Source organism: Ceratotherium simum, chromosome 16 (assembly GCF_057802395.1).
Source record: "Ceratotherium simum simum isolate JZ-2026a chromosome 16, ASM5780239v1, whole genome shotgun sequence".
NCBI lineage: Eukaryota > Metazoa > Chordata > Mammalia > Perissodactyla > Rhinocerotidae > Ceratotherium > Ceratotherium simum.
Window position 1 is genome coordinate 51,007,318 of NC_141915.1, and position 144,179 is coordinate 51,151,496.

At 40.4% G+C, this 144,179-nt stretch overlaps 1 protein-coding gene, 1 long non-coding RNA gene and 1 pseudogene across 4 annotated transcripts; 1 reads left to right on the forward strand and 2 right to left on the reverse strand.

Annotated features, from left to right (window-relative positions):
* The first annotated feature begins 365 nt into the window (after window positions 1-365).
* Window positions 366-118,970, forward strand: MAP2K6 (mitogen-activated protein kinase kinase 6). 3 transcript variants are annotated; one of them, XM_004432700.3, is made up of 13 exons: window positions 366-638; window positions 75,355-75,421; window positions 84,310-84,358; window positions 84,953-85,066; window positions 86,458-86,577; window positions 87,409-87,525; window positions 88,204-88,255; window positions 91,102-91,229; window positions 92,039-92,116; window positions 93,289-93,428; window positions 100,868-100,913; window positions 106,986-107,098; window positions 113,585-118,970. In XM_004432700.3, exons 1-12 carry the CDS (start codon window positions 623-625, stop codon window positions 107,061-107,063), a joined length of 1,005 nt encoding a protein of 334 aa, XP_004432757.1. In that variant the 5' UTR covers window positions 366-622; the 3' UTR covers window positions 107,064-107,098; window positions 113,585-118,970. The 3 variants fall into 3 exon arrangements, with proteins under 3 accessions (XP_004432757.1, XP_087297615.1, XP_014644683.1); XM_087441489.1 differs by lacking the exon at window positions 113,585-118,970 and having other exon boundaries at window positions 106,986-107,314; XM_014789197.2 differs by lacking the exons at window positions 366-638; window positions 113,585-118,970 and adding an exon at window positions 72,775-72,825 and having other exon boundaries at window positions 106,986-107,314.
* Window positions 13,041-13,674, reverse strand: LOC147915060 (uncharacterized). Its single transcript, XR_015554597.1, has 2 exons — window positions 13,584-13,674; window positions 13,041-13,305 (listed from the first exon to the last, which is right to left on the reverse strand). It is a non-coding gene; the product is annotated as an uncharacterized LOC147915060 (long non-coding RNA).
* On the reverse strand, window positions 37,251-38,920 carry LOC147915061 (uncharacterized; annotated as a pseudogene).
* Window positions 118,971-144,179: the final 25,209 nt, after the last annotated feature.

Sequence of the window (144,179 nt, forward strand, 5' to 3'; positions counted from 1 at the left end):
CCTGCAAACAGGAAACACCCAAACAGACCTTCTGAGCGAGCCAAATGCCTTTTCGCTAACCTAATGTTCTTTAGCTTTAGTTGCTTCAAGGGCTTTTCGATAACAAAAATGCCCCTTCCTGTTGGCCTTGCCGTTTTTCGCCCATCACTTACTACCGAGTGCGAGTCTGACTTCTTTATCTGGGCGCAATCTTTGCCACACCCAGTCATCTCGCTCAGCGACCCGCGCGACCACGTTTCCTTAAATCTGAGCCCCGTGGACTCTGCTCCGGAACTACATTACCCAGCACCCCCCGCGCCCTTCGCAGGAAGGACGTCTGCGCACTAAGATACTCAGTTCCAAGTTTGGAGCTTTTAGCTGCCAGCCCTGGCCCATCATGTAGCTGCAGCACAGCCTTCCCTAACGTTGCAACTGGGGGAAAAATCACTTTCCAGTCTGTTTTGCAAGGTGTGCATTTCCATCTTGATTCCCTGAAAGTCCATCTGCTGCATCGGTCAAGCGAAACTCCACTTGCATGAAGATTGCACGCCTGCAGCTTGCATCTTTGTTGCAAAACTAGCTACAGAAGAGAAGCAAGGCAAAGTCTTTTGTGCTCCCCTCCCCCATCAAAGGAAAGGGGAAAATGTCTCAGTCGAAAGGTAAGAGTCTATTTGCATTACTTGCAAAAATGCAAAGTGTTGTGCATGCATTTATGAATGCATGGATGCAATTTTCGCCTGGCGATTGCATTTTTAAGTTTGAGGTTTTCCACAGCTCAGTTGCATTTCCTGTTTAGTATGTGTCTTTTTTTGCAGACACAGAGAGTTCCTGTAAGGCAGGGCTTGCAGTTCAGCTGTGCATTGACGTTATTTGCATTCTTCTGCTAGGATTACTGAGCTCTTTTTGCCTTTTGCACAGTCAGGAGAGATAGAGCAGGTTGGTAGCGTCTAAAAGTGCAATGCTTTATATAATTGTAAAATTCTTTAGTATGCACACATATTACAAGTAATTTTATGTGCAACAGGAATACAAACTTTTAAAAAGTCTGTAGGTGAAGATGAAAGGTAAAACTTGAGTTAAACTAGTAGGAAATGAATGTAATCTTATATTCCTTTGGGAATGAACCGTTGCGGTACCAGTATTTAGCTAAATTTCCATTGATATCGCTTTGAACATTAAGTAACTTTTGATTTTTAAAGGAAGTAAAGGTGAAGTGTGAATAATACCACATTACAAAAACGTAGACAAGAAGACTTTCTCTTCCGAGATTTTGCACTTTACACCAATTGCTTATTGGTTCGCAGTATTCAGAAGCAGCAATGAGGACATAGATGTTTTATGTCTTCCCATTTGGGAGATGCTTTGCATCTTAGGGGAAAATGTTGGGGGAAAAACTGTACTTTTAAGCATTACACCAACGTGGGGAGACTGTAGTGTTTCACTGACAACCATAATGAAATCTTTTAAGTGTGTAATTGCATATATTTAGTCAGCTATAATAGGTCAGAAGTTCAGGGTTATGGTTGTTTCCTTTATGTTTTTTTCTTTTTCTTAAAAAAAATTTTTTTTACACAGTTGTATTTTGCAGACAATGTCATGCTGGGGGGAATTAAAAAAATAAAATTTATGACATGGCATCAAGAGAACTGAGGGGGTGTTGTCAGGTGTCTCTAGGACCCTAAGTCTCTTGTTTCAGAACGAGTCTTTCTTTACCATAGAGAAAGCATGTGCCATCTGAGAATGTATGGAATGAAGAGGTGAGTTAGGCACTAGGTGAGTTAGGCTACCTGAGGCACAACATAGGTGAGTAAGACCTGGTGAAATGAAAGTGTCTCATAAGCTTTCTGCCACTTTTTTTGGAGTTGTTGCAATTCTGCCTGATGGGAATCATGCATCTCAGCCCAAGAAGGAAGTGATATATATTCTTAAGAGTTCAAAGTAGGGCTCTGCTTTTCTTTTAGTCTTAGTGGGGAATGGACATCTGAAAAGCTAAGAAAGCTGAAGAACCTATGAATTGGCATTATGAGGTGCAGGTGTTCCTTAATAGAGGGGAAACCTACAATCTTCTAATTGAGCAGAGAAATAACAGTTTAGAAGGGGCATACCATGCTTTGATGTATTAAAGAGATGACATCTAGTTACTTTGTATTTGGTATATATTCACTCATTCATTCAGTTCGGTTTAATATATGTATAAATATATTATGATATATATGTGTATGTGTGTATGTATGTGTACGTATACATGTAGAGAGATATAGTGCACAGGATTTGGGGGCATACAAAAATATTTAAAATGTAGTTGCTTCCTTTAAGTAACTTACCATGTGATTGGTGAAAGAAAGCATATCTGCAAATCATTATACTACAAGATAATTGCCTAGATAGTGAAGAGAAATGGCACTGTTGGAGTTTAGAGATGGAAGTGATCTCTCTGAGAGATAGTCAGGAAGGTTTCATGAAGAAGGTGATGTTATAGTGATCTTATCTTTGGACCGTAGTGTCTAAACTAAATCAGGTTCCTTTTTGCATTTTTTGAGCTCACTCCTAAAGTAGCCCCCTCCTAGTAGAGCAAGTTTTTGAGTTGGGAAGCTAAAAGAGATGTTAGCATGACACTCTTCCATTATGGGTGTGCCCATAATAGATCAGGTACTGATGGTTCTTGAAATCAATTCCCATTCATCCAAAAAGTTTTCTTAATTGGGTTGTGTTTGGAAGGTGCAACTAGTGTGAACATGGGGTTTCTGTCCAAAAGAAAAATTATTGGTAGAAAGAAGTGGGTGATCATTTCAGAAATGGCAAAGGAGACTTGGCCTGGACTTTAAATGTGGAATTGGCCTAATTCAGCTATGGTATTCTCAAATGGCCAAGACATTTCTTGCAGTACCAGACTTCTTTGTAATACTATAACCAAATGAAATGGGGGGAAAAGTGAAAGGTGGATGCAACCTCATAGTGTTGAAGATTTTAACAACATGTTCAATTCAAGGACCTTTACGAACTTTCTAGATCACTATAATTCGGTTTTGGAGACCTCTAATTTAAGGCACAGCAGAGGCAAAAGAATTACAGACTCCCTTGGAGCTGGAAGGACTGGGTTACTTCTTTCCAGCCTTACCGACAGTGAGATTCCAAGAAAGAATTTCTTAAAAAGAAATTTTGTTTTCCACAGTTGTAACTTTAGGTGGTATGCCTTTCAGTTTGTTTATATTAGCTGTCTGGGGTTGAGCTGACATTTTTCAAATATTAAAGTGGCAGAATGCCTTTTGAGGAAATCTGAAATGTAAGTTAACAGGAAGGGCACCCAGAAAGTGCAGGAATTCCTGCACTTTACAGGAAGACAGGCTACAGGAAAAATGTGTCATCTACATTGCCCCGGAGAGAAAAACTATTGTTATCAGCCATAATGATCTGAGGGAGGGAGGGAAGGAGGGAGGCAGGAAGGGAGGCCTGGCATCTCCCGGTTCACCTGAAAATCTACAAAAAGTTTGACCCTGTTAAATGCACTCTTTCTCACTTCTCCCTCTCTTCACCTTTTAAAAATATGAGTTTTTCTTAGTTTTAAGGTAGTAATAGGTAAATCATGTCGTGAGAAATGTGTATAAGGCATAATTCAGCAGCATGTGAGAGAGTGGTAGGCAAGGACTTAACCCTACTGTGGTTCTTTGCTTCTGTAATTCATTCCACCCTGGGAAATGTAAATTTCTCATTCTGTGTAAATTCCTTTGTTAGGTTGTACCAGCCAGACTTGTCATGCTTAGCCTGTAATCTGAGCCAGTCTGTTTTATAACCTCGTACATCTCAGGACACAAAATCAGAATAGGCACGTTGGGTTTCCTGAGCTTGTTTCGTGTTGGCGCGCTGCGAGTCAGCTGCAGGGGTGTTCAGGGGGTCTCCTGGTGGTCAGTTTAATGCTGGAGAAAAGGAGTGAGATTCTCATCCGTTTGTTTTTCACAGCTTAGTATTACTGTAACTACTTTCCAGTATTTTAAAATCTGAAAGATCTATAGGGAATATTTTTAAAACTTAAAAGAAAAAAGTACATAATACTTGTTCATTGTAGAAACATTTGAAAATATACAAAGAAAATAAGAATCACTAGTTACCACAGTATACATTTTGGCATATATCCTTTTGGACTTTTTTTCTATTTTATATATATGTATATGAATAAATTGAAAATATGTATAAAACTAAGGTCTATTTACTTACTTTTTGTTTCACTTACAATATACTGTGAAGTATTACCAGTTAATATGTTTCTACATTCATAGTATCCAATTGTATTGTATTTATTTAAATAGAACCTTAATATTTATTAACTTTCAATATTATGAATATTGCCATGATGATCATCCCCTTCTACGTTATTGTGTATACCACGGCCTTAGAGTAACTTCCAGGATGCAAAACTACAGGTTATGGATAGCCAATTCTTCCCAATCCCCTTTCTCTTCTCTGCCTTTTAAAAATAGCTTCTTCATTATTATAAAATGATATATACTCATTGAAAAAAAATTCAAACCAAAGAGAAATTCATAATACGAAAATAAAAGTCTCTCCAAGTCACACCATCCAGAGCTAATTACTGTTAACTTTTTGGTGACTATCTCTTTGCATTTGTCTATATATACATACATACTCATACATGCTGTTTTACACACTATATATGATATTTTGCAACTTGCTTTATACTCTACCATATATCTTGGACATCTTTTCGTATCCACACACATGCAGTCACCTCATTCTTTTTAACAATTGCTTATTTTAATCTGTAAGAATGTAGCTGTTTAATCCATCTCCTGTTGGACTTTCACATAGTTTCCATTTTTTTACAGCTGTAAACAATACTGCAAGGAATACCTTGAACATACATTTTGCATATTTGCCCAATTATCTCTTTAGGATGAATTCCTAGAAGTGGAAGTGCTAGGTTAAAGGGCGTGCATGGATATATGGCCAAATTGCCCTCCAGAGAGCTAACGCTAGTTCTTATTCCCACCAATGACGTTTGGAAGTACCCATTCTCTCCTTTTAAGCATTGTGGTAAATATTGCCAAATAAATTGCCCTCCAGAAATGTTATGTCTACTTACCTTCATCCTGGGTACAATAATTTGAAAAAATTTTTGCCAATTTGATAAAGGGTATTAATACTTGACTCTCATTTGCATTTTTTAGTAATAAAGAAGTTGAATTCTCCCCCCTCCTTTTTTGACATTTGTGTTTCATGTGTTTGAATTTCTTTTCTTCTTCATAAAATGTATCTCTAAAATTTCAATTTGGGGATCAATTTACTTTCAAAGTTAGGCCAGAAAATTCCAGGACTGTAGAGCTTAGGTAATCAGGGGTTGAAAGCTGGGTTCCATGCATCTAAACAATTTAATTCCCTGGTGGATTCTAATTTTAATTTTCACCAAAATGTCTTAAGTAAACAGCACGTATTTTATCAGCTCATTTTGTTGTACTGTCTATAGCTATCCAGACCAGTATGAAAATACTAAGAAAAATGTAATGATCTGATTAAAATTCCAGTCTGGGAAATAACTTACTTCTGGACATTTCTGCATTTTCAGTTATCTCTACAGGCAAAATTAGTTTTTCTTTATTTTTGTAAATAATTCTTATGCAGCGCCTGGTTGTGTTATGTGCATTGTTGCAGAATAATTTTTTTTTTTAGCTTCATGTGCAATGCTTAATCATAAAAGGAGGTTTACTTTGCTTTACTAGATTTGTTAAAAGAATTAAGGTTAGGATCAACTTTGCTGACCTCACAAGTTATTTAAATCAATCACACAACGTATTCTTAACATAGCCTTCCTTAGTAAACCTGCCTATTTATGCACCCTGATATGAAGTGATAGAATTTAGAGCTGTGAAAGGAGTTTTCTACTCCAATCATCTCATTTCACAGATGAACAAACTGAGGCCTTGGAAGTAAGTAGTTTGCCTGAAGACAGAGCCACAGGTAGAACTTACGTTTCCTGAGTCTCTGTCTCAAAGCTCTTTTCACTAAATGACACACAAACACTAGTAATCCACATTTACAAAACTTTTTTTTCTCTTCAGAATCTTTAGTATATTTCTTATTTTTTGTTTTGTTTTTGTGGGGAGCAGGCTGGCAAGGGGGGATTATGGTACAATCAGCAGGGGTTCTTTTTCTGTGTCCAAGAAATGGTGATACATGAATCATGGTGCTGGGGTTTCTTACCAATTCCCTGCCAAAGGATATTTTGCAAATGCTTTCATTTTAATTCCCAGTACCTACACTATACAGCTGCAAGTTTTAACTACTGTAATTGTTGTTTGCCTTTTATGGATGCTCTCTGAAAGCCCCTGTTGGGTAGCTAACATTTCTTCTTATACATCTTTGCGTCTCTTTTTGCATTGTGCTTATAAATAATAGGTGCTCAATAAATGACAATGAAAGTATTTTTCATCAGCAGAGATTTCTATCATTTTCCCCGACGTTTCATAAAAGGTATGGGGTCATTAAATTATAGTGCAGTTTTCTTCCTTGTTTGCATTAATATTTCCATTATATCTTTGCTTGATATTTGGAAGTTCCAAGAATAGCCCAGAAAGCAACTTAGGACAGCTGGAGAAGTGTCATTTCTCCTACCTAGGCCCTCTAAACAGATTTAAAGGTTGCATGATCCTTGGCTAACTTTCTCTTTTAAAAGTATGCGGAACCAAGATGAGTTGTCTAAAGAATCCGGTGCGATAGGATTGAAGTAAATTCATCCATCCTGTGCTGGTTTCAGGAACTGGTTTGTAAGTTACCTCTGAACTTGAGCCTCTGAAGGGTTAGATAATCCAAAAGTTTTTAACAGTCGGCTGTCCTGTGACAAAACAGGGAACTCTGCATGGATAACTCCCAAATGAAAGGATTCCCCACTTCCTCCTCCACCACTGCTGCTGTTACCGGCCGCCCCACCTTCCGCCCTGGTTTTGTTTCGCACTCTGTCTCAGACGGTCTTCCTTTCCTGAGCTGGTTCACACAGTTTGGTATGCAATCCATAAAACCCCCTCTTTCTACGTTGAAAGGATATTCAGGTTATAACCTACACACATGAAGTCTATCACAAATCATCATAATTTAGTCAACTCAGTTCTGAGTTGAGGCATTAAAAAGGCACCTGCTAGATCTCTCGTCATTTGTTATATTTTCTACTTTGTAAATCCCTCAAGTTGGATTGGGATCAGTCTTTTTTTCTTTTACAGACCATTAGCTGCAGATCTAGATGCTGATCACAACCCACACTCCCACACCCAGTGCTATCACCACCATCATCATCATCATCATCATCATCATCATCACTTATTTTATGTCAGTCACTTTTCACGTAGTATGCTTTTGAACTTCACATAAATCCTCTGGGGACAGATGCTGTTGTCGTTGATTTACAAATGGAGAAGCCGAGGCTCAGATGCATTAACTAACTTGCTCATAGCTGGATAGCCAGTAAGCTGCAGAGGCAGGATGCTAAGCCAGGCCTGTCTGACCACAGGGCCCGTGCTTGTAACCAGGGGTCAGCAAACTGCAGCCCGTGGGCCAAATCCAGTCCTACCTGTTTTTAAGTACCGCCTATGAGCTAAAATGATTTGCACATTTTTAAATGACTGGGGAAAAAAAATCAAAAGAATAACATTCCATGACACATGAAAATGATGTCAAGTTCAAATTCAGTGTCTACAAATAAAGTTTTATTGGAACACAGCTATGCTCATTTATTCGTATGTTGTCCATGGCTGCCTTTCCCTCCACAATGATAGAGTTGAATGGTTGTGATGGAGACTGTGTGTCCCACAAAGCCAAAAATATTTACTATCTGGCCCTTTCCAAGACAGGTTTGCTGACTTTGCTCTTTATGACTTGACTCAAGCGAGTAATGGAGTCTTTTCATGATGGGGCTGCCATATTACATTCATCTTTGGCTTTAGTTGGAAGTTGTTAATCTAGATAACTTCTCACCCACTACTCAGCCAGTGACCTCTGGGGCCCAGCCCACAGGAAATGTCTGAGTGGTGTTTCTCCTGGTTATGAGATTCGTAGGCCATTGCTCATTTCCGCTGAACTGAGCTACCGGTCTCCTTTAGCCCATCCTGGGGTCCTTTCCCTGCAGCTGCACTCTTCCTGTTTGCTCTATATTTCTTTTTTTTCCCTCCCATTGAGAAGCTGCTCTTGAGTTCTTCCCGTAGTCTCTCATTCTCCTCTTCCTCGTCCCACATTTTGTTTAAAAAGCAAATAAAGTAAAAACAGCTCTCACTACCACCGTCACCTGGCTTTGTTGATTATGATCATGATCCAGCTCGGAAGTGCCATCATTTTTTTTGTGTGAACTGAAGACAGAATCCTCCCTCTATAGAAAGACAGCCTCTATTTTACCCAGAGAGGTTTCCAGTTATCATCTCCTATAAATGTTAGAGCCGTTTTCTCAGCTTGACTCCCCCAACCCTGGGCGGACAGTTTTCTTGTGGGTATGAAGATCCTTTTGCTTACAGAGTCACTTACATTGTGGGTGTTGTATGTATTTAGGAGGGAAGGTCCTGGTAAAGGTTCTGAAAATGAAGGGAAGGAGGGGTGGGGGGTGGTGGAAGCTACATGAAGACAGAGTAACTTTGGTAGGATGACCCCAGATTTGTTTGCTGTATCCAGAATGAGATAAGTTTAATTCACATACAAGGAAGTGCTGTAATTCCTACCATCCCAGATGGTAGCACTGCTGTGATTCTTTCTATATTCCAGATACTGTGCTTAGTGATGCATGTGAATTATCTCTTTCTCCCTTCACTAGGGCCTGGTAAGGGGATGTCCCATTTTGTATATGAGCAAACTGAGGCCAGAGAGGTTAAGGAACATCCCTTAGATGTCCAGGTTGATAGTGGCAGAGCAGAGGCTTTAATCAAGGTCTGTCTGACCCCAGAACCTGAGCTCCTGGTGACTCGACTTGAGTTGTCACTCCATAATAAGTTTATGAACCCATTACCCAGAATACATGGTTGGAGATAGAAAACATGAATGGATTCCATGGATATTTGGGTATAGCAGGGTCAGGTATGGTAATTAGGAGGGGCTGACCTGTGTCTACCTCTATATAGGTTCCTTTTAACATGTTCCTTTAAGCCTTTGCTGATCATAGAATACTGAGTCTGACTCATTCTGAGTGTTAAAGTTGAATTCCAAGTTCAAACTGCCCATTGGTTGAAGGAAGCTAGTTACAGTTGGTTTCCTGATAGATACTGGTCTGTACAGACAGGAAGTTTATGTTAAACATCAGAAATGAATATTGATTCCCTTAGCTGTCTTATAGGTTGTTACTAAGCAGACACAAAGTGTGTGTTTCCCTCACATCAAATTGTTTTAAAACAGTAAGAACAAGGTCAGTTTGGCACCATACCTAAGTAGAGGAATACTTAGGAAAACAGCCCCTTTTTGGCTTAGTAATTTCCTTTCTTCCTGGTTATTTCTATGTAAATGTGACAAGTGCAGTTTCCTTGAAATTGTGAATGAAGCTACGTCTCTACTGTTTTACTCTTGTACTGGATGGTGTAGAAGAAACTAGCATTACCTCTTTTGTGGTAGAGGAGGCGGGGAGTTTGGGAGTGAATTTACCTTTAAACCAGGAAATTCTCTCTCGGCTTTCTCTCCAGCCAAAGCAGAAGAGTCATACCTGTGCTTCAGTGGTTTCCCATGATCCTGGGCTGAAGCCATGGGAATAGATGGTCTGGATGTTGAGTGACAAGTTATTTATTCCCTCCTCTATTCTCCCTCCTCCAATCTATCATGGGAGGCATGACTTAGAGATAAGGGTAAGGCTAGAATCTGACAAACGAGTGGGAACAAAATGGAAAAAAGAGTATGGGAATTATTTTGCCGTGAATGTGCAGAGACAGCCTTTCTGTTATATTTGAAAACTTTATAAGCATATTCTCCCCAGTTTATTTACTCCTTCCTGCACCCCAAACTCCTTTGCCATTTTACAAAAATAGTCCCAAAGACTCTGAAAATACCTAAAGAGAGAACTTGAATAAGGGGTTTGTCCAGATCCATTTAATGAATAAATTTTGGATTGATTGTTGGGTTTAAGACATTGTGCTCAGTGGAACTAGACCTGCTCTACTCTTCCACTCACTAGCTATGAGCCTTCAAAAATCTGCTTAACCTCTAACTTCAGCTTCCTCACCTGCTAAATGGAGAGACTGACACTCATTCACAGGGTTGTTATGAAAATTAAGGAAGGTTATGTATGTAATGTGCTTTGGCCAGTGCTTGGCATTCATTTATTGGATAAATATTTATTGAGTGCACTTCTGGGTTTGCAGTGTCGTGCTGTACAATAAGCTCTCCATAAACATACATTGCTTCTCTCTTCCTTTCCTTCCAGCCCTTAAGAAGCTTGTAATCTAGTGGGAGATCCTGAAGGTGTTTACAATAAGCATGCAAGGATGAATGTGATTTTCAGAGCTGATGAGGAAATTATGTCCTAGATCCAAAGTAGCTATGGAGAAGGAATCTTGACTTCAAGTATATAGGGGCACCAATAGAATGTTAATATAGGCAGAATAATTCTTTCAAAGAATAAAAGAGAGAAGATGCCCAAGCAAAATATCTGAAGCTTAAATACCTTACTTGTATTTTCTAAGAACTTCCTTTTTCTTACCAAGCTATATACTGTAGTTATTGCTTATGATCACAATAGGTTAATAAATGGAACATATCCTATCTCATACTCTTAGGTGTATTTTGGATTGTGGAAACTCCAGGAAATCTAGAGGTTAATAGTTAAACAAGTATATCATATCAACCAGGTTTATAGGCACACTGTAATTATATAAGCAAGCTGTTGGTTCAATAATCAACGTCTAGCTAGGTCAGGGAATATTTTCCAGAGCGTGGCCACAGCTGTAATTTTCATTTTTTATAACCTGCCAACCTGCCTTTTCCATTTCTTAGTCCTTTTCCCTTTTCTAGAATCATCTGAAGTCAGTTAAAGAGGAGGAAAACTGTTTAATGTACTTCTGAATTCTCATTTTAGTTACCTTAAGAGAGGTGTTCCAGAAGGTTCTTTATTTTATCAAACTTAAGCTTGATCTTGGATACTGGCAAGGGAGTTCATAAATTTTTTTGTATGTATTTTTAATTTCAGAAAAATTCCACTTAGAAGATAAATATATTTAATACAATTGACAGGTTAAATTAATTTTTCTTTCATTATCTTGGCTTAAAAAAATACAATGACCTACGGCTCTGGAGCTCACAACAGGCTGTTTCTCAGTGTAACTAGTACTTAGCCGCCTTCTTTCTCCTCAGTGACTTCATTCAACTCAGGGTGGGGAGAGAGGGTAAGGTGGGTGGGCTGAATCCCCCCAGGCAGAGTCAGGAAAGCCACAGGGCTTTGATTCACCTTGCTGTGCTGTTAAAGAGAACATATGACCCAGCCTGGTAGATAGGACCTGCCAGCTATATCGTCTCATTCAAGTGGCTTGCCAAGTCTTCTTGCCTGGGACTTTGTTCCTGAATGAGGTTCTATTTTTATAGGTAAAGGAGAAAAAAAAAAAACGCAGATTTAACTCTGGAATTGATTTAAGAATGAGATTGAGAAGTTTTGATACATTAGGGTTAGAATGATTTTTTCCCTCTCAAATTTCAATCTTTTTTTTCTAATGTGACCTATCTAAGGACAAGAGAGTCCTTAGACTCTCTTGTTCAGTGTTGGCAGTGTAGGAGGTGGGGTGGATGAGTGAGAGAGTGGGGGGCAGGGGATCCTATATTTCTTGGTTGAATTTAACAACATTACTGAACAATTAAATTAATAATCTGCACCTTGCACTGTGTTAGGTGACTATCAAGAGGACCAGAATTCCATCTCTACCCTCAAGAAGGTCACACACTCTAGTAGGATGTATTGGTTCTCTAGGGGTGCCATAACAAAGGACCACAAATTGGGTGGCTTGCACAACAGAAATTTATTGTCTCACAGTGCTGGAGGCCAGAAGTCTGAGATCAAGGTGGCGGCAGGGTTGGTTCCTTCTTAGGGCTGGAAGGGAGAATCTATTCCTTGCTTTTCTCCTAGCTTCTGGTGGTTTGCTGACAATCTTTGCCGTTCCTTGGCTTGTAGATGCATCGCCCAGATCTCCGCCTTCATCTTCACATGGTGTTCTCCCTGTGTGTGTGCGTATGTCCACATTTCTCCTTCTTACCAGGACACCGGTCATATTGGATGAGGGGCCCACTGTAATCCCATATGACTTCATCGTGACTAATGATATATGCAACGACCGTATTTCCAAGTAAGGTCGCATTCTGACGTACTGGAGGTTAAGAGTCAAGATAGGAATTTTGGGGGACACAGTTCAACCCATAACGTGGGAAGACAAATGTGCCAGTGAACTAATGCTGCTGTGTGTGATGCACATGTAAATTTTGGTACAAGATGCAGCTGGGATACTGAGGAAGGTGAAGGGCAGAACTTTTCCTGGGAAGATCAGGAAAGCCTCTCTGTAGAGGAAGGATGTTAACTTGGAATGACGGAACTTTCAGTGTGGTTCTTCTCAGGACAATAAGCAAGTAAAACAAGAGACTTGCCATCTGGGCCTTGAGCAGACTACTTGCTCACTCTTCTGATTTTTCTATCGTTAATGACAGACTACATGCATCTACACTGGGGAGTGTTAAATTAGAAAACACACACACACACACACACACACACACACGAAAACACATGCTCCCAAAACTTCATTAGTGTTTGGTGGTGATGGGACCTGCAAAGCTCTCTCAGCCGTGGTCACAGGCAGCTTTCATGTGTAGATACAGAGGTGGCCCTTGGAAGTTGGGGGAAGGGGACATCCTTTCCTTTGTAACAAATGGTTCTAGTCCTAATGGAACAAAGCTTAAGAGGGAATGGGAGTGACTAAGAACCATGGATCTGTAGCCAGGCAAAGCTTATTTTTAGAAAAGGCCTGTAAGCCTTAAAAAAAAAAAGTACCACTCGAGTGTTACCGAGCTCCTACAATATTGATTATTAACAAAAGTTCTTTTCAACAGTGTATACTTAATAGAGTTAATAGGCAGCTTTATTTTCTTAATGTGGTCTGAGTATATTTAGCATAAAATTATGTATAAAAAGGATCAGCTTCAGAAAGGGGGGGCAATAAGGGATGAAATTGTCAGGACATGCTGTGTGAGGTGGTCAGGGGTGAGGTTAGTGGGAAGGAACTTTCCCAGCTTAGAACAGACGTCCATCATCTGTCAAATGGTCCTGCCAGTGTGTTGATGGTGGCATGCTTCAAGTGCAGGTCCAGGTGGGCAACCCAGAAAAAGCTGCAGGAAGGTAAGGCATCCGTCAGAGCTGGTGGATGGTACTGGGACAGTGATCCAAACAGCAAAATTACAGGTGGGCAGCCGAAGTGAGGCAGAAAGTCAAGAATTAGATGAATCAACATAGAAGTGGAAGAAAGAAATAATAAACAGGGAGGTTAGTTGGAAAGCAGGGCTCAGAGAGGGAAAGAGTCCAAGATACTAGGGTGTAGAATGCAGGCACGAATATACGTTTATATCCTGTATTAGCCCTGCATATAAGACATGAGTATTCACCTCACCTGTTTCTTTCAGCTTCCGAAGCCATCTTTGTTCGTCTGGCTGTTGTGTGATGATGCACTCCTAGGAAGCCTGGGGAGGTGGGGTGTAGAAGGATATGCAGAAAAAGAGCAACAGAAACTAGTTCGGGGCTTGTTTATGACAAGCCCAGACTTATCTCCATGCTGAGTACCTGCATGCAGCTCTCTAAGTGGGACCAACAGAGTCAGAGGAAAACAGGAAATAGTGAATCAGCTGGATTGTCAGGCCACTTGCTTTAAGACTAAAACCAGCTACTGGTTTTCTCTCTCAGGTTAGGAGATGAACATGGTCTAATGTGAAAAAGCAGCCCTGAATCCTCGACATCCAATTCCAAGGCAGAGCTGGGAAGGAGAAATGCAAGGGCTCCAGGAAAGCTTGTGCTGCTATTCTGTGTTAAAAGTATATCAGGGGGATGTAGAGACTCAGTCTTTGCAAAAGCAATTGGGCCGTATCAAGAACCTGTACAATTTTTGTTCCCTTTGATCCAGCGTTTCCATTTATGAGAACCTATCCTATAATAGCTAGTGATTTTTGAGTGCCTACTGTGTGCAAGGATTTGTGATCAGTACTCCACTTCTTAGCTCTAATCGTCATGAAAACCTGAGAGGGAGGTAAAGTTATCCCCGTTTTACGAAGGAGGAAATTGGAACTCGGGTTAATAACTTGCCCAAGATCATACAGTTAGTGGTTACAGAGCTGGGATTTGAATCTAGTTCATTTAAATTCCAAAGTTCATGTTTTTCACTATGTAACTGCCATGTCAAAATAGTGAAAAATAAAAACACCCTACTGCATAATAATAAGGGAATAGCTTAAGTTACAGATACCTACCTGATGTAATAGGTTATGAAGAAAGGGCGATAACATTAATGAAAATATCCTTATAACTGAGGAAGAATGGATATAAATATACAGGTAGAGCAGTTACAAATATGTGTACATGTTTGTGAATTCGTGTGTATTTTGTTTTACCTCAAGTAAAGAAGTCTTACAGTAGTCCCTCTTTATCTGTGGGGGCTACATGTGAAGACCCCCAGTGGATGCCTGAAACTGTGGATAGTACTGAACCCTATATATATAGTATTATGTTTTTCCTATACATACATACTTGTGATAAAGTTTAACTTATAAATTAGGCACAGTAAAAGATTAATAACAATAATAATAAAATAGAACAATTATAACAATATACTGTAATAAAAGTTATGCAAATGTGGTCTCTCTCTCTCTCAAAATATCTTATGGACATTGAGGGTATAATGCAAAGTGAAATAAGTCAGAGGGAGAAGGTCAAATACCGTATGATTTCCTTCATTAAGTAGTAGATAATAACAACAATAAACAAACACATAGGGACAGAGATTGGATTGGTGGTTACCAGAGGGGAAGGGAGGAGGGAGGAGGGTTAAAGGGATAATTCGGTACATGTGTGTGGTGATGGGTTGTAATTAGTATTTTGGTGGTGAACATGATGTAATCTATGCAGAAATAGAAGTACAATGATGTACACCTGAAATTTTTACAATGTCATAAACCAATGTTACTACTGCAATAAACAAAAAACTAAAAAAAAAAAAAATCTTATTGTACAGTACTCACCTCTCTTCTTGTGATGATGTGAGATGATACAATACTACATGATAAGATGAAGAGAGGTGAATGTCGTAGGCACTGTGACGTAGCGTTAGGCTACTATTGACCTTCTGATGATATGTCAGAAGGAGGATCATCGAGCCAATGGTTAGATGTCAGGAGTAGACAATGTCGATGGTTGGGGGTCCAACAAAGGGATGATTCATGTCCCCTGGGCAAGAGGGACACAGTGGGATGGCGGGAGATTTTATCACACTACTCAGAGCAGTGTGCAAATGAAAACTTATGAATTGTTTATTTCTGGAATTTTCCCTTTAATGTTTTCAGACTGCGATTGATTGCTGGTAGCTAAACCACAGAAAGCGAAACCGTGGATAAGGGGACACTGTTGTATTAGGGAGAATTTCATTGAATCCAATTGCAGGAGGTACAGCAGAGCCTGGTAGGAACCAGGAAATGCATTTTCTGACTCCCTCCTCACTCTCCCTTCACAGGGGCCCTCATTCTGCTTTTCTCTGAGAGTCTTTTCTGCTTTCCCCTGCAGACCAGGCTTTGCTAACTCATCAGTATGCCCATGGTGTAAAAGAGCTCCTAGAGCTGCATCTATATGACTGCAGCTTCAGTACCCACCATTTTTTCGCTAGTTACAGTCTCTGGTCTGAGATGAAATTCTCTCTTTCCGCAAAAGAAAAAAAAAATTTCTGATGATGAGTGGCTGCTGGATTGGCTGGACTGAGTCAGGTGTTGATCCCTATGTACATGAGGGGTAACCACATGGCCCACTGCCCACTTAGAGGTGCTATAGACAAAGCTTATCTGAATAGGGGGCATAAGTGAGACAGTCAAATGGGTTGACATAATAGGCAGGAAGGAAATACATGAAAAAATGAGAACTATGGATATGGTTACTTAGACTTATACTTGAGTGAAGCTTTGACAGAATTGTGACCTGAAGAACTTGGTTGTTAAGGAAGGTGATGCATCTTAGATTCTCTCATATTCTCTGTGAGTGGAAGTGGCTCAGACCATCTACGCTATCATTTGTTCAGTTGCTGGTTGCCTTTATAAGGGGCCACTTGAACAGTAAAAAGAGCAGTAATACCATTTGGAGAACAAACCGAGTCAATGCCCTTGAAACTGAGGGAACAACACAGAAAAGGTGCACTGGTGCTCTCTAATGGCTAAGTGATAAATACAAGATTGACTTTCCGACAATGTGACAGTGCCCCAAGTGTATGTGGTACAAAGAGTCTGGGCATTAGATATCTGGCAAGATGTAAAGATAAGAATTTAGAACCATAGAATGTTACATCTAGCAGGGACGTTGGAAATCATCTAGGCTAAACACCTCATTTTAGATATAAAGCAATTATGACCAAGAGAGATTAAGTAGTTGAAAAGGCCAAGGTGATGGTGAGCTAAGTTTGGAAGACAGGTCTTCTGACACTCACACCTGGGCTGTTGTTAGCATCCCAGTTGCATTTGATGCTAAGCCAACCTTTGACTCTCTGGAGAGCCCTTATATTCTTCCTGTAAAGACAGAAACTAACCCCTGTGCCTTAAAGATAAAAAATAAACGAGAGCACCAGGCACTGTGGAAATCAGACCTCTGTTTATTCAGTTGGTCATCAGATGATTGAATGGGTCTGTTCAATCATGCATGCAGCCATTCATCCATTCATTCATTCATTCATTCATTATCAGCATTTATTAGATGCTTCTCTGTGTGATTCATGGCTAGGCACCAGGGATTGTGCAGAGAGATGATTCCTACTTGCAAGAAGCTCACATTCTAATGGGGGACAGTCGTGTACCAACATTTGTGATTTAATGATAGCTAGAAGGAAAAGTGATTAACTGCTTGGATCTCGGAAAGGTAATGGGAGAGTTGGAGATTAAAGGTGGGGAGTCAAAGCAGAGCCAGCTCTGGTCTGTGGGGCAGTGTGAAATGGCACGAGCATCCAGGAAATCCTAAAGCTCTGTGTGATTGGCATGTAGGGGGTCGTCTAGCAGAGCAGTGAGAGATGAGGTAGGAGAAATAGGAGGTGGCCAAGGGATGGAAGGCCTTGCAATTCAGGAGGCATTCATTGCCTGACTCAAATCCACAGTATGAAGTACTACTGAGAGAAGGTTTCTTCCAGCAGCTAGATTAATATAATTTTGTATTTTAGACTGAACTATGCATCTATGTCCCTTAGCAACAGGTTTTGTTAATATTCTGAGCTCAGTATGAAATGGAGAGCCAAATTGGCATTGAAGAGCTTTCCTTTGGCAAGTCTATGATTAACTTTCTTTATCAGTTAGAAAAAAAAAGATAACCATTATAGGGAAGAGAGTTTGCACGGGTTGATTAGTATTGAATGCAGCTTTCTTTAACTACCATTTGATGACTCAACTCATAATGACATTTTGTTGGCGTTTCACCAACTTGCACTTGCCTCCGTTCAACAGGGCATGCCTTGAGGTCTGATTATATGGTTTTCATTCATATGGGCATGTTTCCCACCCTGCTTTCTTTGTTTTTTAGCTAACTAACTTGACATTCCTGCCTGCCAAGACCCGGGGAGCTTGCCTGCTCACCCAGTTTGATTCCTCCATGAGGTCATTTGAGTGCTTCTTACATTTGAGTGCCTGCCATCCTGGAGGTTTTACAGAACAGAAACCCCAGCCTCTGTTTTTAGAGCTGGAGATTCTAACTGTCCGACCTTTGGAAGTCAGTCTTGATCTGTGAAAGAGGAAAATGCTCCATGGTTTCGTAGTCTTTCAAAAGTGTAGAAGGGAGCACCTAGGAGATGATGAAATGCAAAACCAAACCCAAGGTGGTCTCTTCCAAATTTCATAAGCAGTTAACACTATTTTTGTGTTATTTTTCAACTTTCTTTTTTTTAACTTAAAATTTCCAAAGTCTATATCCACAGCCTTGCAGAGTTCTTAGCAACAAACTTAGCAACAAATCAGAAAAAAAAATTAACCAGTTATCTGTATTTTTATCTAGATTTGTAATCTCATCTACCTCACCTAACCTTTGGGCCTCAATTTCCTCTTCTTGTAACTGGATGGCTATTGCATTCTGTTTTTTTAAAGAAATGCCTAATTTCTTTACATTAAGATACATTAAGGCTAAAACATTTGGAGAATACAGAGATATGGTGCAAATACAGAAGCATAAAATTAAGACAGGTGAATGCTAGTGATGAAGTATTTCAAACATCTCACCTTTCCTAAACTCCAGTTGGGCTCAAGAAAATCATCCATGCTTTTATTGTTTTTAGTAGGAATTTGGAAGAAATTAATTACTTAAACCATACTCTAATAGTAACCTGAATTTATATGTAACTAGACTCTTGTTTTTTTCCCAAAATGCATTTATCTATTTTCGCTCTGCTAAGACTAAAAGGTAAATAATGGAGATGGAGGAAGAACTTTGTTCTTTGTATAAGAGTTGTAAGTGTGAGGATATATGACCAAGAAAGGTTATGAAGTCTTCAAAAAAAGGAGAAAATCAATTTTAGGGGTTGGTTTAGATCTGATGTTCCTAAACGTTAAAAAAAAAAAATCTAAACTATATTTCAATCATTTGGAATTGATTTAAAAGAAAAAAATAGATGTCCTGCCAGCAGTGTTAGATTGTTAGGCTACAAACAACACTTTAAAAGAAGTGAACAGCTGTCACACTTCTCTGTCCTCTGTAGAGATTTAGCTTTGGAAAGATAACATTAGTTTGCAAATTAACAGATCTCATTTAAATTCCGTTCTTTTTCCCTGGAGCTTCTGCCACCCTAACCCCACCCCCTCCAAGAGCACAGTCCCTTGGATCTCTTGATCCAAAGAACATTAGCTTCCTTTTTCTCACTGTTGGATATGCTAGTTCTCAGGCAGTCTTCAAATGAGAATTATTAAGAAATGCTATCATTTTTTAGTTGTATAATAATGACTCTACAATAAATATTCTGCATATATTTTTGTACAAATGACTGGATGGGGGCTGTTGCTCTGGTTAGTTATAGATTGGAAAGAATTTTAAGAAACACTTTTCTGTCTTGTTTACTATTTTATCCTCAGAGTGAGGCTCGGTGCCTGCCACATAGTAGGCACTTGACAAGTACTGTCTGAATGAATTACTTATTAGCAGTATCCAGGGTTAGCGTTGTGCAGACTTGTAAAGTGGACTAAGATGGTTTTTGATGAATTTAGTCTCTTTTTAGCCTTTCCTCTCACTTCTCAAATGAGAACTTATCACACCTGCAGAATCCTCATGTGTCTTCTTTATATATGTTTATTTTTTATTGTGGTAAAATATACATAATGTAGAACTCACCATTGACGTCATTTTAAAGTATACAATTCTGCGGTTTTTAGTATATTCACAAGGTTGTGCAACCATCACCACTATCTAGTTCCAGAACATTTTTATCACCACAGATGGAAAGCAGTCACTCCCATTAAGCAGTCACTCCCCATCCCCTCCTCCCCTCAGTCCCTGGCAACCACTAATCTACTTTCTGTCTCTGTGGATTTGCCTATTCTAGATATTTCCTATGAATGGAATCATACAATATGTGGCCTTTTGTTTCTGGCTTCTTTCACTTAGCATAATGTTTTCAAAGTTTAATCCATGTTGTAGCATATCTCAGTACTTCATTACTTTTTATGGCTGAGTAACATTTCATTGTATGGATATATAACATTTTTTCCTCTTTATGTTTCCTATCAAAATCTAATATCTAGAGAACTACTTAAAAAGTAGTCAATAAATTATATATAATAAATTATATAATATAAATTAAAAACTCACCCAAGGGAATTTGCATTGTTCAAGAGGAAAACAGCTTAAAATAAAGTAATACATTTCTCATGGTGAAATCTCAGGGATGGGGAGACATTTCCAAGGGGACAGGGGACTTTTTTAGTGCCACTGAGTTACATATTCATGCATATCTGACTTCTTATATAGCTAAGTCTACCAATAGCTGTGGGACTGGAAAAGGTATTGAATTGAGTAGATGGGCACAGGGTTCTTCTGATCCTGAGTTAGTTGCTAGTTAACTTTGTCACCTGCATTTTCCTGGGCCTAGTGTTTTCTGTTTGTTGTTTTGGTTTGATTTTGAACCAGGCCCTCTGCTAAGCTCTTTGACATGCATTGTCTCATTTAATCCTCACAAAAATTATATGGCATAGTTGTAACTTTATTCACATTTTATGAATGAGGAGTATGTAAATGAGGATTTGTAGGAAGATTAAATGCCATAGCTGAACTTTCACTTCTAGTAAATTGTGGGGGCAAAACTCAAATTCATGTCTATCTTTAGCATGAGCTCATAATCTCAGTATGGCAGGGGTTGGCAAACTGTGGCCCACCAAGTGTTTTCGTATAGCCTGCAAGCTAAAAGAGTTTATACATTTTTAAATGGTTAAAAAAAATCAAAAGGAGAATATTTCATGATACTTGAGAATTATATGGAGTTCAAGTTTCACTGTCTATAAGTAAAGCTTTATTGGAAGACGGCTGCACTCATTTGCTTACATATTATCTCTGCTTTCTTGCTACAATGGCAGAGTTAAGTTATTGGGACAGAAACTATGGCCCACAAAGCCTACAATGTTTCCTATCTGGCCCTTTATGGAACAAATTTGCTTATATTCTCATCAGTAAAATGGAGGCAGGGAAAGAATTCGGTTAAATTATTTCTCAGGTCCCTTCCAGCTTTAGTGTTCTGAGAATTGCAAAGAAAGTTACTTACACTTTCTGCTTTCCTGTGGGGTCTCCAGCTCCTTCTGCCTTCCTCTCTCTCAACAGATGAGTTTGTCTCTTTGCTAAAAATGATTGAGCACCACCCCTGCCCCCGGCCGTATATCCATGCCCTGACCTCACGTCTCTCTGCATCTATCCTGGCATTGTTTCATCTATTCTGAGTAATAACAAGATTACCATTTATTCGATGCCTGTGATGCACAAGCACTCAATGGGACTGTGAAGGAGTTTCAGAGATGATGTATGTAAAGTCACATTTATTATTTTCATTTTAGAGATGTGAGAACTGAAGTTTGGGGAGCTCAAATTGCTTCTCCAGGACACATCAGTTAGTAAATTGTGGTCTGGAAGATGAACACCAGTCTTTCTGATCCCGGGGCCATTACAGTAGTCCCCCCTTATGCACAGTTTCACTTTCTGCGGTTTTAGTGACCTGTGGTCTGAAAATATTAAATGGAAAATTCCAGAAATAATTCATGAGTTTTAAATTGCATGCTGTTCTGAGTAGCCTGATGAAATCTCGTGCTGTCCTGCTTACTCCTTTTGTCTAGCGGATCCATGCTGTATTTGCTACCTGCCCGTCAGTCACTTAGTAGCCTTCTTGGTTACCAGATTGACTGTCTCAGTATCGCCGTGCTTGTGTTCAAGAAATCCTTATTTTACTTAATGATGGCCCCAAAGTGCGAGGGGAATGATGCTGGCAATTCGGATATGCCAAAGAGAAGCTGTAAAGTGCTTCCTTTAAGTAAAAAGGTGAAAGTTCTTGACTTAATAAGGAAAGAAAAAAAATCATATGCTGAGGTTGTTGATCTACAGAAAGAATGAGTCTTCCATCCGTGAAATTGTGAAGAATGAAAAAGAAATTCATGCTAGTTTTGCTGTCGCACCTCAAATGTGTATGTATAGGAGAAAACGTAGTATGTATAGGGTTCGGTACCATCTGTGGTTTCAGGTATCCACTAAGGGTCTTAAAACTTATCCCCAGGGGATTGGGGGGACTACTGTACTTCTCCTGACTGATGTAATCTTTGCCCTCTGTCTACCTAAAGTTATCTCCCCCACCCCACTCTGCACCCCATTCCTCTATGTATACCCTCTTCATTTCCCCCACTTTTTCTAATGATCTTTTCTTTTTTGTGTTAAACTTGCATCCTGAGAACAAAATTCTCTTGGGCCAGCTCTTTTTCGGACCATACCTGCCAACCCTACCCTAGTCCCCACTCCTTATGAAATTCCTCTCCTCTTGGGTGTGTTTAGGGCAATAAAGCATGAATTAAATCTGGTTCTGCCCCTTGCAGCTGTGTGACCTTGAATACGTATCTTCACTAAATCTGAGTATCCGCATCTGTAAAATGGGATGATGATAATAGCAACTGCAGAAGCTTGATTCGAGAATTCAAGGAGATCATTTACATGTTATACCTAAACCTGCCTGGCAGCTAATAGACATTAAGAATTGTAGCTCTTGGTCTTCTAACTATTATTATAAATCAGTATTTTCTATTCTGTTGCTCAGTCCCAAGCGTCCGAGTTACCCTGCTTGGTTTTCTAGGATGTTTCATTGTCTCTTTCCAGCCAAACTGTCCAATTCAGATTCAGCTTATTGTTCACTTCCAACATGCCTTCCCTCCTCTAGTCAGCCTCTTATGTTTATTTCCTTTCAACATGTCTTGCCCCTCCCATACTTGGTGCCTATTCTTAGATTCTCCCCTCTTTCCCTTCAAATCCTGTGCATTTGTCAGACCTTAGCTCAAGTGTAGTGTCTCCTGTGACTGGTCCCTCCTGTCTTGATCTCTTCCTTTATGAACTTCCTTTGAACTTGGAGTCACAGAGCCATAGACTGTGGCAACGGAAGGCACCATGTTGTTCTTCCCACGTGGCCAGGTTAAGTGGCTTCGGTAAGGTTATTCAACGTGTTTGTGGCAGTGTCAGACGCTGCCTTCTCTACATCATATCAATATTCTCTGAATCATATACACTTTCGTGTATTATTCACCATTCAGTCGACAGGAGTCTGAGTGCTTATTCTATGATGGGCTCTGAATTGAAGAAAGAAAGATGGTAGGGACCAGTTTTATGCACTTGCACTTGAGAGTGAGTGCCTCTTTAGGGACTTTGCTTGCCTTAACCTAATCCCAGCCCTGGTAATGACCTTCACTTGTCCTAGGAACTCACAATTGGGGTGGGTTTGGGTGGGAGATGACTGACACGCTAAAAAAAAGGGCAATATAATAGCCAGTAGAGGTTCCAACAACACAGAGGAAGTAGTGATTAATTTAGGAGGCATTAGGAAAGCTTCACAATGGAAGTGACATTTGACCTGGGTTTTGAAGGGTGAGTAAGAGTTCACCAACAAGGGGAACATATTTTAGTCATCGTGAAGAGCATAGGAAAAGCAAAGGAGGCATGAACGTGCATGTCTTGTGTGGTATGTAAGTTTGTGGTGCAACTGGGGTGTGTCTGGGGTGCATTGTCCTCAGGAGATTGGAGGAGAGGAGGTGATGGAGGGAGTGACCAAGAATCAGATATTTTTTTTTTTGGTGACTAAAAACTCCATGCTCTTCTAGTTTCTCATTCTACTTCCATACAAAAGGTCTGAAGACAGTTGGTCCTAAAACATTTTTAGGTAACCTAACCTTCTAGGTTTGTCTTTCTGTACCACTGAACTACAATTTGGTTACTTTTTTGTAACTTTTTGGTTACTTTTTTTGTTTTTTCCTTTTCTATCCCTGTGCTTGCTGTGTGATGGACATTGTGAATGGAGAGGTTGATAGTGTCATGAGGTTTAGTGGTGCCTCATTTGGAAGTTTCTGGATGGAGCAGGGTGCTGTGCTCGTCTTGGTTGATTTCTTAGCCTTGAGGATGATTTCTGAATCAATGAGAGTTCGTTGTCAAAAGGTACAGAAATTGGGGCCGGCCCGGTGACATAGTGGTTAACTGAGTGCCCTCTGCTCGGTAGCCTGGAGTTCACAGGTTCGGCTCCCGGGCGTGCACCGACGCACTGCTTGTCAAGCCATGCTGTGGTGGTGTCCCATATAAAGTGGAGGAAGATGGGCATGGATGTTAGCCCAGGGCCTGTCTTCCTCAGCAAAAAGAGGAGGATTGGCAACAGATGTTAGCTCAGGGCTAATCTTCCTCACCAAAAAAAAAAAAAAAAAAAGTACAGAAATTGATTCTTGCTGATCTTGGCAGGAAAAGAATCCATTGAACAGATTTAGGGTAGCTCGTAAGAGCTGCTGGGGGCCAGAGAACTGGAATCAGAGACAACAGAGCTGGAACAAAGCCCCAAAACACACCAAAAAAGGGGGCTGGTGCAGGCACCGCTGCTACCACCAGTGGGTACAGATATGCAGCTTGTGTCACTGCAGCTGGACATAGGGTGTGGTTGTCATCAGAACCACTGCCAAAAAAGCTTCCCCAAACTGGATGGAGCTGCTGCTACCATTGTCAAGTGCCGAAATGGATCCTGTGCTGTCCCTACCTGTTTACATCACTACGGACTGATTCTGTGTCTACGGTGGTTGTCCTGGGCCCATACTCTAGTGCAAAGGATCCTGGGAAAGTGAGTATCCAGCACTTTTAGCTTCTATAATGGGTGGCTGGCTCTGCCTCATGAGGTAGAGGACTCTCCAAACATAGGAAGGGGACTCAGATGCCAAATGCATGACAAATGTCCACTGTAATCTCTAAGCTGGCCATTGTACACATGCCACCAACTTTCTGTAGCTGGAGACTTACAGGAAATCCAGAGTGCATTTGCACCAGGAAGAGATTTTACCAACTCTCTGAGACAGAGGAAGGAAACTCAACTTGGTGAAGTTGAGCAGTGGAGAGAAAACTCTCGAGTCTTAGATTACTTACTGACCTCAAAAGCAAAAGGGCTGGCTCAGCCTTAGCTAGGTCTGTCTGTCAGTGAGCTAATTCTAGTTCACTTAACAAAAGTGAAATTTTAAATGTGAACGACGTTGCCTTGATTTGTGAGCGATTTTCAGAAATCATAGATAAAATTAGAGATAAACGTTTGTTTTATCCTTATTAAAAACTTGATGTCATAGAACAAGTATTTTTCTTTTTTCGCAGAAGGGGAGATTGCTGCATGTTTAAATGAAGTAGCTTGTTTTGGGGTTATATGACTACCAGGTGGTAGACCCGAGGCTAGGACCTAGTCTTCCCGTTTCTCTTGCAGTATTCTAGCCATACCACGGGTGTTTCCCTATAAGAATTCCCTTTTCTTTGGGTAACAAATGAATTGCCTGTATATGCCTGAGTACCATAAGAACTCTCAATTTTATGCATAATGATCGCATTGGTAGGACATACACAGTAGCTTTATTTTTCATGAGTGATTGTTTGAATGAGAGATATGTTGCATTTCTAACCACTGGCTTGAAAAAGTAAACCTCATGAAGGTCTCTCTTCCTTATTTTGAGATATTTATACCATCAACTTCAGTTTCAAATATATCAATCTTAGCTTTAGTTCAAATTTATTTCAATTCTTTAAAATATATGCTGCATCACATCACGTAAGAAATCAAACAGGCACACACACACCTAAGGAGTTAAGAGTTTAAGCAAGAAAAAAGTGTTGCTTATTTTTTACCCTGCAACAAAGGTATTTTGGGTATGTAGCATGTTGTTTTACCAGCTGCTGCCTCCTCTAGTGTTAGATTAGCTTTCATTGCTTTCGTCTCTCCTGGTGATTAATGGAAACTGGGGTGGGGGGAGGGCAGATCTATCACTTTGCCTAAGAATATCAAATTTATATAATCGAGCCAGTAATTGACAGTTTGCTGTTAAGCGGCAGAACTCTAGCGTTCTCCTAGGGCATGAGAACACAGTACAAGGATACAGCTTGGATTTACGTTAGTCAATGTTTTTTGAGTGACGCACAGGAAGCCTAAACTCTACTAAGTGCTTAGAGATTGAATTGCTGGATTAAGAATCGTGTTACCCGGGCTAAATCAGTAGTAGTAGTTGTGGATGAGCCAAGTTACTTTTTGTCACTCAGTTTCTCCACCAGTGTTTATAGGTATTTCCTATGTACCTGTTACTCGTGTGTGTTAGCTCGTGACGCCTTCGCTGCTGACCTTTCTGGGAGGGGTTTTCTCTCTTTGACAGGTGAGGATACCAAAGCTCAGGGAGGCTGAGTAATTTTCTTTGAGGTCATGGAGCTAGTTAATAGCAGGGTGGGGCTGCAAATTTAGATCGGGGCACTCCAGAGCCACTCAGCCTAATTGCCCCTTCTTATCCACTGCCTTTCCAGCATCATTTCAGCGCTCCCCGCAGACACTGAAATACACATATGAATGCCGCCTCCACCCTTTTACAATGGCTGTGTTTTGAGCTTATTGGGGAATGGGTGCTTGAAAACACAGTTGCTAGACTTCACAATGACTTTTTTTTAAGATATTGAATTATGCAGTTGTGTGAAGTAGTCATTGAATTTGATACTTTTAGTGGGTTTGACGATGTGGGTGATTTATATAACTTCATATTTTATTGTAGTCTTTGTTTCCCGCATACAAAGGAGTCATAGGTAAAGGTCAGTCTGGGAAATGGAATTTGAGGATTACACGGAAGGCAGTTGGATAAACAGGTAGGGATTGGAAGAGGCAGGAGACGAAGAGAGGAAGAATTAGAGCAACGATTTCATTTGTGGCCAGTGGGGGCTTTCAGAAGGGCGAGCATTAGCTGACCAGAAGGGAGTCAGTTAATACAGGCATATAGGGGCCGGCCCGGTGGCGCAAGCGGTTAAGTGTGCACGCTCGGCTGCAGCGGCCCAGGGTTCGCAGGTTCGGATCCCAGGCACGCACTGATGCACCGCTTGTTAAGCCATGCTGTGGAGGCGTCCCATATAAAGTAGAGGAAGATGGCCACAGATGTTAGCTCAGGGCCAATCTTCCTCGAGTAAAAAGGGGAGGATTGGCATCAGATGTTAGCTCAGGGCTAGTCCTCCTCACACAAATACAGGCATATAGGGAGTGAGTAGGAGACCAGGGACACGGATACCCAGCAGGGAGCCAGGCTAGGGAGACTTGCAAAAGAAGAGACTGGGCTGAGGCCAGGGAAATGCAGACCTGCCAGACTGTTGAGGTCAGTTGGCAGACAGGGCCCTATCAACCCGAAATTGAGAGACTGCATCTGGAACACAGCGGAAAGAGGACCGCGTGACTCGCAGGGTAAGGATGAAGGGAAATAAGTCAGCCTAGGACTGAAACGGGGAGACGTCTTTAAATGCCTCTTCCGTCGGTAAGCCATGACAAACTCACCTAAATCTTGTTATGGCTTATCTCTAATTTGTCTTGCTGTTTCTAATGTATATCCCCAGGACTCCTTACCCTCCCCCAAAATCAAGCAATGGCTCAATTACCTAGCTCTATAGGGAAATATTCTCGGAGCATTTTTTTTTTTAAACTAAAGTTTAGTCCTCTAAGCACTATCTAATTTAACCCTGTTTTTCATGAAACTCTTTCTAAAAGTCATCGTCTTGTCTTCTTGTCACTTAAATGTAGTCTGACTTTTTATTTAAGAAACATAGCCATCCTGCTGGTCTGCAGAGCACGGAGAGCCCACGGGAGGTTGCTAAGGTGCAGGGCCTCTGTTTCCAGCTGCGGTGGGTGCCTCGGGGGCCTCCCCATTGCTGTCCTGCTGCCTTGCAGCAGAGTGTCACCGTCCTGGCCCCACTCCAATTGCAGCCACCGCCGGCCAAGCCTCTTTCCGTTCTGCATTGTATTTTTCTTCTGCTTTTTCCCTCAGCCACATGTCCACTCTCGGCCCCTGTGGTTTCCTTCTTCAGCCATCCCCAGGTGACAAGAGGCTCCTGCCTTCTGGTCAGTGAGCGGACTGTTTGCAGGGCCGGATGTCCTCCGTGCTTGGCCTCGTCTGGGCGCTTTCCAGCGTTGCTCAGAGCGTTTGTTTTCGTTGCTGGCGCTGGAGGTGCTTTCCTTTCCTTTTTTGTCTCTCATTGCTTCTGTCCTTGGGGTTCATGACTTTTCCACATGGTGAAGTTGCTAAAAGAAAGGCTCCCTTGACCATTGAGGTGTTGGGAGGTGTTGCAGGGCTGGCTGAGCATGGCTGTTGCAGCTGATCAGTCGTGCGTGCTGTGCCAAGGTCTAGGGCAAAGGCCGGCGCTCCCAGGTTACAGGCTTTGAAACGGACATCAGGAATCCTTTGATGACAGTGGTGAAAAGTTATAAAGGAGCTTGTTTTTCTCCTTCTCTTAGCATGATTAAGAGCATGGATTTTGGAACCAGGCTGCCTGGGTTCAAATGCTGGCCCCTGTCCTTATTAGCTGTGTAGCCTTACGTGAATTACTTAACATTGTTTCTTAATCTGTAAAATGGGAATAATACTAGTAACTTGGACATAGGGCTGATGTGAAGATTCTATGTTATATAATATATGCTACATATATAACATTATGTCATATATAAAATAATGTTATATATATTACATATTATAATATGTTTATAATATTAAAATCATATACAATAATGTAATATACTATATAATATATAGTATATAAACTATACATACATAGTTAATATATGTAAGCCTTTAGAACAGTGCTGGTATACAGCAAGCAGGTGCTATATAAGAGTTTATTTTTATTCTTTGTTTTTGTGGAGTTTTTTGGGAGAGGGAGTGCATTTTTGTTTTTAACTTAAAAGCAAGGCTGATTGCTATTCCTCAGACTCCCCTGAGTGGTTGGTTGTCATTTCTATGCTGATTTTACAGATGCAATATTTTCCAAGTAGTAGGCACTGAATGAGGATGTGTAGCTTGATTTAAATCTGAAGCATAGTGAGCACCTGGCTGACTTCGAGGCTGAGGCAGTGGCATTTGGAATGCTTGGCCTCCGCGTTGCCTGGCCAGGAGGTAATTGGTTGGTCCACTTGCCCATCTCCTTGGGCCTGCAAATGTCCCTCTTATTTTCAGTGCTTTTCTGCTCTGTTCTGAGACTCTTGGGTTTGAGATGAAGCCTTAGAGGCTGTGCCCTGGCCCAGCCTTCATCCATATGCTTTGCCTCTCTGCAAGATTCTAAAGGTGAGGGATGGGATCATTGTTCAAATTTGGGGAAATAGAGTATTTTTTCCTTGAGAGGTTTTTAAGATCTGTCTTTCATGACAAAGATGAGCTAGGAAGTGAGGCCAGTTTTTTTGTTTATTCAAAAACACGTTTTGTGAGCATCTTCTGCCCCGGAAAAATGTAAATAAGACCCTACCCTCAGAGTAGTTCAGTCTAGTCTGTATAGTTTTGGAAACACACACACACACACATATAATAAAACATAATAGGAACGTGATGGTGGGAAAGTATTTTTGGTACTTGTGGACACAAAAGCAGGAGGGTTCTATTTAACCTTTAAGTGAAATGGGATGGGCAGGGATGAATTTTGAAAATGTTCATGGAAGAGATTTTATTTGCGCTGAGTCCAGAACATTGAGTAGGTTTGCATGAGTCAGACAGGGAAAGGAAGCATATTCTAGACAGAGAAACAGCATGAATAAGGGCTCAGAACCTCAAAGCATGCTGGTGGTCTGAGAATGGCAGGAATTTGTCGTGGCTGAAATGAAGTATGAGTGAAGGAGAACAATGAGAATTAACAATAGTGAATGGTCAGGGTTATCAGTGGCTTGCTGGAGCTGGTTTGTGTCTGATTCATGAGAGCCTTTTATTAAATTGCCACTAATTTTGCAAGCTGGTTGTTAAACCTTTAGTAGCTTGAAGTCGACAGTGCTGGAAATATTTACACCATGGACATTAGCAAATGCTACATATCAGGGCTTTTTTTTTTTCTCCCTAAAGAGTTGCTTTACCAGCACTCTACTGATTGCGATGCTCTTGTATGCCACTCCGATGATTATTCTTAGAGTTCCTCAGTGTAGGTGATGGGGAGCCAGTGCAGGATGGCTGTCAGGTGAGCAATATGATAGATTTGTAATTTGGAAAGAAGTCTGTGTCTTTGGTCCTGTCTGTCAGGAAACAGACCGAGAGAGAGAGATTTGCATGCAGGAGGTTTATTAGGGAGTGTTCTTGGGCCTAGTATTTGAGGGGGAGCTAGCGAAACAGGATTGGGCAGAAGGAAGAGTTGAATGACTGCACAGCTGTAAGGCCAGTCCCCAGGGATGCTTTGGAGCAGGAATGGTTTATCAGAGTGGTCCCACCCAGAGGCACAGGGCTCAGGCCTTTAAACACTGGCACTCGCTGGGTAGAGGCTGCCCCCATGGAGGGGTACATAACCACAGGGAAGCAGCTCTCTTCAACCCAGGGCACTCCCTGGAGATGGCTCAGCAGGGGATGGAGTGCCTCAGGCCTAACGGTGAATTTGGGTGTTGCACCCCAGCATCCACTTCATTCCCATGGCAGTTTGGAGGATATATGAGCTCTGTGCGAGGTGGGTGGCAAGGAGACTGGTTGAGAGAGGGGTAAAATAGTCCAGGTTAATGATGATGAAGGCTTAAACTAAGGTAGCAGCAGTAGGGATGGAGGAGGTTGGGGTGGGGCGACAAGTGGGAAGGGAGGGTCTAAGGGACTCATTCCCGTAACGTGGTGGTTCTCAACTGAGGGCCGGAGCTGCCCCAGGGTACATTTGGTGTTGTCCGGAAACATTTTTGGTTGTCATAACTGGGATGTGTTGTGTGTCTTGTGTGTGCTACTGGCACCTAGTGGGTAGAGGTCAGAGAAGCTGCCAAACAGCCTATAACGCGCAGGACAGCCCCCACAACCAGGAAGTATCAGGCCCCAAATGTCAGGAGTGCCGAGATTGATACGACATTGGTAAGTCATCATATTAGGAATAAAGAATGGTGTTAGGAGTAAGGGAAAGGAAGTGTGAGACACCTTCTTTCTCTGTTCCTGCCCTGGGGTCTGAGTATTGAGTCCACAATTCAGTTCCAGATTGCTAAAGCAGAGACAGTACTTTACTGATGGACAGAAAAAAGAGCTTTTATCTTGTAAGCAAATACATATCATATTGTCTCTAAAGCCCTGCCTGTCTCCTATGAAAATTTTAATTCTAAGTAGCAATAGATTCTCAAGTCTTTCCCTTCTGTCTCCCTTCCAAAAGATTAAAGTGAATTAGAGCTTCATTCTGTATTTAAAAATACAGAGGTGAAAGCAAGCAAATAATAAGGGGGCTCTTAGAATCACCTCTGATTTTTGCTACCATAGTAAGAGTTCTGCAAAGAAACAGTAGAACTATGGGGATAATTTTAAGATGCATTGCTTAGGTTTTAGCAAAGTAGTAAAACAAATGAAAAAAATTAAATTTAATTAGGCAAAACCAGAAGTAGGTAAGGGAGGTTTGAACTTAGATTGTGAAGAAGCACTGCGTAAAAGATCTTAGTTTGTTTCTTAACATTAGCATATTCAATTATAGCAAATTGGCAAGAGCTTTGGTGGGTTGTTTTTTTTTTTTTGGCTGGAAGCTGTTTATTGCACAGAGTGACAGTCAGGTGCTCTGCGATGTCCTGCTCAGAGCTGAGGAACCAATTCTAGCAGGCTGGAGCAGAGTGACTCCTGGAGACACTGAGTGCCCTTTGATTGGACTGACCACGCAGAGCAGAGGTGTTTGGCAGGAGCAGAAGTGCAGATTTCTAGGATGGGCACTAGTGGGAGAAGTATAAAAGGGAGATCTATTAATGCCTGGTACTGGAACGCTAGGTTATAGACTTGAGCAGTGGTCTGAGAATTTTTTCTGTAAAGGGCCAGATGTCAGGTTTTGTGGGCCATGTGGTCTCTTTTGCACCTCGGCTGTTGCAGTGTGAAAGTAGGCAGCTAATGTGTGAATGAATGAGTGTGCTCCATTCCAGTGAAACTCGATTTACCAAAACAGGTGGCAGGCCAGATTTGGTTCACAGGCGGTGGTTTGCTGACCCCCAGACTAAGGTCTCGAGGAGCTGGGTGCACATAAAAAAAGTGATTTTGATGTGCTGTTTAAGGAAGGTGTGGATATAGAGAGGCATAGATCCGACTCTAAGATTCATGACTAAGGGGGCCAAACACGGTCATTTTCTTTCCTTAATTTTGGTTTCTTTCTCCTGGCCATCTCTCTTTTTTTTTTTTAATTTTATTTATTTATTTATTTTCCCCCAAAGCCCCAGTAGATAGTTGTACGTCATAGCTGCACATCCTTCTAGTTGCTGTATGTGGGACACGGCCTCAGCATGGCCGGAGAAGTGGTGCGTCGGTGCGCGCCCGGGATCCGAACCCGGGTCGCCAGCAGCGGAGCACGCGCACTTAACCACTAAGCCACGGGGCCGGCCCCCATCTCTCTTATTTCTTTAAATAATTTGAGATTTTTATATCTATATATTATTTTTTTAATTTGAGTTTCTTGTTGATTGATAATAATTGATTTCCTGTTATTTTTTTAGAAGTGTTAAATAGGGGGAGGAACCTTTTCTAGTCCTCTCTCTTAGCCCTTTATAAATGCAATTTACTTATTTTTCTCTTGGGTGTAGCTCTTTAATTACATTTTCTTCTCTTTGCCATTGACCTTGGGTCAGTGGTTCTCAGCCTTGACTGTATATTAGAATCGCCTGGGGAACTTTTAGACATCCTAATGCCCAGGCTGCCTTTAGAACAATTCAGAACTCTAGGGATAGGCCCAGCCATCATTATATTTTAAGGCTCCCTGGGGACTCCACTGTGCAGCTGAGGTGAAGAACCACTGCCTTGGATTTAAAGGAAAAAAAAAAAAAAGTCCTCAACACTTGCTTTAGATGCTGAACTAAAGAGGGAAATTTAACCTGTGTAGGTTTAATTTATAGCCCACAGGTTATAACTATGAAAATAGGGCTCTTCAGGTTTTAAGGGCTGTATTCAGACAAACTTATTTCCCAGTGACCTGGTAGAAACTCTTTGTTGTGGTTTGGTAGAGAGAATAAAAGAAATATCAGGAAGCTATTGTGACTAGGCTAATGTCTATATTTCTAGCCAGAAGCTCTTTTTCCATCAACGAGTACGGTGACAGCCCTTGAGCATGGTGAAAGCTTCCAGGTTCCAGTGATTAAGTCATTATCCACAGAAGCCAATCTTACCAGAGTAAATGATCAAGACAGATGTTCTGACTGGGTCCAGAGGGAATAACCTTCTAACATCGTCATGGGCACATAAATATTTGATGATATTTCTTAAAGAAAACCTAATTGACCAAGCTATAGGTGATTTTTGTTTAATGTAGGGAGACATAGGGCAATTCAAAAAGTAAATTTAAGGAACTTTTATAAAGATAGGTTGAAATTAATTTGAAAATATAGATATGGGGATAATAATATTTTGGGGGTAGGGACATTTTAAAATGGATCCAATAGCATTTTGTTCACAAACATTGTTTTTTTCATTTTACAAATGGAAGATTCTAACCTTATGACACTGGGATCACTCAAGCATTTAATATTCAAAGCTGAATTTCAAAGATTTAGTGCTTTCTTTCCTAAGCAAGTGTTAGAGAATCATGATTTTTTGGGGGGAGGTGGGAGGTGGCCTACAATGTTCTGAAGAGTTTTCCAGCTGGGAGCAAAGGGTCTAATGACTCCTGCAGCTTCTTAGGTTCCAGTATACTAGAGATGTGAGAGTTGCTTCTTTTATTGCGGGGTGATGAAAAGACAATGGGATTCTGGCCACTGTAAGTAACTGAATACCCAACAAAAGTGGTTGCAACAATAGGGGTTTATTACCCGCTCTGCGAAGATACCTGGAGATGCACCACTGCCCCAGGGTTGATTAATTCAGTAATTTAGCCATGCTCTGGCTTTCCTTCCATTCCTGATTCCCTTGACTTTTTCTTCCAGGTCACAGGATGGCTACCTTAGCCCTAAATATCATGATGTAACATGACAACATCAAAAGGCAGGAAGAGAAGGGGGCATTTCTCCTCTGGGTCTTATTATTTTAAACAGGAAGGAAAAGCTTTCTAGGAGCTTCCAGCAGATTTCCTCTCAGGTTTCAAACCTGGAGCTAAAATCTATGTTACTTGTTCACCTTCAAACCCATACTGGCAAAGAGGTTACTGTGGTTGGCATAAACTAGGTGTTAGCAAACTTTTTCTGTAAAGAGTCTGGTTGCGAATATTTTGGGCTTTGTGGGCCACATATGGTCTCTGTTCCATATTTTTCTCAACCCTGTGAAAATGTAAAAGCCATTATTAAATCTAGGGTTGTGTGCCAGGCATAAGCTAATCAATTGCATTTCCTCTCCTGAGGCTGGCGGAGGGGTCCACCATCCCTGCCCACATTACCACCCATTTTCTGAACAAAACCGTGATTTTGTTAGCAAGTTGAGTGGGCAGCCAACAGTGTTTGCCTCAATATCTAATTTGTAAAATTGTTGTAATGATTATTAAATGAGATAATTAAATAAAGCAAATAATGTAGTTCTGGGCACATCATAGGCCCTCAACCAATAGGAGCTACTTACATTATTATTGTTGTTTTGTTCTTTTTAGTATTCCTGTTTCACTCCTGCAGAATTCTGTCATCTAAACTTCTTTTATATATATGCATGGAATTCTGATTAGATTGTAATAAAACATTATGTTGTGATTTTTAGTTGGTTCAGTTTTCCTCTATTGTGGGGAAGTGCAGCCTCTAAATTCCATGTCTTGTCCATTTATACAAAACTTGAAAGTAATTTGGCAATGGGTAGTTTGATGAGGAAAAATTGGGATATGAATTCTGAGGACTTCAATAGCCCTTTGCCTGGAATGGGGTTATTATTCTTACTATGTTAGTCAGGTTAGACTAGCTAACAAAAGTCTCCAAATCTCTGTGGCTTACCACAAGAAAAATGTTATTCCTTGCTCATGCTACATGTCCCAATGAATAGGTAGGGGACCCAGTCCACTCAGTGACTCAGTGACCCAGCCTAATGGAGGCTCCACCATCAAAAATGGTCTGGTCGGTGTCCATGACAAGGGAAAGAGGGAGATTGGAGAATAGCTCTTGAGCTTCTCACTGCCTCAGCCTGGAAGTGACATATTTCAATTCTCATATTTGAATGGCCAGAACTGATCACATGGGTCAACCCAACTGCAGGGAAGGCTGGGAAAGATGGGGCAGAAATGGAATATTGGGTGAGTATTACTATCCCTTCCACAATCCCACTGCTTACTCATCTTCTTCAGGAGAGAAGTGATGAAGTTGTATCATTATATCACCAGTAGTTTCTAGTCCTTTACCTTCTAGCTCATGTTTATCCTATTCACTTTTTTCTTTCTTTTTTACATTTTTAGATTACATTCTTCTCCTTTCCCATGCCTTTTCATTTTCTTATGCAGTTTAGAATCTTGTCAGTAGTTTCTATTTTTTATTTTTTGTATTTTTTTATTTTTTGTGAGGAAGATCAGCCCTGAGCTAACATCCATGCTAATCCTCCTCTTTTTGCTGAGGAAGACCGGCTCGGAGCTAACATCTACTGCCAATCCTCCTCCTTTGTTTTCCCCAAAGCCCCAGTAGATAGTTGTATGTCATAGTTGCACATCCTTTTAGTTGCTGTATGTGGGACGCGGCCTCAGCCTGGCGGGACAAGCGGTGTGTCAGTGCGCGCCCGGGATCCGAACCGGGGCCGCCACTAGCGGAGCGCGGGCACTTAACTGCTAAGCCACGGGCCGGCCTGCTGTCAGTAGTTTCTAAATGTCAAATTAATGAATTAGGAAGTGACAGATGTGAAAGGTACATCATAATTGAATTACTACAATGTGAAAATTCAATAGGATTTATCATTCCAAGGTGAAAAGCACCTTCTTTTGCCCTTTGAATATTCCTCTAACCCAGTGAGTACTTGAATGGGAGTGATGTTGGCTCCCTAGAGTATATCAGTATCCCGGGAGATTTATATCACCCTCAAATCTGAGAACTACATCCCAGGGCAAATCTTAACTCTTGAGTTGTCTGGTTTCCCCCAAAACGTTGCACCGAGGAGGCCCATCTTCATGGTTAGTGTTAACTCTGGACGTCTACACCCATGGGCTTTTCCACTTTCCCTGTTGCTGTTAGTAGCTCCGGCCTTCTCCCGCTCCCCCCAGGTTTCCACCTGGCTTTCTTTCCATTGTTGGAATACTCCTTTCCTTTGCATTAAAAAGTGTACAGTGTCTCCGAGTTTCGGGAAAAAGAAAAAGAAGTTTTTGTTTACATCAGTTGCCTTTCTAGTAACTGTCCCGCTTCCGTGCAGGCGGCGCTCCTTTCAAGTGCTGAGCGTGTCGCTGCTGTCTCCCTTTTCTCCGCGCGCCCACTCGTCTCTTAGTGCCTGCAGTCTGGCTTCTCCCCCACTTCTCCACCAAAACTCTTCTTGCAAAAGTCACCAGGGACTTCTTTATTTTCCTATTCACTGACCTTTTGGAGTGCTTTACAGCAAACCTCTTAGAGGTTGGCAACCTTATAAAAAATCAAGTATTATGGTTCTAACCTGCTTTGCTGGTGTGCAAAGTTGAGCATGAATGTCAGCCTCTTAGCCAGGGAGAAATTGGACCTTACTCTCTCTATACTTGCCAACCCCCCAGGGTAGGAAAGTAGTCAGTCACTGAAGGTTTTTATACTCAAAAACATGTTGTACAAATTCAGGTTTACTGCAGATATATATACATTTTTGCATTAAGCAAGTTATTTTTTCCTAGTTCATTTAATTACCAAATTTCTTCAGATAAATAATTGCCTATGTTATTCTTGTGATGTTTATCATTCTGTAATTGATTCTGACTTCTGTAATTGATTCTCCCTTGTTTTGTAGAATGCACCCCTATTCAGAGTAGCTAAATAAGTCATTATCTTCTCTTTGAGAATGTGTAAACTAAATCTTTAAAATTCAGTAGAAGGGGAAGTACTCAAATTGAAAGGAAATTGAATAAAAATGCTCTACTGAAGGGCATCCTTCCAAAAAAAAAAAAATACTCCTTCCTCCGTTCCTTCCTTGTTCCTTCTTTTCTTACCTATGTCCTTCCTTCCTTCCTTCTTTCCTCCCTCCTTCCCACCTTTCTTTCCTCCTTCCCTTTTCCCTTCCTTCTTTCCTTCTCTTTTTTACATATTCAGCAAACACATTTGAGGCAGTACATTAGGCCCTGGGGATAGAGCAATGAAAGGAACGTGGCCCCTTGCCTTTAAGATGCTGACAGTTCAGCAGGGGCAGTCTTGTCATCAAATAATTAAAACAATTTGCTAAACATATAGGGAAGGTGAGAGTCCAGCAGTGGGGGAGGGAGTGATGAAGATGGGATGAGTGGAGACCTGGCAGAGACTCATAATAGGAGGGATCATGCTTGAGCTGAATCTTGAAAGGGGAGCAGGTGTCCTGCGGTTGGAGCGTTAGGAGGGTGGAGACAGAGGTATTTCAGGCGCTGCAGCCACCTGAGTAGCAGTCGGAGGTGTGCGATTACCTGGCATAACTGAGGTGTCCTGAGGGAGTATTGACAGAGGAGGCTGGGGAAGTAGGATGAGCAAGAGGGAGCACAAGTCTGGGTTTTGATGTGGGAAGTTTCATGACCATGCATCTGCGACAGCTCCGAGGACCGTGGGTTGGAGAAGTGCAATCCTGAAGGATGGGAGGTCAGTAAGGAGACCAGTGCAAAAAGTCTAGCTAAGACTTGATAGACTGGGGTTCAGTATTGAGAGGTCGCTGGGGTCATAGAAACCTTGACACCCCTGACATCACAAGGGTGAGAGGCACAGGGAGAGAACAGGCCGAAGATGGAATCTTAGGTCAGGTCAACCTTGGATGAGGAGGCATAAAGGAGAGTTGCTTACAGAAAGAAGTAGCAGAGAAACCTGTGTGGTACAGATTTAAAATGCTCACTACCCTTTCCAACCAGTTGTAAGAAAGACCTGTTTTATAATGATACAGCTTGTGATCCCTTGTTTCTTTACCTCCTGGAGTAACTCAGAACAAATCTGCTCGCCTTTCAATGAGACAGCTCTTGAAATGATCGGAGGAAAGCTCTGTGATTTCCCTTGGTCTTTTCCTTTCTGGTTGCACACTCCCTGTTGTCCCCACCGGTCCGTATGTGACATGGTTTCTAAACCACTTACCTGCACCGCTGGCCCAGCCAGCAGCACGTGGTCGCCATGAAATGGAAAGAATGAGGGAAATGACTCCCCCTTGTCTTCATTCCTTCCTCCTTCCGCAGACATTTCTTTCTTGCAGTTTTTACAGCCGACTCTCTGTGAGTTGTTGGGTCAATGAGCCCGAGGGGTGGAAGAGACAGCTCTGGGACTGCTGAATAGCCTCGCTTTGTCCAGAAGCATGTTTTTCTGACTGTTTATGGTGCCTGACAGGGTCGTTTTTGTTCTGGGGAGAGCTAGTTTGAGAAAGCAGGCTGCTGAGAAAGCTGCACTTCCCTCTGGGCTGTCTCCAAGGCCCTCCCAGGGAGCTGCGATTTAGCATCCCCAAGGTGCCCCTTGCCCAGTCGAGGTCATCCGAGGCCTCTGCATCCTTGTCCCAAGTCAGCTCTGATAGTGAGGGGAAGAGAAACTGTCGCCAACTTCATCAGCTTAATAGTAGTCAGGAAGGAGCCCAGGCCAGCCAGATTCCATTTTATTCGTCAATCACACATTGCAAAAAAGACAAGCATCTGTGTACCACTTTTCATAACTTTTCCTCCATGGTTGGCAGTCAGATTGCTTTCTTTTGCAGAAAACACGATGTCAGTTTTAGTTAGAATTTATGTGTACAAATTTGAAAGGCAATTTGGAAAGGAAGGTGAAATTAGTGAGGGTTTCAGTTTGCATTTGGAAGGAATCACACACATTTGGCATTGTAATGTGCAAACAATGCTGAATTTTCCTTCTCAGGCCCTCCTGCTTTCTCTCATACCCCTGGGCACATTGCAGAATCCTTTACAGGCAGGCTTTGAATGTAGCAAGGGGAACATCGGCAAGAGAGAACGTGAGAGCCTCTGCCTCAGTCTGCAGGGAGCAGGTTAACATCCCCTCTATGCAGGGTATGGATTCTGGTCAGCTGACTGGGGTGGCAAGTACATTCCAGCAGTGAAGAGATGCTTCGCTGGTCTCGATGGGTTCCAGAACACGCAGGCCTTTCATAAAATGACAGAACACAGTGTGCCATTCAGTGCTACTTGATTTGTACTGAGCCATCTCCTTTTTCGCTCGAGGATCATGACACAGGTGGTTTCTTCGAGTGAATTCTAGACCAGCAGTCTAAAGAACTTTAGGCTCAAGTCCCAATTCTACCCCGTATTAATTTGATGGCCTTGGGTAAAGTTCTTAACAACTCTGAAGTGCAGTTTTGCCTTCTTTATCTCTCTATGCCATAGATATTTTTGTCCTGTGTACGTGACCCTGCATGATTGAGTCCCGCCTGATTTCTGGGTCTGTCCTGCCCTGTTGTCCTTCATGCAATCTGGGCTTCCACTAGACTTTCCTCAAGTCCCTCACTCCTCCCTACCTCCATGCTCTTGTGCTTACTGCTTTCCTTCCTTTTGCCCTTAGAAGGTTCTTTTCTCCATATTTGCCTTTAAGAAGTCATGTTTTTAAGATTTAGCTCAAATGCTATCTGATGGATAGAGTTTTCCCAAAGACTCCTTACCATTCAGGAATATATGCTGAACAATGTACAGAAATCATATGACGTCCGGGATTTGCTTTAAAGAAGTCTAGTAGGGTGGGGGTGTGGATGAAGCAAGACTGGCCAAGAATGGATAATCGTTTCATCTGGGTGATAGGTACATAGGGGTTCATTATATTGTTCTCTTCTGTGTATGTTGAAAATTTCTTATAATAAAAAGCCAAAAAAAAAAAGTTTTCTCAATTACCCAAGCCACAGGTGATCTCTCCCACATGTGTTTGAAACTTCCTTGTGGCAGATCCTCTGACATCTGCTTCCTGTTGTGGCGGTTGAGGAGCCAGCACAGCTCAGGAGTTAGAAGACCATGCATCCTGAGTTGCCCGGGACAGTCTTAGACTACTTCTTTGTCCTGCATTCCATCTGCTTTAGGATTTACCTGAGATTTTTATTTTTTTAAATAAAGTGTCATGGTGTAATAGTTGCATTAAAATAAGCCAGGATGGGTTTACAGACTACCACTTTTTACTTCCAGTTTCTGCCGTGATCTCTATTAGAGTATGAGACGTCAACACAGTGAGCAGAATTTTATATTACTGCACAGAAATATCCAAAAGACAACCAGCAACGACTTCTTTCTCTTTTGCTTGCCTGTCATGGAGAACATGAAGGGTGCTTGCTAACTGATAAATACGAGTGGTCCGGGTTGGCTGGCTCCTTCTAGTCTTAGGTGGTGGTGGGAGAAGTGTTTGATGGCACTGGCTGTCCCTGCTGACCGCTAGGTATACCAGCCATTTGGGATGAGACACAGTGTTAGAGGCTTGGTGGCTAACAGGATGTGAACCTGTGCCACGAAAAATAAATCTGCTCATGTCATTTAAAAATGTTCAGACAATCAATATGAAGTATTTTTCTAAATTTTGCTTTAATGTACATATGTACATGTATATAAGTACTTATATATTTTAATCTATCTATTTAGAAAGAATTTCGTTTTGAAAATAGCTTTCAATAAGTTTGAATTGTATAGGTTCACCACTATAATGAAACCAATCTTTTGATCAATAAATAAATGTTTAAAATATTGTGTAATTTTTATTATTATTCATTCCACCTTTCATTCCCAAAAGTGTCCCTATGTAGATGATAAAGTATGTACTTAATAGTCAAGAAAATGGACTATGAAGTTTGACTTTTGGCTCCAATTCCCAATTGTGGGGCATCTGAACTACTTCTCCTTAGGTCTCAGTTTTCTCCTCTGTAAAATGGAGATGGTAGTAGTTGATTATAGAATTTTCATAAAGATTACATGGGTTATTACATGTATATTTAATATAATATATATATAAATATATATATTTAATATAATGCTTTCTTTATTATAAACACTGCTTATTATTATTTTTGTTTAGTACCTTTTTATCTTCTCTACTGGTTTATATGCTCATTTAAGAGAGGAAATGTTTTATTTGTTTTTAAAGACCTCCACAGGGCCTGATACATAATAGCTCCCTGATAATATTTGTAGATTGAATGAATGAATGAATGATAGATAGATAGCTATTTTAAATGACTGGCACCAACTGACGTAATTCACGTTGCAGTGTGTGCATATGAGGCTGAGCAATGTCCAGGCAGGAATTCCAGATTCATCCTGTCCTTGTTGGGACCCCAGCTGGGCTAATTGAACTGATCACTTCAAACACAAAGTCTCAGATAAAATGATGTTGCTACACTCTTGCAAATCTGCAAATGACTGCCTGCTCAGTTATTTCTTTTGTTTAAATTTTTTACCGTCCTCTTGCATTTTCTATCAAAAGCAGCCTGATTTGACCTTTAAACCCCAGCACAAGCAAAATTCTTCGTTTTACTTTAAGATTTCCAGTGAATGTGCGTTCATTCAGCAAACGTTTGTTCAACAACCTGCCCTATGTTTGGCAGCAGGTTGAAAGAAGAAAGGCTGCCTCTTGATGCTTCCTCCTTGCTGATTTTGTTAACTGTGAAGGTGCTGAATAGGGGACGTAGAGGGAAGATTTGCCCATCCTGGCGATGCTTCTTAGTGTTCCTCTCTCCTCTCAGCCTTTTTCTCCTCTTCTTAGAAATATTTTGACCTCCTCTTCCCCCTCTCTCTTCCAGTACTTTTCTGCCTCTGATGTTGAAGGTGTTTTATAAACAAAAGAGATCAAAAATGTAAGAGGATATTCTGTATTGTTACTTTTATTACGATCTCAGCTTTCCCAGCAGATGTCTCGATTCTCCTTCCCATCCCCCACCTCTGTTCCTCGGCTGATTTCTCTGGAATTCATTTTGCAAGCCATTGGTGCCACATCCCCTCCAGTGGCTTGAAAATGGGAAAGACCCCGTATTCCCCATCAGAGCAAAAGCAGAAAGCATGTGCTCTTAACGTTGCCAGTGGAAATCTCACAGCATTTGCTCATAGGAACAACATTTGGTCATAGAAGGTTATACTTGGTGCGTGGGTTTAAAGCATTATTCACAGGACTAATAACCTGACCTGCTACAGCCTCAGTTTCCTCATCTGTATGGGGTAAGATGACTTCTACTCACTTAAGGCCTTGTTCCAGCTTTGAAGATCTATGATTCACTTATGTTGTCAGTTAAATAGGCATTTCATGGGTGTGTGTAGGACACTGCCTACTGGAATATTGTGTATCCCTAAAGATATATTAGAGTTTTAAACAATCAGATTAACAAATGAACTTTTGGTATGCCACCTGTTTGGTAAGGTAGGTTCTGTCATGAATCTGTTAAAGGTAATACCAACAAAGCAGAAAAGTACATCCTAATATTTACATGGATTATGATAAGAATGGCTCATAAACTGGTCATCTTACTGGACACCATTCTATCCTCTGGTCACTGCTTCACTTGAAGCTGGGTGTTACTCAGCCAGTGATTTCTTCATACCTGCATACCAGTCAGGGATAAAGCAGTCTCAATAAGGAAATGAATATGGGATTAAGTAAAGGAAGAGTTACCATATATGATGAACTATATAGGAAGAGACTAGAAAATGTTGTAATCTGTGTTCTGATACTTCTCAGGGAGAAATCCTGAGCTGGTGTTGAATCTAATACTTGAAAAATATATGATTGGTCTGCTATGCAGGCATCATAGTCATTTGATGCTCATGGGCTGTTGTTTGTTAGGAAGTGGGCCATCTGCAGCCAGGAAGGTTTGAGATGATCAAGTAGGAAGAGGTCGGAGGAAAGGGGGTTGTATGGAGCTCTGAAATGCCATTGTGGTGAGTTTCCTTTCATTGTATATTGATTGGTTCTTGTAGAGGAAGGCTCTGGACTGAGTCCCTTTTCATTTTCACTGCTGCTAGGTTGACTATTAAACAATGGTTTTAGACTTGGACTTTTTATTGAGACAACTGGGAACACCCTGGAAATACTATACTATAAAAATGTTAATATACGTATATCTGTATATAACAATAACTCTCAAATCTTGGTTCCCCGTCCAATCCTTTCTTTGAAGCTTTAGATTTGTTTTGTTTTTTTTTTTAAGATTTTATTTATTTATTTTTTCCCCCCGCAAAGCCCCAGTAGATAGCTGTATGTCATAGCTGCACATCCTTCTAGTTGCTGTATGTGGGACGTGGCCTCAGCATGGCCGGAGAAGCGGTGTGTCAGTGCGTGCCCGGGATCCGAACCCGGGCCGCCAGCAGCGGAGCACGCGCACTTAACCGCTAAACCATGGGGCCGGCCCTAAGCTTTAGATTTGAATAGACAATTTTTTGCTGAATTTCTTTAACTGGATGGTCACTCAACCTCACTCTACTCCAACCTAAGCTCATCCCTTCCCATCTCCCCAGATTTGCTTCTCCTGTGTTCCTGTTCTCAGTTGGTACCTGTCATTGCCCCTAGGAAGACCTATTCAGTATAACTCAGTTTTCCTCCTCTCCATCTTTACTGTTACTGATGGAATCCAGGCTCCTCTCTTCTCCAATTTGGACCTTTACAGTAATCTCAATCAGTTTTCCTGCCTCCGGTCTTGTTCTCCATCTCCATCCACCCCCATCTGCCACCACAATGACTAAAGAAGTAAGTAATTCAGCAACCATTTACAGGCCAGTCACTCTCTTTTCAGGGCTGAGGATAAAACGGTGAACTAATCACTGTTTCTGCTTTCACAGAGCTTATTTTCCAGTGCTGAAGACCAACAAAGCCATGTATAAACAATACATGTTTATAAACTGTATTGTATCACAAAGGAAACAGACAAGGATTTGAGATGGAGAATAAAAGAGTGGGCATACTTTGCATAGTGTAGACGAGCAAGGCTCCCCTTAGTGATGACGTTTAAGTTGAGATCTAAAGGATGTGAAGGAACTAGAATGGAAAGAGGTGGGGAAATAAATGTTCTGGGCAGAGAAGACAGTTTGTGCAAAGACCTTGAGGTGTGTAAGAGCTTGGTGGGCTCAAAGAACCAAAAACTAGAAGAGAATGATTAATGCACAGAGCCATCGAAGGAGAGTGTTTTAAGATGGAATCAGAGAAAAGGGCAGGAATCATATCACACAGGGCCTTGTAGGCTATAGTAAGGAGTATGTTTTACTCTAAGTTCAATGGGAAGCCACTGAGAAATTCTAAGCACAGGAGCAGTTTTATCCAATTTACATTTCACTATCACTCTTGCATTCTGAAGCTTGGGTCCAGGGTAGGATGAAAGAGAATGTATGGAGACCAGGTAGGAGGTTGTTGCAGAAGTCCAGGTAAGAGATGATGATGGTGTAGACTAAGGTGTTAGCAAGAGAGATGGAGAATGGTGGGCAGATTTGGAATAACTTTTGGAGATAAAATCAATGGGATCTCATATGGGATTAGACATGGGGATAGAAGAATGAGAGGAGATTAAGGATGGCTGGTTTAAAACAACTGGGTGGAGGGGTCATCTATTGAGATGAAGAAGATTTTTTTTTTTTTTTTTTTTGTGTGTGTGTGTGAGAGGAAGATCAGCCCTGAGCTAACATCTATGCTAATCCTCCTCTTTTTGCTGAGGAAGACCGGCTCTGAGCTAACATCTATTGCCAATCCTCCTCCTTTTTTTTCCCCCAAAGCCCCAGTAGATAGTTGTATGTCATAGCTGCACATCCTTCTAGTTGCTGTATGTGGGACGCGGCCTCAGCATGGCCGGAGAAGTGGTGCATCGGTGCACGCCCGGTATCCGAACCCGGGCTGCCAGTAGCGGAGCACGCGCACTTAACCGCTAAGCCACGGGGCTGGCCCTGAGATGAAGAAGATTTTGACCCTTCTGTCCTCCTCTTCCACTTGTAAGGACTCATGGGATTAGATTGGGCCCACCCAAACAATCCAAGTAATCTCCTCATCTCAAGGTCTTTAATCTTAAACACATCTGCAAAGTTCCTTTTGCCATGTAGGGTAATATATTCACAGATTTTGGGGATTAGGGCGTGGATGTCTTTGGAGGATGGGCATTATTCTGCCTACCACAGAGACTGAGTAAAATGAGAAGTATCCACAGAGGTGGTTAGTGACCTTGACAAAAACTTTTCCAGGAGTATGATGACAAAGGAGAGCCATATCATGGTGGATTGAGTAATGAAAGGAGAAGTTAGGAAGTAGAAACAATGGAATGTGTAGACATCTCTTTAGAGAATTGTAATTATGACTAGAAGGGGATGTGGACTGATGTGAAGGCTTTGTAATGGCAGATATAGGAACATAGTTGTTTCCTGACAGGAATAAACCACTCAAGAGTAGCATGATGTTGATCGTGGTGGGTATCATCAGAGAGGGGATACCTGAAGCACTGGAATCCTTCCTCCTTCCTAGGATGAGAGTGGATGGATCCAGAGCCCAGTGGAGGAGTTGGCTTTTGATGGGAGAGACATGCCTACCTTTGTATAGAAGGGAAGGAGGAGAAGATGGATGCTTTGTGACATTGTGATGGGAGAGAGTGAGGTCCCATCTCATGCATTCCATTTCTTCGATGAAATATGAAGCAGGGTCATCTAAAACAGAATTGTGACCATACCAATTTGTTGCTTCAAACTCTTCAATGGCTCTACCTGCTTGCCTGTTTTCATTTCCTGGCACTTTCTACCTAGGGTTTTACACTGTTGCCTCTCATGTTCTTTGTAGTCCTCTGGACATACCACACCTCTCTGCTTTTGACTTGGTGTTTGCTCATTTCCTTTACTGCCTTGCCTCTTCAAACTTTCTCCCTTACCCCCTCCCATCTCCACCTCCAATGCACACTTCTTCTCCAGGAGCCAGCCTCGAGACACACCCTCACCCAGGTTGGTTAGTTGCTCTGCTTCTCTCAGAGCTCCCCATTTACACATCTATTACTCTGAATATAATTATTTGTTGTGTATCTGTAACCTCTACTAAAATGGGAATTCGTTGAGGGCAGAGGCATGTCTCTTTCCTTTTTGTATCCGTAGCACCTACCACAGTGCCAGCACATCGTAAAAGCTCAGTAAATGTTGATTTTAGTAGTATCATAGCAGGTAAATTGATTGAACATATATCAAACAATATGAAAGTAGGATAGAAAAAAATAACTCTATGTAGTGTACGCGAACTGTTATTGTCCCCTTCACTGACTTGTTATAACTTCATTTTGCCCACTCTCTGCACCCAGATCTCAGCAGGCTCCAGCGTTCCAGGTGTCAGCTTAGAACCTGTATCGCTCTAGGCTGTCAAGTCCTTCAGAGAAAAGGTTATGGCTTAGTCACCTTGGTATCGCCGTTACTGAGCCCAACGCAAAGCCTGTAGAAAGCATGAAAATGTTTAGATAAGTGCTTTGGTATCATTTAAAAATCATCGGTTTCTCTAGAAGCTGTAGTATCTAGCAAATCTTCCCCTCTAGAGCATGTCCTTCTTTTTTCTGATTAGCCTTTAGAGAAAAGTAGTCTGATGCAAACCTGGTTTGATCTCTTTATCCATTTCAGAGGCCGTAGGTTGTTCTAAGTGGATCGATTCCAAGTTCTGTAAGTCTGAGTGACTTAGCATATCGGTCTTCAACTTGTTCTTTTTAAAGAGCCAAACATATTTCACACATGCTACTAAGGCATGCTAGCTATGCAGTTGGTCACTTAACAATTATGAATAAATATATATCTTCACAACTGTATTTGTAGTGCTTTGAATGGAATATTTTACAACTGAAAAAAGTTTACAAAAATATGCTTAACGTCTGCAGAATGTATTCACAATAAAATACTAAGAGATGAAAGCACTTTTAAAAATTGCATGCACAATATGGTCTTAATTTTATGAGAAAATTCTCTATCTATGTATGTATATATAGTTATAGATATGGGTACAAAAAGGACTGCAAAGTAATGCACCAAAATATTAACAATGGTTTTGCCTGGGTGGTTGGAATTTGGGTAATTTCAATTTTCTTCTTTATGCCTTTCTTTATTTTGTAAATTTTATAGTAAGTATTTCCTGCTTTTGAACTCAGGAAATCTATGGTATTTGTTTTTAAAAGCAGTTTATTATTCTTTAAGCAACAATGGTAAAATAGCTTTTAGAATTTATTTTTATTTTTATTTTTTATTTTGGCCAACAATGAAGAGAGCAGGAAGCCAGGAGTCTTAGATTTGAAATGTTTTTTAGCCAAGAGGACTAGAGAATGGAGGTTAATGTACATAAATGATTACTGACCCAGGGGAGGATTTGGAGATGACTTAATATGCAAAAACAAGATCAGGGCTCAAGAGATTTTCAAGGAGTACCTGATCAGATCTGTTTGATTCCTCAACCTCAGGCTGATGCTCCAGAAGTTTTTTAGGAGGGCCTCTGTCCACGCTGGTATGTGTGATTGCAGCAAGACTTTTTGAATGCAGCTTAATTCCCAAGACCAAAATAGTCCAGTGAGTCACTTGGATATATTCTGAATCAAAGATTTAAAAACCAAAGAATGCAAATGGTCCTAATGCCTTAGCTCAGAGTAACCGTCCCTTCATTTTGATTTCAAGGCTACCAAAATGGCTATTGCTCAAGACAGCCAGAGTAATGTTAGAGTGAAGAGAGATCCACCGCTGGCTGGTGCCAACTCACACGCCATCCCACTTCCACCCATCACCCCCACGCCTGCCCCGGGGACAGCCCCACCACAGAGAGGCCGGTTCCAGGTCACCTCTGTGCCGTCCCTTCCCGACCTGACCCCAGTGCAGGGGATAAGCTTCAGACAAGTCTTTCCCTGTCCCTCTGCATGACAATAGACTTCCTCCCCTCTCTCATTCCCCAGGCCCACCCGGGACATCCACCTTTGTCATTAGCTGGGACATCCACATTTGTCATTAGCTCCGGAGAGGATGCAAAATGAGAATCTCTGCTGTTGTGTGGGGAGACTCAGTTTCCCCCATGGACACATGTTCTTCAGCTGGGTCTGATTTTCTCCAGACAACCTGTCTTGTTAAGGACTTGGCCAGCCCTAAGAAGCTGAAGGGAAAGGGCGGAGGGGGGTTCTCTCTCTGCCCCCGACAGCCCCGAGCTGGGTCGGTCCCTCAGACCTGGCCAGGGGCAGCCCATGCCCCGGCGCCCTTCCCCGGGGCCTCCAAGGGCAGGCTCGGCGCCAGCCCCACCCCGCTCGCCACTGCCCCGACCAGACCATCCTCCTTCCTCGGGGGGCCTGGGCAGGACAGGGACCCGGGTGTGGGAGGCCTCCGGATCTCAGGTCTGGCACACCCACCGTTTACCAGGCTGCTTCCTCCTCTGACGGGGGCCCAGCACACGCCCCAGGAGACTTGGCAGCCGCCCCCAGGGCTATATCCTCGGGAACTCGTCCCCTTGGATGGGGCCTGGCCCAGGTGCCAGGTTCGGCTGCATGTTGATGTGTTGTGATATGTTATGGTATGCTATTTTATTTTTATTCTCTGTGATGCTTAACACAATGTAAGGCACATGCAAAGTACTGGGTGAATGACAGAGAACAGAGCAGAAGAGAGTATTCTAAAATACTGACTGAGCAGGGTGTCATCCATTTGGTTTGCTGGGACTACACGTCTTTACACCTCTTGTCTTGGTTTCATCATGAACAGTGTCCTCTTTCACTCTCAAAAGTGTCCCCTTTGGGATGATCATTTTATAGAATCACCCTGTGACCGAGATGGCTAAGTAAAATCTAGATTCTGTGATTTCATCTCTGTCTGCACAGCAGTTGTCTGCTTGGCAAAATTGAAGAGCCACACCCAAGGGCACATGCTTCTTAATGTCCCATCCCCCTCCCTACCCCACAGAATGGCTGCAGTAGATGCCTTTGTATTCAGCCTTTTCAGATAAATAGGACTGTTGAAGGAGCCCTAGAGGATTAAAGCTCTGGGCAAGTTGATCTCTATTACCACAGCTGTCCCAGATGGTGGTAATAGTTCTAGGACTCTGAACGCTGCATTTGGGGCCAGTGGGATAAAATCCTGAGAACACGCTGAAACTGACAAGCTGCCTGGACATTTGCTCTTTGGCTCCTTTAAGCCGTGGATTTTCTTCTTCTTTATGACAGTTTGCACTTCTGTTTCCTTTATTCCTTCAGGGACTCCTGCTCGATCCCCTTTTTCTTTAGAAGAATGAGAGTTTAAAGGCAGCATGTCTAATTTACCGAGGATTTAGCGCCCCTTAATTACCCTAGAAGCCTGAAAATCAGTCTCTAGGAGCAAGTTCAAAGAGGAATCAAATTGAGACAAACATTGTATTTTGACAGAGGCCATGCAGTTTTCTGATTCCTGCCCTAGAAGCAGAAGTGTAATAAATGAGATTGAAAAAACTCTTGCATTTTCTGAATTGGGGTTTAAGTTCCTGGAAACTTCTTGTGCTCTGTAAATTTAAGATTAAGGACTGTGCTAATTTAAAATGAAAGTGGTTCTAAGCTTTTCTTGGGTTCCTGAGCCCTCTGAGAAATGATGATGACTGAGGATCCTCTCCCCAGAAAATTATGCATGTGTACACACAAAGGAAATTTTATATATAATTTCAGAGGATTTATGTTGCCCCGTCCACTCTGTGGACTATAGGCTAATGTAGCAGATACTGCTGGTTGCCTTCCTGATATCCATGCTCCACAGCCCTCTTTGCTTCTTCCTATTTGAAACCCTATTCTCTTCGTGTATCTCACCCACCTCCATGTGACCATGAACTTGAGAGGAGGCTCTGACCCCAGCCTCAGGGGTGGAGGTGATGAGGAGGATAATTGGTCTAAGCCAAATGTGATAGTCCCAATCCTTTGCCAGAGATCGGTTCTGGCGTGGGTATGTGATACTTTGTTGGCAAAGAAGTCAGAAGTGTAATTCTATTGGGGAGCATTGGGACAAAATTTCATTACTCTTAAAATGAGAAACATACAGCAGTATGGAGAAAGCAAACCTGACATCCTTTCAGATGTATTATAGGAATGAGCAAATGGGAGAAGGCAAAAAGAATCCTGTAGGGATGGATTGGAATTGGCCATATTGGTGTGAATTCATGATTTCTAAAATATGCACATAGATGTGTTTGTGTATGTTCATGTGTATACATATGTGTATTTTAAATGTATGGGTGTATGTATATTTGTGTGTATGTATATGTATATGTGTACACACACTCATGTATTTCCTACCTCTGATTGGTGAAAGAACCAAGAAGAAATGATACCCAAGTAGCAATGGGCACACCTAGTACCCGCCATTTTCGACACCGTTGCCCACTGAAAGGAAACAAGCCTCCTTGCAGAAATCCCAGGGGTGGGGCAGGAATCAAGGTGATACTGGAAGACCAGGTTGTTCTCCTCATGCTAGTGCCCTAACTTTAGCAGACCTTTCTACCGTTCATTTAAGCTGGCTGCATTTGAACAACGAGGTATGTGATCAAACTACAGTCATGCGTCGCTTCACGACAGGGATTTGTTCTGAGAAATGCATCATTAGGTGATTTTGTGGTTGTGCGAACATCATAGAGTGTACTTAGACAAACCTAGATGATATAGCCTACTACACGCCTAGGCTATACGGTACTGATCCTATGGGACCACTGTCATCTATGCGGTCCATCATTAACCAAAACATCCTTATGTGGCACAGGACTGTAGCGGATTCCTTGGTCATACCCTCATTGTTGCACCTCCTTTGACATAAATCAATCCCTCGGTGTGCAACAACGTTGTGTGGGATGCCATGCTGGTAGGTTAGGTATTCTTATGTCCTTGGATAGTGTGCTTGCAGAGGCATTACATGCAGAGAAGGCCAACCCCTGTTTGGAGTAGATATGCGTGAATTCCAGTAAGCATAAATTACTATTTCCTCCTCCCCTCCAGGGTGGAAGTGGTCTGTTATAATCAATGTTCTACCAAGGGGCTGGCTGATATCCTTGAAAGTGCTATAGGGATTGGCATCTATCTCTGCCATTGATTGGTTGGAAATTCAGCTGTGGCAATGGCTAGGTCATTGGTAAGAGGAAGCCCATACTGCTAGACCCATGTACAGCCTCCATCCCTGCACCTGAGCCATTCCATTCATGGGTCCATTGTGCCAGCACTGGAGTGACTGAGAAGAGAAGGCTGACTGACGTCCACAGGTGAGTCATGCATTCTTCCAAGAACACCATAAGCACCATTGGATCTGCTGGTTCATATGGCTCGAGGGGCAGGGCAGATTGCACCACAACCTGCGCTGCTGCTAGCCCACATTTCCACTACCTACTGACTCTGAACGCAGGGCTTGAAATAGAAGCTTGTGTGCAAGAGACTTGTTTGTCACTGTGACCTCAATAAGCAGGAGGGACAAGGTGGATGAAACAGAGAAGGAGGAAAGCCAGTGCAGAGGTCACTGCTAGAGACAATTGATGTTTAATACCATCGGATCTTCTAAGAGCCTCGTGAAATGTTTCTCAGAACTCTGTGCCCAGGTGACTAAAGGGATTATACGTCGGCTCCTGTCCATCATTGTTCACTGATAACAGGTAGCCCCACATGCTTTAACCCCCAGGTTCTGCATGTCCGCAGGCCCAGCAGGTTCCATCACGTGTCAGAGAACTCTTAGAGCAGGAATCCAGAGACAGAAGAGGGCATCTGGTGCAGCCAAAGGGGAGGCACTGTCAAGTTGCATCTGTTTGGAAGCTGGTCAAAACCTGTGCTGAATTAGAAAACCACATCAGAGAAGGAAGTCGGAGGTGGGTGGAGAGAAATTGGGAGTGGTGTGCAAATGGTCGAGTGAGGAAAATTCAGGATTTGGGTAAAACACACCTTGCTCCGTTTTTTTTTTGTTTTTTTTGTGAGGAGATCAGCCCTGTGCTAACATCTGCCAATCCTCCTCTTTTTTTTGCTGAGGAAGACTGGCCCTGGGCTAACATCCGTGCCCATCTTCTTCCACTTTATATGGGACGCCGCCACAGCATGGCCTGACAAGCGGTGCCTCCGTGCGCACCCGGGATCCAAACCGGTGAACCCCGGGCTGCTGGGGCGGAGCGTGCGCACTTAACCGCTTGCGCCACCGGGCTGGCCCAGCTCCATTCTTTTCTAATTGTGATACCTTAGAATATTTACCTGAGCATTCTAAAGTTCAGTTTCTCACCGGCACAATGAGGATAACAACTCAGTATGCATTTGGGAGGACTAGCAGAAGTGATTCCTTGCTTTGGGCCTGGAATAAATGTTAGTAGCCCACGACCTGAGCGTGCAAAGCAGTAGATGCACAGATAACTTTCTAGTCTTGGAGGTGGAGGCGAAGTGAAGGAGATAGGAGGTGAGGGACAAGTTCTCGGGAAGAAGCCGTTGGACTAAAGTGCGGAAGAGCTCTTAATAGGCAGAGGACTGTATGTGTGCATTGCACAGGGCGGGTACAGGTAAAATATCTAGGTGGCAGGAGCAGCATGGCCAGAGGAATAGAGTCAAGGAAATTAGGTGTGTTCAAGGTTAGGTGTGTTCAAGGAAATGGAACTTCCTTTTAGCTGTCTCTTAGTTACTTCTTAAAGGTTGAGGTAGCATACGTGGCTGGCAGCCTAGACAGACTTCTTCAAAGATTGGGGATTAACCGAAGGGGCCACCTGACTTTCTCCTCCCCACCTCCCAGCTCATTTAGGCCATGTAGGAAGTAACCGTGGCCCTTGTCCTTCCTGCAGCCTCTGGGAATATCACAATTTAACTTAATCTTTCCAGAAGGGACATATTAGGGGGCGGGGATGGGCAGGAGTAGGGGGCTAGGTCTAATTAATTTCTTACTTTCAGGGCATAGCTCAGTGCTGATGCATAATAGGTTTTAAGTAAATATTTGAGGAGAGGATGAATGAATGAAAGCACTGTGTGTTTATCTGTTCGGTTCCCTTCTTTTTTTTTTTTTAAAGATTTTATTTATTTTATTTTTTCCCTCCAAAGCCCCAGCAGATAGTTGTATGTCATAGCTGCACATCCTTCCAGTTCCTGTATGTGGGACTCGGCCTCAGGATGGACGGAGAAGTGGTGCCTCGATGCGCACCCAGGATCCGAACCCGGGCCACCAGCATTGCAGCGCGCGCACTTAACCACCAAGCCACAGGGCCGGCCCATGTTCGGTTCCCTTCTTGATGGCACTGTTAGCTTGTGTGGCCCCTTAGATAAGACATTCACCCTTCTTGTGCCAGCGCCAGCCATGAGGCATCAGTCAACCTGCTTCCTAACTACCACAGAGGCGAGTTCTCTTAAGCCCTGAGGATAAAGACTCTGGGAGAGGTTTTGAGCTTAGATACAGGTTGAATGTATGTATCTACATTTTTCTTCCTAGGTCAGATCAAGCTGTGTTGAGCTCACTGGAAAATAATGTGGTCATGGAAATACTCAGACGGAAGTGTGGTGTGGTCAGTGGTGACAGCCTCTGCTAGAGGACATCTAGAACAGTTTGCATTCTGCAATGCAAGAGACACTACAAGAGCTGTAGCTATTTATTTTGTAGAAGAAAAAACTTAGCCCTAGTTAATGGCCTACTTATTCCAAGCAATATTATCTATAACAGAATTTCAGTACCACCTTAGAATTTGAACAATTTCTTGGAGCCTTATGTAACAGATTTTGACTTACCTTGAGACTATTTGGGGAGCTAAGCCCGGGAAACGTGATTTTACTTTCTGTCGTATTTCTTTGCTGCACACTTACTTGGCTATTGGTCTTCCTTAATACAGAAGGATTTGAAGAGTTAACCTGATGTTCCCAGGTGAAATGTTTTCTTATTTGCTTATAAAATTTAAGAAAAAAATAGTTTTTAAAAAATCATTCAGTCATTTGTGGGGCTTATATTTTTGAGAGCTGAACATTCTAAAGAGCTTGGTATCATTTCCTAGAATTTTGCATCTCTCCCCTCAGCCCCTTCATGTTCTTTCACTTTCGTTCTACGGCACGTAAAACCCCATGGCAGCTCCTCTTGTTGCTTGTGGCTCCCTCTGTGCCCCTCCTTTTGGCAGAGGACATTCTGTTCTTCCCACCAGCCCCAACCTGTTTGCAGCTTTGGCACACAGGGAGAACAGGGCTCTGCACAGTCTTACCCCCTGGGACGGTGCTAGTTTCAGCTTTTCAAAGACCAAAGCTTAACTTTTGGATATTGAGACAACTGGGAGAAGTAGTAATGCATTTAACTTCAGAGAACATGGTCTTTGGCATAGAAGGAGGAAGCTATCCTGGTGTCTGTCACTATAGCCACTGGTGTTTTGGAAAAATTCCCATTTCATTCTTCCTTTTTTGGATCCTGAAATAAAAGGCCATAGTACAAGTCAGGAATATAGAGATTGGTAGGTGAGATGAGGTATGGGAACAACTCAAGTAGCTTTCCCAAGAAAGCTTATACCTCCAAAGCAGCTAAACAAACAATATGCCTGTTGGGAAAGCAAAATCATCTGAAAACAGTCTGAGTTTGGAAGTAATATGAAAAAAAGAATAAAAAATAGTGTTTTTTCTTGATTTAAAATAAAAAGCATTTTAGTGCCAGGATGGAAAAGTAGTACCTCTCACTGGGCTTTGGATTCAGACCTGGATGGGAATGCTACTGCTGGAACTTGAGAAAAAATGTTAGTTTCTGCACCCATAAAATGAGAAATAATAGTTCATTTTTTCTTTTAAAATTTTTTGTTTTTAGCTGTGGTAAAATATACATAACAGAATTTACCGTCTTAACCAGTTTTCAGTGTACAGGTCAGTGGCATTAGGTACATTCACATTGTTTTGCATCCATCACCACCATCCATCTTCAGAACTCTTTTTATTTTGCAAAACAGAATCTCTATTCCCATTAGACAGCAACTCCTCATTTCTCTTCCTCCCCCCACCCCCCGCTGGTTACTATTCTCCTTTCAGTCTCTATGAATTTGACTACTCTAGTTACCTCATGTAAGTGGAATCATACGGTATTTGTCTTTGTGTGACTGGATTATTTCACTTAGCATAATGTCCTCAAGGTTCATCCATATTGTAGCATGTGTCAGAATTTCCTTCCTTTTTCAGGCCAAATAATATTCCACGGTATGTATATATCACATTTTGTTTATTCCTTTATGTGTCAATGGACCCTTGGGTTACTTCCATCTTTTGGCTGTTGTGAATAATGCTGCTATGAACATGGGTGTGCAAATATCTCTTTGAGACCTGTGTTTTAGTTTGTTAGGGCTGCTATAACAAAGTACTCCAGACTGGGTGGTTTAAACAACAGAAATTTATTTTTTCACAATTCTGAAGGCTAGAAGTCTGAAATCAAGGTGTTGGTTTCTTCTGAAGCCTCTGTCCTTGGCTTCATATCATATCAGCCTCCCCATATCATCACATGGTCTTTCCTCTGTGTATGTGTGTCCAAATTTTCTCTTCTTTTAAGAACATCAATCTTATTGGATTAGGACCCACCCTAATGACCATATTTTAACTTGATTACCTCTTTAAAGACCCCATCTCCAAATACAGTCTGAGATACCAGGGGTTAGGCCTTCAGCATATGAATTTTCTAGGGATATCATTCAGCCCATAATCCCCTGCTTTCAGTTGTTTAGGGTATATACCCAGAAGTAGAATTGCTGGATCACATGGTAATTTTATTTCTAAGTTTTTGAGGAAATAGTTTATTTTTGTAGAGTGGTTATGAGATTCAAATGCATGTAAAGGAGTTAGCGTAGGGTTGGCCTCAGAAAACTTTGACTCTGTTGGTTGTATAGACTGTAGACTAGTCTGATCTCAGAATTTTCAGGCAAAGAAATTGAGTCCAGAAAAGTTAAGCAACTTATGTCTCCAAGTTCCTAGTTAGAAGCAAACTGAGAAAAAGAACCTAGGTTCTGACAATCAGGATTCCTGATACCACTATGCCCCACTTCTTTCCAGTCCTTTATAGACTATTCTGTCACTTGTTATTAACTATTTGCTGGCTTTTATGACATTTGATTTTATTCTTCATTTTTTTTTAAATATATATATATATTTTTTTGCTTGAAAAGATTCACCCTGAGCTAACATCTGTTGCCAATCTTCCTCTCTCTCTCTTTTTTTTTCCCTCCCCAAAGCCCCAGTATATAGTTGTATATTTTAGTTGTAGGTCCTTCTAGTTCTTCTATGTGAGCTGCTGCCACAGCATGGCTACTAATAGACAAGTGGTGTGGTTCTGCACCCAGGAACCGAACCCGGGCCGCCAAAGCCGCACCTGCCGTATTTTAACTGCTAGGCCATCAGGGCTGTCTCCTTCATTTTTTAAACTTAGTTTTCTGAATAGGAAACATATTTACATGGTTTGAATTGAAAAAGTATACAAAGGTTTACAGTAGAATGTTTTTTTCCTATCTTTGTCTTTGGGTATCCTGGCTGCCCTCCCTATAGGCAACCAATATTACTAGTTTCTAATGTATTCTTCCAAAGATTTTATGCATGTACAAGCAAATCTGTTTATGCATTTTTTTGGCCATTTTTAAATACAATGTAGCACATAGTCCTCTGCATCTTGATTTTTTTACTTAATGTATTTTGGAGATATTTCTATATCAATATATTAAAAAACTTCCACATTCTTTTTTTCAACTACATAGAATTTCATTATTTGAATGCCCTATACTTCATTTAGCCTATCCCCTCTTGTTGGATAGTTGAGGTTACAGACAGTGCTGTGTTGAACAAACTTGTACATACATCATGTCGCATGAATGGGAGATATGTCCGTAGGATATGGTCCCAGTGGTGGAACTGCTAGGACAAAGGGAATGTGCATTTGTCAGACAGATTTTTGTCAAACTATGCCTCATAGAGTTTGTACCAATTTACACTTTCACTATCATCTTAGAGAACTTTAAATAATGAGGAGAAATTACTGTACTAAATTAGGCCCTATTTTATTTATCTAGTGATGACTGGCTATGTGAGAGGGCTTGGCAAGAGTCAAGGCAAAATCAGAGGGCATCCCCCTCAGATCTGGAACAAGACAAGGACATTCGATCTTGCCACTTGTATTCAACAGTGTACTGCCAGGGCAATTAGGCGAGAAAATGAAACAAAAGCCATCCATACTGAAAAGGAAGAAGTAAACATATCTCTATTTGTAGATGACATGATCTTATATATAGAAAATCTTAAGGAATCCACTAAAAAATCATTAGAACTAATAAGTAAGTTCAGCAATGTTGCAGGATACAAACTCAATATGAAAATATCAGTTGTACTTTTATACATTAGCAATGAGCAATCTGAAAATGAAATTAAGAAAAACAATTCCATTTATAATAGCATCAAAAATAATAAAATACTTGAGGGTAAATTTAACAAAATAAGTGTAAATCTTATACTCTGAAAGTTACACTGTCAAAAGAAATTAAAGAGGGCCTACATATATGGAAAGATATACCACATTCATGTGTCAGATGACTTAATATTGTCAAGATGGCAAGACTCCCAAATTGATTTACAGATCCAGTGCAATTCCCATCAGAATTCCTGCTGGCTTCTTTGTAGAAATTGACAAACTGATCCTAAAATTGATATGGTAATTCAAGGGACTCGGAATAGCCAAAACAACCTTGAAAAAGAAGAACAAACTTTGAGGACTCACACTTTCCCATTTCAAAAGTTACTACAAAACTACAATAATCAAGACAGTGTGATACTGGCATAAAGATAAACACAGATCAATGGAATGGAATTGAGAGTCCAGAAATAAACCCTCATTACAATCAGTTGATTTTCAACAAGGGTGCCAAGACAATTCAATAGGGAAAGAGTAGTCTTCAACAAATGGTGCTTGGACAACTGGATATATACATGCAAAAGAAGGAATTTGAACCCCCACCTCACACCATATACAAAAATTACTTCAAAATGAATCAAAGACCTAAATGTAGAGCTAAAACTATAAAACTCTTAGAAGAAAGCATAGGTGTAAATCTTTGTGACCTTGAATTAAGCAGTGGTTTCTTAGATATGACAACAAACACAGAAGCAACCAATGAAAAAAGATAGATCATTGGACTTCATCAAATTAAAAACTTTTGTGTGGCAAAAGACACCATCAAGAAAGTAAAAAGACAACCCACAAAATGAGAGAATCATATTTATTAATCATATATCTGATAATATATAAGAATATATAAAGATGGGGCTGGCCCAGTGGCGTAGCGGTTAAGTTTGTGCGCTCCCCTTCAGGAGCCCGGGGTTTGTGGGTTTGGATCCTGGGCGCGGAGCTACGCATTGCTTGTCAAGCCATGCTGTGGCGGCGTCTCATATAAAGTAGAGAAGGATGGGCACGGATGTTAGCCCAGGGACAATCTTCCTCAGCAAAAAAGAGGAGGATTGGCAACAGATGTTAGCTCAGGGCTAATCTTCCTCAAAAAAAAAGAAAAAGAATATATAAAGCATCTTTACAATTTAATAATAAAAAGACAGCTAACCCAATTAAAAAATGAGTAAAGGATTCAAACAGACATTTCTCCAAGGAAATATACAAATGGCCAATAAACACATGAAATTATACTCACATCATTAATTATCAGAGAAATGCAAATCAAAACCACAGTGAGATACCACTTCATATCCACTAGGATGACTATTATTCAAAAAACAGAAAATAACAAAATGTTGGCAAGGATGTGGAGAAATTGATACCTTCGTACACTGCTGATGGGAATGTAAAATGATATAGCTGCTTTGGCAGTTCCAAGTTTGAAAGTTTGACAGTTTCAAAAAAAAAAAAAAAATTAGAGTAACCATTTAACCCAGCAATTTCATTCCTAGGTATATACCCAAGAGAATTGAAAACATTTGTGTCCACACAAAAACTTGTATATGAATGTCAGTAGCAGCATTATTAATAATAGCCAAAAAGTGGAAACATTCTAAATGTCCATAAACAGATGATGGGATAAATAAAATGTGGTATATCTGTACAATGAAGTATAATTTGGCAATAGAAAGGAAGAAGTACTGACACATGCTACAACATGGATGACCCTTGAAAACATTATGCTGAGTGAAAGAGACAGCCACAAAAGCCCACGTGTTGTATGATTCCATTTATATGAAGTATCAAGAATAGACAAATCTATAGAGACAAAATGTAGACTAGTGGTTGCCTAGGACCAGAGGGAGGGATAGTTTTGGAGGAAAATGGAGAATGACTGCTAATGGTTATGACGTTTCTTTTGTGGAGTTATAAAATTGATTGTGGTGATGGTTGCTTAACTGTGAATATGCTAAAAACCATTGAATTGTACAATTTAAATAGGTGAGTTGTATGTTATATGAATTTTCTCAATAAAGCTGTTATAATAAAAATTGGAGGGCAAAGGTAATGTCATGGATCTATTTTACACCTTGGGGTTTGCAACTCTGGAGATTAAGAATTCCAGCTCTTTAGTAGCAAATGTTCTAAAGTTTCTCAAGGAGTAAAATGCATCACATACTCACATGTGACCTTTGAGACACATGGATAGTTCTTGAGCTGGGAACCACTCTGACTCATTTGTTCCCAGGTTTTATGATGAGCAACTTTGGAATGGAGGAGGTTCTTAGAAGAAATAAGGAAGTTTTAGATCATACCTACTTCCAGCCTTACATAGTTGAGTTGCCTGCTGGAATTTTCTCTTACGTTTCTCATAGAAATGAGCTACTTCCTCAAGAGCTTATATACTGCAACAGTACTTGGTAAAATTTCATTTGAAACTACAGGAACTCCTTTGCTGACCTATTCTGGCTGTTTCTACTGTTTCTTGGCTTCGTGTTTCCTAGGACCCCATGGGAAATCTTGGCAGAACACCCTGTTTTACGTCAATATGGAGTGCCTCTCTCAACTTCCCTTCACATCGAATTTTCTCTATGTTGTCACGCTTTATGTCCATCTTTCTTCTTGTCTTAAAGAGAGACCCTCCACTCCTTTCTCTGAGTCCAGCTTCTCCCCACTGTGCTGTTGATCTCACGATGTCTGCTGGGACCTTGCTCTGTCACTTCTGTGCATTTCTCTGGCCTCTTGGTTCCTTTCTTCCACTGGCTTCTTTTCTTAGCTAGACTGCTGCTCAAATTTCCCATCCTCTTTTAGAAAGCAGTAACAAAGGTACATAAAACCCAAACACCTAAAGTTTCCTTAGATCCTTAGTTCTTCCTCAATGTACTATGTTCCTTTTTTTTCCCACAGTTACATTTTTTGAAAAATTTGTATATTTTACAGTTTTCATCCATGTATACTTTTGATGAAGAGACTGAGGTTACGAAGTTAAGAGCCTTGTGCTAAAATTAAGTCTAGAACATATCATACCTAGAAAAATTCTGGGTGTGAAAATGAAGTGAGGTTGCAACAAGGAGGAGAGTAGGTTTTCTAAATTATTTTCCCAGGCATTGTGCTGGAAGTCCGATAACCACAAGTGGACTCATGTTCTGGTTTCGTGGCCAGATACAGTGAGAGTGTTATTTGGTGTGAAGCCTGATTTGTTTGTTTATTTTTTAGGCTTTGGAGAATGGAGTAATTTCCTAGAGAGAAAACACTATCCCTAGTAAGAGACAAGAGTTGTTCCTACACAGAAAGTGCCCCACGACCGTTGTTGAGATATATTTGGTTTTGTGCATTTATTTTATTTTGAATGTTAAGGTTTCTGGCATATAGCCAGATTTAAGAATCTCAGTGACCTTGAGTGTTCAATCTAGCCTGGGACTGGTGAATCCTCTAGTAGGAAGGAAGGAGCATCCGGCTGAGATTATCATCAGTTATGAGGTGATCAATGAATCCATTAATGAACTAAGAATCCTTTTCTTTGATATTGAGAGGGAAGCCTCACCACACACAGCATAGGTATTGCTAAGAAACAGCATTTTGCAAACAGGAACCACAGTCATAACTTTCAAATAGTCACTTGACCATTAACCTCCTGCTAAAGTAATCTATGTCAGGTAGGGAATAGGCGTATCAGTTTCATCAGAATCTTCTTAGGGAAGGGGTGTTAGTTTACAGGCACACCACAGAGCTATCTCACAGTAGAAAACTTGATGATGTTATCTATAAAGCTGAGGTAGTGCTCCTCTCAAATACCAAGAGTACCTTTTACTGAGAAAATGAGCTAGTTTATTGACAGAATATTTTCCATTTTAGCATCGGGGAACTAAAGTCCAGAAAGGTTAAAATATCTTGGACAAAGTTCATGGCAATGTAGCTTTTTGACTGAGTCCTGATCTCCCTATTGACCTAGGTCATGTCACAGTAGTTCCTGGTAAACAGCTTTATAACCTGCATTTGTTATCTAGAGAAGTCTAGACGTAGAAAAAGTTATAGAAAGCCCTTACAGGGGACTTTTTGCTTTGGATCCCAGATTTTATATATAGCCCTGACACAGTTCAGCAATAATCCTTCTACAAGCTAGTGGAAATAGACTTGTGAAGAAGAGTAATGGCAATTGAAGGACTAAATACAATTATATGATATGGGAAAGCTGACTGCTCACATCTGTACAAGCTCTGTGTATCTGGACAAGGCCCTTGAAGTGGAGAAAGTAATATTTACGCTATACAGTTATAGTGATCGTTAAATTAAAAATTTATGTGAAATGCTGAACACTGTGCCTTGCATATAATAAATTCTCAATAAATATTAGTTACTTTTATTATTCTCATGAGCAGCCACTTGTTCATAAGAAAGCACTTGCCAAAAATAGCAGTGTAGCTGACCTGGCAACTTTCAGCATTCATTTATGCAACGTGTATTTATCCAGTGGCATTGCGTATATTGCTTTGCTCTTTTAACCCCAGGGTTAAAGGTCATGTTGAATTTTTTTTCCAACTTAACCATCTGATTATATATAGATATGAGTGGGCGCTTCCCTCAGTCTTTCACCCTGCTCCCCAATAGTAAAGACTTGTGATATCTCATTGTAGTTTTGATTTGCATTTCCCTAATAATTAGTGATGCTGAACATCCTTTCATGTGCCTGTTGGCCATCTGTATATCTTCTTTGGAAAAATGTCTGTTCATGTCCTCTGCCTATTTTTTGATTGGGTTCGTTTTTTTGTTGTTAATTTTGGAAATTAACCCCTTATCAGATATATTTTTTGCAAATATTTTCTCCCAGTTGGTGGGTTGTCTTTTCATTTTGTGGATGCACTTATTGTGTGTGGTGACGGATGGAAACTAGACTTTTGGTGGTGAACGCAATGCAGTCTATACAGAAGCCGAAATAGAATGATGTATACCTGAAATTTACACAATGTTATAAACCAATGTGACCTCAATAAAATAATTAAAAAAAAATAAAGACTTAAGAGAATTGCCATCAATAAGAATCAGTTGAAATCAATCCAATGAAAACCTGCAACTTAAAGAAACTCATAAAATTAGTATATCCAGGGATCATTATAAATTATTTCCTCATATTTTTGGTTAGCCATTAAAACCAGTTTGGGGGAATTGTATAGGTAACTGTGTATGAGATGTCACGGAGGATATTTAAATTTTTACCTTTCACTCACATTTCTGATCACATAGGTAGGTGGAAGATTCTACTGGTACAAGAAGGAATTTGTATACTTTTTTTTGTGCTCAGTCTTGGAGATTAACTGATTTACATGTTTCAAGGTGATTGCCTGGAATTTCTAGACTTATTACCTAAGACTTGAGAATTTCACTTACTTTGACACCCTGAGCTATGGCGCTGCCTGAAGCAATATTTGCTAATTACGGTGACCATGGTTTATTCAGGAGTAAAAACTGAGAGCCTAAGTCTTTCTATAGGACTGTGGAATTTTCCCTTAAGGATTCCATGAGGATCTGAAATAATATTGAAATATGAGTAGACTTGCATAAAGAAAACTGTTTTGAAAATAAGTTGTTTGCTTTTGTAAATTAGTGTGCTCTTTTCAGAAAATCTCACATGTAAATTTTGTGGTTTTCTTGAAGCTATTTCTTAGTCTTTGTTTTTTAATCGACTGTCATGAACCTCTAACCAGAACTGTCACCAATGGGAGATGCACTAAGCCAGGAAAGTATGTGGCAGAACAAAAGGCAAAGGCTACCGTGGTCTTTTGCTAGGCTGTGATTTGCAAAACATGACTCTTAAAAACGTCCAGCCTCCCTGGAGAGAAAGGTGACAAGATATTGCAGAAACAACTATGTATGCAAAGGATTGTACTGAGTTTTTTCAGGCTGGAGGGTTTAAGGTTCAAGATAAAGAATCTACCACATTTTTTAATATTGCTTTGGCTGTGGTTTGTTTACCTTGTTGTTTCTTGTTGGCAGGGGACGTGAGCAATTTCAGAATGTGCCACAGGCCTGGGGAAAGGGCTACATTTCTTCCTTATGATTTTTCCTCCAAGATGGCGTCAAGTTAGAAAGAACTAGAAGGAGGCCAGCATCTCCTGTTTTGTTCTAATGCAGGGTATCCACCAAGGAGCAGGATGGAGCTCTCTACCAGTGCCCATTCCTCCTAGTTTGGAGTTAATTTCTCAATTTTGCTTGTTTTGCCCCCTTTTATTGTCAAGTTTAAGACTTTCTAGATGATTCTTGAATCCAAGGATTAGCAAACTCTTTAAGTGTCTATCACCACTGGCAGTGCAGGATTGCAGGATGCTCTGAAGGCCAGTGGCATGCACACTTGAGAAGGAAATAGAGTGAAAATGAGGTGGAGAAAGAAAGAAAAGAGAAAGGGAAAAGTAAGAAATACATTGTGTGGCGTCTTGGGTATGGTAGGAAGGACACTGGATTATTTCAATAAATGCTGAAAGGGAATTTGATAAAAGTCAGTGTCCATTTCTAATAACTCAGTGTATAGTTTCTTGTAGCTGCTGTAACAAATTACTGAAAACTTGGTTGCTTAAAACAACAGAAATTTATTCTTTCACATTTGCGGAGGCCAGAAGTCTGAAATCGAGGTGTTGGCAGATCAGCTTCCCTCCAGAGGCTCTGGGGGGAATCCATTCCTTGCTTCTTCTAGCTTCTGGGAGGTGCTGGCATTCCTTAGTATCCCTCAGATTGTGGCTACATCACTCCAGTCTCAGCCACCGTCTTCACATCTCCTTTTCCTCTGTGTGTAATCTCCCTTTGCCTCTCTGTTACAAGAACACTTGTGATGGCATTTTGGGCCTCACTGGATAATCCAGGATAATCTCCTCATCTCAAAATCCTTAATTTAACACATCTACAAAAACTTTACTATGGTAACATTCACAAATTCCAAGGATTAAGATATGGACATATCTTGGGGAGCCATTATCAGCCTGCTTACTAAGATATGAATAGCTATATACTTCTTCTATGCTGAATTCAAAACCAAGATAATTTAAGGTGAAAAGCTAGAAAGAGTTCTGTTTAAGTCAGGATCAAGTGATGATGTCTGCAATGACCATGAATATTTAATAATTTTTGGACGTGACAGCCAATGAACTTATACAAGAGGACTTTATAAGAGGTATAAATATTAAAAAGATGTGTAAAATTAATGGAGAAACAAATGGAGAGATTAACAGGTGGTATTGGGACAACTATCTAGCCATGTGGGGAAGAGGAAAGAATGTTTTTGCCTTATAAAAGTGAGTGGCCATAAAGGAGTGTAAAAATTTAAAATTTTGTATAATCAAAAGGGGGAAAAAACCCCCAAGCGTATGGACGTGCTCATGCATGTGCGTGTGTGTGTGTGTGTGTGTGTGTGTGTGTGTGTGTGTGTTGCAGCACAAGCTGCAAAAGGAGCAGTGTCTTCTCTTACAAATAAAACAATAATAACCTAATATGAAAATGAGCGAATAGCTTAAACAGGCAGTTCATAGAAAAATAAATACAGATGTCAGTAGACATATAAAAAATACTCAGCTTCATTAAATATTTTACAATGTGATTGAAAACAATGAGACACCCTTGTTTCTTATCAAATTGACAAAGATTAAAAAGTTTGGTGAATACCAAGTGTTATTGAGGGATTATTCATTCATTTATTCATTTCTTCCTTTTTCCATTAAGAGTTTAAGATAGCTTACTAGGATGCTTAAAATTCAGCAATTTAACATAAATTAAAAGTAAGTGAGACCACCTGTGAAGTAGTCATGCCAAACGAAAGAGTCAAGTTTGAGTCTGTTCGAGCTATAACTAACAGAGGAATGTGTGAATCAACAACAAGGGGCAGGAGAGCAGAATCCAGTGGGAAACTTCATAGGACAAATGACCAGATTTCTTTGACGAAACAGTTGCGTGGGGCAGGGGTGGATGACAAGAGATGGAGGGAGAGCTTATGAGATTAAAAGGGACCTAAGAAACTTTACAATGAATCATAAAACCTGGACCTAATTTTGATCCTGATTCAAACACACTGTAATTTAAAAATATTTGAGATATTTAGGAGACCATTAGAATTTCGTACACTGAGTAGATATTAAGAAATTACTTGTTTACATGTGATAAAGATATTGTGGTTGTTTTCTTTAAATAGTCAATTTCTCTTTGAGATATTTGATAAAATATTTATGGATGAAATGATTTGATATCTGGGAAAGCAGATGGGATATAGATGAAATAAAATTGGCCATGTGTTGATATTTGTTGAAGCTGTGGAATGGGTACATAGGAGTTGATTATAACAATTTTGTTTACTCTGTCATATATTTAAGATGTTCCATAAAAAATGTTATTAAAAGGGTAGGTAAGGGGGGGGCCCAGTGGCATAGCGGTTAAGTTCATGCGCTCCGCTTCGGCGGCCTGGGGTTCACAGATTTGGATCCCTGGGCGCGGACCTACGCACTGCTCATCAAGCCATGCTGTGGCAGCATCCCACATACGAAAAATAGAGGAAGATGGGCACGGATGTTAGCCCAGGGCCAATCTTCCTCAGCAAAAAGAGGAAGATTGGCAACGAATGTTAGCTCAGGGCCGATCTTCCTCACCAAAAATAAAATAAAATAAAAATAAAAGAGTCGGTAAGAGAAACAAAATGGAGCCACGAAATAGAGCCACAAAAACACTGACTCCAAAATGAATATGAATATGAATTCCAGCTGGGCCCTGAGCTTTGTAGCTATCAGCCCGAGGAAGGAAACACATAGAGAAACATTCACATCATCCATAGAAGAGATTGATCAATTATACAGGAGAAGCCAATTCTTCTTGTTATTAATAACACATTTTTTCCCTAAAAGTCTTGATAAAGAGGGCATTATGTAAGGTAATGAAAAATGTCCTTACAACGATGAATTTTAGAGGCTCTTTTAAAGGTGTATCTCAACATGGGTCAATGGCGTCACGGTAGAATGCAGGTCAATAAAAGAAATTTGATGAAGCTGGGAGAAAGGCAGAATAGACTGTACTGGTGCCACTCTAATAAGGGATACAGATGAAGAATTTTCCTGTGTATTTCTTTGCATCTCTTAGTCTTCAAGCAGCTGGTTGAATCAAAGTTCCTACCCTGTAGTTTTCCTTGGCTAGAAGGGAGGTGGTCACAGTGCTATTAAAATTGTGATCTTGAACCAGAGGGAAAAAAGAATCCACTTCTCCCAAGAAAAAAATTCAGCCCTCTTACTCACTATCCCTCTCTTTTAACTATTAAAAGAGAGTTTTCTGTGATTCAGTGGTTATTTAAGAAAATTTTTGGAAAATTTCAAACTTATTCAAAGGTAGACAGTATAATGAACTGCCATATATCCATCACTCAACTTTGACAATTACCGACTTGTGGCTAATCTTATTTCATCTATATCTCCATTACCCCCACTATATTATTTTGAGCAAATCCTAAAATCATATTATTTTATTTGGAGACATTTCAGTATTTATCTCTAAAATATGAGCGCTATTTTTGAACCTAACCAAAACTAAGTGTGCATTTTGAAAAGATAAAACACATCACTAAAATTCTTTGCAACCTGTTGCCATGTTTTTATTTTAAAGTGGTATTTTAAACACCCTTATGACTACATTTCCTTTTGATAAAGACTCATGAATGAAGCAGCGTACAAATGAGGAAGAAGAGGAGCACAGACAGTGGGGATTCCCCTCCTAACCACTGCCCGCCTCCTACCTTCGCTCTGGGCCCAGACCACAACTAGAGAGCGTTGGCTGTGATTTGCTTTTAGGTTGTTTCAAGAGCACATAGTCAGCACCAAATTGTTGACATGACAAAACACACTTCAGCTCTACCAGGACTAAAAAAAGAGCTTCAGTCACCTGAAGCTGTAAGAAAACCCTTCTGAGTGCTTTCTTTCTTTGAAAGTAGGACCATTTCCAAATGAGTTGGTGGTACTGCTCCTCACATGCTGGCTTAGTCTCCTTTGACACATCCAGCAATTCTTGGTGTCCTTCCCTGATTCTTCATTTGCATCTCATCCTCTCAGAATGTTCTTGCCTTAGCTGCCTTCCATTCTCGTACACTTATTGTTTCCCTGCCTCTCTCATTCAGCTTTCTACTTTTCTGTTTGTCACTCCCAGATCTACCTATTTTTTTTCCCCAAACTCTCTCTTAAGAAGCTCCATTTAAAATCTGTCCCATGTCCCTCCAGCATCTTGTACTTAACACATCTGAATTGGAACTCATTATCTGCCTTCTACCACCACCCGCCCCAATTGGCCTGACTTTCCTCTTTCACTTAATTTCATTTAGGTGTGGAAAAGCCAGGTTACTACTACTACCACTACGCTCCTGATCTTCTCCACCTCTTATCCAGTAGATTACCAGAGCCTCGAAATTTTGCCTCTGTAAAATTTAAGCGGCTTATTTATTAGCTGGATTGCTGTGGTCCCTGCCTCTGATTCCTTGGATCTAATGCTCACTCTGTACTTGGGTAAGGCATGGGGTGTGGCTTTGAAGAGCTTGCACTCTAGTGCAAGAGATGAGTGAGCAGATGGGTTCAGTCAATCAGTGTAGGAAGGGAGACATTAAAGATGTGTTCAGAGTATATGACCGCACAGATGAGGGGCGTTTAGTGCATGTTTTTTGTGGAAGGCTTCCTGGAGGAGAGCATGCTTGAGCTGAGTGTGGAAGTTGACCAGCGGAGACAGGTGATAAGAACATTCCAGAGAAAATATGAGCAAAGACTTGGAAGCTTAGAATACCAAGAGGTGACTATGTGGGTTTATCTGTGTGTGTGTGTGTCTGTGTGTATGTCTGTGTGTGTACCACAGTTTCAAAACATTCTGCAGGTATTAGATTAATCCTGTTACTTTATTTTTTTGAAATGTAGATGACATGGCATGACACTCCTCTACTGAAAAACATAGATGACTTCTCTTCTTAAATCTGAAATTTAAAAATTATTAGTTATAGCCCTTTAGTCTTTGGCTCCATTCTACCCTTTCAGCCTTCTCTCTACTACTGTCCTTCACTTTGTCCAAAGTAGACAACTCACAGTTCTTTGAAGATACCACAGTGCCTTCTCACCACCATTGGGAGCTTCTCCTCATTCTACTTGGAATGTCACTATTGCCTTCCCAAGTTCTGATTGTCAAAATCCTACCCATTATTTTTAAAAAACTTTTTATTATGGAAACATTAAATATATAAAAGAAGACATAATAGTATGATGAACCCTCATATCCTACCAATTATCAAAGGACCACCTAAAATACCACCTCCTCTGTGAGACCATTTTTTAATATCCCCAGCCTGATTTCCTCTCTCCTGCTTTGAGCCTCCTGTGTATTCATGGTGCGATACTTGGACTGTACACTACACATACTCTCTGATATTACAGGAACTGGTTTTTCTTATCCTCTGTCTCTTTCAAAGCAGAATTTGTAGCTTAATGAGGGTTTTTTTCCTTGCAATGTCTACTTTGGTGAATTATTGACAGTTTCAGCTCAAAGGTATAGATAGCCCAATAAGGAGCTTCATTTGGAATTTAATTCTTACTAGCCAGAAAGAACTGGTTGGTGATGGGGGAAGTGATAGGAACCTGGGGGAAAGTGACAGTTATCATAAAGAGAAAAAAGAGACACTTTACTTGGACATATACTTGACAAGGAGTTCTTGACCCTGGATGAGATCTTCAATCACTTGTGGAGCTTTTAAAAAAATATGTGGTACAGCCACTTTGGAAGACAGTTTGGCCGTTTCTTACAAAACTAACATACTCTTACCATATGATCCAGCAATCACGTTCCTTGGTGTTTACCCAAAAGTGTTGAAAACTTATGTCCACACAAAAACCTGCACACAGGTATTTATAGCAGCTTGACTCATAATTGCCAAAATTGGAAGCAACCAAAATGTCCTTCAGTAGGTGAATGGGTAAATAAACTATGGTACATCAGACAATGGAATATTATTTAGTGCTAAAAAGAAATGCACTATCAAGCCATGAAAAGACATGGAGGAACCTTAAATGCATATCACTAAGTAGAAGAAGTCAATCTGAAAAGGCTATATTCTATGTAATTCCTACTATATGACATTCTGGAAAAGGCAAAACTATGGAGACAGTAAAAAGATCAGTGGTTGCCAGGGGTTGGGGGGAGGAAGGGATGAATAGGTGGAGCACAGAAGATTTTTAGGGCAGTAAAAATATACTCTGTATGATACCATAATGATGGATATATGTCATTATACATTTATCCAAACCCACAGAACGTACACCACCAAGAGTGAACCGTAATGTAAACTATGGCTTTTGGGTGATAATGATAAGTCTGTGTAGGTTCATCAATTGTAACAAAGGTACCACTGTGATGGGGGATGTTGAGAATGGGGAAGGCTATGTATGTGTGGGGGTGGGGAGTATATGGGAAATCTCTGTACCTTCCCCTCAATTTTACTCTGAATCTAAAACTGCTGTAAAAAAGTGAAGTCCTTTATTAAAAAAATATGGATTCTGAGGCCTCACTCCCAAGAGATCCTGAGTCTATAGAGCTGGAATAATTCCCATAGTCAGTGGGAAGCAAGAGAATATGGTTCAAGATTGATGAGCTGTTTGAAGAATGTAATTTTCACATAAATAACACAAGAGAGGAAGAACAGAGGAAGACATCTGAAGAAATAAGCTGCCCATAGAGGCGACATTTTGTTTAGCTCGTATTTTAAAAATATAAGCACAAACATGGAAGGGAGAAAAGAAACTAATGTTTATTGACAATCTACTGTATGCTAGACCCTACTAGACTTCTTCACATATGTTGTGCCTGTTGAGTCTCTCAGTGACTTGAGTCTCTCATCTCCAGCTTGTAGGTGTGGTAACTGAGTTTAAGAAACATTCACGGGGTTTGCCCGGTGGTGTAATGGTTAAGTTCCACACGTTCTGCTTTGGCGGCCCTGGGTTCACAGGTTTGGTTCCTGGGTGTGGATCTACACGCTGCTCATCAAGCCATGCTGTGGTGGCATCCCACATACAAAATAGAGGAAGATTGGCACAGATATTAGCTCAGGGACAATCTTCCTCACCAAAAAAAAAAAGAAAATTTGCACGGTGACAGTGTCTTATTGATGCTTAAGTTTGTACTATTTCTACTCCATTCTGTTTTGTTTTTGTTTTTAATTTTGAAGGCCTCAATACTAATGTTCAAAACAGTCCAGAAAAAGAACAACAAATGTTCAGTCAACAAATACTTACGAACTGCAGGCACTAGGCAAAATCGCTGCTGTCATGGAACTTAGATGGGGAAGGTAGATAATAAAAGTAAGTCATAGGTACATGCAAAAATAGATAAATAGATGCAAAAATAAAGTAATTTGAGATTGGGAGAAAAGGTATGAGGAATATAAATGGAAGCCAGTCATGGAGATTTTTTTTAGACAAAGTGGACATTTTAAACTAAAATGTTAGAGATTCGGACAAGCAGCATTGAGCTCAACTTGTGTGCGAGAGGCCAGAATGTGATAGCTGGCACGTGTGGACAGTGATCCTTAAGGAGTGCTCAGGAAGGTCTGAAAAGGCTCTGTGGGGTGTGTGGTAAGTGAGCTCAATTTGGAAGGTTGAATTCCCGTCCACAAAGTGCTAGAGCTTTCTAGGCAGAGGGAACACACAGGTAAAGGCAGGCTCTCAGGAGATTCACCTGCCTCCTTGAAATCAAAATGACTGCCGATTTTAGAATGAGCTTTGGGGCTGGCCCTGTGGCTTAGCGGTTAAGTGTGCGCGCTCCGCTACTGGCGGCCCGGGTTCGGATCCCGGGCAAGCACCGACGCACCGCTTCTCCGGCCATGCTGAGGCCACGTCCCACATACGGCAACTAGAAGGATGTGCAGCTATGACATACAACTATCTACTGGGGCTTTGGGGGGGAGAAAAAAGGAGGAGGATTGGCAATAGATGTTAGCTCAGAGTCAGTCTTCCTCAGCAAATGGAGGAGGATTAGCATGGATGTTAGCTCAGGGCTGATCTTCCTCACAAAAAAAAAAAAAAAAAAAGAATGAGCTTTGCAGCTTTCCTTCTCTAAATTTTGTGTAATTCCAAAGAAATTTGGCATACCAGTTGCAGTCTCAGTGGTGGGTGAGATACGGTGGTTTGGGGGAATGGAAGCGTCTGTGTCCACTTTCATAACACTGTTGTAAAGCTGACTCCCTGCACTCTCTTCCCTCTGCCCTGCTCCGTTAGTTGCTTTGCATCTGATCATTGCAATTTAATAACATTTAATGACACTTCCCTGCCAATTTTAGTGCCAGCTAACCTTGGCAGTTAAGCCCAGATGCATGTATTAAGGAGGGGACAGCCAAGGCCTCCAGGTTGGGAGTTACTTGGCTGGAAATCCCATTCCCATTGGGAAATAGATTTTTAAAATAAATTTGGCACTGGAAGCAGTGCCATCCTTTTGTAAAGCTGTGTCAATAATTGTAAACCCTCACAGTCATGTCCCCCCCACCCTCGGCCAAGCTGACAAATATTCAGGTGTCAGCATATCCTCTTGATGCCACCTTCTGTTGACCCTGTGGGATTCGCTTGCTGTTTGGGTTGGCGCTGGAGCACAATCTTCTGTTTTATGTAAGAAAGCACATGAGAGAAGTCCTTTGTGCTTTGCCTCTCCGAGTGGGTGCTGAGCAAGAGGTCTTGTGTACCCCATCATTTTCAGTACGGTCAGAGCTAGTGAACATTTCTGTGGCCTGGTAAATGTTTTCTAACTATTGGCAAGGTTTTTCTTTTCTTTTTTTTTTTTTTACCCAGTGCCATTTTGCTCCATGCTGGGATCATAATGACCCAGCTTTGGTTTAAGATGAATTTTGAAAATATGTGTACGTGGTGGGACTAAAGGATTTTCAGAGAAAACGAGCATGCGTGTGACACTGGCTGATGAAATATAGTGCCACATATGCTCAGTCAGGCCGGGGAGGTTTACCCTTGGCAGATTGTACCAATAAGAAGGCAAAGCTGGTTGAGATCTGCAGAAATCTACTGAATGCTCTCCTCTGAGAAGGCTTGTTACTAGCATGTGACATAATACAGATCCTATTTTCTGATATATTTTTCATTTTTGCTTTAGAATGTCAAGGGAAAAGGCTGTTTAACATAGCTGGCCACTTGGCTTTATTATTCATATTGCTCCCTCTCATTAATTTTTTTAAACACAGTGTTAAATGTTAGCGTCAGGTGTTGGCAGCCGTGCTGGAGGGAACAGATTGCTTTGAAATAAACACAGCTGGAAACTGACCACATATTGTTTTTCTTTCTTTTAAGAAATGAAAGAGGCATTTATAGAAAAGCTGGGGAATGCTGCCTGTCCAGGATTACTCTATAGATTTATTCCTCTGAGTCTGGTTAATGATTAATGTCCCGCCTTGGTGTCCAAATGGACCACTTCCCTTCCTCCCTTCCTGAAGTTGCAGTTCCCTGGGAACAATGAACTTGCAGAGCTTTGCTGCAATCCGCACTTGAGGAGGGGGTGGAGTCTGTTCAGTTCTGTTTCTGCTGAAGTGTGGTCTTCCCAGCTAAGCAAAGAATGCTTTCAGTGGGGTTTTCTGCTAGCCCTCCTTGCAGCCTTGTAAACCTCATCAGAGTCAATTTGCCTGGCCTCTTGCTGCGCTACTCTTTCAGTGATGGCACGTAAGTGAATTATGGAATGTTGGTGTGTGTATTTGTGATTTTCGTTTTCTTTGATCTACTTTTAAAAATGAAGGCAGGGTATTTTCTAACTGTGTAATTCAACTAGGTTTTGTGTTTTTCTTGCTGCTGTCAGAAGAGAACCAGGGGCCTTCTTTTTCACGCCTCGAAGGCTTTATTGTTATTTTGGTCATTAATTCCTTTAGTCTCTGTGCCAAAAGGTTTCTCTCTCTTTCTCTCTTGTACTATTTCTTTGTATAGACGTTTTGATGATTTGTTGAATTATAGTGTAATAATTGATTGTTGTTAATGAATTGCTAATAATTAATTGCTATGGTATAATAATTCATTGCTACGTTAAAGTTTTTCAAAGGAGGTTTTCTCTATAAATAGCTATTTCTCTTGACATCTATCTTGAAAAAGCTGAGTTAGCAAGAAAGCTTGTAGAAGAGAGAGATCTAGGAATTTAGAGTAACTTTTGCTTAAATGGCAACCGGGGGGCCTTTTTCACAGGCAAATTATATTTTCCTTTCCTTTCCTTTTGTTTTATCTGAGAGAATTATAGGGTCATATCTGTTGGGATTACCTGAGTTACCTGTCACCTGTATTGGAATATGTGTGTAGTTATCTGGACAAGTTGAATTTGTCATTCATTCCTTACTAGAGTATCTCATTTAAATTGGCATTCCCTATCTATTTGACTGAGGCCCATGGATGGGAATTGTTGGAATTAGGCTATATATCTATTTGGATTCTTGCACTCAGATCCCCCACTTCACATTGTTCCTGGCACGTAGTACAGCTCTATGTATTGTCAATAACTAACTTAGTAACGTGCGAAATGGCCACCTGAGCTCCGGGAGTAGGAAAGTAAATGGTGAGTTTTGACTCATAAAATGTATAGATGAGCCCAAATGAGGAGAGAATTGAGAAAACCTGTTATAAAGAAGGTAAAAGGCTTTCTCTATGTTGATTGCTGCCAAGCATATTTTTTCCTGGCTTTATACGACTTGGCAGAATTGATCTAGATTTTGGATTTTGAATGCATGAAAAAAAAGACTCAGTTATACGTTATATTGGGCTACGATAATATGGCCAGTTCTGTTCATGATTTCTTAAATGACTTATTTTTTAATGAGACCATACAGATTCTTTTTCTAAATGATTATAATTAACAGCTACTCAAGGTATCTCAGTGCCCTTTCACGTTATCTCATTTGATTCTCACATCAGTCCAATAAGGCCCGTATTGATGTTACTTCCCCATTTTACAACTGAGGATATCGAGCGTCAGATGAAAAGTGACTCTGGAGGTCACTTGGTGAGTGGAGAAACCAGATGTAAGCTGTTTTTTTAAAAAACTCAAAATCCTGTACTCCTTCAACCTACTGTCTCTGGTCATCTCTAAACTTCTTCCATTGTAGAACAGAGAAAGAACTCCGACCTGGGTGTCCGGAGACCTGGATTCTCATTTTGACTGGGTCATAGCTGGTTCTGTGATGCTGAGCAATCACGGAAGTCTTTGGATGTCATTTTCCTGCAAGGAGGTCACATTGTTTGATTTCTTAAGTTTCTTCGCAGCTTTGGAATTTCTCGCCAGGGCCTTGCCTGGGATTGTCAGCTCTGTAGTGCTCATCGGCAGTATAGAGAAGAGGGGAGAAAGATGTGGCCATTCCATCCAGCTCTGCTTTGGTTTCCCCTGCCAAGCACCAAGAGACACAGGATCTCTTTCGATGAGGAAAAATCCCAGGTCCTTAACAAGACTCTTTTCTCTGATCCGCTTCGTGAGCTGGCATTTCCCAGTCTGTTCTTTTTTACTCATCAACAAAAGTATTTGAGCCACACTCTCTTGTGGTTTCAGTGCAGGAGTGAACACATCAGTTACATTCCCATTTGGCCCCCAAAGAAGCGATAACCTCCTTGCATGAGCCCATCTGTTATCTTAATCCTTTTTGAAACAGGACAAATGTAAATAAATGTTACTCCATCCCTCTCTTAGGTGGTTCAGCTTATGGCAGTTGGTTGAGAATGGGCAGGGCAGAACAGTGGCGAGTATTTTTTATTCTGCCTCCAGGGCTAACTCTATCAGTTGTTCAGAGATCAATTTAGACAATTGTGGGATACTGAGATAAGGGTGACTACATTTGACTGACATTAAAAAGAAAAAAAACTATAACCAACACCATCTACCATTACCATTGTTATGTACGAGAAAGAACAAAGAAGTTGGAATGACAACTCTCAGTAGGGAGAAAAGGGCAGGTCTTCCTAGATAAAGAGAGTTGGCCTTCTTCTACTGACATTTTTACCTGGACTAGTGAAAAACCTCATCCATGACCACAGTCTGCATTTGGGAAGCTCTGCTCAGCCTAGTGCTTGGGTGCTTGTCACAGACTTCCTGGTGGGAAGAGTTCTGAATGGGGAGATGAGATCTACATTCCCAGATCAGCCCTTTTCTTCTGCCGCAGTCTCTGCCCCTGAGCTCGTTCTGTGATTTAGACCTTAACTTTGTCCTTACGTCTTTCCCCATAGGCAAGAAGCGAAACCCTGGCCTTAAAATTCCAAAAGAAGCATTTGAACAACCTCAGACCAGTTCCACGTAAGTTGGCAAGATCATCATCTTAATCCAAACACTTGTACTTTACGGATGTCCAGGGAATGGGGGTTCATTCTTTGGACTGGTGAGCAATACCTTGACTATGGAAATAGTTGTTACAAAGAGGAGTCCTTTAAAGGGGGAAGCCATGTGCTTATTGTTCTAAGACTTGAAATAATCACACTCGGTCAGTCGGTCTATATTGAATGGGTAACTTTGAACTCAGTGTCTCACATTACTGGTTGGCTGAAAATGGAGTGTCACAAATGCGTTTGGCAGATGGCGTCCTATGTATGTCCAGAAAGGTCCATGGATGTGGATTTTTTGCCTTTTCCATATAGAGTTGAGCAAACAAGCAAATCCCTGTGAGAGCCGCTACTATAAAACTTCGGTTGAGACGGAAGGATGGTATTTGGTGAGGACTCAGCATCCTGACACCTCGATCCCATCCCATATAAACAGAAGGCAAAATGAAGTAAAGGAACACTTTGTTTATTAGCTGAGGCTTTGGTCCAAATCCCTAAGTGAGCTCAAGTCCCAGTGAGGCAGGACACCCTCTCCCTCAGCCTCCCTCTTGTTTCTTTGTCTCTCTGTGGAGTGGGGAGGGTAACTCCATCCAGCTGAAGGTATGATCGCCTATCAAAGCATATGCATGGAAGGAATGGAAATTCCAAGGAAAAGAAATCACAGCGGAGGTACTAGAGAGGCAGAGCAAGTACAAAGGGAGACCATTCCAATGGAAGCTTGAGTTTTTAAGGCTTTTGCTCATCTCTACAAAAGTGCCTTCCTTTGTAAAGATTTCTGACTTTAACCCTGATTCATCCTATCAGAAAGTGCACCCCCTGGTGTTGGAATATGCTAGTAAAAATGCTCATGTCACTTAAGATTTTGCCAGGGACATTGGTCATTGCATTCCGTGCATCAATATAAAAAACTTTCCACTGAAGAACCTCTAAGAACAGAGCAGAGTGGAAGGCGATTCCTCAGGGTTCTGGACTGTAGCTCAAGGGCCAAACTCAGGTTAGACTGTTCCTCTCGTGAGGATCTGCAGGAGGACGTTCTTTCCATGTCTATATCAAGATTTGTAGTTTTTGGTCCCTCTGGTTGTTTTTTCCCTGTGGACCCAGGAACTGTGTAATTAGTAACTTTTCCTCTATGATTGGTTTCTCAAGAGCTTAGAGTCAAATATGTGGCTTCCCTATACTACCTGTATAGGACTTGATGGGATACACTTTAAAATTTTTTTATTTTGAGGTATTTGTAAATTCACAGGAGGTTGCAAAGAAACGTACAAGGAAGTCTCATGTATCCTTCCCCTAGCTCATGTCCTCCTCCTTGATGTTAACATCTTACACAACTCTAGTACATTATCAAAACCAAGAAGGTGGCATTGGTGCAAACCATAGAGCTTATTCAGATTACACCAGCGATACAAACACTCATTTGTGTGTATGCAATTTTATCACATGTGTAGCCTTGTATAACCACTACCATAATCAAGATATTCGACTGTATCAACACTACAAGACTCTTTTGTGTTACTCCCTTATAGCCACACCCACCTCTAACCCCTGTCCCTGTTATCCCTAATCCCTGGCAACCATTAATCTCTTCTCCATCTCCGTTTTGTTATTTCATGATTCTTATATAAATGGATCATGCATCTCCTTTTTGAGATTGGCTTTTTCAATTCACCATAACTTCCCTGAGGTTCATTCAAGTCGTTGCACGTATCAATAGTTCATTCCTTGTCATTGCTGAGTACCATTCCATGGTATGGATATACCACAGTTTGTTTAACTCTTTAACTTTGAAGGAGATATAACTAGTTTCCAGTTTTGGGCTATTGTGAATAAAGCTGCTATGAACATTCATGTACAAGTTCCTCCATGAAAATAAGCCTTAATTTCCCTGGGATATATGTGTCTAATAGTGCAATTGCTCGGTCATTTGGTAAGTTCATTTTTAGTTTTAAAAGAACTGCAAAAGTATTTTCCAGGGTGATTGTACGATTGTAATTTTACATTCTTACCAACATGTATGAATGATTCAGTTTTCTCTGCATCCCCGCCAACATTATCACTATTTTCATTTTAGCCATTCTGATAGATGTATAGTGATATATCAGTGTAGTTTTAATTTTCATTTCTCTAATGGCTAATGATGTTGAATATTTTTAGGTATTTATTTTCCATCCATACACCTTCTCTGGCAAAATGTCCATCTATGCACGTCTCTGCCTATTTTCTAATTAGATTAGTTTTTTTTTTTTTAATGTTGAGTTTTGGGAGTCCTTTATATATTCTAGACACAAGGAGTTTGTCAGATATGTGATTTAAAAACATCTTCTCTCAATCTGTAATTGGTCTTTTCGTCCTGTCATTTTGGTGAAGTCCGATCTATCAATTTTTCCTCCTATGGATCATGCTTTTGGTGAGAAGTTTTAGAACCCTTTGCCTAGTCACAGGTCCTAAAGATTTTCTCCTATGTTCTTTTCTAGAAGTTTTATAGTTGTACATTTTAGATTTAAGTCCATGATACATTTTGAGTTGAATTTTTGTACAAGGTGTGAGATTTATGTTGAGCTTTATTTTTTGCAAATGGATTTCCAGTTGCTCCAGCATCATTTTGTTGAAAAGGCTATCCTGCCTCCATTGAATTGCTTTTGCTCTTTTGTCAAATATTGATTAGCATATTTGTTTGGATCTGTTTCTGAGTTCTCTGTTTTGTTGATCTATGTGTCTACCCTCTGCCCATATCACACTGTCTTGATTACTGTAGCTTTACAGTAAGCTTGAACATTGGGAAAAATGATTCCTCCCATGTTGTTCTCCTTTTTCAAAATTATTTTGGCTATTCTATGGCTTTTTTCTTTTCATATAAGTTTTAGAATAAGCTTGTCTATATCTTCAAATAAACTTCAAATAGACTCTTTACTACATTGAGTCTTCCAATCCATGAATATGGTAGATTTCTCCAAGTATTTAGATTTTCTTTGATTTCTTTCAATAATATTGTATACTTTTCATCATACAGATTGTCTGCGTTAGGTTTTGGTAAGACTTGTCCCTATGTATTTCTTTTTTTTTTTGGAGCAATTGTAAATGGTATTCCATTTTTGATTTTAGTTTCCACTTGTTCATTGTCAGTGTATAGAAACGCAATCGATTTTTCTGTGTTGATCTTGTATCCTGTGACTAAACTCACTTAGTAGTTCTCGGAGCTTTTTTGTAGATTCCTTAGAGATTTCTGTGTAGACAGTCATGCCTTCCACAAATAGAGACAGTTTTATTTCTTCCTTTCCAAACTGTATTTTTTTGCTTTATTTCAGTGGCAAGAATGTCCAGTACTATGTTAAATAAGACTGGTAAGAGCAGACAACCTTGCTTTGTTCTTAGAGGGAAAGCATTCAATCTTTTATCATTAAGCATGTTAGGTTTTGTAGATGCTGTTTATGATGTTGAAAAAGTTCCCCTCTAGTCATAGTGTACTGAGAGTTTTTATCATGAATATGTGTTGAATTTTGTTGAATGCTTTTTTGTGCATCAGTTTATGATCAGATTTTTCTTCTTTGTACTGTTGATATGGATTATATTGATTGATTTGTAAATATTAAACTATCCTTGCATACCCAAAATAAATCCCACTTGGTTGTGGTATATATTTTTTCAATACACTGTTGAATTCAGTCTGCTAAAATTTTGTTGAGGATTTTTGTGTTTAAGTTCATGAGAGAGGTTAGTCTGTAGTGGTTTTTTTTTTTGGTGTGTGCCATTATTTTCTGGTTTTGGTATTAAGGTAATACTGACCTCATAAATGAGTTGGTAAGAGTTCCTTTTTATTTTTCTGGTAGACATTGTATAAAATTGGTGTTAATTCTTTTTTTTAATGTTTGCTAAAATTCTCCATTAAAACAAAATGAGCCTGGACATTTCTTTCTCCGAAGCTTTTTAATTACAAACTCAATTTCTTTAATAGTTGTAGGACTATTCAGATGGTCTGTTTCATCGTGGCTAAGTTTTGGTAGTTTGTGGTTTTCAAGGAATTAGTCTATTTCTTCTAAGTTGTCGAGTTTAACTAGAGTAAAGTTGTTCATAGTATTTCCTGATTATCCTTTTAATGGCTGCAGGCTATGTTCTGATATATCCTGTTTTTTTTCCTGATATTGGTAATTTATGTCTTCTCTCTTGTTTTCTGTGTCAATCTTACTAGAGGTTTATCAATTTTATTGATTTTTTTAAGAGCCAACTTTGTTTTCTTTGTTTTCCTGTTTTCAATTTTATTGATTTCTGCTCTTATGTTTATTATTTCCTTTGGGATACATTCTTATATCAACCTTCCAGCTGTCTTACGTTCCTTTCCTTTAAATTTTGATTCTTCACCTTTCTAATTTATATTAATTTTCTGTATTTATGAATTTTTGCAAGCCACTGTAAATCCTTTCTTGGTATAAACAAATGAATAAAAACTTATACAAGGACAAACTTAGTTTCTGTGTTGTCTTTCCCTTATGTGGTAGAATAAACTTTGAGTTTGCTTTTCTTTTTCACTGTGTAAAGGCAAGAGCATCACTTCATTATTGTAGACTATACCACTTTAGCTCATGGAGAGGCTTATTATTATTATGATTTTAATACTGAGGCTTAAATTTATACTCCTAAAGAAGTAGCTTCCACATTTTGTGTTTTTCTTGGCAATTTTTTGAGGTTGGCTTGGTGACTCTTACGTTTATCCCCTGCCTCCTTCAGCTGTAATACACAAAAATAAATAGCCTGAGACAGAGCTCCATTCTCCTTCGTTCCATCTGTGTGGTCACTCTGCTTGAGCTCTTTCTTTGAGTGACTGATGCCAATGTGTCTTTGACTCAGATTTCTGAGCTGTCCCCTCACTCGATTGGCAGTAATGAATTCTAAATCGATTCTGTGCTAGTCAACACTATTTCATTTAATCGTCACGAGAAACTCGGGAGGCACTTACTATTGCTCTCACTTTATAAGTGAGAAAAGAGACCTGTGCAAGGGTCAGGTGTCTTGCTCAAAGCAGTTGAGATTGCTTCGAGGGTAAGTTCAGGCTCATGGCACTAGAATGCCTAGCCTCATATTTGGGATCTAAACTTCACTAGTTGAATACCTTAGGCAAGTTGCCTAACCCCACTAAGCCTTGGTTTCCCCTTTTGAAAAATAGGAATAAACAATGATGTGGTTGCTATGAGGATTAGATGTCATAATCCATGTTAAGTGTCTAGACTACTGCCGGTTCTGTTGTAATTTCTCAATGAAGGTCACTCCAAGTGTTGTTATTATATTACTCCACTTAATAATTATTATTGTGAAGTGGAAGAGCTGGCAGACAAACTCAGGCCTCTCTGACTCTCAACTATGTGTTCTTAGCCTCATACACATTAGACTGGTAGAGACTGTGGCCAAACTGTAGACACTGTGGCCTGTGGCTCTGAGATGAGAAGCACGATCTTTTACTTCTGCACTTGAGAAGACTTTGTGGTACGGCTCTGGGTTCTAAGCTCACCATCTCTATGAATGACTTTAAATTATTTAGTCTGTTTCTTTTTTTTTTTTTTTTTTCCTGTGAGGAAGATCAGCCCTGAGCTAACATCTGCCAATCCTCCTCTTTTTGCTGAGGAAGACTGGCCCTGGGCTAACATCCGTGCCCATCTTCCTCCACTTTATGTGGGACGCCGCCACAGCATGGCCTGACAAGCGGTGCGTCGGTGTGCGCCCGGATCCGAACCCCGGGCCGCCAGCAGCAGAGCGTGAGCACTTAACTGCTAAGCCACGGGGCCGGCCCCCCGTTTAGTCTGTTTCAATGTTAATTCTTCACATTAAAATAGAGAGAATAATACGTCTAAGAGTTGTGAAAATTAAAGAAGATATTTTATGTAAAGAGTCTAGTACAGTCTCTGGCCCAAGCAGATGCTTAATAAATTTTGTCAAATAGATGAATAATGATTGTAATAATAACCAATGAACTGATTACTCCTGTAGCATTATAAATAAATAATTATTATAATAAACCCGAGCTGGTTGTTCATATAAAAAACTAATACTAGGTGACCTTTGGAATACCTTTGGCCTTCCAGGGAAGGAATTTTGTAATAAGCTTGGTTCTTTTCCCAGAGGACTAAAATATTGAGTAAGTGACAGAAAACATCCACCCACAGTTTAAACCTCCTGCAGAGATTCAGTGCTCCAGGCAAACTAATATGCCCAGCCCTGGACAGAACACAGTGTCAACTAATCTAATATGGGCTGTCAGTCTTGGCCTCTTCATTTGATGCTCTTGGCAGACTTGATGAGCCCGAAGGCCCCAGGCTTGGGTGGATTGATCATTTTCATTAGAGGAGGCCTGGGTGTTGGGAGTAGCTTCCTTGGATTCAGTTAGACTTGGGTTGGAATTCTGGCTTCACCACTTGGGAGCAAGTTAGTTAAACTCTAAGCCAAACAGCTTTTCATCTGGAACATGGGAATGATGATACTCACAGGTGTGTGTGTGTGTGTGTGTGTGTGTGTGTGTGTGTGTGTGTTAAAAGAATTAAATGAGATGCAGGTAAAGTACTTAGCCCGGTTTTCAGCATATTCCTTTCCACCTTAGGTCAAGACTGAGATTCAAGTGACATGAATTTTATTCTCAACTCTGTTAAGGACTGTATGGCTTCAGCAAATCACTGAGTTTTTCTGGGTTTCGTTTTTCTCAATCTGGAAAATGGCATGAAACCCCCCTCCTATTAGGTAGAGGTATAATGCAAGGTTGGTAGAAAGCTGGAGTCAGTAAACTTTTTTTTGCAAAAGGCCAGATAATAAAGATTTTAGGCTACCAGGACCACACTGGCCTCTATTGGATATTCTTTGTTGTGTTATTTTTTTTTAATTTTTAATTTTTGTGAGGAAGATTAGCCCTGAGCTAACATCTGATGCCAATCCTCCTCTTTTTGCTGAGGAAGATTGGCCCTGGGCTAACATCCATGCCCATCTTCCTCTACTTTCCTCTACTGGGTTGCCGCCACAGCATGGCTTGACAAGCGGTGCGTTGGTGCGGGCCGGGGATCCGAATCTGCGAACCCTGGGCTGCCAAAGTGGAGCGCGAGCACTTAACCACTACACCATCAGGCTGGCGCCTGTTTTGGGTTATTTTACAATCCTTTGAATTTGTAAAAATCTTTCTTAGCTGGGCCACAGGCTGTCATTTGCGGAGCCCTGGTATAAAATACTAGAATATCAGACCCGGAAGAGGTCTTACCCAATATTCTCATTGGATGGCAAGAAAATAGAGGTAGCCCCAAATAATTAGTTACTTCATACTTTTGAAAAGGAAGGGTGCTGAACAATTGCAAAGGACTTTTTATTGTTTGTCTTAGTCACATGTTTCAAGTAATATTTGTCTTTATTTCAAAGTTCCGTTGCAATTAGTACAAACAAATTGTGACACTAAAGAAAAACAACTTTGGAAATTTTGAGAATGAAAAATTAGATTTTTAGAAATTTGGTTCTGAAGAAAAATTCCCTGCTCAGAAACACAAGGTACATAAAAATCTCACTGCTGTGTGTGCGTGTGTGTTTCTCTCTCTCTCCCTCCTAGTCCTTGGTTTTAAGTTAGTAGAGAAAAATTTTAAGTATTCTATGCATATCAAAGGATTTTGGAGGTGAGAGAAGGCTTGCCATTAAAACTTTAGATTCGTGTTTATACGTGTGTTTATATTCCTACTTTTTCCTTATTGTTTTATTTACTTAGTCAGTTTCAGCAGAAGGGGAAGAATTATAATACATTAGGGTTGGGGAAAATCGTCACTGGCAAAGGATTCTTTTCTCTCTTCCTTTCATCTTCCCTTGTATTTTTCTAGAGATAATTCTGGCATGGAATGTCCCTTCAGGGAGACCTGAGGGTCTCTTTGGTCACTCTTTGTTCTGGCAGCACCAGGATTCTTTAGCCTCTAGTTGCTTTCTTTGTTTGATCATATTAACAGTATGTTTCTTAGCATTTACTGCTTTTGTTGTGATACTTTTGGTGCATTTATTTCAAGGAAATGCTTTTCTATGTTTCTAGTTAGGTGCACAGCCAAAGCTGAACATCTTTTTCTTGAGTGGATTGATATAACTGGGTAGCAGTGAAGTAGCAGAAATAAATACACATGAAGGCACTATGTGCTCTCTCTTATGGAGACACAAAATCAGCCAGCTTCTGGCTGCTGAGATGACCCCTGGCCAGTTTGTACACTAAGTATAGAAGAAATACCACAGCTAGATTAGACAGCCTGGTAGAACAGAAAGCATTCTGATCTGAAAATCAGGAGACCTGGGTTAGTTGTGACCTTGGGCAAGTCACTTCACCTCACGTTTTCCATCTATAAAGGCAAGGACTAGATAGATTTGGAATTCCTATGTTCTATGAATTTTGTGAGTTAACAGATCCCTATACCAATTGTGGTCTCTTTTTTTTAAGCAGTTGTGGAAAACTGGTGGGGTAATTGGACACATTGATGCTCCTGGATGAAAGAAAAAGTTTCGGGCTTACTAGAACAGTATAATTATCTATATAACAACATACATATGGCTTGTGTTTATTGGATATTTACTATATGCCAGGCATTCTTTTAAGCATTTTACTTGGAATATCTCATTTAATACTCGCTCCTACTCCATGAGGTAGGTATGCTGATATCCTCAAAGAAAAAATAGAAGCTCAAATAGATTAAGTAATTTAAACCCAAATGTATTTTATTCAAAATCCCAGACTATTAACACTTTTATGTTGCTTTATTTTACTCGTGAACTTTCACCTTATTTCTAAGGAAAAATCTCTCCAGTCGCTTATGATTTGTGAAGGATGTATTTGACTAAATATCTCATGTTTTTTCTTTTCCTCCTTGTCTTTCCTAGGCCACCTCGAGATTTAGACTCCAAAGCTTGCATTTCTATTGGAAGTCAGGTGAGAAAAGTCATGTCTGCCAGTTAGTATCTTGGCCATTTTACGTATGTGCTTTCTGACTGGCCGTTGAAAGTTTACTTCTTGTAACGTACTGTCAGGGGGTGGGTCAAAAACCTTTAAATTTAAACACAGATGGTATGCGGAGCTCTTGCGGTTTTGAATGTTGAATTGAAATCAGGCTGTTGTGGTCCTGACAGAAGGTATTTGAGAAGAGTAGATGACTCTCTTTGGGGTACATTCCTCAAGGTCCGAGCATAGACCTAGTTGCCATCAGTCAGCAAATGGATTACTCATGTAACTAAGGGGACATGGCTAAAGAACCACTATGTAGACAGCTTACACTGAGCAATTTGGAAGCTGAGTTGGAGTTCTGTATTGCCTGTGACAAGCAGGTGGCATTCTGCGGGAGTCGAAACATCTCCCAGCGCTTCTTGCTTTCAGTGGCTGCTTGGAAAAGCTTCTAGACCAGAAGCTTCTGGACCAGAAATGGAAATAATCGTTAGAACATTGGGAAAAACCAGAGAGAAGACAACGTAGTCTATGTCCAGTTGATTTTTCTCTTTCCTATTGTGTTATTACTGTTCTCTCTTGCAGAACTTTGAGGTGAAGGCGGATGACCTGGAGCCTATAATGGAACTGGGACGAGGTGCGTACGGGGTGGTGGAGAAGATGCGACACGTGCCCAGCGGGCAGATCATGGCGGTGAAGGTAGAGTTGACATTCCCCCAACGTTTTCTATCTGTGGTGTATATGTTTGTCCTTCTCAATTGCAAATCAGCTCTTTTCATAGAAGCAAAATAATCTTCAATGGGACGAAACAGAAAAATTATTTGTAGGGAACAATATTTCCCTCCAAATGTGTGTGGAAAATTCTTCCTTGGTGTGAGTTACATCTACTGTTTTTTTTTAACTAATAAATGCGACATCCTCCTTTTAATTTTTTATGCAGCCGCCGTGTCATCATTACACTGAAAAGAATTAACAATACTTCCTTAGTGTCCTCTAATACCAGGTCCAAATTGAAATTACCTTGATCGTCTCAAAGTTTTTTTTTTTTTTCTGTTGGTTGTTCAAATCAGAATCCAAACAAAATTCACATGTTGCATTTGGTTATGTCTCAAAAGTCTCTTTTATTCTATATTCTATTGCTTTTAAGGAATTGTTCTTGAAAATCAGGAAACCAGAATTAGGGGAAAAAATTATCTCCATTTGTGGAAGAAAGGAGGATAAAATACATCTTGAGTGAATTTGCATAGTTGTTAGCTGTACAAAGAAATTTAGAATCATTGCATATTTCTTGAGAAGATACTGGAAAGACCTTGGAGAATGACCATCTCTGATGAATGAACAGATTTGGGCCATTCTTAGGAATGTGGGTGGTCAGATGATTTGGATCCCTTTGTTTTTGGAGAATAGAGGTATCTTTCCCTTACTTTGTAGATTTTTCAATTTTTTTTTTTTTTTGCCAACTCTTTGCTAAGTAGGCAAAAAATGTGAAAGCCTAGTGATATTATATCTTTCCTGTCATTTAATGGCATAGTCATGTTTCTGTAAGGCCACATTTGCTGGTGTGACAGATTTCTCTTCTCTCAGAAGCACTGGGATAGGAATGAATGGTTTCTCCATCTCTGTTTGATTCCTTCCGTTTCCTCTAGCTGTGTCAATTCTCTCACAGTTGCTGTTTAGTCCAAATATTCTTACATGTTCCCAAAGAGGGGCTTTTGGCTTTTTTTGGAGGACCCTGAAATCAGCCACAAAATAATTAACACTCTTTGCACTGAACAGACATAATACAGTAAACCAGACTGTTTTTGCAACTTGGAAATACATTCTCAAACATTTGCACACGCTCTAAAATATATTATCAGTTTGCTTCTTACCAGGGATTATTCAGGAAATCAAAGAACAGCAGTCTTCCTTATTTTTCATTTGTTACAAATAGCTAATCACTTAGGGTAAATATTTGAAAGGTTGTTGCTAGAAGTTGTGCTGTGAATTTTTGTACTGTTTTCAGGATGGGACTCTTTAAGGTCCCTGCCTTACTAACTGACTCATCCTCAGAGCAGTAACCATAAATTTTTTCATGCATTCCCATTCAGCGGATCCGGGCCACAGTAAATACCCAGGAGCAGAAAAGGCTATTGATGGATTTGGATATTTCCATGAGGACAGTGGACTGTCCTTTTACGGTCACCTTTTATGGCGCACTCTTCCGGGAGGTAGGTGATCCTTCAATTCAATGTCCGAGGAGAACAGTAACTTGAGAAAGAAGTTACTCTGATCATGTAAATACCATGCGCAGTCACGGCACTCTTTCTTGTTAGACGTGTCCTCTGCAAAGAGTTTCACTCTTGTGCAGTGATGACATGCCCTGGTGCAAGGTTGGCTTGAAATTATGGTATTTTCAAATGTGTTTAGCCCTTTTAAAGATGCTGAGGCTCCCCTTCTCCTTTCTGTTTTGGTTGGTCTATGTTGGCAGAACTGTCTATATCAATTGTCTGTACACTGATGTGGATAGATTCTTTCAAATCTGAAATACTCCGGTCTTTTGGCCACTTGATAAGCTTCATGTAGCCTTGTGTACCATGTAGGTTTACATTTACCTCTGCTCTACCTCTGCTTTCACGTTACCATTATATGGATTATGATGCTTCACCTCACTCTTAAAACCAGCCTTTTGATGAACTGTTGCCAGTGCTCTGTGTGGGAAGTCAGACGTGGAGTAGGCATCTACACTTATCTCGCAGAGAGCAGTAACAGTCAAGGCTTGGATTTCTGGGAGTCTATTGCTTGTAGCAATTAGTACTTAGATCCTAGTTTTCATTAAGGAGTAGCTGATCACATGCAAGTTCTGCGTGGCTGTCTGCTGGTTTGCTCTTTGGAGATAATCTTGCTTGTTTATAAATTCCTTTGGAATCTTGAAGGAAAACTCTACATTTCCTCCAAAAACGCAAGCAAGAAATAGTCAGTTTTTCCTGACAGGTGTTAACTGTTTCCTCTTTTTCCCTTTTCCATCCTCTCTAACAATCTCTGAACCAATCGGTATCCAGGGTGATGTTTGGATCTGCATGGAGCTCATGGATACATCGCTAGATAAATTCTACAAACAAGTGATTGATAAAGGCCAAACAATTCCAGAGGACATCTTAGGGAAAATAGCAGTTTCTGTGAGTACATCATGAATCCTACTACAAAGAGAATCTGAGAAGGCTGGGTCTTATGTGTCCTCGTACCCCCAGTATGAAGAAACACTGCCTGGACCATAGCTCCCGTCTAGTACATGTCTGTTGAATGCATGAGTGCATCTGTGGTGGGATAAATGAATGCTTTTCTTTCTGAGCATTATGTAGAAGATTCTAGCCCTGACTTGGTTTTTGGTAAACTCTCAGTTAAAGTGCCTCAAGGCAGTGCATTCATCTGCTATGACCACGGTCCTGGTGTCTATATTCTGATATTAGTTTATTTTGATTTTCATTTGTAGATTTTTAAGTGTTTTCTTAGGACGAATAGGCATTGAAGGAAGCAGAAGAAAATAAAATGAAATGAAGGGCTGCTCCCTATGGCTATTGAGGCTCAGGAGGGTGAAGAGAAAAAAATGCAGGAGGCCAAATGAAAAACAAGATATATGAGTGAGACATTCTCTCTGCTATAAGATATAGTCCTCTCTGGTGCGCGGAGCCCAATTTGTGTAACTTCCTGTGTATTTTCCTGGATAGGACCATGACTATGTGAGGAAATACTTCACCTTGTGACCTTAAGCCAGGGACAATAAACTTGTATATACTTAACATTCAATGTCTTTCCAGTGATGGGGGAAATAAATCTATCTTGTGTTTCTCTTGCAGATTGTAAAAGCATTAGAACATTTACACAGTAAACTCTCTGTCATTCATCGAGGTAAGCATCCATGGAGCTGCCTTGGCTATTCCTTTTATAAAGGTCATTTCTTTTACCCGAGTTTGTTTTTTCCCCCGTCCAATGGATGGAAGTGAAATTGAGTCAGGCGAGAGAATTGAGGGGTTTTCCTTTGGGACTGAATTGCAAATCACATATGTAGCTTTTCTTTATCTTGTGTGAGCACATCAGATGCCATGGGCTTTATGTTGCACCTAAATTGAATCTAGAATACCTGTTACCAAGCAGAGCTGTGGGATTACCCCCACTGAGAATGTTAGAGAATAGGATAAAAATTCATCTAGTGTTGGCCATCACCTGGGAGCTTGTTAGAAAAATAGAATCATGGGTCCCAAAACCAGCTGAATTAGAATCTGCATTTTAACAAGATTCCCAGGTAATTCTTGCACATTAAAGTGTGAAAAGTTCTGGTATAAAGCATAGCCGTTTCAGACAGCAGGAGGCCGGATAAGATGAAAAAATTGGTAGATTTGTCTCTTCCTCCACTCCCTCCTTCCCTTTCTTCCCTCCTATTGACTTGTTATCTCTTTGTCCATCCATCCATCCATCCACCCATATATGCATTCTTCCATCTTTCATCCATCTGTTTATCTTTTATAATCATTTTCCCAGCATTTATACAGTACTGTATTTATACAGCACTATAATAGAAGCCCTAAGAGGTATCTGAAAGAAAACATATTCTGATTAAAATTCTACATAGGGAAAGAAGACAATACAACAAACACATGAGAAAAAAAAACCAGATTAGAAATATGAAAGTACCAAATATGGAAGTAGAATAGGTAGAATGTAAAACAAGGAAATGATTCGCACTGGGTGACTACAGTCAAGGAAAGCTTCTTGGAAGAGATATGCTCAACCAGCTCTTTGGAAGAATTAATGGAAAGTATTGATAGCTAATAGGGCATTGTGATTTGGTAATTCTTAAACTCTCTGAGCCTGAAAATAATGTAAAATGCTTCAAACAGTATGCCTATTATGATTGTTATTATCATTATTAATTGTTATTATTAAAAATTGGAAAAATAGGAAGGAGGAAGAGGAGGAGAAGAAAGTGGGAAGGAATCAAACAGGAAGACAGATGTGGATTACCCACAAATGTGAAACCTATTTTTAAGGGTTTATTTCAAAATTATGAAATATTTCATTCATATTGGAGAATGTATATCAAGTATAACAAATAATAAAATGAAATTTGTATATCTGCCATTCAGTTTCAGGGAAAAATTATAAAGGATAATTTTTGAAGTTTTAGAATTACTTATTTCTTCTGATTACATGTCTTTTTTTTTTTTAAAGATTTTTGTTTATTTATTTTTCCCCCAAAGCCCCAGTAGATAGTTGTATGTCGTAGCTGCACATCCATTCTAGTTGCTGTGTGTGGGACGCTGCCTCAGCATGGCCGGAGAAGCGGTGCGTTGGTGCTCGCCCGGGATCCAAACCCGGGCCGCCAGCAGCGGAGCGAGCGCACTTAACCGCTAAGCCACGGGGCCGGCCCCTGATTACATGTCCTTTGTGAAAAAAATTAACTGTAATTTCGAATTCCATTATCCAAAGATAACAAGAGTTCATCTACTTGGGGAGTGTGGGTAGGTGTGTGACATCTTTCCAGTCTGAAGCATTCATTTAAGAATTGTTCAGTAATACCCCTTCATCCCTATGTGTATTCTGTGACCGGCTTTGTGATCTGGAATATCTGAGTTTATGATGAGTTACCCTATGTGATCTCTGACATACCTCTTGCAGAAGCTTCAATTAAAATTGGTGGCTTTGGGGGCCGGCCTGATGGCGTAGCAATTAAGTGTGTGTGCTCTGCTCCGGTGGTCCGGGGTTTGCAGGTTCGGATCCTGGTCATGCAGCGACACACTGCTTATCAAGCCATGCTGTGGCAGTGTCCCATATAAAGTAGAGGAAGATGGGCATGGATGTTAGCCCAGGGCCAATCTTCCTGAGCAAAAAAGAGGAGGATTGGTGTCGGATGTTAGCTCAGGGCTAACCTTACTCATTAAAAAAGAAAAAAAATTGGTGGCTTTGATTATGTTTGTTGTATTGTTATGTCGTAGTCTGCCTTTTCATTCCACGATTTATTACTCCTACACTAAATGTGCAATAGATCATTAAGAACTGGGCTTTTTAAAAAATTATTTTATTGTCATAAGAACACTTAACATGAGATCTACCCTCATAATGAATTTGTAAGTGTATAATATAGTATTGTTCATTGTAGGTACAATGTTGTACAGAAGATCTCTAGAACTTATTCATCTTGGATAATAGAGACTATGCCTGTAGAACTGGGCATTTGATTTGGTAATAATTTTTTAAGTTCTTCTACAGTCATGTACCACGTAACAACATTTCAGTCAACAGTGGACCACAGATGCAACGGTGGTCCTATACGATGAGTACCATATAGCCTGGGTGTGTAATAGGCTATACCATCTAGGTTTGTGTAAGTATATTCTATGATGTTCGCACAATGACGAAATCACCCAACAACACATTTCTCAGAACATATCCCCATCATTAAGTGATGTATGACTGTATATGTATGGAGGCAATGAAGATGACAAATTAAATACAGTAGACAGTTCTTTCCATTGGTGGATTCACAATCCTACACAAAGGACAAAACATGAAATAGAAAATCAAGTTGAAAGCGATAGGTATATACCTGTGAGGCGAGGATGGCAGTTACTTCTGTGTTGGGCCTCGTCAGGAAAGGAAAATGAAGGAGAAATGGAGATAACAGGCCCTCTGGTGGTACAGAAATAAAGCTTCAAAGCAGGCTGGGATGATGGGCTCCTGGTTCTTCTTGCTTTCAGATGTCAAGCCTTCCAACGTGCTGATCAATGCTCTGGGCCAAGTGAAGATGTGCGATTTTGGAATCAGTGGCTACCTTGTAGACTCTGTTGCTAAAACTATTGATGCAGGATGCAAACCATACATGGCTGTAAGTACAGCAGCTGGGGGTGGCATCTGAGAATGGAATTGCTGGCAAACCATCCCAGGAAATAGGAAATGGATGGCCACAGAGGGAAAACTGAAATGTGCCTAAGATGCAAGAAATACTCTGCATCTTCTTTTTTCTTAAGTATTTCCTGTCTGAAATCCTTAGTCACTTGCTTCATATGTATTATTTTTTAAAAATCAAGTAAAGAGGTATATTATTTGAAAAACCGTGTAAGTAATACATACAGCCCACATAGTCAAACAAGTCGGTTAGGTTAGTCCTCATGGCTATGAAGGTTCTTTGCCATTAGCAGAGACTTGGGACTCTCTTTAACTTAAGGGACTTGACTTTATTCTATTTGGAAATGAACTTGGGCTTGGAATTAAAAAGCTTCCTGTCCATGTTTAGCTAAAAGTTGTTTAGGTCTATTAACACCAGACAGTAGCCCAGTGACTCTTGTTGATTCTTTTTACTGAGCTCTGGACTGTTGTGATCTTAAACAAGGGAAATTCTAGGCTGGCAAAGTAGCTTTATAGTGTATATCCTGTTTCTTCTTAAGGCGAAATTGAAACTAGTTTTGAATTGCGAGGGGACTTTGATCCGTTACTGTCTCCAAGTAAAGACTAATGTAGAATGAGGAAAGTCCCATGGAGATGTTGATATTTATTGTAGTTAGTGAGTCTTCTTGGCCTGGGAGGCACGTTAACAGCTTAAACCAACTCGCTTGGCAGCTGGTGCCACCCCTACCCCCAGAGATGTTGTTGAGCTAAGAATGTCATCTCAGTTGTCTTTTTCTGTCTCCTTTCCAGCCTGAAAGAATAAACCCAGAGCTCAACCAGAAGGGATACAGTGTGAAGTCTGACATTTGGAGTCTGGGCATCACAATGGTAGTGTGTGATAATCATCGCGGACTATGAGGTTCTGGGCATGAAGCTGAAATGGGGTGGACTTTGAGACCAAGAGGCAAATGCCCTAAATGCTGGTCTTCAGCATCCTTTCGTGCCTGAGATAGCAGGAGAATTTGAGTGACAATTGTTTCAGTGTGATGTAGTAGAAATATTGAACTGGGATTGGGCAAACCCAGTTTTTCTCTTCATTCTACTTCTACCTAGTTGTATGCCCTTGAGTGACTAATGGAGGCACATGGACTGTGTTACTGTCCCCATCTGTAAAATGAGAGGGTCTGACTATAGTTCCTGATAGTTTTCCTTACAGTTTAAAATTAAATTATTCTAATCCAGGCATGAAGAAGCTTAAGTGAGTCAAAGAGTGCTAATATGTGTGGACCCTGATAGAGCCATGTTATCCAGGACATGGGCTACGCTTCCCAGAATACGTCTGGTAGAAGCCTTGGCCAGTGAGGTCAAGTATAGCCAAAAGACATGGTAACAAATAGGATAATTTCCTTAGGCACAGCCCTAAAGTTATACGATTAGTCTCTTATTCATAACTTTGATGATCGTAAATTTTCAGTCTATCACCAAGGTCTGGAATTATCTGCTGTGGTCCTGGCTCCTTCCCAGCACAGCAGCTGATTAAATCCCGTGAGTTATTTCACATCCTTGCCCAGAATACATGTGATCTTCTAATGGCAAAGTGGCCTTACTCAAATCCAAAAAAAGATCAGTCATTTGGTCCAAGGGTGTTTTTTTTGTTCATTCTAGCAAGGGACCTGCAGATGGCAGCAGAGGTACAGCTCTGTAAAATCTTAGGGTGAGAATTATTTTTCAGACCAAACATTTGAAAACCTGGTTGCTTTCCATCCTGAAGTTTCACACCGCTGGCCTACAATTTTATTAAGTGTCACAGTGGGTTTTAGTGAGGACCCAGTTTTAAATAGGCTTAAATGGCTGTCTCTACTAAGATAGTATTTGAAAATCCCTAGCACTAGGATTTGGGAGCAAAATGCTGGGGAACCTATTATTAGCTAATTTTCCCCCCAAATTTTACTTGAACTTCACCTTGTATTTCCCTCTCATTCTCCTGGAACAAAACACAGTAGGTTCCCTAAAGTAGTCCTATTTAAGCTGTTATCTCCTTGTGTTCCTCTCCCCTCTAGATTGAGTTGGCCATCCTTCGGTTTCCCTATGATTCATGGGGAACACCTTTTCAGCAGCTCAAACAGGTGGTAGAGGAGCCATCACCACAACTCCCGGCAGACAAGTTCTCTGAAGAGTTTGTTGACTTTACCTCACAGTGGTAAGAGAGCCTCATTTCCCAGATGCCAATGTTAAGGAAGAAGAGGAGTTCTCATGAATTTCCTCCATCAGTTTTAATCCATTATGCATACATTCACTCCAAAAGCATTTATGGAATGTGCCCCCGAAGCTGGAGAAACAAAGATGCCTCTATCCCAATGCCTGCCCTCCTGGAGCTCAAAGTCAAGTAGAAGAGTCTCATCAATCAATAATTACCGTGCAGTATGGCAAGTCCAGTGATGGAGATATGCATAGGGTATTGGGGGAACTCAGAGGAAAAGCATTAGGATAGAGTTTCTCGAGAAGGTAAATCCTGAGCTGAGGCCATGTGAAGTATTTTCCAAGTGAAAGAGAAGTAGAGGAGGGAAAGGTATTCCCAGCAGAAGGAACATCATGCATCGTGTCACAAAAGTGAGAAACTCCTTTATGAGGGTGATAAGTAATTTGATGTTAGAGCATCAAGGAAAGGTGGTAGGGCCCACTGGAGGATAAGGGATGGGACATAGATAAGACACAGAGAGGAGAAGACAGTAGGTAGTTTGAGAGTGTTAATTAGTTACTTAGAGGCCTTGCAAAGTAGTTCTAGTGTTTTTCAGGCTGCCTCCTATGCAACACTGGATAACTGTGGATATACTTGCCCGTGAGGGGACAATAGACAGTATTGGGGGTCTGAGAAGGGAATATAAAGAAAGTTGGAGTGGAAAGATGGAAGGAGTCATACTTATTCTTTAAACTTTGTTTTTGTGCAATTGCCAGTGGAATCGAGGAAATTAGGGGAGGGGATAATTTTCTCCAGAAAACTGAGTGATTTGTCTGCATAGCAACCATGATGCTTAGTATAACTTGATACTAATAAACGTTGCAAGTGCTGCTGGAAGAGGATACCAAAAGAAAAGTACAAAATGGAGCCAGGTTAGTTTATTTGGGCATCCTGCAGGAGCAGATGAGAAATGGGAAGAAGGGGAATCAGAGATGGTGACAAATCCAGCTGTGACCCTTGGAGAGGAGCAGTTCTTGCTCAGAGAGGCCACTTGCTGCTGAGGAAGGGGTGGACCTCTGAAGATTGTTTGATAGTACAGTTTCCTCAAGTTTATCATTCCTTGGCCTCCATGCTCTTCGGAAGAAGCATTTGGAATGCAGCTTTTATTGGGAAACATGATGAGACAAAACAATGGTCTGTTGCTTGTGAAACTAAGGCCTCTTGGACCTTTTGTTAGGGCTAGTCCCCACGTTACCTCTGGTACTTTTACCTAATGGTATATGAAACTGGCTTACTATTATTTGTTTTGTTTTAATTTTGGCTGAATTGCCAGAGAGGGGCTGGAGCACTGGGCTCTAGTACTAGTGTTGTTGGTTGACTCTTAATATGTCCTTCCTCTGGGCTACTATGTCCTCCTATCTGCTCTCCTTGAGCGAGTGTGCTGGAGGTGGTGGTACCCCAGCCAGGTTGAGATGGGCTCATGATTTTGCCTTCTGGATTCAAGAACTTGTTTTTTGTTTGTTTTTTGGTTTTTTTCCTTATCCTCAAATGTTTAAAGGTCGCATAGGAAAAGGGATGAGTCATCTTGGATAGTTTAGCCCAGTAGTTCTCAAGAGGGGGTGGTAATGGAGAAGGATCTTATCTAGGAAGTCTTTTCAAACTCTCTTCCCTATAAGCTCTCTCCTACCTGTCCCCTTTTCCCGAGAGGCTGGATACTTCAGAAAACTTTGGTAAGAACAAGGCTGGTGTGCAGAGTTTGAGAAAGCTGGGCCACCTGTTGGGAGCCACTAGTTTAATCCAATAGTTCTCACTCTGTCTGCTCCTTTATGAAACTCAAGAGAGCTTTCAAATACACTGTTGCCTGGGCCTCACCCTCAGAGACTCTGATTTAATTGGTCTGGGGAGGGTCCTGAATATCAGTATTTTTCAAATGTTTTCAAACCATTCTACTGTAGAGCTGGAGTGAGAACCCCTAATTTAGACCTGTAATCTGTGGACCTGCTATAACTACTTCCTGTTCAAAAGCTGCTTTTCTTCTATCATTTATTTAAAAAATCGTTTAATTACTTTATTTTGCTTTCACCAAAGTATATTTTTCTCTTACGTAGAATTTCCCCTAAAGAACCAGAGCATTAAAGCTTTTTATAGATTTTTAAAAAATGAAAACCTTGAAAAATAAATGCTTTCTAATTTTAATGTACGCATACATATATGGACATTCCAGATACTTGTATTCTTGCTATTTTATAGTGACCACTCCATGCCTACCCTCGCCCCCAGAATACTCCTAGTCTCTTCATGGCTGCCCCTACGGTCTCCATTTCCCTCTTGTTTTCTCTCAGTTTTAGTCCCAGCTACTATAGTTTATTAATTAAAAAACTTTGAGCCATAGACATTTTCCAGCTTTTCTGGAACCATTAGTTTGGTTAATTCTGTTAATTCTGTATCATTTCATTTGCATTCAAGTCAGCCAGCCTGGTTTGCTTATGGGGTTTACTGAAAAAAATAATAATAATAGAAACAAAACTCAAATCACTTTAAGTTGCTAAAGAATACATTTTTCTTCAGACTTTCAGTGTTGTAGCTCCTGTAGAATCTGATACTTAAGAATATCAATTGTGTAAAGTAGTGAGTCATTTTTGTTGGTATGAGAATTGGGAAATAGGAGGGGAGCATTAATTCTGAATTTTATGAGCATTCTTACTTATCCTCAGATGGGTTTTTTAAGAGTATGGGCTCTCCTATTTCAGATGCCAAGTCAATAGTTTTTTGCCTACCATAAACCGCCAATATATTTTCTTTAAAACTCCACAGTATGAACATTATTTTGAAGTCAACTGAGTTGGAAAAGTTGTCTAGAAAAAAGTTGTCAAGAAATGGTGCTAATTTTTTTTTAGATTTTATGAATGGCTTGGATCTTTATGAAAGCAATTTTATTTTTCATATATATTAGTGTACAGATACAGACCTGCCCCCATTAGCAGTCTAGTTACTTCACTTGTTTTTTTACTGCCAGTTTTAAGTTTGATCTGGAGCTGGGTGGAAAGAGTGGAAAAATGATTATTACTTAAAGAACACTTCTTCTATCTCTTGATGAAGAGAAGGATATAGCCTATGAGTATAACTCCCTTTTATAGTTGTTTCTCCATTTTCCTAAGTATAAAGCTATATTTTTGAGACCAATTTTCATAAAAGGACCCTTTTTTGAGTGACCTCCAATGTTTGTTTTTTTTTGTATTTTTATGACATGGTCAGGCTATGATCCTTCAAGACTTCTCAAAAAGTCCCAACTGTTTGTGGTAAGTTTGGAAAGGGGACTGTCGATTTGGAAAGTGAAAAATTTAATCTCAAATTTCGAGATAGATACATCTATGTTTTTATGTCCTACTACTCCTTTGGGCTAAATGTAGAGCTAGAAGAAAAAGGGTACATTCTCCATGTTTCGTGGGATGCATCCTACCGAAGCATTTGATGACATCGCAGTGCTGCTGCACACTGTACACCTTCATCCAGGGAGTCAGCTTGGTGCCCACTCTCCTCTGATTGCTGCTTGTCTGTTGACAGTAAATCGTGGTTTGTGGGGTGGAGTAGAGAGCACTTACGGGCTATCGCCATCATACCCAAGGTCAGATCTAGAGCCCAGAGGTCCAGCTGCTGTCTTTTCTTTTGCAGTAAATGAGAAAAACGTTATCCTCAGGGCGAGGGAGTGGCGGGGAAGAAAGTTAAGGCATTTATTTCTTATGAACTTGAAGGAAAAAACCCAGTGATTTCTTACAAACCCTTCCTTTCTGTACTTATTTTGAAATAGGACTAACAAATGACATTTGCTTCTTCCCGTACTCGTGGCTTTCTTATTATCATAGGGATTTCAAAGAGTTCCTGGAGTAGATGATGCTGACCATGTAGGTCTTGCTTTGGGATTCCTAATAGAGAAGTTGGACAGAAAAGCCTTACATTCCAGGCCTGCAGAAGGGTTAACAAATGAGTTTCTCAAAAAAATGGAATCTTAACAGGCTTACATTTTTCACCCTAACCTCTTCCTATAGGTTCACAGGCTTGGGGACTGAAGGAAGTTGCTGGAAACCAACTGCTGGGTGCCAAAACAGCTCGACTTCCTTTTTGCTTTTCCTTTAGGCCTATTTAAGAGGCTCAGTGCCCAGCTGACCAGCCTGATGGCATGTTGGAGTGTGTTGGAGGCCCACCCAGACATTGATACTGTCTGACTCAGAGGAACTAGTATAAAATGGAGACAATCAAATATAGTTCCCAGCTTGTTCAGGAAGGACAGTAAAAAGAGTCACTGGGTATTTATTTAGCTTATGACAAATGTATGGCTTGAGAGGCGCAAATGTGTTTTTATTCTGTGGATGCACCAAATAGCTCTTCTTGGATATGATCAGGGAGAATTCAAATAGGCAGAAATCCTCTGGTCAGCACAAGCTTCAAGTTAGCAATTCTCAAGACAGCATGAAGCTGGGTTTTAGTGTCAGCTACGGTCAGGAGCGTGTGTTGTGGCATTTGGAAGAGGAATTATGGCAGTTAGCTAATTGCACACTTGAAAATGACAAGCCACTTGAAAATTCAAAAGTCTGACTCAAATCCAAAGAGAAATTGGTGTAGCTTTGAACTGCACAGTTGTTATTTTATACTGAATTTCAAGCACTTCCTATTAAACATGGAAAATTTGCCTTTTCCCCTAACCTTATCCTGAGTATTTTGCTATTCTTAGCCCATGTTTTGAAGTGTTCTTGATTTAAAAGATGGAGAGAATGGGTTATCAGCTATATTAATTCGATAAACAGCCTTGGTTTGCTGTGTAAGTATTTTCCATCAATACTCTGCAGTAGTGCTTGTGGTAAATTTTGAGCTTTCTAATCAGGTGCCATAAGTCAAGAAATCGCCTCTTGGCCAGCCATCTCTGAGATTCCAGGAATCCTTAACGCTTTCGATGCATCAAGATGGGGTACTTTCCCCACATTTTCTTTAAATAGATTAAAAAATAGTTCTGGAGAAATTTTCATAAACTGTTCCACAAGGGAAAAGATAAGACATCCTAACTTTGAGGACCTTTCCTCAAAAAATGGAAGTATTTAAGTTCTTCTACCTGGTAAGAAGAGTCTTATTTTGTTATCTACTAAATAGAAGATCAAAAGCCAACAATATCACAAAGATCTCTGGTTAGTAAAAGAGGCCACTGTTTTAACATTAGAGAAACAAGCTTTTCTTCCTAACTCTCATTCCTTTGCTTCCGTTGTTGACCAATGAAAGCTGGTCATGGAAAGGTGGGTCGTGGTCCTCAAGGAGAATATTTCAGAGTCAATACAGAGTTAGGGTCTGATGACTGACTAATGTTCCACCTAAATAGAGACACCTGAAATCAAGCACTTGAATATCAAGTGTGGATTTAATGTTGCATTTGTGCTTTTCAGTATTGATTTGAGCACATTGAATTGTTCAGATTATAGAGAAGACTTGCTGGTTTTTGATTTGGTTTGAACAATAGCTGGAAATTCAAGGCTTTTGTACATTAGCCTGTTTGTTTTTTTACTAGGGTCTATGTGCAAGTCAGCAAAGCTCCTGGGATCACATGTGTGCTGTGTTTCATTCTAGGTGAACTAGCTCTTGAACTTAGAAAAAAAAACCTTTTGCTTCCTGGAGCGGGCATAGGGAGGGGCAGCAGTGGCGAGAATGTGCCCAAATGACAGATGAATCAGCTGAAGATGCTTCTAAGTGAATTTCATCTCAGAGAAGGGGATAGGCAGTAGCAGCAAGGAGGAATGCCCTAGTACACATTGCTGAGGGTTTCTCACCCTCAGCACTAATGACATTTTGGACTGGATCATTCTTTGTTGTGGGGAACTTTGTAGGATGTTTAGCAACATCCCTGGCCTCTACCTATTAGGTACCAGTGTCACCCCCCTACAACCATTTGTGTCAACCGAAAATGCCTCTAGACATTGCCCAATATCCCCTGGAGGGCAAAATCCCCTGCAGTTGAGATTTGCCAATGGAGCCCTAGAAAATCTCAGGGTATAGGTACACACATAGTCATAAGGGGGAGTTCCAAGTGTCATTCATTTCACTCAGGCACACCCTCCCATATCAATCTGACTCTGACAGTTGATAATTCCTCCTTCTAATTCGCTCTTATTTTTATCCTCAGTTGAGATGAAACTTTCTCTCATAGGTTGTCTGGTCACTGAGGTCACTAGGCCCTAGATCTGCCCTCAGTTCCAGGTTGAAACTTCTCTCCTCACATCTACCTGTACCCTGTCTCAGGTTCCCTGGCTTCTGCCCGCAGCATTGCCTGGAATAATCTGGTAGGCTGCTTTAAGTTGTTTTGATTCTAAAGCTTCCTCTCTTTTTTGTTTTCCATTTTGTTTTGTTTTAAACCAGTTTCTTAAAGCGCCTCAACTACTTCACTCTCTTCTGGTTCTGTACCTCGCCCCCCTCATCATTATTAGCCTGTGTGGGTGGAGCAGAGCTCACGTCACACGTACTAGGTCTCATTTGCTCAAAATGATCCATTAGCACAAATCTCAGCAACCTAATAATCAGCCACATTTTGGTTCCTTAACACCAGGCAAAGTTCCTCTCCATTCATGTATGATTTTGTGGTCCAATTGGCAGAGGAGTCTGTAGGTTGCCTTTCAAATCATCGTTTTTGAAATCATCCTTTGCTCCATTCTGCAACCTGGGATTCCAACTCCAAATAAACCGCTTCTTTTCTTTTTTCCATTTTAAGGCCGTGGGTGAATACAGGGGTGGGCTGAGGATAGTGGGAGGGGTTGGTCTCTTCATATCGTGGTTTTATTACTGTTGCCTCCGGTATCAAATGTTATTAAAATGTTTGTGCCTACAGGGAGCCACTTGACGGTAGTGCATGGCCACAAAATATTTCTCAGAAGAATAATTGCTAAGTCACTGGCTGAGTGTGCTTTCTCTTTCATCAGCCAAGAGATCGTAAACAAGTAGCGTTACCTTAGCCATTTTATGGGTTTGTTGCTTCTATCTCAGTCAGCTTTGGTTAGGAATATATAAAAGCAGATTATACATTCAGGGGAGCCGGAAGCAAGGAGAACCAGGGAGATAGTGAAGAGATATCAAATTTAGTATAAGAAGCACCTGCCAGTTTCTTTGCCATTGGGGGTGGAGTAAAAGCTGTTTTGAAGGAAAGTAGATATGTATTTTGAAATATAGTGACTGTAGATCAGAAAAGCCTGTTTATATGTCATTAGTAGAGTATCAGAAGGAAAGTAAACACACACCCCCCATTCTTCCCATTAAGGTACACCCAGAGTGATTTAAAACACAATCTGTAAGTGTAACAGAAGAGGAAAGTCAAGATAGGAGATTTATGTTTTTAATACATGTTTAGTATTCTACAGATTCTGAAATCCTAGTCTAGTGAAAATATAGATGGTTTCTAGATTTTAATGTGATCAATTTTTTTCTTTAAGCTTGAAGAAGAATTCCAAAGAACGGCCAACATATCCAGAGCTTATGGTAAGTATTGTTAGCAGTGTAAACGTGTCCAAAAGAACAGCTAGTACAGGAAAAGTGATTGAGACCTAAATTATGATAAAACAACCATATTGGAAGAAATGATTCATTGAGACATTGGCAACTGGAATTGAACTCAAGAAAAAAAGAGCTGAGACCTTCATTTGTCCAACATCTTTCTTTAGCATAACCTGGGTGTATCACTAGTCTTAGCAATTTTTTACGTGATGATAAACTTGTCATTATATAGACAAAATTATATATACAATTTATATTTTCAAATTTTAAAGATAATAGGAATCAGCAATTAATATAAAGTGAAGGAAAGCATGATTTAAAGGATTTAAATATTGAGAGAAACTTAAGTGCTATGTGACTGATCAATTTTTGATAAAATATTTAAGATTAATTGGAATGACTCTTTTTGGTGAGTGTTTACGGAGGAAAAGAATCACTTCGTTTTCTCCTTCTGGTTTTCACTTTAGTGGAAAAAAGTAAGACAAAGCCTTATTAAATTGAATCATACTATCTCAGCATTCACAGTTTATCATTTGCACTATCTATGAAAAAAGAGTGAAAATAAGACCTCAGAGTTGTTGTTTTAAAATAGTTTCTCTTAAATTGTGGTAACTACAATTCTAAGCTAATTATGAACAATTCTGTAATATAGATGGCAGGGACCTAAACCTTGCAATCCTTACCTAAGTACATGTTGAAAGCAGGAGAAACACATTGTTTTTGAAATATTATAAAATTCACACTATTTACTAATTTGTGTTAACCCCTCTCTAGATTTGTTTCAATTATTAAGGTTTTAATTTTAGCTCGGGAAGGAAAAGTTCTGTTCATGCACAATTTCAAAAGAGACAGGAGCGAACATGGACACTATTTCTTCCTGGAGCACAGTTATTCAGCAGGCGTTAAATGCTTGTACCTATCCCATCCCACCCACAAGCAGTGCCCAGTCTTCAGGACCAACTCAGGGCAGGTGATAGAAGTACAGGTTCCTGATATCTCTTCAATGGTGTAGCAAGGTGGCTCTGACACGGAAAAAGTATAGCTTGTTGGTCATTTGTATGTCTTCCTTGGAAAAATGTCTATTCAGGTCCTTTGCCCATTTTTAAATTGGATTATTATTATTTTTTTTTTGTTATTGCAATATATGAGTTCTTTATATATTTTGGATATTAACCCCATGTGGTTTGCACATATTTTCTCCCATTCCATAGGTTGCCATTTCATTTTGTTGATTGTTTCTTTTGCTGTGCAGAAGCTTTTTGATTTAGTTTGGTTAGTCCCACTTGTTGATTTTTGCCAACAAGTACATGAAAAAGTTCTCACCATCACTAATCATCAGAGAAATACAAATCAAAACCACAATGAGATATCACCTCACACCTGTTAGAATGGCTATTATCAAAAAGATAGGAGATAACAGATGCTGGTGATGATGTGGAGAAAAGGGAACCCTTGTTCACTGTTGGTGGGAATGTAAATTGGTACGGCCAGTATAGAAAATAGTATGGAGGTTCCTCAAAAAATTAAAAAATAGAACTCTGTTATGATCTAGCAATTCTACTTCTGGCTATGTATTTGAAGGAAATGGAATCACTATCTTGAAGAGATATCTGCACCCCATGTTCATTATAGCATTATTTACAATAGCCAAGACATGGAAACAACCTAAGTGTCTGTTGATGGATGAATGGGTAAAGAAAATGTGGCATATATATATATATGGTGGACTATTATTCAGCTGTAAAAAAGAAGGAAATCCTGCTATTTGCAACAACATGGATGAATCTTGAAAGTATTATGCTGAGTGAAATAAGTTAAACAGACAAAAACAAATACTGTATGATTTCACTTATATGTGGAATCTAAAAAATTGAACTCATAGAAACAGAGAGTGGATTGGTGGTTGCCAGAGGTGGGGAGAGTGGGGGAAATGTGTCAAGGTGGTCAAAGGGTACAAACTTCCAGTTATAAGATGCTGAAGTTCTGGGGATGTAATGTACACTATGGTGGTATTGTATTGTATACTTAAAAGTTGCTAGGAGAGTAGATCTTTATAAAAGTTCCCACCACACATACAAGAAGGGTAATTATGTGAGGTGATGGATGTCTTAACTAACCTTATTGTGGTAATCATTTTGTAATATATAAGTATCAAATCATCACGTTGTACACTTAAACTTACACAATATTAAATGTCAATTATATCTGAATAAAGCTGGAAAAAAAAAGAAGAAAAACTATAGCTTGGAGATGTCAAGCCAGGGATTTACAGAAAGCTGATCCAGGCGATTGGTGATAGTCACAACCAGTCAAATGGATTTTCACTTCTGTTGGTTAAGCTTTGACTTGAGTCTGAACCATTCTCCAGTTGGATGACCATAAAAGGATGCTGGGAAGAGTTTGAGAAGAGACAAGGCAGTCTCCTTGGGCCTCCATTGTTCCCTTAAAAAAGGCAGCCTTGGGGACTCAGCATTCTGTTGGCTTTATTCAACTAAGACCCACAGTTGAGGGAGAAAAGAAGATGAGTAATGCTTGAGGAAGTCTTAACATGTTTGGGTTGAATATTTCCACCCTGATTATGTTTTTAATAGCCAGTCAGGGGCCTTTTCAGTCCTGGCTACCCTTTTATGGTATGCTTATGCAACCCCCAGAGCATTTTGAAATTAATTTCATATAAAGTGCAATAGACATAGAATGATTCTTGTGGGTTCCTATGGCACCTGTACTCCTATTTTAAAGTTGCCTTATTTGTCAGTATTTCCAGATAAAAGAAGAGCGTTTGCTATATCTTTGGCTATTTGAAATGTAGAACTTTTTTTTCCTTCCAAGTGACCTGTTATCAGAGGTTTCACTGGAACACACTTGAGAAAAAATGCTAAGTTATAGCTTAATACACATTGGCAGCTGGTGTTGAATTCTACCCTTCCCATATATTCTAACACTGCAGTCTTTTATGGCCTACGCATTAATGTTGTAAGGTCGCTTGGGACCTTTTTATGGCATTAGTCTTTGTGGTACTGGAAATGGACTTGCCTTTTAAGGCCCGTAACTACTCCCTGCTTTCCTGTGCAATTGAGGTTTTTAAATGGAAAATCTGAGTCCAAACTCTTTGACTTCAGCATTGGGAAAACATACTGAGAGGCTGTTGTTTAGATTGTAGGAGTTGGTGAAGAGGAAGAAAGGAAAAAAAAATCCTCTTTTCAGGTGAAGGACAGTATAATTAAGGCCCCAACCTAGACATGTACCTCTTATAGAAATCCCAAGTGTTTTTCTCTCAAACTTGGATTGAGAGGTGTACATGCTTTAAGATCATCTCATTTGCTTATTCTCTCAAACTTCTACTGGGGAACGTGACTTAGTAGGATTTGTTCCTCTAGAGTAGGGACCAGCCAACTTTTTCTGTGAAGGGTTAGATAGTAAGTATTTTAGGCTTTGTGGGCTGTCACAACTACTCGGCTCTGTTGTGTTAGCATGAGAATAGCCATATTCAATATGTAAGCCAATGGGTGTGGCGGTGTTCCAATAAAACTTTATTTCAAAAACAGGCAGTGGGCTATGTTTGGCTTCAGGACTGTCATTTACTAACCCCTCTCCCAGATGAATACCGCCACAAATGATAACCAGGTGATTCAAGTGATTGCCCAATGTGGCGATTATGTTCTCCAAATATCTTGGGAAGTTCTAGATTGAACTTCAGTGAACGCACTGTTAAGCAAGGATGACTGAACCCATAGAAAACTGTAGTCTTGAAGGATGAGGTGTTGTGCATGGCATATGGAGACCATTGGTGATTGTAGCTTGCCCCATGCTTCTGGCAGTATGTTCAAGGATCTCCATGTGTTCTCCAGGCACATCCGGTTGTAAAGTCCTCCCTTCTTGTACCTGGCTCCTCTTTTGAGAAACCTAGCCTGAGACTGTAGTCGGGGTGATTCCATGGGGCCTCATTTGCTCTTCTCCTGGTTGCTGTCTGTGCTATTCTTAGTCTGTTGCTTATAGGAGGGACTGGGTTCCCTCCCAACCTTTTACAGCCTCAAAACCCACACAAGAAGGCAAGTCACACTTTCCATGTTGACATGCCTGCCTGTTTTCCCCTCCCCTTGCCCTCTGGCTCTCCCTGCCTGAGAATAAACTGAAAGATGCTTGAGGATTCTTTTTTTTGTCCAAGACTTCAGGTCAGGTTATTGAATTCATTCACAGACTCAGGCTCCATCCATTGAGCTAATAGCCACCAGAGGCCAGACGGGGCTGGCAGGCATGGGAAGCAGTCACTGAGACAATCTGAGGTTTGACGTGTCTTGTTTTGATAGTAAAAGCTTTTAAGTACATTAAAAGATCTCCAAATGTCAAGAGGATGTGGGAAAGCTAATAAGCATGATGGTAAAGCGCTTGGTAAGTGTGCTGTGTAAGTGGTTAGTAATCAAAAGTAATGCTGTTATTTATTTGTCCACGGAGCTCAGGCTGAAGAACCTGGCATCTAGAGCTTCAGTTAATACAGTGGGTGTGAGGCTCTGAGCCAGCACACAGCCTGTACCTTCAGATGGGCAAAAGCAGAAAACCTCTTTTCTATTTTCTGAATCATGATACTTAACAGTGACCAGCTACCTTCTTTTGAGTTTTATTTCTTTGTTCCTTTCCCATTTGCATTGTTTTCTAAAACTTCCATAGGTGGACATTCAGTGCCCCACAGAGCTGACTCATCCAGCCCTCTGCTGTCAAGTTTAAAACAAATATAATTAGAAAACCTACAGCTAGACAACGTGAAGGTTGTAAATTAAAATCCCAAAGTCAGGGGAAACAGAGTGAGTCATCTATGTGTTGCCATGTAAAAATGCTCATATTTAGCTGCTCAACTAGTCACTGAAATAATACCACCAGACAGTCAGGAAGGTAGCTGTGGTAGGTGTTTGTGTGTTGGGGGGTACATGGCACTATGTTCCACCTGAGTGAATTGTCCTTTTTGGTTGCTTGGTTGATTCTATTTCCACTGTGAGAACAGTGGGTCGTGAGCTGATGTACCTCCTTCTAATTAGGGGTGTAAGGTTCCAGTGGGAAAGCTGGGCACTTACTCTAACAAAATTGAGCAATTCGGGGAGGACTGTTCTGGAGCAGAGAAAATGGCTTCATTTCCTTCAGAATTGTTTTGAAATATGTGGCCTCCCTTATCCCTATTACCCCAGGCAAGTGCTAGACTTGATGTTTTTGTAGTTTACTTAATCTGTGCTGCGTGAATAGAGATCATTTTTTGCTTTTCAATCTTTAATCTCCGAGTTGAATTTTCTCCACACATACCTAGAGTTTGGCAGTCTACATTATTTTCCAGATGGATCAACTCTTGATCCAGAGAGACATAAGTATAACTTGTGGCTGTAGATGTGGCTTAGAAAATGGCTTTGTTAACTGTTTCAGTCCAAACCAGGTCTTCAATGTCAAGGGCAAACAATACCTTGCCCATTTACTGTTCCACAAAATTGGTTTCTCATTCTACCACCATTTCCTGAGAAATGAATGTGCATAAATATATGACATTTCTAATTATTTTACAGGTGTTCCCCGCTATCCAAAAGTAGAGCATTCCTATGAAACCTTTCATAAGCTGAAATGGCCTAAGGCGAAGAGAATTCTCAGCCTTCTGAAAGTTCTCCTTAGGGGAATTGACCTAACACTTTTGGAAGGCGGAGGTGCCTGTACTACTGACTCAGTCTAAAATTACTTTATAGAGGGCAGGGTTATTTGTAAATCAGAGCTTTGGGCTGTCTTTGCTAATCCTTATATTTTATCATAGATGGGCTTTATATAGTCTAATTACATATATATTTTTTAAAGCAATAGTTACTCTGTAGTGAAATCCCGTATCAAAATGGGAGGAGTGGCAACTGAGATACCTTTAAAAAGTTTGCATCACTAAGTGTGCACTTGATTTGGGAAGGAGTAGGAGGAGTCCACTTTAGTCCTGCTGGGGGAACTTAATATGTTTACTAAACAGATCTGTTCATTTGCTAATCTCATATATTGTCAGTGACAAATATTCATACCAGCTATTTTTCTTTTCTTTCCTAGCAACATCCATTTTTCACCCTACACGAATCCAAAGCAACAGACGTGGCATCTTTTGTAAAACTGATTCTTGGAGACTAAAAACAATGGACTCAATCGGTTCCTCCTGTGGATTGGTGGGTGTATGGGGTGAAGCACGTTCACTAAAGCACCAATAGAAACTCATCTTTGAGATAATTTAACCCCGCCTGTCAGAAGGTTTTTTCTCCCCAGTTTTTTTTCCCCTCCAAAGGGGGCCTTGGAATCATAGTATAGAATGAACTGTCTAGATGGATGAAATATCATAAAGGCTTAGGACTTAAAAAGGTGATTAAATATTTAATGGTGTGTCATATGAGTCCTTAAGCTTCTCAGACTTCTCTTGTTCTTTACAAAATGACTGCATTGGCCCTGCTAAAAAGGTGCTACAGTAGTGATGAAATTATAAGTAGATTTGTAGTTTGTCCCACTGATTATTTTAATATTTATGTTTAAGTGCTTGGTTGGAAAGATTCCATTTTATGCAAGGAGGGAGATACAAAAGACAAGGTTGGGTTGGCAATATTTATAGGGCTCTTATTTTTTAAGTTCAATCGTGTCTGTGGTCCAGAAGAAATTATTTAATATGCATCTTTAAGAGTGTTATAAAAATATCAATAAGGAGCTCTTCTTGTAAAATATCTGTTCCAGCTGTTGTGGCTGCTGCCGTGTTCCCAAACATCTGCTCAGTCCTGGGTAATAACCACATATTTTAGGTGAAGTGGCGAGATATCCTGGTCATACTCTTTCTCCAACTTTGGAAAACAAAATCACTTTTATCACAGCTCAAAGAGTCACAGATTTGGTTCTCTTGACATGTGTGGTATAGTATTAATGGAATGTGATTCGTGATATGATTTTATATCATTTATCTTTCTATCTGTGTGTGCATGTGTGTGTATTTGGTAAGTCACGAGTTCTGCCAAGTGGCTCCTGTGAACATCTATATTTAGTAAGGAGGACATTTGTCAGTCCCGCGGGGAAATATCATGTCAAACCACACAGAGAATTGGTGCCTTCTGCTTTTGCCCCTCCTACCATGTAAAAGCCCCAAGGATTGCCTTTGTAGTCAACATACTCTGCTTTTTTTTGATTTTGTTTTTTTGTTCAGTGAAGAAGCCCTACTATTACTGGAAGGGCTGCAATAGAAAAAAATTAAAGGCAATTAGTAGTTCTTTGATAAGGTAAGGAGGTAAGGGAGAGGGTTGAATTAATTCCTAGGAATAGACTGCCAAATTTCCACAGGTTGGATTAAGGCCACATCTTTCTTCAGCAGTGTGCAGTAGCTACCTCACCAGAGGAGGCTAGCTCCATTGTGGATGCCCAGCAGGTTGACTAAGCCACAGAAGCTCTTTCTCGTGGCCAAATATGCCCATGGGTTCTCTGATTGGGGCTCTCAGTTCCTCGAAGATCAAGGAGTAAAGTGATCCACAGGGAAAATACAGACCGATAATAACCAGGAAATATTACTTTTGGACATTGTGTTAATACAAGGCTACTCCTGCAGTACAAGGGCAGAGGATTTTGATTAAAAAAAGAAGACGAGAACACACTCTGTTTCTTTCCTTGCCTCAAGTTCACAAATATGGAGGAAAGATTGCTCCCTTGAATCCTCCCCTTCTTCTCCTTTTAGATTTTGAAGTGCAATCGTGTATTTTCTGTTTGCATTTTCTCCTTGTTCTTGACCTCTAGCTCATAGCAGCTGCCCAGGGTGAGTATGGCCCTTCCGTACACTTCTTCATATTCAGTTCCAAGACGTACCCATTTGATTAAACGTCAGTTTCATTTGCTCTGAAGCTACCTCTGTCCTCATCTTTTTCCAGCCAGAAAAGGAGTATTATCCTAGGGATTATAGCCATTCACTTTCCCACTCACCTTCCTAAATCTTGGAAGTTTCTCTCTTTGAGACCGAGAGGAAAAGATCACAACTGTATTGCTTGGTTGATTCATCCATCTTATGAGAGAGGAAAGTAGTAGAAAAAAATCCGAGGTCATTCCATGGCAGCTTTTGGTGAAGTATGTAGAGCAAAACATCTTTCTGGTCTGAGTCGGGTTACTCATATCTGTTGTACAGTGTGGTTTCTACTTTGAAATATTCTTAACCAAGTGTGTTTGTCATGTGTAGGCCTCTCCAGGGCCTGAATTTGCAAAACAATCATATTGAGGTAGAGAAGGAGTTAGTCAGTGGTTCTCAACCCTGGTGCACATTGGAATCACCGGGAGCTTGTGAACATCGTCAATGCCACGGTCCCAGAGACTCTAATTTAATCGGTCCAGGGTGAGGCCTGGGAATTGGTATTTTTTACAAGCTGCTCATGTGATTCTGATGTGCAGGAGGGTTGAGAACATTGGTCTAGTACCTCCTAAGAGAGATTGATTTAAAATGACCTTCTCTTGAACATTTGCAGAGAGTAACAAGTGACTATAGACAGGAACAAGAGCCCCCACTTCATTCCCTGTCACTATCAGGGAAGACATGTTCCTGGAATACTGATTTGAAATTTGGGATACCTTTTCCCCATAGAAACAATGTACTACATGGTGATTAGGTGTCTTATGTGCTAAATGGCTTGATAGCCTTGGGTCTAAATTTTCTTTTTTTTTTGAGAACTGCATTATAAGTTCTAAGCAACTAATTTTAAAATAAATATAGAGATGCATAAGTTATATTTAAGATGATGTAAGTTGGGAGTCTCTTGTACATACATACATATATATATATATATGTATATGGGGGGGTGTGTGTGTGTGTATGTATATATATATATATATATATATAGAGAGAGAGAGAGAGAGAGAGAGAGAGAGAGAGAAAAGAAAGATATCCATATCCAGGGATGATACTCAAAATATTTAATGTGCTACTGGCACAGACCATCTGAATATTAGCCCTGTCTATACCTATCAATGTATTAGAAAGTCAGTATATCTCTACAAAAGAGATCATGCTCTTTTTTCCAAATCTATTTGATTTATTATCATATAATTTTCCATATTATAAATTGTCTTTCTGTTTATAAAAATATCCATCTCTTTCTATATGTTGTTGATTTCAAAGGTGTGCCAAAAGATAATGTGAGTGACTTTTAAGACAATTGCTATATATATATATGTACATATCAATGAGTATTGCCCTTCAGAGTAGCTGCCTTGAAAGACTATATATTTATATGAATAATGCTAGTAAGATATTTTTGCCACTTCTATTTCAGAAAAGGCTTCAGAATCCATTTCCTCCCCCATACATGTCACATGTAGAACCATCATTTTCTAATTACTCCTTAGTTGTTTGTTTGTTTTTGCAAAAATCCTTACCAGGTATTTCCCTCTTTGGTTTGCTTGCCTTGTTTGTCAGACTTAGCACCAAGTTGTGCTTGACAATCTCTAGAAGTCAGATAGTCCTTTGGAGCTGAAGTTTTACCATCAGTGAGTCTTTTTAAAAGACCATGTCATGGGCTCTGAAGCTAATTTCAAATGTAGATTTCCCAAAAAAGTGTGCATTTGTTTTTAAGCACAGTCAACCGTCCTAGAATAAGTGTCGAACCTCCCCAAATGGAGACTTTAAAGGAGAAAAAAGCCACATAGATGTATGTATTTGATGATAAAATATCGGTCAGATAGTCCTCAGTTTCACAGGTGGCACTCATCGATTACCCATGATTGAAGGCCCTCATGTGGAGGAACAGTCTGTTATTTTAAGGACTGGGTTTGGTCACACTGACATAGAATGAACTGGTTAAATAAGCAGCTTCTATCTTGGTTAAGCCACCTGAAAATGAGTATATGTGGCTATAGCTCAAAATTGTTTGTGTTTTAGAGTTCTTGTATATCCTCCAAGCCTAACAAAAAGATGTATTTGCCAGAGATTCCTAAACTTTCTCTGTTCATGGCACCATTGCTTGTCTTATTAATTTTTTTTATGGTGCCCTAGGCCAAAATAAATACTTAATAGTTCCATTTAAGTAATTAGGCCCAAACAACTTAATAGTAGTAGGTTTCACGATGTCCTCCAGATGTTGCTGTATTTCCCTCAAAAATTTACAATATCTTATGGTGCCCCTGTGAGTTTGCTGTGGCACCTCAGGAGGTCTCAGCACCCAGTTTGGGGACCATAGGTATATGTTGTACTGATGTTTGCACTGTCTACAGTTGGTGACCCTCAAAATGGAATTCTTGGCCACTTAATCCTCTATATTACTTCACACTTTGTGTTTCATCATTGTTATTATTGTTTTTGCTTGCCTCTGGTTGATTAGCTTCTTAACTGAGGTCCTACCCTCCTTTGCTCTTCATCAGTCCTGCAGTGCCAGATGTCATAATCTAGAAAGCGAAATACTCATTAGCCTCAGCATTAGCGGAGGCTGGCACTCCCTGGTTTCTGCAAATGCACTTGACTTAGTATCTTTGGAATATAATCACAGAAGAGGGAAAGAGGAGATAATGTTTTCATAGTTTAACAGTAAAAATGCTTTTGTTGACCAAGGGGCTTCATCAGCTCTGCTCAGAGAAACTACTCTGTTTCTCCCAAAGGTGTCTAACAAAGCACTTTATCTTTGGCCTGAAAGTGCAAAGGATGCCTAGTTCCTGATTTCCAACCCTAATGCTCTTTTGGCCATGTAACTCCCTCTGACCTTGAAGGTAGGATTCATATATTCATAAAATTCATTGGAGCTGGTAGTCAGATCTTGTAAAATGAATTAAATCTCTATTGTGCTGGGGATTTTGCCTTCTTAATGTCTATATCTGACTTAAAGGGAGATTTGCTGGCTTAAAGGAATCTTCCTTTTTTATTGAATTAGCAAGTACAAGGTGCAATTTTCAATTGGATCCCTGAAAATTTACATATTCAAATGAAAAAGGCCAGAGTAAAATCTAGGAAGAGGAAGCTACAGAACCTGATAGAATAGAAAAAAGATATTTTATTCTAGAAGGTCCATGTTGCTCTTGTCTAGGGATATGTATGTGTGTGTGTGTGTCTCTGTGTGTGTGTGTGTTTAGCACTGTTAAATGCGCTGGCAGCTCAAGATACTCTTTAGTTTTCTTTGGCTTTAATTGGGGTATCTGGATTCCTTTGGGAAGCTGTTGAAAGCTAGGACCTTTTCCCTAGGAAAATGCACATTTTACACGGAACACATAGTTTTGCAAACATTTTTTGTTGAAGGGGAGTGGGGAGTAGAGTACAGTTTATAGACCCCATAGGATCTATAACCTCTGCTCTGTAGAATGTGGACTGTGACATTCTAGACCAGGGATGGGCACACTTTTTCTGTAAAGGGCCAGATCGTAAACATTTTTCACTTTGTGTTCCATATAGTCTCTGTGGCAGCTACACAAGTCTGCTGTTGTACCATGAAAGCATCCATAAACAATACGTAAATGAATGAGCATGGTGGCCATGTTCCAATAAAACTTTATTTACAAAATCAGACAGTGGACCAGATTTGGCCCACAGGCCATGGTTTGCCAATACCTGTCCTGAGACCATCAAATACAAAACTCCAATTGATTAACTATGTGTGTAGACTTTTTCCGTTTGTAAGTATTTAGCTCAACTGCTGTTGAGGTAGATTAGGAAGATGGACATAGGAAAATCAATTTGGAAAGAATGGGGACCGTTCAGTCCCTTGAAAATTGCCTCTTAATTTCCCCAGGTAAGTATTCCTTGCTCTGGAAGCCAGTGGGACAATTTTCTTCAGGTTAAATCTAGTACCTATTTTTTCTATTTCTATGCAATAACCAACATAACGTACTTCAACTTGGAAATAAAAGGCACCCTTCTCTTATTCATTACTGCATTCTTATCTCCTATCTTTGCATTTTGTTTCTCTCTGTAGTGTGATTTATGTGCAAGGAGAATCATGAACCCAGGCACTAATCATTTGGTTTCCGTTCTCCCTGGACTGTGTTAGGATTTGAGAATTTGGGAGGCCATACTTACCTCAGAAGCAGAAGGCAGATAGAATTCTTAAAATCTTCCAGTTCATCCACCGCATCTATTTGGCCATCTTTTGAGAAAGTAAGAAAGAATAGTTTTGAGTCAAAATACTTGTTCTCGGGTGGATTTAGATCTCTGAGCTCTCACTGTGATGGGAGACTTAGGCCTCCCCCTTGAGTACTGTCCCTGGACCTGGAGAGAGGAGGCTGCTTTATCTTAACTCCTTTTTTAATCATCAGGAAATTTCTATTTTAAGGGGCCTATGCAAAATTCCTCTTTTGTGATATGGTTGTCTTGGGTTACCAGCCGTGGTTGAATTTCTGGGCCCCAAAGCCTCTAAAGAAAGCTCTACCTTCCCTATGGGACCCGAATAATTTGCTTTGCCTTCTGTCGGGACTTGCACCCTCTTTGCTGTACAAATAACTGTCTGCCTGTTACCTAAGCCATCTCCATTTTCTTCTTCCAGAACAGTACAACACATCTTACTTAAGGCTATAGTCTCTTTATTATTCAGAAACATTTTATTTCCTGCTGCATCATCAGGCAAACATAAGTTACACTTAAGATGACACTCGGAAACTCTTTAGGAGAGCATATTTAAGTATTTGATCTGGCAATTTACCTAAAAGTATGTTTTCTCTTCACCTAGGGAAACAAAACCTGAATTCCAGAGCCTTCAAAGTGAAATTATCCTTCTGAGGGAAGCACATTGCCACCAAATACATCACTTACCACCTGTTCCTGGTGTCTGCAAAGAAGATGTCATTTTTCTGAGGTTTAGTGAGTCACTGTTGACAGCTATGCAAATATAATTCTACCATCGCAGGTTTCCTAACGGAGTCGTTTGGAATCAAGACTTAAGTTGAGGTTAATCTTTTCAGTTCCCGAGCCAAACTCCTTTGTCAAGCAAAATTTCTCTAAAAGCCTCTTTCCTATCTGAGGTGAAAGGACTGGGCCTACGTAGAAACACAAAGCAAAGTCAAGGACTTTGTTGTAGGGATTTTTTTTAAAAAAGAAACCAATATCACCTCGTGACACAAACATGTGTTAATGGAATTTAAAAATATCCAGCCTAGTTCCCTGGGACTGTCAGTATCTTGACATCATTTGTGTTGTCATTTGAACTAGGATGTTGAGCCCTTTATTCTTGGGAGTTTACAATTAGGTTTTGGGGGATTTGCATTGTATTTTTTTCTTATAGTTGTCCATGTGGACAGATGTCTTTGTGGGCAGTTAATCTTGACATGCATGGGTTTTCCCCAGTTACGTTTGCATTTCTGGGATTCAGGGTCTCTTTTCGAGGAATGAGGCTAATGCTTCTGTGACTTGGAAATTGAGTTCAGGGAAAACACGGGAAAGTTTAGGCGCTTACTGGTGTTTTAATGTAGGAAACAGAACTTCCTAAGTGATCCCTAGAGTCTGTGGCTTTGACCAGGCCATCACAGTCTTTTCTGGTTTTCTTGATTGCATTTCCTTATTATTTTTCTGCTGGTCACAGCAGATGACCTGGGCTGACTTAACATTTCTGTGGAAAGAAACTAATCCAACCATTTCTCATATATCAAAACTCAGAATCAACAATTTTGCATTGGTCTGCTTAAATGGACTCTATTGTTCCCAAATATTGAAAATGTAAGGGATATCTAAGAGAACTTTTAGCAAAACCCTCATTCAAAATATAAGACCTTATAATAAGAACTTCCATTTGGCCTTTAAAGAAGAGCAGCTGGGTTGGGTATCTATTCCCCTTAAGTAATATTCTGTTGTGGCCAGAAATGAGCAGTTAGCATTATTTGGTCACTACCACCGTTTGTATTGGAGTCTGCAAGCTATTTCAACAAAGCAAGTCAGACCACCGCCTTAGGGGATTGTCACTGGACTTTTTGAAGTTTAAGGCTGAACGATGATGTGAAATCATGTTTAGGGGCTGGGAGAAAAGATAAATGCAAGGAGCAGTGCTGAACTAGGCACTCCATGGAGGAACAAGCTGATAAAAGAAGCTGGCAGACAGATATAGTCCTTAACTTGTTTTCAGTATTGCTATAGAGATGATCTTCTGTGGGAAAACCCATCAGAAAGCCAAACCTTTATTATTTTTTTCCCTTAAAAATACTGAACCATAAGAGGATTCAGAGAGTGGCATTGATTTGGATATCAGAAAATTTTCTCACCTTCTTCTAGTGTGATTGATTCTTCAGAGTCGCCATTTTAAACTGATAGCACCCAGAAAAAAGGTAGATGATTAGATATACAACCCATCCATCAGCTACCTTCTGGGTGAAGAAAAATGAGTACAGAGTTGAGCCCCTTAATCTTTAGTTATGGTGGCAGATGTTTTTAAGAAAGATGGACACCAAAGCTTATCTGATGAGCATACTTTTCCACAATGCAGAGAACTGTGAATGTTTGTAGAAATACACTACGAGTCTTCACCAGAAGAGCTAGAATTTCTGATTTTAAAACAACACTCAAAGCTAGTTTGCATTTTCAGAAGCAGTGAGTTGTGAGGAAGAATTAGTTGTTTTCTTTTCTTTTCTTCTGATCTCAAGTTGTCTGTCCTCGCGTATGTTCAATACTTGGGGAGGTAAGAGTCAAGGATACAGAAGTGGTTTCCAGACTATATTCAGTGGTGTCCCTGGGGGTCTCTTATGAAGGGAAAGGGAAGAGAGTGTGATGAAGGTCAACCTTGTCCATCTGAAACCCTATCAACCTCCAATCAGAATATTTGGCTACCAATATTGTTCTCTTTAACTGGAAATCTCTGTGGCTGTTAAAGGCTTGGGAACTTTGGATGAAATGACAACTTCAGGACCCTAAGCAGGCCAAGAATCTGGGAAATTTTGTAGCCAGCAATGTCTGTGAGTCCCTGGCATTTGCTGTATTGACAGGAAAATAGGGCTTAGAGGCAGAAGGGCAAGAAGAGAGGGCCATTTATTTTAATTTTTAAGCATGAATCATTTGAAAGAAAACGCAAAATTTGTTACGTGATGGCCATGAATATAGATCCTTAAATTGGTTATTTTTCTAAAGTGATTGAGAATAACCTGATTTCAGTGACGAGGAGTGGCATGACTGGGCTTTTGATAGGCAGTGGAATTTCTAAATTTCTACATTTGCAGAGGCAGGAGTTATAATTTTTGTTCATTGACGTGTAGGAAAAAGTAAAGCTCTTTGGACAATTTTGGCACAGAGAAGGGTAGATCTGAGACTCAAGCTAACAGAGTTACCACTGCTGGGTTTTACAAAGATTATAGGTGGAGAAAGGTGACGGGAAGCTGGTTCAGCTGAGCCAGCTAGCTGGAAGATGAACCAGTTAGTTGGAAGCTGAAAACTATGATGGTGTATCTGTCATGAACTGAACACAAGGGAATGCTTAGACATCAGCTGAATGATATCAGGTGCCTTCTACACACACATAACGAGTCTGTGGTGAATTCTGATAGTAGTTTGTTTGCCACTAAACCAAATTCAACAGCTGGGGTTTCACAGCAGCCATTTTAAAACACTTTATGTGTCAAAAAGTTACGTTTGTCAACAATTTGTGGAGTTCTCGGCCAATCTCTGTGTAAAAGCCACCCGAGGAGGTGCGATTAAGAAAATTCAGACAATTTATCTGCCATATTACCCCTGTGTTTGATTTATTCTTTAGTCACAAATTTATTTTCTGAGTGGAGTGATTTTCTGTATGAACTGAGATGATGAAATGATGTTTTAATAAAATAACAGGTATTTTTAGAGGAAAAGTGTTTTCTTTATGTAATTAACTTCCAAAGTTGGACATATTTCCTACTGTACAGAATCATTGCATTGGGTCATTTTAAACTGAAAGAAGTGTTAGGGATGTAGTTCAAATTCTTTATTTAAATACATGAACATTTTTCTATATATTTTGTGAAAATCTTGATGAGATGCTAGATACAACTTCTCTATGAAATTGAACTTTACAAGAATTTTAGTAAAATAGGTGAGTTTCCCCAGCTTCCTTTGTGCTTGAGTTTCATTGCTGAAAATGCTGCTTCCATTTATTAATCTGGTCTTTGTAAGGAAAAAAAAACTACTTTTTTTCTTACGTTGTGTGAATTTTATGATAGCCCTTTTTTTATTTGTACAGTCATCCCTCAGTATCCACGGGGGATTGGTTCCAGGACCCCCGTGGATGCTCAAGTCCCTTAGTCAGCCCTTCCTATCGTGGGTTCCGCATCTGTGGATATGGAGGGCTGACTGATTGATTGTTTTCCTAGACTGCACCCCAAATTTGTTTTTAAGCCATGTTTGTTGTAAAGACAGCTGTTGGGGCAAGTGGAACCATACTTCGTCTTTACAATCCCTTGATGCTAGAATGAAGTAATTCCACATGCTACTTAGGAGCCCCTGCTATCTTTTCCTGGTACCTGAAATATTCTGAAAGGAGATCGGAGAGGTTGTGCACCCCTGTCTTTCCAAACGCATCTTCCACACTGTCTCTGGAGAGTTTGTAATAGAAGAATGACTACCATTTTGTGGATTGCCTCATCAACTGACTCCCTCATCTCTGTATAGCGTGCTGCTAGCTTTCCCTGGTGGAAATCATCTCTTCTTCATCCATTGGGATGCTTTTTCTTTATGAATGAGGCAGCCTGAACTGTAGAGTATGGAATTCATTAGAAGTTCATAAAGTAAAGACCTCTGAAGGATGTGGGTGGAATGTTTCCATGCCTTTGAGGTGAAGGTTAAATTTATGTTGTGGCCCTGGGAACTTTTTGCTTTTGAGTTGCAGAAGGAAAGAAGGAGTTGGGGGTATATACTTTGTATTTTCTATATGGAAATGTCTGGGACAGCTTTCTTAAGGCTAAAACATTCTTCATCATTGTATGGGGAAAGGAAAGTTATGAATATCAATTGATAACTTCAGTCAAGGTCCAGGATTGTATTTAAAAATACCTGTTTTGTAGGGAGGTGTGCCTTTTGTTGTCTTTGCGGTATTGGCTTTGGTGGCCCTCAGTGCATTTTCATTTTAGCCTAGCTTTCCTGTTATCTAGGTTGTGTGCATTGTTTTTCTTTTGAACTACTGCTTATTGTAATTGGTGATGTTATCCTAAAATTCTGAAACCAAGGAAATAGCTAATGTGCAGGACTTGAGGTAGATGCAAGTATTGGTGCTGATGTAGGTTAAGTTTTAATAGAGTGACCAGAAATATACTGAATTGAGGGATAATGTGGCTTTAAAAAAGTCATTTTTGTTTTTAACATTTGGAGAAGCAACCTGTCCTAGGTCCTTATCCTTGAGAAATTCATCCTATCGTGCAAATACCATTGGTGGAACATACTTAATAGCCTGGATGATTAGCCTCTATCAGTAAATAAACAAGGAATTATAATAATTGCCAAAGGTGGGGGTAATTTTGCCTTAGATAGGTCATTCTATGGTGAAATTTCCAATCAGAGTCTCTTGTAAAAAGCATAACTTGTAATTTCTCTCCTCTTTTCTGATCTAAGAGCATGGTAAAGGAAGAGTAAGGTTCTGATTGCTATGAAATATTTCTTTGAATGTGTGTTTTTGACCAAGGAAATGGCTGACATGTTGAACTGAGTGGTTGTTACATGGTTCATATGGTGACCTCTCTGGCTCCCCTCTCACCACCTCACAAGGAAAATGAAATTGGGAGATTAAATCAAACTTGGACTCCTCTGTTGATGAGGAGCTTACACTTTGATTTCCTATCTCAGGATTTTCTTCAGTTTCATACTGCTGCTGAGGAGGAAGGAACAAGCTGCAGACACTGTAACTGGTCTCCGGACGTTTGTGCGTGTGTATGTAAAACTTCACACCGTGTGTGTTGTGTTCAATGTTGTGTCAATCTATGAACTGACTCAAACAACAATTTGAAGATAGAGAAGACAGTGATAATGGCAAAACCACCTCTTTCTGTCCAAGTGCTTGCTATGACTTTCATAGCTAGGACGAGTAACATAAGTATTCAGGAGCAAGGTGTCCTTGAAAGAAATGGTGTGTTGATCTCATAAGAAAATGTACAACCAATAAAAGACATTTTAAAAAGTGCGGTGAGTCTGTATATTAATTGAGTTGTACATGGAAATCCTTTTTTTCCAGAAATGCTGCTTTTATGTGTAACAGCCCTGCAGATAAAAGCTTTGCTTGAACTCTTTACTCTGTTTTTCCCCCCATTTCTATTTCCCCAATTCTAAGACATAATGGAACAAAACATAACAAAACAACAGTATTGCCGTCTTGAAGACTCATTAGAAAGTCATCTCATCTGTAGTGAACTTCAGACTCAATATTCTTATAGTTAATATTTCTACCTTAGAAATGAAGGCCAATATTTTATTATTAAAATCAGATGGCTTGTGGTGGGCATGAGTCCAGATGGTTTAAGTGAAAAGATTAAGACCAAGACCTTTTGACTTTATGTGTTCCTGACACTGAACTATTAGGCCAATTAGTCATTCAAGTTTTTCCTGGTCATATATGTAATATACATAATATTAGGAAATTTGCTTTACACCATCAGGCAGTGCCACGATGCAGATGTTCTGGAAAAGAAACTGTCATACATCACTTAATGATGGGGATATGTTCTGAGAAATGCATTGTTAGGCAATGTCATCATTGTGCGAACAGCATAGAGTGTACTTACACAAACCTAGATGGTATAGCCTACTACACACCTACGCTATATGGTACTAATCTTATGGGACCACCATCGTATGTGGTCCATTGTTGGCCAAAACGTCGTTTTGCAGCGCATGACCACACAAGTAAATAGTTGGGTCTGCAGAGTTCTCTGATTTCTCCTATAAATCAGGATGAGTAGACCTATTTGACTCGTATTCACATTAATCCAGTTTAGAGAAGAATTGTTGTTAGTGCCCGAGTTGATTCTAACTCCTAGCAACCCTGTGTACGGCAGAGCGGAGCCCAGCCCTGCCTCGTCTTTTTGAGCCATCCTCTTACCTTTTGACGCTATATCAGACAATGCTCTGCTGCTATTCACAGGGTTTTCAAGGCCAATTTTTTCAGATGTGAGTGGCCAGGTCCTTCTTCCTAGTCTGTCTTAGTCTGGAAGCTCCACTGAAACCTATGCACCATGGGTGACCCTGCTGGTATTTGAAATACCAGTGGCGTAGCGTTCAGCATCACAGCAACACACGGCCACCACAGTATGACCACCACAGTATGACAACCGACAGACAGGTGGTGTGGTTCCCTGATGGAGAAGCGAACCCGGGCCCTGGTGGCGAGAGCGCTGAATCTTAACCCCTATCAAGCTGGTTACAGAGAAGAATTGATAGACCCTAATGTTAACAGTTTGAATGGATCACCAATTATACCTGGAGGCACACATTTACCTCTCTCTTGCTTATTACTTAAACAGATTGATGTTGCTGAATTAGGAGTAGACTCCTTGAAAAGCCCCTAGTATTTCACCTCAGATGTACATCATTTCAGGGGTTAGAATCTAAAGTGGAGGGCTCCCCCTACTTCTGCACACGTCACTCAAATGACTTTCTAATGACAATGGACTCTATTATACTGGTTTTGAAGTTCTCCCCCTGCACTGTTGTAAGATTGCTGTAAGCCTTCGTCTTTCTTAAGTGACATGCCTTGTTTGGCATTAGGAATTTTAAGTTCCTATAAGGGGTGGAGGTATGTGAAGGGGGAAGGCATAAACAGACACAAGATTCTCAGGCATCATATGTGAAGGTTATTTTACCCTCTTCTCCATAGCCATTCCTTATTTTCATACTTTAAAATATCATCAGCCTTTAAAGTATCTTTCTTTTGATGGGTATAATGCCTTCTTTCCTTGCACACCTCTCATGTCGACTGACACTAATTTGTCCCTTCAAAATGAACCCATTTACTCAAGATTTTGTAAGAAACTGAATTAAAGTGGAAAATGGAGAAAGGCAATTGGGTTAGTAACAAAAGCTTTTTGTGGTTGTTTGTTGGGGTTTTGGTTGTCTACTGTAACATAGCAAACCCCCAAACTTAGTAGCTTAAAACCACAGTTTATTACTGTTGCTCTCAGTCCTGTGGGTTGACTGGGCTCAGCTGGGCATGCAGTTGAGGCAGGTAGCTAGAGCAAGAGTCCTTGAGAGCTTCTGCATTCACATGTCTGGTGCCTGGGCTGGGGTGGCTGGGCTGGGATGATCTGGAAACGAATAAGGTATCTCTTCTTCATGTGGCTCTCTATGTGGCTAGCTTGGGCTTCTCACAGCCTGGCCATCTCAGAGTAGTTGGAATTCTTCCATGACAGTTGGATTTCCCCGGAATTAGTGATCCAAAAGGCCCAGGCTGAAGCTGCAAGGAAATTACACTGTGTAATTTCCACTGTGAATACTGGGACGTGTGTTTCCTGGTGGGGGCATCTTTGAAGACTAGCTACCATGCTTGGTCAGTCCAATACAGTTAGAATATACTTGTGAACTTTAAAGATGGATCTTATTCCTTCTTTCCAAGAGGCGGTAGACAAAATGTATTAAAATTAATTATGAAACTAGTTTCCATTTATTTCTCATCCACGATTTTGTCAAGGAAAGCACTTTGGTCAAAATGATGTTGTCCTGTAGAGGGTGAGTTAGCCATCTCTGCCTGAAAGTCTTAAGCCAGAGTTGGAATTAAAATGACACAGGAGAGAATTAAACATTGACACTAATGACTCACAAATCTCCTGTTAGTACTTCCCCACCACCCCAGATGGTCATGGTTCATAAATACTTGCTGAGTGGGTGTTTTCCCTTCAAATGGAAATAGCTTTGTTTTTTATTTTAAAAATAATACATTATAAGAAAACTTAGAGAATAAATGCAGGAAAATAAGCATTATCCACAATTCTGAGTTAATTGTTCATGTGTTCTTTAAAATATATTGTTGCATCCTTTTTTTGACACACACACACACACACACACACACAGGTATACAACCTTAATGGGATTATGCTACTGTTACCTGCCTTGCTTTCCAAATTATATCACAGGTATCTTATCATGTCAATTAAGGTAGATAGCATCATCATTTTTAATGGCTGCCTAATATTCCAATATATACACATATATATTTAACTGCTTCTTGTATTGGTGGAAATTGTGATTATTTTCTTTTGATTGCTTTGATAAATATCCTTATTCCTACATCTTTATGCATGAGCCTGATTGTCTTGGAGACACTTTAAAGAGCTGAAGGACCTCAAACATTTTCCCCAGGGCTGAACATCAGCAATGGTTTCACTTACTTCCCTCAGCACAGCTCTCTCCTTCCATTATTGTGGTGCCCATTCCTCTCCAGGTCCAGCCTTAAACTAAGAGATCAGACCTGTCTGGCAATAAACCCAAATTAGGAATTTGCAGTGCTAAGACCTGTCCACACGATGGTGTCCTGATGGTCCTAAAGGTATATTTCTTGAGTAAATTGGAGCATAAGGAATGTCTTTCAGAAACATCCACAGAGGAAGAAATTATAAGGAAGAACTTGAAGGAAAAGTACAGAGCATAGAAACAGAGAATCGGAATCTGTCTCTAAGAACTAAAAGGTTGCTTTTCCTTTTTTTTTTTTAAACTGAACCTGATTCTAATCAAACCTTTATTTATTTTTTAATATTTATTTATTTATTTATTTATTTATTTATTTATTTATTTATTTTGAGGAAGATTGCCCCTGTGCTAACATCTGTTGCCAATCTTCCTCTTTTTCTTTCTTTCTTTCTTTTTTCTCCCCAAAGCCCCAGTACATAGTTGTGTGTCATAGTTATAGAGTTGTAGCTCTTCTATGTGGGACCTTCCTCGGCATGGCTTGATGAGCAGTACGTAGGTCCGGGCCCAGGATCCAAACCAGCGAACCCTGGGCTGCCGAAGTGGAACATGTAAACTGAACATCTCTGCCACCAGGCCAGCCCCACGCTTTTTCTTTTCTTTTTTTTTTTTTTAACTTCTTGAAATTTTGGTATAATGATTATGCAACGCAGATAATAGGCAAGAGCAGAACGTCCAGTTGGTCTGGTGGACACTCTACCCATTTAAGACCATGCAAGTCTTACTGAAGCTAGAGCTAGAACTCTGTAAACAAAACTAATCATCACTCACCCAGTGGGTATTAGCTCTGGAAACCCTTTCCAGATGTGATGTAGCTATATTAGCTTTGAGAAGCTCTGCACTACCCTAGAATTTGCCTTGTGTGCCCTTACTCTTCAAAGCCATAGCATCAGTGCCATCACCGGGAGCATATTAGCAATGCAGAGAAGAAGCTGGAATGTAGCACTATCCCCAGGTGATTCATATTCAGATTGTAGTTGGGGAAGTTGTAGTCTAGCTCATCCAATTTTGAAGTTTCAATTGTCAGACCTCAAATGCTCAATTCTTTTGACATTTACCCCATGTTACAGATAAAAGATGCCTCTGGAATTGATAATCAGATTTATAAAGTTGAATATCTATATAGGATGGAGGAATATCTGTGTTAAAGTGTATTTAAATATATTGGCACTCTGATGTTTGGTTAAATGCAATTTCCTTTTTTTTTTTTCATTGCAGGGTTATTGAAAATAAGTATCATGAAGGAAAAAAAATGACCCTTATACTTGAACATCTTTATATCAGTTATAGATAAAAGTGGTCTTTTTTGTGTGTGTGTGTGAAGATTAGCCCTGAGCTAACATCTGTTGCCAATCTTCTTCTTTTTGCTGAGGAAAATTGGCCCTGGGCTAACATCCGTGCCCATCTTCCTCTGCTTTAAACATGGGATGCCTGCCACAGCATGGCTTGATAAGCAGTGCATAGGTCTGCACATGGGATCCGAACCTGTGAAACCCTGGGTCGCCGAAGCAGAGCGCGTGACCTTAACGACTACACCACTGGGCCAGCCCCTAGATAAAAGTATTTTATAGATTCCAAATGGAATGCTGCTTTAGGGATGCAGAACCTTGTGTAAGCTTCCTGGTGAAGGAGGGCTAGGAGATGGTGACCATAAAGCTTAGCGAATGACCTACAAGAATGCTGCTTCTACTGTTTCCAAATTCCATGACTTCCTGGTATTATCTGGGCCTTAAGGCACCTCACCGTGAGTTTCCTTGCACTGCCAGTTGGTCAGAAACTTCCTTGGCAAGTGGTGGCTCTCCATCCCCCAAGGTAGGCAGAGGCAGACTCAGAACTTAATGCTACTTGCCTAAGAATAGTCAGCTCAGCTCAGGGCAGTCAGTTTTCTTATGATCTAGAGTGACCTCAGGACTAGGAGGCAAAGAGTTGTTCTTAGACAAGAACTCGCTAAACCACTTGACCTTTTCAACAGCTGCAGAACTGTTTATCAAGACCATGCCATCTCTCTTGGCTCCTCCAATTTGGCAGCCAGGAAAGTCAAGCCAGTGACATTGTGTGCTTTAGAAAACTTCTGAACAATTCACAGCTTCCACCATAAAGAGGCTAAATTGGTCTCACTAGTCAGATAGTGATCTTGAGACTTGTTCACTGGAATCAAATGAGTCACTGCTGGAGATAAACGTAAATATCGATCTGCCAGAGTCTCTGATTCCCTAAACATTAGCTCATAAAGAAGAATAGATTAGGTCTGTTTCAAGCCTCAAACCTAGGGCAAGTGGTAATGTCTGTTTGCTAATAGCAAAGAACATGAATTCTGTTCATTTATGTAAGCAATTTCCCGAGAAATTAAGGAGCCAGTGAGTTTTAATTTAGCTTATCTGAAAATTATGTTTGTGTGCAAAAATATCCATGATTCATGACACACTTTTGCAGGATAATGTGAGTTGAAATATGACTTGATAATGCTAGTAAAATGGGTGGAGATTATTTTAAAATAGTAAAAGTGGTTGTGAAGTAACTGAGCAAGAGATGGAGCTTGACTTGGTCTTAAAACAAGGAGGATGACTCCAGCCTAGAGCCACATAGGCTGTTGAAAATCCTGGCTCCCCCACTTACTAGCTGTGTGACCTTGAAGACATGTCTTAAACTCTTTGTCCTTCAATTTACTCCTTCTTAAAATGGAAATAATAATAGGACCTACTTTAGAGAGTGCTTGTGAGGATTACATGAAATGTTGCCTATAAAGCATTAGTCCAGTGTCTGCCACATTATCATCACTCAATAAATTTTTCTTAATATGGTCCTCTGATCAAATCCTTTTTCAACAAATATAACTAAACAAAAATGTATATAAAGGAAAGATAACCAGGCAATTTCAAGTATGAAGGTATTTTAGGCCATCTAGCTCAATGCATCGCAATAATACTTGGCTTTTTTTTTTTTTTTTTTTGGTGAGGAAGATTGGCCCTGAGCTAACATCTGTGCCCATCTTCCTCTATTTTGTATGTGGGTTGCTGTCACGGCATGGCTTGATGAGTGGTGCGTCGGTCCACGCCTGGGATTTGAACCTGTGAACACTGGGCTGCCGAAGGGGAGTGCACGAACTTAACCACTACAACACCAGGCTGCCCCTAATACTTGGCTTTTGATGGCTGAACATGCAGGAGTATACACTGGAGCCAAATCTCAATGTCATGAACAAATGTTCCTATTTTTTCAGTTTGTATATCACATTAAAAACTTTGTTCACCTGCTCATGGAAGTGATAAAACCAACATTTTTACTTCTGCAAACCCTGCTTTATGAGATTAAGACAGTGACGTAACTACATTTGAAATGGCAAATCCTACATATATTGAAAGAAATTTTCCATGTATTCATTCAGATTGAAATAAGATACATCAGAACAAAGGGCAGACTCAATACTTGCTGACTTCTTTTTAAACAAAGATTAGACCACAGATACTAAAATACTATAGACTGCTGGAATATACTTTAAATACTGAATACACAAAAATAATTTGAAATAAAAATTTCTTTGCAATTTATCAAATACTTGAGAAAATATTCCATGTGGATTGAGACCTTGAAAAACATATATGCTTTGTTATCCTACTTTATCCTCAGAGAAAGTACCAAGCGTTTGTCAGTGGAAAGAATGTGGTCTTGGGCCGGCCCCGTGGCTTAGCGGTTAAGTGCGCGCGCTCTGCTGCTGGCGACCCGGGTTCGGATCCCGGGCGCGCACCGACGCACCACTTCTCTGGCCATGCTGAGGCCGCGTCCCACATACATCAACTAGAAGGATGTGCAGCTATGACATACAACTATCTACTGGGGTTTTGGGGGGAAAAAAATAAATAAATAAAATCTTTAAAAAAAAAAAAAGAATGTGGTCTTTGATACCATCTAGTCTGGGTTTGAATCTCAGCTCTACTGATGGCTAGCTTTGGGGTCTAGGAAAAATTTCTTAAACATTCTAAAACTCAGTTTCCTACCTGAAAAAGAGAAAACAGTAAAAATGGTATGGGGTGGGGGGAGCAGGAATTGTAAGGGTAAGAAATAAAGAATCTAGCACCGTGCCTGGCGTATACAGGTGGTCCTCATTTCGCATGTGGTGATCTCAATTATCATAGAACCGTGCAAAGAGAGGACACAGTTCCCACGTGCATGCATTTCAGTTACCAGGGTACCATGCCAAGTGAGGACTGTCTGTAGTAAGTTTTCAATACATGGCAGTTCTATGCAATTCTGGTATATTAAAAATGTCAGTAAGAAAGCTTAATATTTCACTCGTAAAGGAAACGTATCTGAAACAACAATGACATTAATGATGCGGCATTATTTCATTCAGTCCTTACAAGATGTCAAGCAGGCATGCACTGTTGTTGCTCTCGTTTTGCAGTTGGAGAAATGGTGTTGGAGTAGGTCATTGAGATGACATGATCGCCAGTTGACCCGAGAGCTGGATCTGGGCAATCAGAGGCTCCTCACCCCCTCCTCTGTCCTTGGAATGTATGTTTCTGCCTACTCTTCTCATAGCCAGAGCCATTTCAAGGATGCAGCCTAGAGAGAGCACTGTGTTGTTGAGACCATCTGGGCAGTATACATGACTGAACCCTGTTAAGGCCTCTATATAAACTTTTAAGATTCTGGCAGGTGGGCGCAGAGATCTACTTGTCTTGCAGCCACCCAAGACAAGCCTGGTAAGTTCCCTTGGTTCTTAAGCCTGCCACCTACCGATCTGGAGTGATCTGCCTCTTTCTTTGATCTCTTTTTGCCTTCTGTGTTTGGGGACCAGTTTCAGATTTCCCCTAGTGAGATCCTGAGCTTTCAAACCAACAGACGGAGACCTGGGAGTTCAGTAACTTGACCAAGTTTACACAGCTAATAAGTGGAGGCACTGGACCTCCGACTCCCTGCAGAAGGGGCTGGTCTCTATTGTGTATCTTTTAGATTTGCATTCAAACAAGCAAAATGTTTTCTAACTTTCTTGACCTTGAGGATAATTTTTCAGTCTTTCCCTTGCCTAGGTAACGAATGTTTTAAATGGGCCAATTTGGGGAGCTGGGTAAATTGGGACCTTGGGACCCTGTGTGGTCAAGAGAAGGCAGAGGAAAGAGTTGCGGACCAAATTCCAGAAGGTCCTGGACTGGCCTAGCCAGCCAAATTGTAGGGGTTCTCCAAAGGGGTGGAGTGAGGGGAGTCAGTTGTGTGGGCAGATGTTATCCCAGTGGGCATGCGGGCACATCACCGGGACATTAGCAGTAGGGCTGGCTTTAAGGTGATGCCTTGTTTTGTTAGAGTGAGTCAGGCAGGGTAGAGATTTGGGTCCTAGTCAGGGCTGAGGAGAGGGAATGTCAGTAGAAACCCAGACTGGTAGTCCAGTCTAAGAGAGACAGAGGAGAAGAGTAAGCAGCCAAGGTGAACTGACTCATCCCTGTGTGCTTGATCTCACATGAGGATTGCAGTGAAGGAGACTATGGGGCTGAGGGTCAGCGAGAGGCAACCCAGTAACTCAGCAGTCTTGATGTCAGGACCACTAGGTCTGGGAGCAGGGCTGCAACCCAACTCCCCAGCATGAGGGGGTGCAGGGGGGCCAGATGCAACAGAGGCTACCCATTTGGTTATTCTGCTTTTAAAATGGACAGGCTGGGGCTGAACCTTAAGGTGAAAAGGATTGGTGGATCCAAGGAGGAAAAAGTGAGAGGCTAGGAACCAGAACCCATAATCTTGGGCTTGAAGTAATGGCAAAAATTTCTACTTCCCAGCTGGAGGGGATGCGTGATCCCACACCCCCCACATGCGAAGTGTAGGCTGAGGTGCTTGGGAGGAAGAGACCTCAGATAATTCGTTCTTCACTTTCAGGAACTCCTTACGAAATGTCTAAGATGGGGGCCATCACCTTGCAAAGTGGCTTTACCCTTTACCCAAGGAGTTTGTTAGTAGGCAACTCTGTCCAGTCCATTCAGATGGAATGTGGAAAAGCAGGCCCACTTGTTGAAACCAGTGGCTGTAGAGCATGTGAACTACTTTCACTCCCCGATTCAAAGGAGAAAAAGAAAGAAATTCATTCTTTAAGAGTCACGTCAAAGACAAATTCTACCATCATTCAGAAATGCAATCATGCCTCACGACTGAAAAAATACCCCTTTAGATCCTTTAAGCTGTTACCGTGATTGCCATGAAATGGCAACATTTTCTAACATCAGACTGGAAGATCTGGGACAGGAGAGGGTGGGGGTGGGGCTCAGCCTCCCCAAATATACAATCCTGTCCTGATGAACATGGGAAAAATCTTCTATGTCATATATAGTCTGACATTTAGTGAATGAATGTCTCTTGTGGTCAGAGTAAGTTATGGAAAATGTAAAGTTAATATCTTTCGCATGTGAATAGAGAGCTTATTCAGAGCTAAATGATACCAAACATTTACTAGGTGTGTGTGGGGTGGCAGGCAAGGAGAGGTGGGAAGATGTGGTTAGGAAAAGCTCCATTGAAACTCCCCTTTTACCTTCTTGTTAATCTGTAAAAGACTTTTTGGCATTCTCTTATGGAAACTTCAGAAGCAGATGGAAATATTTGAAGATGTATAATACACATGGGCCTGTTACATGAATTTCCATTTTCCTTACAGGAGTGAACACAGAGAAGTTCTGCATTATCCTTTGCATGTTAGTAAAAATTCTAAGGAGAAATGATATTTTATGCAATGGCTTCTAGGCAGTTTAGAAATAACTCATTTACAAACAATGTACAGCACAAAAGCAGTGCTTCCATTTTGCCCATTATATTTTAAACATCAACAGTCAGCTTTATATCAGGTAGTTGATAATCCTAACGTTTGGCAACAATTTAGCAAATTTCTTTTGTTCCCCCCAAGAATTAGGTCTTTTGAGGCAAGAAATTATCAAGATCATAGGAAATGGAATAGCCATCTCAATGTATTTTTCATCAGAGAACTGAATCCATTTCAAGTTGTAAAATTATCTTTGGTAAGATATCCTGATTTCAACAATTTACTGAGGGTGTAGTGCATTCTTTAAAAAATGAGTTTGTATTGGTGCATTAGTAACACCAGTGGCAATGATGTCTATATAATAAAATCTATATGCAGCATTTTCATGGACCTATGAATAGGAAAATAAGACTACCTTAACACCAAAAAGCACTGAATGAAATTCAAATATACCTTCCGATGAATCACATCCCAGATACTCAGCTTTGTACATCCCTATCACTTCTTAACAGTAACTGAAATCTACTTTCTTCCTCAGCCTGGGTGGGCTTGTGTTCTTTCCATCAGTGTGAGGGGCCTTATTGGTGCTGAACGGACAGCTCTGGAGATGTTCAGATCAAACTGTCATGGGTGCTTTGGGACCCATGGGTGGGTTCAAAGGTGCTATGAACTTCGCAAAATTAAATGCAAAATTGTACGTGTATGAACGTATGCACGTTTTTCTGAGAGGATCTATAGCAGTGAAACTTCACAACTAGAAAAAAAAAAAGGATATAAAAAATACAATCTGTTGCTTTACTTCTATCAAAAGAAATACTATTTTCATAGAGTACAATATTTATTATAAATTTTAGTAAAGTGACCATTCACATATCCAGACCAGAAACTAAATGATTTAACCCATTAACACCCAAATATCTGTGTCAACTTTTCCACAGAGCAAAACAAAGTGTCTTTATGTGCTGTATATAGGGCTTATATTAAATATACCTTATAATATTTTTGCTGATCCAAAGGCAATTTATCCCAAACCTTAAAGAGTCTGCCCACTTTCATTGTTAGTGGGAGTGAGAGTAAATTTTGACAAAAGAGAGATTAATCAAAGAGCAAAAAATCATTTTCAATGTTTGATTTCTGAGATTTCATAGTACAGAATTGTAGTTCTTAAAATATTTGTTTTTAATGTGTTTGATGTTTCTGGGGGAAAAAAACCTATTAATGTTAGGGTATGTTTTGGGGATGGTGTGAATATGAATAAGCATTAAAAAGTTGTAGAGAAGAGGTTGATAAATGTTTAAATTAACTTGATTTTAAGCTAGTCAATAAAAAATTTCTCTGAATTTCCAGGCATATTTTGATCAGTTCACATATTTAGTAGTGCTTTATTATTCCATTTTTTTCTTTCTCTATCAGTCTCTCAGCTATGGTTGAGCTTTCTGACAGTTCTGCAACACTGCTGAACAAACTATATTAAAATGACGCAGAACCTCTCTCTTGTGCCTTCTCTCTTCTTCACTCTCAATTTAAAATATTGAAGTTGTTTAACATTTTCATAAAAAGCAAATAACGCACTGATAGTTTATAATTCTCCTCCTGTCCCTTTCAATATAAGGTTCTAATTACGTTGATAATATGGGGAATGGTCAAGCTCCAATGCTGAACTCTGGAGAAAAGAAATAACTTTACAATGTGGAAGTTTCAATCAAAAGATCCCTTCCAAATGCAGTTGAGAATTCAGTCATCATTGTATCAGCTAGCTCAATTAAAATTCAGTGTGCCAGTGTATATACATTTTTTTTTACGTTGATGACAATGGTACAAAGAATGCATACTTAGTCCTCTGAAGGGAGGAGTTTTAATTGGAAATTTTTAATCTAGGTTACATTATCACTTGAAAGAGAAAAATTTAAGATGGCCACAAGGGGCCAGCAAAAGACATTGGATTTCCTTTAAGTGGTAAAGCAACAACATTCTGCTAACTGGCTCCAGCAGTATGATGAAGCCAAATGAAAGACCTAATTGAAGTACTTGGGATTTGAGCCATCTTCAAGCACTGGAATTTCTAATGGAAATGCGGTGAGACTTGGGGGACTATACTTCCAGATAACTGAATATACGAGACACCGGCTTTCCAAGTATTTCTTATGAAGGGCTACTGGTCATTCGCCCACAGAGAGGACTAACACCTGGCAGTTGCTCACTGTACTTCCCAGTGGAGCGGGTTGTGAATTCCCCATCCCCTTTCTCCTGTTAAGATTTCCCTGTATTTAAGGGGAGAATAACAATAGGGTAAAGTGTCAATAAGATTTAATTTTTTAAAATAGGAAAAGAGACTCTTTTAAGAAGCGGTAAATGCTTATGAATCACTTACTAATTATTAGACACTGCTCAGCAAGGAGCCTTACAAAATGCAGTATAGAATTCAGGGTACCAGGAAAACTTGGATTCTGTTGTCAGAATTCCCGGGTATGGAATTGTTAACATGGGGCAGATTTCTTAATCTCTAGGTGTCTTAGTTTCTTCACTTGTAACATGAGGATAATACAAGAGGTTGTTTCAAAGATTCAGTGAAAGGATGCATGTCACCCACTTAGCTTTGTGCCTGGCATATGGTAAGAATTCAATTGTTAGCAATTATAAAATTATTATAATAGATGAGTGGCACGTGGTAGCGCTCAGTAATTATTTCTTGACGACTAACTGATGATACATTATCTCATTTAATTTTCACAACTAGTGAGAGCTAAGTTTTATTTCCCTCCATTTTTATAAATGAGAAAGTTGAGGTTGAAAGAAGCTAATACCTGGCTGACATCATAAATTAAAAGGAAGAGCTGGGATGTGAACCCATGACTTTCTGATTCCAAGTCCTTGTGGTTTCCACTACTTGGGTAGGCAGACTGCCATCATTTTTTCCTTGCTCTTGGTAACTCCTACAGTCACCTGAAGTCACCTGACACTTCTTGGAAATGACTCAGCAGTTCAGCTAGGCCAGCACAGGACAGAGGCAGGACTTTTCCCATGCACTACTCAGACCAGTAGAGGATGTGGGGAGGGAAGTGTGGGGAGGGCTTTCTTGTAATCATGGAGGAAGGAATGGCTACCCAAATGGCTCAAACCCAGACCGGTCTCAACTAGGAAATCAGTCTAAGGCAGCATACCTTAAACTCATGATCACATGCATTTGTGCATCTCCCACATTATCCGGTGCGCTCCCTGTCTATAGGAACAAGTGACTGTTGAAATAAGTTGACTCATCTATGGTAAAAAGATATATGGATGTCTGGGATCAGAATATGTTCCTGAGGTCTTTAAGTCTTTGTAAGAAAAAAAAAGTAAATTCGTAGAATTTGCTTCACCGTCTCTCTCAATACGGTGTAATATAATCCCTCTCTTTTCATTAAAGGAGGCAAGACCCCCTTCTCCATCTTTAATTGGAGATGCCACCCTCACTTATAGGCCTAGAGAAGCATGCCCGTCACCATGTGCATTAGAGAACCACACTGAGTGTACATTTTAAATTAAAAATACAAACATACAAACAAACAAAAACCAAAACAAAACAAATCTCTTCTGGTTAAAGCAGTTTGATAATCCACAAATTCTTTTGTTATTTGAGACCCGAAGTTTCTCCCATAAGAGAGGTGAACAGCACAAAACTGCGAACAGAAAGACCACTAACCTATATACACTCCTATCCCCTGAGAAGAGTGTTATGGAAATGACACAAGACATTTCCTTTAGTACCTATTTATTTTCAAAACTTAAGAAAACTCTGATGTGCCGCCAAATGAATAAAAGCTTTTCTCAGATCCTAACCTAAAAACATGAAAGAGATGCAAGCCTTTGCAGGGATTCTGGGGTTCTGAAGGACTTTTACGCCCCACCTGGCACACTGCCTCTGTCTCTTATACCCCCTGGTAAAGAAAGGGCACATGTGGGCTGGGAATCAGAGCAGCAAGCCGCCTTGGAGAAGGTAAAAATACCAGTGAAGCAGAGTAAAGCTCTGGGCGTCCCCCAAGCAGGGCTACCGTCTGAGTTAGACATATCTGTGACTCCGGAAGACATGGGTCAGCCACTACGGCAGAGACAATAGAAGGAGAGGGTACCCCTCGGATTTTGGTCCCAGCTCTGAAAGTAGGCAGAAACCCAATATACCCCCATAGAGCAACAGTCTAGCAGTGTACACAGTGCTCCTCCAAGTAGAACTTCTCAGGAAGGAAGAGCATATCATGGTAAGAACTTTCCTTCCTATCAAGGGATGAATTGAAAATATGTTTCAGCAACCTGTCTCAGCCATGGCTCAAACTCACATGTTGACTAAGTGACATGCCCATTTGCAGCAGAGGAGCAGCCTGTCTGCCAGCCCACTATCTCTGGAAATGCAAGGGCTGCTAGGCCCTGTAGCGTATGTAGATCCTCCACATGCCCCTGCCCCTATTCCTCTGGTGACCCCTGTGGCCAGCAGAGAGGGAATGGAAGAAATGCCCACTGATGCCTGGTATACAGATGAGTCTAGTTGGGGCAACCTGCCCACATGGACTGCAGCCGCTATTCTGCCCCAAAGTGACACCATCTGAATGGAAACAGAAACAAACCACAGCAACCAATGGGCTGAACTCAGAGTGTTTTAGCTGATGATCACTCATGAGCCCTGGCTGCTAACTTTGTACTAACAGTTGAGCTGTTCTAAAGAGACTGACCCTACCGCTTGGACAATGGGAAGCCACGGGATGGATGAGCATAAATAAGCCCTTGTGGGATCAGGATATATGGAAAGACACTTGGATTCACCTGCAAGATCCTGAGGCAGTCCTCACTGTCTTCCACATCCCAGCTCATAAGGCACTGACACCTCCTGGCAATCAGAAAGGTGTTGCTGTAGCTCAAGGACAAGCCCTAGCAATTGACCCTTCAGCAGATATAGCAGATTGGGTGTATAGAAAGAGCGGCCACCATAGCACCTGGGTGGGATGGTGTATTGCCAAGGATCCTGGAATGCCTTTGAAATAGTGACTTGGCTAATGTAGTAACAGCATGTCCTGTGTATTCTAAACAACACCCAAGGCAACTGCTAAAGGAGTCTGGGGCCATCCACCCGAGTTCTTAACCAGTGAAGGATTGTATTAGCCTCCTCCCTTTGAGTGAGGGTTCTAAATATGGCTTGGTTTATGTAGACACTGCATCTGGCCTAACCCAAGCTTTCCTCTGTCACAGCGCAAACCAGGCTGCTACCATTAGGGGATTAAAGAAGCTAGTTAAAGATACCCTCATCAAATAGACAGTGATTGGGAATCACATTTCAAAGGTCATGATATGCAAAATTGGGCAAAAGAACATGACATTGGAGGTTCCATCTCCCCTATAACTCACAAGCAGCAAGGTAGGTAGAAAGGAAGAATGGAATATTAAAGCAGCAGATTCAATTACTAACAAGTAAAATCACCTCGGTCAGGTGGACTAAAGTGCTGTCCCAGGCTTTAAAGCATTTGAGTGATCAACTAGTAGGGCCTGCTGTCCCATATGTCAGACTGGGGACCTTTGCCAAGATACCCAGCACGGCGAAGGTATGGAAGCTGTAGGAGACAGCCATTGCTCTGACTCTCACCACTGATCAATGTGCTATGCTGCTGAAAATACCAAGCTCATGATGCCTGGGAAAGGCATGATCTACTGGAATTTGCAATGGGACGTCCCTCTGGAATGAGTGAGTTACTTCACACCCCTGGGTGAGAGAGAAACTACTCAGTCTCCACTGGGATCCCATTGTCCTGCTGCAAGTCAGACCTGTTGAAACACATTATACTTAGAATAGAACACAAATCATTGAAAGAGCGGAGAAGGTGGGGGTCCTGGTCTGGCACATCCTGCCCCTAGTCCATCTCCTCACACCTGGCAGTGCTGCCTCCCCTGGCCAACATGTATCGTATGCACAACCAGGTCAAGTTCCTAAAGCTGCCAACTTCCGTCTCCTCAAGGCCAGTGGGCATGTTCTGTTTTCCACTGGTATGATCGTTTGGCCACCATCTTTGTTCCCTCCCTTGGCCTGGAGGACGTTATAGCACACATAGAAGCCCTTACTAAATTCACTCAGCAAGGCTTGAATGATAGCCAACAAAGCCTGTCCTTACTGAGCACTGAAATGTCCCTAATGAGAAAAGCTGTCCCCCAAAATAGAATGGCCTCGGACATTATTATTGCCTCACAAGGAGGCACCTGTGCCGTTATCCAAACAGAATGTTGTATGTTTATACCTGATGAGTCTAGTAATGTGTCCTTTTTATTAAAGCACATGAGGACACAAGTGAGCACCCTGAGGGCTCTGACCCCCAGCCTAGGGGACTTAATAAATCAGTGGTTTGGATCATGGGGCTCTGGGTGGAAAAAAATGGTTACTTATATTGGGAATCATTATCTTAATCCGTGTTCTCTCTTGCTTGTGCCTTCGTTGTTGCTGAGGCATCTGCCTCCAATGCAGCCAGACACAGCCGCCAAATGAGTCACCTCCATGCTAACAAAACCCCTTGCTGATCACTCAGGGCACATTGCAGAAGAGGGAGGCTCGTAAGATTGTAAGAGCCAGTCATCAAGCGAATGTTGGAGGAGGTCACTGGTTGACCCACAAGCAGGACCTAGGCAATCAGAGGCTCCTGGCCCCCTCCTCTGTCCTTGGAATGTACCTTCTGCCCATCATTCCCATAGTCGAAGCCATTTTCAAGGATGCAGCCTTTAGAGAGTCATGTGTTGTCGAGACCATCTGGACGGTATACATGACTGACCCTGTTAAGGCCTCTATATAAACTTTTAAGATCTGGTCTTGCGGCTGCCTGTAAGCCTCATAAGTTCCCTTGCTTCTTAAACCTGCCACCTACCAATCTGGAGTGGTCTGTCTCTTTCTTCAGTCTCTTCTTGCCCTTTTACACAGGGGTCAATTTCAGACTTCACCTGGGAAGCTCCTGAGGTTTTGAACCAACAGCATCACGAATGCAAATGAGGTCTGATCAACATCCATCCCTGTAAATATTCTCTTGTGGAGAGTGCCCAAATGGCACTTGGCTCCCATGACATCAATCTCGAAAGGTTAGGGTTAAGTGGATAATGCCTTTAAAATATCTTCTGAATTTTTACCTGTTGACTTTAAAAATCATATTTAAAAGTAGTATTCATTATATGCTCAATGTAAATTACCTATTTTACTCTTCAGTGCCCTTGACGTTGACTTGCTGTGGTTTGGAGAGAATTCTCAGTGGACTCTATTTGTTCTTAGTGAGGATGGGCCTTGAGAAGTGACTGGCTTTCTGCGCATTTGTCTGTCTACAGAGAAAGGGGTCTTGGTGATGATGTCAGAATGTGGCGGTGGGGTAGGGGCGTGAAATGGGGTTAAAAGCCTCTGGTTTGCCTAAGCTCTTCCCTCCATTCTTCAGCTTATTCTAGAACCAGACACAGATTCTGAAGAGCACGTCTATGTATTTTGAAGAGTAGCTCCATAATGTTTCTTTTGCTACCAGATACCTGCAAATGAAACCCCATCATACTACGTTTGGTGGATTTTACAGCACTGGTGATTATTTAAGCACATAGGAAGGAATTCTACAAACTATGTGCATGTAATAGTCAGATATGGGAAAATACATAAATGATACTTTGTATAAAGGTTCTTCTACTCATTCTCGATAAACTGTAGAATACTGCTTCTCTACTCAAATTGGGCCTTTAATTTTAAACATGCAATGATACACTTTCTAAATTTTTATAATGGAGATTCTTAGGTCAGCCTTCAACTTGGGAACATGTTCTTGCCAAATGAATAAACCAAAATGGACAACATTTATTAATTTAGGCAGAAACGTGTCTGGGCAGCTCTCCCCTCACACTGCCAGAATTGCTTAGTAGCATGGCCCACACCAAGAAGTTGCCTTCACGGGTGGAACTTCAGTAGAAAAGGAACCAGAAAGATAACCACTGATGTTCTTTTTCTTTTCCTTCCCTTTCTTCCTCCTCCTCCTCCCCCTCCTCCTTCTTCTTTAAGAAATGACATAATTTAAGACACTGCCACAGATAATTTAAAACATATATTTACCCTCCTATTTTGGAAATGACCTAAAAGGAAAAAATGATGTAAAGAAAGAAAACAACAGGTTAAAATAGTTCCTCCTTCTCTTTGTGAGAATGAATTTTTTGAATAGTCTTTAGTAGCATAATATGATGGTAGCTGGAGACCATCTCCTCATTGTCAGGGTGATGTTTTGTGCTTGTTTGGAAAATGAAAACATGATTTAATCGTATGCATGTGTTAGCGTGTGTGTTTTAACAGAATTACCCTCATGATCCCATGGGAGTGGCAGAGTAAGGATCTCATTGCAATGGCATAAGGAAGTACAATTATGGAACTTGAAGGATGTGTGGTGACTGCCAACCAGTCTGGAACTTTAGTTGTGTTCACAATGGTCCATTCAGCACCCTTAACCCTTGTCCAGGCTGTAGATCTCATCTGTGTTATTTTGACTCTCCAACCTAAAGTTGTTTTCCTCCCCCAGTGGAGGTGAGAACTGCTTCATCAGGTCAGCAGGAAAACATGCAACACAGGATAATCTGGAAATCTGTTTGAGAGAAATCTCTTCTATCTATGAAGTTACATATATCTTAAGAGCCTGACCTGTAAAACAACAAACAAAAACTAAACAAGTACCAAAAATGAAGAAAAAAAAATCAATAATGTCAATAACCAAACCAAACCCTATCAAAAACTGTCCTCTGCTTCTCTGGGTCGCTAATTTGTAACATAATTAAAAAAATTTATTATAAAAATAAGATATTGTTATGTAGAAAATGTAGATAAGCAAAAAGAAGACAATGACAATCACCTACAAATCTAGCATTTAAAGATAACATATATTGTTAACATTTTGGGGTATAGATTTTTAATATGTTTGTGTGTGTGTGTGCATGTGTCTTTCTCTCCTATACACATCCAATACACACAATATATAAATTTACATAATATATAAAATTTACAAAATATATAAATTTATAAAAATGGAAACATTTTTGCTTTTATTCCTCTTAATAAGCATACCCACCTTTTAATAACTGCAAAGTATATGATTGTATGAATATACTCCAATTAATGTAACTGGCCACTATTATTGGGTCTATAAGGTGTTTTTCAATTTTTCCTTCTTATTAATTGTTCATAAAAGTTGTTCTTGTAGCCAAAATTTTGTGACATTACAAATGTTCCTTTTTTTGTGTGTGTGAGGAAGATTGGCCCTGAGCTAACATCTGTGCCAATCTTCCTCTATTTTTGTATGTGTGTCATCGCTGCCACAACATGGCTTGATGAGCAGTGTGTAGGTCCACGCTCGGGATCTGAACCTATAAACCCTGGGCTGCTGCAGCAGAGTGCACAAACCTAACCACAACACCACTGGGCCAGCCCCTACAAATGTTTACTTAGGATAAATTCCTAGAAGTAGGATTTCTATGTTAAAGGTTAAGAACATTTTAAATATTATTTAAATATTTAAGACTTGTTGAATAACATCAAACTACTTTTTAGAAAGGTTTCACCAACATATTCTCTCATCAGCAGTGTATGACACTGCCCAGGTTCTCATTATTCCTGAGTGTAATCATTAAAGTTAAAAAAAATTCAAAAGTGAATTCTTTAAGGAGAATGACTAGGCAGTTTAATTCCGCCATTTTGAACATTCAGACTTAATAGTCGAACCAAGGTCTTTTTCAAGAATTCACTTGTTGCCAAAGGACTTAGAGTCATATTCAAGGCAGTGGTTGTGCCGATGGGACTGCACATTCATTTATAAGAAAGGTCACGTCTTTCTTGCTTAATTCAAAGGAGCGGAAGCTGGCTTGCTTCCAGGTAGGATATCCTGATTGGAAGTCAACGCCAACACTCAGCTTTGCTCCTTCCTTGCCATCTTTTTGGTGCAAGTTCCTAAGTTCCTTAAAGAAGAGTGTGATGTCTCTACATGCTGGTTTGCACACACACAGTGCTTGCACACGTGATCTACTTCAGTCATTCTATGCAGCTTGGGGCCCAAGGGGACGGGGAGAGGAAACAGGCTATGAAAATTGGAAGTTTTTCTTGGTAAGTCCATATCAAACATTAGTATTTGGCCCACAAACAGCTGTCACATGAATTACTCGTATTAACAACAATGAGTAATAATTTTTAAAAAATCATGCATGCCTGCCAACACTACATTTAGTGCTATACAATATGCTTAGCTCAAAGTCCTTGTTAGACCACTTAAAATAGCCTTGAAAATAATGTCTTTCATTTGCAAAGCTCTTTAGAGTTGACAAAGTGTTTTCATTTTGGTAAGCTCATGTATGGTGAGTTATCAGATTTGGTGGTACTTCATGTTTTTACCTGTCTTTAAATAATGCTCAATTTTGGACCTTCTGTAGATTCCTTCTGTTTCAGGTTTATAATTCAAATCCTTACTTAAAAATCAATGATGGAATCATATCTTTTATCCTACTTCTTAATAGGTTGCAATAAAACAGCAGATGTGGTTAACTGTTATGACACATTTAAATACACAGAAAAGATATAAAAGTCAAATTGTGGCAAGATATGCTTTCACTCAGTGTCTTGTCCCCTGGAAGTCAACATGAGAAAGTCCTGTGGGTCTTGGATTAGAAAAATCCCCAAACATCTTTCATGCATGGCTGGAAGTGTAAGACTTGGTGTATTGGCTCTAGTCCAGTGCAAGGGGAATTTCAAAAGCTGGTTCACATATTTGTAATTTTCCAGTTTGAAGCACATACTTCCTATCCCCGCCGTTTGTGTTCTCTGGGAGCAGGCAGCAAATTGGTTGTGAAGAGAGCAAAAGCTTCTTGATAGCTTAAAACCATAAAGTGCTGCGGGATGTTTTTGGATGAAGAGTTCAGGGAGATCATTAATTTTGTGACCACTCTGTGGTCATTAGTGCAGTTCTAGACTTACAGTATTTTATTAGTGTGGTTTGCATTATTAGTTTACTTGGAGAATCATTATGAATTATTGATGTTGTCATTCCACTATGGAGAAGCCTACTAAACTGGAGGAAATAAAAAAGCACAGCTTTTGTTGTTGTTTTTAATTCTGGTTTATGAGCTGCAGTGCTCTAAGTGCCCAGGAAATCTACAAAAAGATCTGTCAATTTCCCCAAAGAGATGCTGGTGCAAAGGACCAGCAGAGGAAGTTTCAGAGAACAGAGGGGTTCCAGAGGGTCTTTGTGCAGCAAAACAGTAGCATGAACAGCAAAATGACTGAAATCGAGGATTCTCACAGAAGTTGGGAGGCAATAGGTTAAAAAGATAAAACCAAGAGCCATTTGACTCTGCAGGTTAAGAGAAGCATTTAAAAAGCCAGAACTAAGTGCTAAGAGAAATCTCTCAAGAAGATGCACCCATGTGGTATGTCCCACCTGGGCTGTATGGCCCATCATGAGTGCTTGATAGGTGTCATCATGAGAGGCTGCTCTGTTCATAATTAAATGTGGCTACTGTGACTGGGCAGAAACCCCTGTGGGGGAAGGGGAGGGGACCAGACGGTATTTACATAAGAAATAGATCAGTACTTTCTCATTGTTAAAACTTACAAATAAACCCACAGCCTTGTTTACGGCTACCTCCAATCCCAGCACTCTGTCAGGATCTGCTTTTCTTTCTGGGTGGTCTCCGTGCTCTTATGTGATTTTGGCTTTCTGTGAATGGTACCCTACTGCACACATGAACTAAAACTTGTCGCACATCAAGTATCTCTTGAAGCTCTTTCCATGTCAGTAGATATAGAACCACCTTTTGTTTTAAACTGCTGAGTCGCATTCCATGGAACACTCTACATATGCATTCATTTTCCTATAAATGCTCCTTTTCTGATGCTGCCTGTCTGATAAGAACAATGTTGTGGATTCCAGGTGTTTGTTGGTGGTTATTTTCTGCCCAGGCAGGAAGAGAAGAAATGATATCCAGGGATGTCTACGATTGGTTGGCTGGCCAGCAGAATTAGGACTGTCAAACATATTTTTTAGAAGTTTATGTGCGTGAGTAGACCAATATTGTTACTTTTAGTTAGACTGGAAAGTAATGGCCTGGTTTAAAAATATTTATTTTGTTCATGGGTTTATATTCTTGTTTAGCAGAAAGGAAATATTTATCTAACACCAAGTGGAAAGTATTACAGGTAGTATTATTACAGAGTGACCCATGCAAGGGGATATTTCATTTAAGGTTCTAAGCCTTCTCTATCATAAAATAAATATTAGGTGTTTCAAAAATAATGAAAAATAGGCTCAGCCCTGACGACTTTGGCTACTGGCTACCATTTGAAATACAGAGAAATGAGTTCAGTTCAGGGTATCCGAGAGCAAAGGGTACAGGGGAAAATCACTGAGGATAATCCCCACTCTCCTGAAATCTCTAAGGGCAGAGTGTATCTTGTCTGGTCTAACATGTTTGGGAATTTCAGATATCTGAAAGGGTCCTGATTGGAGTGAACAATTGGCTTGGAATTTTGACACTCATAATAGAGATAATGGAGTTTTTTGGGAAATTTGATGATGACATATGATTTTTCTTAGCTGGGAAAGAAGGTTTTTTTTAGAAATGAAATTTTTAATTTTATTTTATTGAGGTCATAATAGTTTATAACATTGTGAAATTTCAGTTGTACATTATTATTTGTCAGTCACCATATATATGTGCCCTTTTACCCCTTATGCCCACCTCCCCCACCCAAAGAAGGTGTGTTTTTGAAGTATTGTTACAGAACGGGGTGAATCTTTCTGAAAGTATGTAGTTTTGATTGTACTCACGCTGGCTTCCCGACTGCTGCTTGAAATTGTAACATCTTGGAGAATTCTTGTGTTGCTCCTAAAATAGGCAAGGAATCTTTGCTTATTCCCTGGCAAAGAGGTATGGCATTTCCAGTTACCCAGGCTTAGGAAACAGAGCACTCTTCCTCCCTTGGGGCCCAGCACTGCACTGTGCAAAGGAGTTGGCCCCTTGGGAGTTCTTTTTGATTTCTTGTGCTAGTTTGAGCAAAGGGGCGCATAAATAGGCCTGATTTATTTTCGTTCATAAGAGAAGAATAAACAACTAACATCTGTCAGGTAATCAACAAATGTTTACGGAGTATTTACTGTGCACTTTCAATTGTGCCGTGTGCTTTTGGGAATATGAAAATAAATTATCAGAAGTTTCTGAACCACCACCCTCCTCTCCAGGCAGGATCTTCCACTTATCTCTACCTAAAAGTCCCAAGTCAGATAACATTCAGGACTGCATCCTGCCTTCTCAGAAACATCAAACACATCAAGAGGGAAGGCAAAGGCTGGCACATTCTGGAACTCTGGCCTTGGGGTTGCTTGAACTTGACTCCTTGCCCGTTCTTCTTGACCATGTCCTGGACCCCTGCTGGCCAGCTTTCTGTTTTGTTCCTGAGTCTGCCGCTGTCCTCTCCAGACTTTGTGCCTGTCCATGTGTCTGCTTCTGTCTGTTCGAAGGCAGGTTCCCAGCTTCACTGTCTATTTGATTCAACTCCTGTCACTCCCTGAATCTGCCCCTGTCTTGGCTTCACTTTGGTGACCCCAATTTTAGTTTTGTACTCTAGATTCTGTCTTTCAGCTCACAGCCTGCTGCTGTGCCATGGTTTATACCCGTTATGGTGTAATCCAGCTGTTCTCAAGGGGAGGCTGGGAAAGAGGACGTGAATGTCTTGGTGAAAAATTATTACCTCTTTAGGGAAACTGGTTGACTTTCTAGGGTAGCTGTGAAAACACATCAGTGATGTCTGTTGTGGTTATAGCTTGGTAGTTAGGATCACACTTGGGAATAAGATAGCCCCATTCTGTCTCCTTTGCTTCCCACCTGTGTAGCTTTGAAGAGGTTATTAGTCCTCAGTTTCCTATACGTAAAATGTGAATATGACAAATAAATCTCGCGGAGCTGGAAAATGTATACAATGTCCTTAGCATATAATAAATGCTTAGTAAATGATAGCTGTCACTTTCATCATCATCATCCTGTGAATTGTGAGTGGCTAAATCTTATTATTGCATGCTTTAAAAACTTGGAAGTTATGACACAAGCTTCAGTTAATCTTAATTCGTTACAACTGATATTTATTAGGTACCATCTATGAGCAAAGGATTATGTTAGGCACTCTCTAGGATATGAAGATGAACGGAATATGATTTCCCCTGAAAGGAGCTTACAATCTATTAAGAAACACACAAAAAAATTTTATTAAAAGGCAAAATGTGATAAATGATGCAAAGGAGGTGCCCAGTCCAGTGGGGATAGACGGTAAGAGTCAGATGTCGAGAGAACTGGGGAAGGCTTCGTCAAGTAGAGGGCTTCTTCTTTTTTTTTTTTTTTGTGAGGAAGATTGGCCCTGGGCTAACATCTGCCAATCCTCCTCTGTTTGCTGAGGAACACTGGCCCTGGGCTAACATCCATGCCCATCTTCCTCCACTTTATATGGGACGCCACCACAGCATGGCTTGACAAGCGGTGCGTGGGTGCGCGCCTGGTATCCGAACCGGCGAACCCGGGCCACTGCAGCGCAGCGTGCGCACTTAACCGGGCCGGCCCCCAAGTAGAGGACCTTTGAACTGAGTGTTGAAGGATGCTAGTATTTCTGTAGACAAAGAAGGGAGATGTAGGAATTTGTGTGACAGACATTGAGATAAAAGAGCATATTTAGAGGAAAATGGCCTTTCGGTATTTTTTAACTTTGAGATCTTCATAAATGCACAATTGGCGACCATGGGTAGCCTCAAATGTCATGACTAATGAGATTAGATTTTATTCTACGGCAAGTGAAAGATGTTGAGCAGGGTGGTGTTAAAATCAAGTCACATTTAACAGATGATTGACTGAAATAGTGTATGAGATAAATTGGAGCTGGAATACACCTAGAGACAGTGAGAAGAGGGAAGAAATTATTGCATTTGCCTAGGTAAGACGAATGACGGACTATATTAGGATATAAGGGAGAGCAATATGAGAGTCATTTCAGTGGCTGAAGAACAGGGTTGAATGAATGTAGAAGACAAGGAAGGTGGAGAAATTGGAAACTCATTTGTTTCTGGGAGTCTGGGAAAATGATGGTATTATTGACACAGAAAGGAAAGGAAGGAGGAGAAGGGGGTCTAGGGGATAAAGAAAGATTATCAGTCCTGTT

Coding starts and splice junctions, on each gene's coding strand:
- MAP2K6 (XM_004432700.3), top strand. Junction 75,422..84,309: donor CAACCTCAGACCAGTTCCAC/GTAAGTTGGCAA, acceptor TGTCTTTCCTAG/GCCACCTCGAGATTTAGACT. Junction 91,230..92,038: donor GATGCAAACCATACATGGCT/GTAAGTACAGCA, acceptor TCTCCTTTCCAG/CCTGAAAGAATAAACCCAGA.